The sequence below is a fragment of the Solanum dulcamara genome, chromosome 8 (genome assembly GCF_947179165.1).
Source record: "Solanum dulcamara chromosome 8, daSolDulc1.2, whole genome shotgun sequence".
NCBI lineage: Eukaryota > Viridiplantae > Streptophyta > Magnoliopsida > Solanales > Solanaceae > Solanum > Solanum dulcamara.
The window spans coordinates 72,732,301-72,874,999 of record NC_077244.1 but is presented as its reverse complement, the minus strand read 5'-3'; the positions used below and the strand labels follow the sequence as shown (position 1 = coordinate 72,874,999).

Sequence of the window (142,699 nt, the reverse complement as noted above, 5' to 3'; positions counted from 1 at the left end):
AGTAACTTGATCTTGATCTTCTTCTTCGTTCTTAATCTTGAACTTGAATTTGATTGCTTGAACTTTGTAGCTTTGTAGAGAATTTGCGGTCTTTGATCCACGAGCTCTCTTCTTGCTTCTTGTTCTTCCAAAAAACCCCTCTTTCAGAATAATGAGGACCCCTATTTATAGTTGTAGGGAGTGGTATGAGGGTGTGATTTGATTGGTTGGTTTGAACTGACCAATCAGATTTCTTTGTTGAAGAGTTTTAATTTGATTGGTCAGAACATGTCACATGGACACGTGGCATTATTTTAGTGGCTTATTTAATTTGACTTAGATTGCCACATAACTCTGACATGTGGCATGATTTTAGTGGCTTATTTAATTTGACCTGGATTGCCACCTAACTTTGACATGTAGCATGATTTTAGTGGCTTATTTAATTTGACTTGGATTGCCACCTAACTTTGACACATGGCATAATTCTAGTGGCTTATTTAATTTGACTTGGATTGCCACCTAACCTTGGCATGTGGCATGATTTTGGGTCTCTAGGATGAGATGATATTGGGCTTAACAAAGTGGAGTCATCTTTATAGCCCAAATCAATGGATTTAGGTTTTTTAATTAAATCCACATTTATTGAGCTTAAATAATCGACCCAATTTTATTAATCCAAAATATTTATTTGGACTAATATATCTTGAATTTAATATAAATTGAACCATTCTACAAATTTATATTCAATAAATTATAAATGATTACAGGATTGTCTGCCAACCTTGATACTTTAGTTTCCTTCTCTTAGTTTTTGCTCGTTAAAATATTAACATTTCATCTAAAAATTTAATATATTAAAGAAATTATAATTTTATTTATTATTATATCTTTAACGCGCCCTTCTAATTATACGTGAGTGGTCTGACCATCTTATCCAAAAAGCTATTCAACCTGAGAAAACGCACTCTTATTTAGTTATGTTTTATATATTTAATTAACATTATTTTAATTAATTTACTCTTTTTTCTTAGTTTTCTTCCATTTACAGTCATTTTTCTCCTGTTGTTTATGTAAAATACGGAGTGCCCCACTCTAGACAAATAATGCTGATCAATTTAATTAATCACTTAAAAGTCAGAAGAAAACTAAAGATTTGACAATTTAATTGCTTGACAAAGGTTAGTAAATTGAAGGAAATTAGAAAGCAAGAAAAAGTGGGACTTCGAATAAAAATAAATAGTCCTGGGATAACTTATCCCACCATCTATATCATAATGATGGGATAAGTTATTCTATATACATGATGGAATAAATTATCTTATTTTATCCCATAATAATTAATTCTGGAATAACTTGTTTCTAACCAAACGATTCTAGTGAAAAATTGACGAGTTGTGGGAACTCTATGTAAAAACAATTATTTATCATTATTATTAGAACAAATATCCATTAGATGGCACCAAACTGCTTTCTTCTAAACAATTTTAAGAAATTGCATCTATTTAATTACCTTAATAGAGGATTTGATGGGGTTGGAGTTCGTGGGTGGGTGGGGGGTCACTAGTCACACTGATTAGTTATTTCAAATCCTAATAAACTGGACATTTCTATAATTTAGTTTGGTGGTACTTGTCGTCTGATGTTTAGTTAATTAAAGATCGAAAATCTTTCATTTGCATTGTTGTTAATAAAACAAATTAGTTATGATCAGTCAGGTGACTATTTTAATAAGTGGCTAAACAGTCTTATATGTCTCCCATAAACAAAAACATCTCATGGAATGTCTCTATAAACCACATATATACTTGTAAACTACATTTATAACATTGGAGGCAAGTGCAGTTGGCACTTAAAATTTGATCTTATCCTCAATGTGTGATTAAATGAACAATATTGTTTAAATGTTTTCCATAAATCTCATCTTTTATTTCCTCGTGAATTTAATATCTTAGGTCAAATTTTATATCACGGGTTTGAACTGTGAAAATAATCACTAGTCTACTAATATTTATATTATGATAGATTATCTATATCATATCATTTAAAGTTAGATCCTTCCCTGCACCCTATTAAAGTCTACATGTTTCGTGCATCAAATCACCGCCTACCTAAATCAAGCTATATATCGTCCTAAAAAATCTATTTAATTTGTATGGCACTGGTTACATGGAGTTCAGTTTTTAAGGAACTTCCAAAGAAAAAGTTTCTAACGGTCAAATAACTGAATTTCTATCCTCCAGAATTCAGATGTACAACTCAACGTTAATATAATTAATAATAAACAATCCATCCCTCCAACCTAATTTATTTATGTAATTGTTAATGCTCTGTATAATGATTTTGATGATTTGACAAACTCAGGAAATAGATAGAGGACCTGGTCCCTTTGAGGACACTTTGCTGATAACGATAGCAGACAGATAGTACAAAACAGACTCTATCAGATCTGCAGTGTACGCCGCCGAGTCCCTGCGCAGAGGGTCAGTTGTCTAACCAATACAAATTGCACAACGCATTATATATCATTGATATATACATTCTTTACAACCTATTCTCATTTGGCGTTCTGGAATCACTAAAAATGAAACATCCATTGAAGCTCATGTTCTAAAGTATCTGAAATTTGCTCTTGAAGGAGACCAAGGATCTGATAAACTTATCAGTGTTTTGTTCTTATTTTAGAGTTGTAATTTCTTAGTCTCAATCTTGTAAGGTCTACTCCTAATCTGTAAAGGAAGTTAGATCAATTTTTGTTTCTATTTCTTTTGTTCATTTTGTCGAAGTAACTAGAGTCAATTATGGAGACCACCTGAACTCTAAATCATCTTAAGAGGTTGGTGATTTAGGAAGCAGTAGAGGTATTGCTTCAAATCTGTAACAGAGTTGTTATAAGGAGAGGAGAGGGATTGTGAGTACAATTCCTAGATTATAATAGCAAGGAGTTTCCACGTAAAAATTTTGTGTCTATTTTATCTTTCTATTTTTTAAGTTTGTACACTAATTTTTGATAAGGGACCCTGTCCCAACTGTTCACATACATTTTAACAGTAATGTAATTTGACTTGAAATGAAATTTAACAACAGTGTAGAATAATTAACTAAATTTTCTTATTGAAGGTACTTTTCTCCAGAATCCTTTAATCTTTTGTATAATTTCTGTTAAAAATAAGGGAAATTTGCGCTTTAATTTTAATCCTTCAAATATAGATTAATTTTAATTTTGATACTTATGATTAGGCTAAGCATATTAATCAAACTTTCAATTAATCAAACTATACAATTTTGATCCCCTATAATAGTGAATCTTCACAAACTTAACAAAATATGTTAATGTGAAGTTTGTATTGTTAGTCCATATTTGAGGAAACTATATATACTTTTAAAATATATAGTCTAAACATAACCCGTATTTTAGTTAATCCATTATCTCAAGTAACTTTTTGGTGGATTAATAATTCATTCATTTATTAACTCAACACATTTTAACCGTCCAACTTAATCAGCTTAATCCATTCATTTTTGACACATCTAATATGAAACAACAAATAAGGAATGAAACTACTATTTATTTACTGGCAGTACGAAATAATACATTTAATTCTGTCTACAATTACTCAATAGTATTTTCCTCCAGTTCCTAGTTTATTACATAGAGACACCGAACCACCAGTTCCAAATCTGGGAAGTCAGATATTGGACAAAAACAAAAGTATGTCCACATGAAAGATCTGCTACTTTCTTGAATTATCATAAATTCGTTTTGATCCATCCCATCCATAGATCTCTCACTTCAATGATGTTGGACTAAGAAGAAGAATCATAGCCTTCCAAATTACTGCACAAATACAAAAATCACACTCAAGATATATACTTCCTCCATCTATTTTTAGACGTCAAGTTTAAAAAATCAAGAGATAATTTATCATTTAATTTTTAATTTAGCCTTATTATTAACAATAGTCATTTTCAAAATATTGAATTTATTATATTCAAAGGATGATAAAGAAAAAATATCATTTCATTTATTATTTCTTAATAAGTGTGTTAAGTCAATACTGGACAAGTAAAATAAACGTGGGAGAGAGTGTATGGATAGCTCACCAGATGTTGTGTAGGGCAGTGCTGGTCTCATATTAATGGAAAGGAACACAAGTTGTTGTTATTACTGATCAATTCTGAATGATTAATAATCATCTTTTGTCTTTGGTCATCTACACTCCATAAGACCTGTCCATTACCCTGAAAACATATCTGCACATGTTAGATATATATATATAATATTAAATCATATTATGTTCTACGGTGTAAAAAAATAATCCCTAACTTAAAATAATATGTGAAAAGAATACTATGTCAAACGGGTGGCGACAACAGATCAATCTTTATCAATGTCTTTTAGGTTTTTGTCTTATTGGATATGACGTATATATAGAGATCGATTAATATTTTATTATTGGATACCTGAGAAGTGGAATTTGGGAGATGCAATTGTTGAAACACAAGTGATGTTGAACTATCCAGGAGAGGATATCCACTATTTGTGTTCTCCATTAATGGTTCTTCCAAGCCAAGCCAATTCTAATCATAATTCAATAAGAAAAGAAGAGAATTAGCTACATATTTAGTGGCGGAGCTAAAATTTTACCTAGCTACTCAGTATAACTTTTCAACAACCTTTTAAGTACACGTGGCTCCACCACTATACATATCTTTGTGTCAAAAGATACAGTTTCCTCAATATTTTTTTTACTAGATATGTATATAGAGATATAAACAAAATGAAAATTTATGCATATGTACCTGATCATGTTTGACCATAAGAGCATCTAACTCCATGCCGAAGTCATAGTACATGGGGTTCAAAGAAGCAAGCTTCATGGATAAAAACTGTAAAATGATGTCTTCTTAGTCAAATAGATGAATTATTACTCCTTTCCTTTTTCTCTATTTTTTTCTTGTAAAAGTCAAATAATAATAAGTAATAATTTTTTACCTCAACTTGGTTTTGCAAGGACTGGACATAGTTGATTATCTCATCCAACATGAGGGCCTTCCCAGTTACCTGATCTCAATCATGCCACGTTAAACATTAATGGTTTAATATAAAAAGGGAATTAAGTGTGAATCATAAGGACCACTTTAAATTTGACGTGTTTTATTCAAATTATCCTAAATTATCAATAGTCTTAATTACTCCTCTAAACTTGGCTATTCTACTAAAACTAGGTTGATAACAAGCAAAGGAATCGAATAAAACGAGTCAAAGTTTAGGAACGTCTTTTGATATTCTGCCAAAAGGGAGAAGACAAATTGCTGAAACTTGATCTACCTCGTCACAACCAGGAACAAGTGCTTGCAATATCTTCATCCTTTCACTTATTTTCTCTCTCCTCACCTATAATTATGTCATAGAGATCAATTAATTAGTATCAAAAAATTTCAATTAATAATTTTGAATTCCAGAATAATTATATTGTCATTTCACTTCTATCTACTACTATAGTTTAAAAATATTTTACACAGACAATATATATGTTTATATATATATAACTTAAAGTGGAAGATTAATTGTATGGTAGAAAATTTGTTACCCTTTCAGCAAGACTGTGGCTGTCAGTTGCCTGGCCCCTCCTTGCTCTAACATGAACATATCCTGTAGGGGCCTCTTCAGGGGCTTTCTTCTTATTATCCTTTGCTTTTTTCTCTTTTTTTACATTACCATTTCTTTTCTTTTGCTTTTTCCCATCATCAGCCTCTATTACATTCTAACAAAATCACAAATAATAATTACCACTTCATCAAGATAATCCAATAATTAAAACTTGATCTATCTAATTTGACTTAGAACGGAGAAAACTTCTGAATCTAGTGATCTGAAATTAAAGATACACAGAATATATTAAAATGTCCTTTATCTCGTGATTTTAAATATACTACATGCAAAGTTAGAAATAAAGAGTTGTCAACAAAAGTAAAAGAGACATTATTTATAAAACTAATTAAAAAAACAAATAAGATAAACAAATTAAAACAGAGTGATTGGAGTATATACCTTAGATTGAGCAGAGCAATGGGAAGAAGAGCCTTCACTAATGTTTCTTTTTGCGTCCATTGGTTGCATATTTTCAGTATAGCTTTCGTTAACACTATTACTCATATTGAGAGGGAGCTCTTGCAAATAATATTGAGAAATACAATTTGGTACTCTACTACTAGTCATGTTGTTTGGTTCCTCCAAAAAACCAGATATCTTAATGGGCAGTAAAACAGAGTCAAGATGAGAAGAGTTAGTGCTAGGATATGGAAAATTAGCTGACATTGTTCTGTTTTTGCTTTGGTATTACAAATTGTAGGAGTGATGGAACACAAAAATGATAAAATAGATTTAGCAAACAGGCAAGGCAAAGGAGAAATTAAAGGGGGAAAATATTAAATGGATTCTGAGAATTAAAATCTCTTAAGAGGGTCAGGTTTATATATTGATGAAAGGGATATCCTTTATAGCACATTCCAATGCAGTTTCTCTGCATTTGACTGGTCTTATCTAAATTGACTTGGGGGAAGCTACATGATAACATGTAGTCTCTACGCAAAAAAAAAGAAGGGTGTTGGTGGGGTGGTAAAGATGTTTTTATTCTTAATTAGATGTTTTATGTTTTAAATTTTTTTTGGATTCATAGTTGTCTTTGTTAGGAAGTATTTTATTTCGAATATAAAATTTTTTGATGCAAATTTAGATTTAGTTGAATTTTAATGCGGAATCAAATATTGAATAAAAAATTTTAAAAAAAAAAATTATAGTCTCCCTATTTCATTTTTTGTGTCTTATTTTGATCTAATTTCAATTTTTGAAATAGACTTTTGAATCTTCTAAGCGTAAACTAAAATTGTTATTCAATATAATAAAAAAAATAAAATTTATGATCGTAAATATGTGAGGTAAAATTTTAAGTGTAAAAAGTTAATAAATAATAAATCGATATGGACAAACAGATAAAATTTTATTATCAAACAGATATTTAGTGACAAACAAAAAAAGTTAGAACTTTTATTTTTCATTTTATTTACCTCCTTCGTTAATTATTTAATAAAATAATTTAAATATGATCGATAATTTCACTCCAGTTTAAATAAGTTTTTATGTCTTTATCTCTAACATGGCAATATCATTTGATGGTCAATCTTTAAGCAATAAATGTCCATGACTATTTATTGCCATGAACAATTATATAACTACTATTGCCTCCGTCCCATATTAGATGGGCACTTTTAATTTTATATGGTGATTAAAAAATTATTAATATATTGGAAGACTTTATTATTTTGCTCTTTTTTTTATATCAATGCAATATACATAAAGTATAGAAATAGTTAGTACTGAAAATTATTTACATTCAAAAGGTCACATTAATTGTAGGGGTAAAATAAGAAAAATTTAATTAATGCTATTTTAATTTAGTAAATAATTAAGTAATATAAGATAAATATTTTTAATAAGATGCCCATTTAATATGGAACGATGGGAGTATGTGTCAGTTGCTTTTATGATCCTCTTTGAGTCTGAATATTGGGGTTATGATGTTTCGACCAAGTTAGTTAAGTGACATCATTAAAAAGGAAAAACAGTACTCCCTTTGATGCAAAAATGGGTTAAAGATAATGAAAAAAAGGGAAGCACAATAAGTTAAATTGATCAAAGTAAAAGATCACTTCATGCCTATATATGTGGAGTTGGAATTTTTAAAAAATGCATATGTATACTAGTCCAAGTTTATTGTGAAAAAACTTACTCCTTACTAAAAAATTAAATTTTGAATATGTGGTGTATTTTAAGAAATATGTTTTTTTTTTAAACACTTACTTTTAAAATTAAATTCCATATATGCACATTGATATACATTCACTTAAACATTCATTACTAGAAATGAAATTTTTTTCTACTGTGAATTATAGAAAAAATTGTGTTGCTAGATTTTACTACTCATTCTCCATCAAACCAGTTCATTGGAAAAATAAATTTTCATTGAATAGTGGAAAACTTTCTAATATTTTCGTATGAAAATATTACATTTTTTCTCATTAATTCAATCAAAATATCTGTGTGATTAGTCACTGAATATTTTTCACTGAAAAATAGTAATCTTTTAATAGTGATCACACTTTTTTTTCCAGAAAATAAATTATTTTCCAAACGAAACACACATGCAGCGTTGAACTATTTGTCCTTATTATTGTCAAAATACAACTTTATACACCTAAATTTTGTTGAAGTTATTTCCATTCTCCTTCAAGGATATGTTAGTAGAATTTTTGGAATGTTCACATTATATATCAGATGGCTTTGACCCCTATGGATCATTATTGCATGGGCTCTTATCTTTTTCTGGGCCAGCCCAGCCTACTCCAAGTATTCACTAGCCTTGAATTGTGAAATACGTTTTGATAAATTGATTCCCACTTTATTTAATTCTTTATCAATAAGATCAAAATTAAGATGGCTAACCAATTAAGTTACTAAAATTTTCCTTCTTCTCTTATATATAATTTTGGTGGCATTGATATTTCCAAATGCATATCACTAAGAGAAACATTTGAATATATAATATAGAGGTGGATCCATAATTTTATAGTGATACATCATAATTTTTCAACGTGACAAATTCAATGACAATCGTTGTCGTTTTAATCATGACATGATGCATGCAGATGAAGAGTACAAAAAACATATAGATAGGATTAGTTAAAATTAGGGGTAACAAAATCAATCTATTAAATCATAACCCGTTCAATCGTTTATGTTAGGGCGGGTTAATAATCTGCTTTTTTTAAAATTATTAATTGGGTTAATTTTGATTCGTTTAGTTCAATCCATTTAAAAATTGAGTTGATATGCAACCTAGCCTAATCCTTGAGAAATTTTATCTATTTTTTTTAATTTGACATGCTTTAATAGTCATAATATTAGGAAAAAAGTTTTATTAGGTACTCAAACATATTATAAAAAATAAATATTTAATTTAAAAGTTAAAAAGAATTGGACAAATTGGGTTATGACCCGATTTTTTAGCTCATTTCAATCCAACTTTTAAAAATAACAAAGATTTAAAACATAATTAGGCTCTATAGCTACAGTTTGCTTAATTACGTTCCATAGTTATAGTTTCAGTTGTTATGCCAATTTTCTTTTGTATCTCTCACTGCATTATTCAAATTGGCCCTTCCTGTTTGTATATCTCGCTGTATTATACAAATTGATCTTTCAAAGAGATTTTATATATTTGCTTCCAGATTTGTATATGAGCCTCCAGATTTGTATAATAGTAAATTTCATTAAACTGTAATCAATTTGCATAATTTATTGAAACAATACTCTTATAGCATAATATAGCAGTAATATTTGTCAATCCGCTTAATTTTCCCAATAATATTTAAGTGGGTCAATAACCCATCTATTTACCAACTCAATTTGTTTTAGTAGGGATTACATAAATCTGATAGTTTTAAGAGCTAATTGCATCCTATCCCTATTATTTTCCAAATTACACAAAAAATCTCTTAAATTTGGTGGAATCCGGATACATCCCTCAACATCTTGATACATCACATCTCGATTTCGGATACATCACATATGTTCCTATACATCACGTATGTCTCGATATATCACATAAAGTGATGTATCCGGCCGATACATCACGTAAAATGATGTATCCAAAAATAGAAAAGAGTAGAGATTTTTATAATTTTTTCAAATGATAGAAAATATTTTAAAAGATGATAAAATAAATTATGTATTTAATAATTTTTCCTTTTTTTTAATATTCTCAAATTCAGTTGAACGCGCAACACGTGTAGAAGACAGGTAGGATGAGTCCTGTGAATGAATCGAAACCAAATTAGTTGAAACAAATGATAAAATACTCTTTTTTAAAAAATAAAAATATACATGAATCATTTAGTTTGGTTCGCTGTTGACTTGATTTGAGAGATAGACATCTAATACATATCACTTACGTATATATGTTAAAAACGTACCTCTACTGTTTGTTGACTTGGAATTCAGGTTTGAGGCCCAATGGAAGTGTCAGTGTCTTCTATTTAAGAAAAATTTATAAAGAGAAAGTAGACATTATTCATTAATTAGTCAGAAAAGATGTTGGACTTTACTGTTTTAATGGGTGCAATAATCCGCTATAGTCTAGTTGGTTAGGATACGCAGCTCTCACCTGAGAGATTCGAAAACAAGTATTGATTTTTATTAAAAACAGTATTTTCTAATTAACGAGTTATTACATTTGAAAATAATAAATTATGTTGAGACAGATTCTCCAAAAGTAATTTTTATGAAAAAATGATCCCTTATTTTTTATGGTAAGTTGAGAATTTTCTATTTCTTATTTTTATGTATTACTTTAGCAGTTTAGTCCTTTAAATTTTTCAAAAGTGAGTATTTTGGTCATCATCAATTATTTTACCAAATTCTAATTGCTACAGTGGGAAAAAATTGATCAAAAATACTAAAATTTTATTTCAAAATCACAGCTTAACTCGAAACATAAAAAAAACTATACAAGACACAAATTAAATAGACCAAAAATAACAGAAATTGCTCCTAAAAAAATTGCACCAAACTCTTAAAATAGATTTTTTTAAAATAACATCATTACAAACATTATACTTACAAATGTGAGTTCTGTTAAATATTTCAAGAAAATGACCAAAATGGTCCTTAATGTATAACAAAATGTTTTTATTTTAGTCCTTTACCATAAATCTAACAGATTTTATCCCCCAAAAGAGTGTGAAATTTAGATGTGGACCCCATGTGGCTTACAAAATCCACCATTGTTATATTCTTTATTAGCTCTAAAGAAAAAATTCATGAAATCTAACATCATTGTCTCTATTTTTTTTAACAAAATTTACTATTTTCTCTGACTTAAAACATAAATCTTTTTTAGGTCAGTGGAATAATATTTTAGGAATTAGAAAATCGTAAATTTTGTTGGAGAAAATAGAGAAAATGGTGTTAGATTTTATGGAGTTCTTTCTTTGGAGCTAACAAATAAGACAACAATGGTCGATTTTGTTAGCCACGTGGGTTCCATAGTTAAATTTAACATTTTTTTTTATAAATTTGTTAGGTTTAGGATAAAGGACTAAAATGAACGCATTTTGTTATACATTAAGGACCATTCAATCAAGTGAAATAGATTAATGACCAAAATGAACACATTTGTCATACATTAAGGACCATTTCGATCAAGTGAAATATATTAAGGACCAAAATAAAGCATTACCCATACATTAAGGACCATATTGATCATTTTTCCTAAATATTTCTATTCTCACTGGTATTTAACAATTAAAGTTCAAAATATTTGATGGAGGTCAAATATATTTACTTTTGATAAACTTAAAAAATCAAAATTACTCGGATTATACTTAAAAATCTATTCTGAACCTTCTGAAAATGGAAAACAGAGAAACCAATTTTGTCATTTTCTTTAATATTTAACATGTCTGTTCAATAAGCATCAAAGATGATTACAGGATATAATGCCAAAGCAGTGAACAAAGATACTATTTAATTTTGACTAATCCTAGGTTCTGCTTTTTTGTTTTTTTTAACCATAATAATAAGCTACTTAGTAATCTTTGACATGTGTTAATCATTTGTTTGCTAATATAAAAGTTCCTTTCTTTACGTCACATCTGGTAAAAGGAAATTAGGAGAATATACTGTCCGTCCGTGTGCTGTATACAACTTATAAATAAAAGTGTTGGAACCCAGTATTTATGAGTTGGTTTGTTTGGATCTTAGCTTTTTCATATATCATCAAGCTGTTTGATAAATATATACAAGAAATGGATAATATTTTCAATGATTGATGTAAGAATAAAGAACCAATATTCTTTTTGTTTGACTAGAAAACGAAAATCATGCACGAATGTGACCTCCATTTTGGTATTATGCATGTTTTTCCAGCAAATTTTTATGTAAATAATTGATTTGGCTATATATATAATATAAACTGATTAATAGTGCAGCGTGATTTCTGCTTAATTAGCCACTACTTGGACCTTGCTTTTGAATACTCCATCAAGCACGTCTCCTACGGTTTTTAGGAAAAATATATTATTTTTTAAAAAAATAAAGAGAATAATATTTCTGAAAGGTGAAAAAATAAGTTCCACGTTTATCGTCTTATATTCAGCCTCCAACACATCCCACTCCCATAGCCTTCATTAGGCTTTTCTAGAACAAATTTGATGATCCACCGTCAACGAATATATATGCACGATCTAGCATGCCTATTTGTGAAACAAAAATATACTTAAAAAATTGTGAAATAAAAAATGAACTTCCAGTAGCCTCCCCAATTCCACTCCCTATACCAGTAAAGTGTGAAAGGGGTAGCAATAATAAATCATATCTAAATATTATAAAGTGAAATATTTTGATGACATATTTTATCACAACTTATTTTTCTTTGAATAATATACAGGGATCAAATGAGAGTTCATTTGTTTGCGTAAATTATATATAAATGATTTTGGAATAATAATATTTTACTTATTTATTAAATATTATAAAATAGGTAAGAATTCACTTTTTTTTTTAGGAAAACATTTTTCACCAATAATTTTTTCTTTCATACTGTTAGTGTGTGAACATTTTAACATTTTATTAAATTGCAATTTTAGCAATTGTCCATTGATGACATTTAATGTCATCTTTATTATTCTTTCTTTAGTGCATAAAAATGTCTTTCATTATCATCTTTATTTAGTGCAAGACTAAATCATTCCATTATGTATTTTTAATTTAATTATCACTAATAAGTGGTGCACTAAATCATATTATTATGTATTTTTAATTTAATTATCACTAATAAGTGGTGCACTAAATCATAATGGTGCACTAAATCATAATGGTACACTAAATGATGATAATGATGGCATTCTATTATTTTTTTCATCTTTGTATGATTTTCTCTCCTATAAATAGAGAGGTCTTCTTTGTTTTGAAGGGAGAATAAGAGAAGAAAAATTGAGAGAGTTAAGTTTATATAAAAAAGAGAGTTCTTATTAGTTGAAGGGAGGTGTTCTTTGTGTAGAGCTTTAAACTCAACTCTTGTCCAGAGTTTGTTGAGTTACATTTTTGTGATAAGGCTGTTGTATCCTGGAGGGGACAAGTCAAGAGGACTACTGCTGGACCAGTGAAACGATTTACTGCAGTGGGCTTGAATCTCCTTAAAGAGAGCGAGATATCCGCGCCTCAGCCAAGAAGTGAAGTTAATTTCTTCATTTTATTTTTTAATTGTAATTTGTAATCTTATAATTTCTCCAACAATTTTAAGGAGATTCAATATGGCTACAATTGAAAAATCCGCGGATATCAAGATGGGAGATCTAAACAAACCATTTCGGTTTAATGGTAATCATTTCAAGAGATGGAAGGGTAAAGTACTTTTCTACTTAAGTCTTCTCAATGTTTCATATGTGTTGACTCAAAAAAATCCTAATAAAGTTGACATCCTCTCCATGGATAACGATGAACTAATTTCTCATCAAGAGAAAGTGGAAAAGTACAATAATGATTCCTACAAGTGTCGGTATTATATTCTTAATTGTCTATCTGATAATTTTTATGATTATTATGATAGAACTTACTCTAGTGCAAAGAAAATATGGAAAGCATTGCAGAGTAAATATGATACCGAAGAAGCTGAAGCGAAAAAATATGCTGCTAGTCGATTTTTTCGTTTCCAAATGGTGGATGATAAATCAGTGATAGACCAAGCTCAAGATTTTATAATGATCGTTGGAGAGCTCAGGTCTGAGGAAGTCAAAATTGGAGACAATCTTATTGTTTGTGGCATAATAGACAAACTTCCACCTTCATGGAAGGAGTTTCAAAAAACTATGCGCCACAAACAAAAGGAAACCTCTCTTGAGACTTTGATCATGAAAATCCGCATGGAAGAGGAGGCAAGGGGCCAAGATGCACTTTTACAAAATGAAGAGAGCAACATCACAACGAAGGTAAATTTAGTTACTTCAAAATATATTACTCCTGAATCTAACAAAAATACCTCTTTGAAGCCTAAGAAGAAAAAGTTCAAGAAAAATAATGGTAGACTTTCCAAGAAAAATAATGGTGAAAATAGCCAAGCACAAAATCAACAAGTTTATGATAAAGGACCGTGCTTTGTCTGTGGCAAGAGTGGGCATATTGCTCGATTTTGCAGATACCGGAAACGTGGTCCTATACCTCAGGCAAACGTTACCGAAGAGCCTTTTGTGGCAATGATTACAGACATAAACATGGTTGAAAATGTTGATGGATGGTGGGCTGATTCTGGTGCAAACCGTCATGTCTGTTATGACAAAGATTGGTTTAAAAAATATACTCCTTTTGGAGAGCCCAAAACCATCATGCTCGGTGATTCTCATACTACTCAAGTGCTTGGAACGGGAGATGTCGAATTGTGTTTTACCTCTGGAAGGATATTAACTTTGAAAGATGTACTTTATACTCCTTCCATGAGAAAAAACTTGATGTCTAGTTTTCTTCTTAATAAAGCAGGCTTTAAACAAATTATTGAATCTGATCAATATGTAATTGTGAAAAAAGGTATTTTTGTGGGAAAGGGGTATGCTTGTGATGGGATGTTTAAACTGAATGTTGAAATGAATAAAATTTCTACTTCTGTTTACATGCTTTCTTCTACTAATTTTTGGCATGCTCGTTTGTGTCATATTAATGATCGTTATGTTGGAATCATGAGTAATTTAGGATTAATCCCAGTGATTAAAAAGAATTTTGAAAAGTGTGAAGCTTGTAGTAAAGCAAAAATTACTAAAAGGCCTCATTTTAAAGTTGAAAGAAAAACTGATTTATTAGAATTAGTTCACACTGATATTTGTGAACTTGGAGGAATTTTAACTCGTGGAGGAAATAGATATTTTATCACTTTCATTGATGATTTTTCTAAGTTTACATATGTTTACTTAATGAAAAATAAAAGTGATGCTTTTGAAAATTTTAAATTTTTTCTCCATGAGGTTGAAAATCAGTTTGGGAAGAAAATAAAAAGAATTAGAAGTGATAGAGGCCGTGAATATGAGTCAAATGAGTTTAATTCTTTTGTTAGATCATTGGGAATAATTCATGAAACTACTCCTCCTTATTCACCTTCATCTAATGGTGTAGCGGAAAGAAAAAATAGAACTTTGGTTGAATTGACTAATGCCATGCTTATTGAGTCAAATGCACCTTTGAATTTTTGGGGTGAAGCTATTTTGATTGCGTGTTATGTGTTAAATCGAGTGCCTCATAAAAAGACTAAACTAACACCTTTTGAGTTGTGGAAAGGTCATAAGCCAAATTTGGGATATCTAAGAGTTTGGGGTTGTCTAGCCTTTGTGAGGCTAATGGATCCCAAAGTTACAAAATTGGGTAAGAAAGTTACTACTTGTGTTTTTCTTGGTTATGCTTCAAATAGTACAGCCTATAGATTTTTTAATCTTGAAGATAAAATTGTAATAGAATCAGGTGATGCTATTTTTCATGAAAATAAATTTCCTTTTGATTCTAAAAATAGTGGGGGTCAAAGAATTGAACAAAATATTTTATCACTACCTAGTTCTTCTTCTTCCATTTTAAAAAATAAAGAAATTGATGATTTTGAGGTAAGAAGAAGTAAAAGAGCTAGAGTAGAAAAAGATTTTGGGCCTGATTTTTATGTTTTTAATGTTGGAGATGACCCTTTCACTTTACAAGAAGCTTTATCTTCGTATGATTCTATTTTTTTGAAAGAGGCTGTAAATGATGAAATGGAATCACTAATTTCTAATAAAACTTGGAAGTTAGTTGATTTACCACCAGGTTGTAAAACAATTGGTTGCAAATGGGTCTTACGAAAAAAGTTAAAACCAGATGGATCAATCGATAAATATAAGGCTAGACTAGTTGCTAAAGGGTTTAAGCAACTAGAAGGCCTAGAGTTTTTTGATACTTTTTCTCCGGTAACAAGAATTACATCCATTAGACTTTTAATTGCTATGGCTGCAATTTTTGATTTGCATATTCATCAAATGGATGTAAAAACTGTTTTTTTAAATGGAGAACTTAATGAAGAAATTTATATGGAACAACCTGAAGGTTTGTTGAAGCAGGCCAAGAAAGCAAAGTATGTAAACTTACTAAATCCCTATATGGCTTGAAATAGGCACCAAAGCAATGGCATGAAAAGTTTGATTCCTGCATGATTGAAAATGATTTTAAAACAAATGAGTGTGATAAGTGCATATATCATAAGTCTTGGAATAATACACATGTTATTATTTGCCTATATGTTGATGATTTATTGATCTTTGGCTCGAATATGAATGTTATTGATGATACTAAGAACATTCTTAGAAGCCATTTTGATATGAAAGATCTTGGTGAGGCAAATTTTATTCTAGGAATAAAAATTACTAGAACATGTGATGGAATTTTCCTTGACCAGTCACATTATGTTGAGAAAATTTTAAAAAAATATAACTTTCTTGATTGCAAGCATGTTTTAACTCCTTTTGATTCAAGTGTACACTTGTTTCCTGTTCAAAGTGAAATTGATGTGATAAATCAAAAGGAATATGCTAGCGTAATTGGAAGTTTGAGATATGTGACTGATTGCACTAGGCCTGATATTGCATATGCAGTAGGAGTACTTAGCAGGTTTACTAGCAAGCCAGGTAATGAACATTGGCATGCTATAACAAGAGTTATGAGATATTTAATTGGAACAAAAACTTGTGGTTTGTTCTATAAAAAATATCCTGCTGTACTTGAAGGCTTTTCTGATGCAGATTGGAACACTTTAGCAGGTGATTCCTGTTCTACCACTGGTTACATTTTTACATTGGGTGGTGGTGCTGTTTGTTGGAAATCAAAAAAACAAACTATAATTGCTAACTCTACCATGGAGGCTGAACTAATTGCTTTAGCTTCAGCTAGTGAGGAAGCGAATTGGTTAAGAGATTTATTATTTCAAATATCTTATTTTGAAAAACCAATTCCTCCAATTTTAATTCATTGTGATAGCACTGCAGCAATTGGTAGAGTTCAAAATCGTTATTACAACGGTAAATCCAGACCTATAAGGAGGAAACACAGTAATGTAAGATCATATTTGACAAGTGGTACCATTAATGTTGATTATGTCAAATCTTGTGAAAATCTTGCAGATCCTCTTACTAAGGCCTTAACAAGAGAAAAGGTCTGGAGCACATCGAGGGGGATGGGATTGAAGCCTATAAATACATGAGTCATATATGAGGAAACCCAACTTGGAGACTAGAGATCCTATAACCAGGTTCAATGGGAAAAACGAATCATATGATGACTTGTTGTGAAAAAAATGCACTATTTTTATTCCCTCCCTATGATGTGAGTGCATTGTTTCCTGTAGTGAATTGAGGAGGTTGAGTTTAAAAAAACTCTTAATGAAAATCTGTAGCCCGTATGGGTGGAGTGTTAAATTTACAGGAGCACTCTTGATAGATTTCACCTATGTGAGTATGGAAGTAGGCCGCTTCCTATGAGAATTAGGCTTATTCTCAAAAGCACTCATAAAACCGGGATAGCACAAGGCCGTAATGTGCTGGCTTATAAAGCTCGTGACAATACCTTGATTACTATGTGTGAGCAGTAATATTTTATGTCCCTTAAGCAGTCATAGTTCAAGTCTGAGACCACTACGACTCTGGAGTAAAAGTTATTGTTTCACTAAGTGGAGGTTCAATGCAGAGCACACCTTCATTATGTATAGTAATCTTCCTTCAGCTGATAAACTCTCTTATACAATATTAAAATGAGTGGGGGATTGTTAGTGTGTGAACATTTTAACATTTTATTAAATTGCAATTTTAGCAATTGTCCATTGATGACATTTAATGTCATCTTTATTATTCTTTCTTTAGTGCATAAAAATGTCTTTCATTATCATCTTTATTTAGTGCAAGACTAAATCATTCCATTATGTATTTTTAATTTAATTATCACTAATAAGTGGTGCACTAAATCATATTATTATGTATTTTTAATTTAATTATCACTAATAAGTGGTGCACTAAATCATAATGGTGCACTAAATCATAATGGTACACTAAATGATGATAATGATGGCATTCTATTATTTTTTCATCTTTGTATGATTTTCTCTCCTATAAATAGAGAGGTCTTCTTTGTTTTGAAGGGAGAATAAGAGAAGAAAAATTGAGAGAGTTAAGTTTATATAAAAAATAGAGTTCTTATTAGTTGAAGGGAGGTGTTCTTTGTGTAGAGCTTTAAACTCAACTCTTGTCCAGAGTTTGTTGAGTTACATTTTTGTGATAAGGCTGTTGTATCCTGGAGGGGACAAGTCAAGAGGACTACTGCTGGACCAGTGAAACGATTTACTGCAGTGGGCTTGAATCTCCTTAAAGAGAGCGAGATATCCGCGCCTCAGCCAAGAAGTGAAGTTAATTTCTTCATTTTATTTTTTAATTGTAATTTGTAATCTTATAATTTCTCCAACACATACCAAACCATCCTACCTATGGATAACTGCAAATTAAACTTTACATGATAAAGCTAAAGAGAACTAATATGAGTATATATTGTTAACAATCCCATATTACTATTAACAAGGATTAATTAAAACCAAAAAACAGCATATTTCGACTAATTTACTTTGTACACTGGGTAAAACTAATGATTTTTCACAAAAAATATCCTCAGTATTATTGTATAATAATACCCTGCTATTATATAATTTGAAATACATTGAACAACACATTATATTCATGGTACTAAAATTTATTTGCTTAACTTCTACGATAAATGGAATTTCTAAAAGAGTGGGATGCTAGGAATTAATTTTTATCCTTCCCTCAATTAACCAGAGGAGATCCTAGCTAGGGTATTGAACACCCTTCGGCTGTTTTATTTTCTTTTTCTTTATAGCTATGTGTTATATTTTTAGTGTTTAACTAAGCACACGTATAGTATTTGACAATATATTTATTTACGTTTTTGTATCATTTGTATGCTAAATCATTCTAAAATATTAAGAATCGCTAAAAGAATGATAGAGATAACACAAGAGAATTGCAAGGAAGAATTATATTGTAGATAATTTGATTTTTTTGCTTGATGTTTTTACAAATAAATGTTCCTATATTTATAATACTAACCTAGGGTCTAACATGTAAATAATTGTTATACAAGTCCTTACATATTTACAAATTATAAGTCTCCTTTCTAGAATACTCTACAAGCCTAGAATATTTCAAGAACCTTTCGTTCAAATGTATGGTATTTTAGAATCTATCGTGCAAAATTTCACATTTCTCTAGAATCTTTCACTATGGTCGAGTCTTCTTCCTATATAAGTCTTCCACATGGACAATTTTATGTTACATGGCGCCTAAATGGCATAATGAGGTAGCCCTTATCTTTTTTAAGTAGTTCATAATTTATTATTTTTAATTTAGACTTTTAAAAACCATGTGCCTCCTTGTTCTCTCTTTAGCCTGTTAATTCCCTTAGTAGGCCAGCTTAGCACAAATTAAAGTAGAATCAATCACAACTAATGAACTGGATACTTAAAGCAAAGAAAACTAGAATATTAAGCATGATGCATTATTTCAAATGGTTACTATTACTTTGTTGATAAATCACTCTTAATATAAACTCACCTGCAGAAAAACATTGAAAAAACAAGAAAATATTTGGAACGTGTTATTACGTTCATCATTAATGAAACACATAAAAATAACACAACATTACGTAGTTGCAAGTTTTAAATTGTTGGAATGATTTAACATCAAATTAATCCAGTGTGAGCCATGATTATCGAGTCGACAAAATTCTAAGTTAACGTTTGGCCCCAAGTTTTCAAATATTCTTGGCAAGTAATTTTTGGATGAAGTTTCACTATGCGTTTGACACAATTTTTCTCAAGAATATTTGACTGTTTCAAAAAAAATTATTTTGTACCACTAAGTTTCAAAAATTATTAAAAATACCCCTAAGTTTGTGTTATTATTTTATAATAAAAATGTTCCGTTAAAAAAAATCTTATAACATAATTGATAACAACCAACAATAACAAAATAACAATATGGGCAAGAGCAATACATTAATCAAATTTAAAACAAATTGTTCTTTTTTCCCAATCTTCTCACTCGAACTATTTTTTCGGATGAGTTAATAACAAACTATTCTTTTATAAAATCTTCCAACATTCTACGAACAATCTCTTCCCTACAATAAATGATGGGTGTTCTTATAAAATATAAAAATTTAGGGTAATTTTTAAATTTTTAAAACTTTCCAACTTCCCAAGTTCTAGTTTTTTCTTAAACTTGAAAACTTGGGATAATTATCAAATTTATTTGCCAAGTAATAATAAATTATAATGACCAAACAATAGTTTTTAATTTTTTTCCAAAAATTATTTGGGGCCAAACGACACCTAGCTACCTAGCTACTGTAATAGCATTCTACTACTTAGTATATATAATCATTTACTATAAAAAGATTCCCTTTAAATCTCATGTCCTTAACACTGACTCTAAATTGAATAAAGAACACATAAGAAACATGTGGTGCAAAAATCAAAGGCTTTAGACTTTTATATTCAATATTTGAGGCGGATCCACTTGTTTGGAAATGGAATGTGGAAGCCAATTTAGAAATCCCATGATAAATACTCCTTTCATCTATTTATGTTTATCATTTGATTTGATACAGTTAAAAATATTTTTATCCCTCAAAATTTATGATTTAAAACAAATTTTAGATATTCGTGTGGTTATAAAGCATTGTTTTATTAAGATACATAAAAAAAGAGTTTTCAAGTTAAATTATTTCTAAATAGACATTTGGTCATAGGATTTGAAATCCCAATTTTATCTGAAATCATTTGTTTATGAAATCTGCACAAATTTTCAATGTCAATTTCAAATCTGAAATTCTCCAAAAAAAAAATAGGAATTCAATCTTTTTTAAATTTAAAACTTAATCCATAAGTTTATATTTTTCAAAAAAAGACCCATCATTATAAAATTTGCAAACAAAAAAAAGAAAGAAAAGAAAGAAAAGATACATTACATGCTCAACGTGAAGAGATTGTATGTGCTTTGTGAAAAGATTATATTAAAAAATAACTAGTTACTATTATTATTGACTAGTGGATCTTTGTATAATTATGTGTATTTGAAGTTTGTAACAGCGTGTAATCACAAATATTTATTTTAAAAAGAATCATGGAGATATGTTTATTAATGGGTTGCCTTAAGATATTTCGATACCTTATTTATGAACTATGATTTGCTCATATAGTAAGATTGCATAAGAGTTGGAGAAGTTTTAATAGTTTCACAACTTGTGGGGATTTTATGTTTATGAAAAAAATATTACTTAAAAAATTCAAATTGTATATCCAAACAAAATTTTAACTTCAAGTCAACATAATTTCAAATTACTAATTATGTCCAGACGGACCCTAATTATAAAAATGTGCTAGGATGGATATCGGTAGAGGAAAAAATCTCATTCTGCTGTGGTTGAGAACCAGTTTGGGTGTTCGTAGCCAGAGGTAACTAATCTTTGACTACAACTATCCTCTCAGCCACCCTCCCATTTCTGAGATTTTACTGAGAGGGGCTACGTGCTCAGATACACCTAAATTCTGATGTTCCACGTCCTAGAGTAATGCCCAGCTTGCTTACTAACCAAAGCTAGCTTATTAAGGTAGTTTACTTTTTTATTTTAGAAAAAAAAGGCGAATTCATTTTTCTATTGAAAGTGCTTTTAATAGAGAATAGGAAAAAACCTTGCCTTATTCAAGCCATGAAAATGTAGAAATCCTTTTAACAAGTCTTACGCTATCTGAATATGAATTACTTTGACTAGTAAATTTTACATACCAGAAGGTTAAGAATAAAAGACATACAGATTCTCGAAGATTAAGACAAAATTTCAAAATAGTGAATATTAATTGAAGAAATAGATTGAGTCACAACCAGGAGCGGATTTACATAGCTCAGAGGGGATGCCACACCATTCTCTGGTCTCGATTGAAAATCTATATATATATATATATATATATATATATATATATATATATATATATTTATAAAGAAAGTATAATTATTAAACGTGTCACTCTTAGAAATAATGAGTCTTGTGATGTCAGTGGTTAAAACTCAGATTTACCATCGTAGGGATGCAAGTTCGAAGATTAGAACCCTATACTTCTTATAAGTAAAATCTTAATTAAATTAACAGAACAAGTTTAAATTTTGTATACAAATTTGCTAATAAATATTAGGTATTATCTTGCTTTACGCAAGAGTTTTTGCCATAAGTTACTATTAAAAGTAACGTGGCACCTAGAAATTCAAAATCCTGAATCCGCCTCTGATCACAACAAAAATATATTATTATTTTTTTAAAAAAAATAAACTAAAGTTGCTATGAACTGTCACTAATCTTTTGTTAGATTGCTCGTAGCCAACAATTTTTTTCCTAATTCATCCGCTAATCCATCTTTAAATAGGATCAACTCTTGCTTAATTAGCTACGAAAATTGTCCATCGCTAATTCTTGTTTTTAAAAATAGTGTGGTGTTGTGTTTAGAGCTGAAGAACAATCGGAAGCTTGGAATTGTAACCAGGATTTTGATATACACGATATATACAAGTAATATATAGTGTCATAATGGATTACAGCTTTGAATTTCTACTCCAAACCAATCCACATCACCTCCAGTATTCCTAAAATTTTGTATATAGCTCTTCCTCCAGATGTTCCCAACCCCTCCCATTCAAAAGATATTGATTAAAGATTTTCAGTCTTGAATTGAGACTTCAAATGATTCTTTAACGAAGGCGAAAAAAATGATGAAGATGGTGGTGGTAATGAGAGAGTGCTCACGCTTTTCAAAGATAAAAATAGTATGACTATCATGTTAAAACAAGAAATTAACACATTTTTCCAAATTAAAAATCATTGTTACAAAGTGATTCTTTGGTAGCCAAGCCATATGGAGGATAATATAATTCATCCTACCAAGAAAAAACATCATATGTTACTGCAAAAGTTGAATGAATGCAAAATTTTCCTAGCTACTAATGTTCAAACTTTTGGATGGAATTAAAACATTTCCAGTTTCCCCTCTGCCTCTAAATGAAATTGTTATACTGGAGAAGGATTTTCACATTTTTTTCTTCACTTGGCAGGGGTAGGTGGAGCGGCACCACCAGTCGTTGGCCTGCAAGAGCAATGGGTTAAACATCATTTCAACAAATTATAACAAGTCACGAGTATTTTGATGAAATTTCTTGCGTACTAAAGATTAACAATAATGTTTAAGAGTTAGCTGGAACAAGTCATTTTTTGACTTTCGTCATACCAAACACACGTTTGATTAGACAATTGCATACAGAAGAAACTTACAGTCCAACGAAAACTTTGAAAGAGTCATAGATACCCCATTGTGCTCCAGTGAGTGTACCAATCATGACTATACGAATAGGAAGACCACGAGTACAAAGACCCATCACACCTAGCTTGTTCACAGCCTGCAGAAGACACAATCACTTTAAAAATGAAGCAATAATTTTCAAATGTACAACTAAATTACTATTAAGGAACAGAATTTGTTAACTCACATCGCCCACAGTTGCCCCTTTGGCGTTGTTAAGGAAAGAAACCAGGTTATCAGCAGGGTGTGACACAATAGCACAAAGAATACCAGCTAAATATCCACCAGCAAAGCTCACACCGAGCTGCGTTGATTTACTGCATTGGTCTTTTGGTGTTGGGATGACATTTTTGTAGAGTTGTTCCACAATTGTTTCAAATGATGCAAACTTCATCATGGTGTCTGTAAAATAACCCAATGTAAGAATAGAATGTAAAATAATAGGCTGATATAAGTACTTCATTGAGGCAAAAAAAGTTCATATATACACCAAGCTTGCAAGAAAGTGTTACATTTGCATAAGGCTTCAAATGTAATCTTTGCTAACGTTAAAGGTTTTATCCCTCTCAAAACGTGAAACCTAAAACTAGTCCACTACTAATTATAGCTAGATGAAATAGTTTTATCTCCTTTTAGAGAAGTCTTATACCCTATTTAATTCTTCTTCAAAAGGTAATTCTGTTTTAGCTTTAGAAAATCAGATAAGACAATATAATTTATATAATTCAAGTCGAAGAAACTGGAGATAAGAAGATACGTAGACTTACATGGAATTTGTCGTCCCCAGAGAGGAACAATCCCCTTGTACAACCTGTACACACAAAATCAAACAGCCAAACTTCCATTAGCAACCTGTGTATAATAATACATGTTGCAAAAGAATAATTCGCGATCAACATAACAAGGCATTACCCAGAGGCTCCCTCAGCCCTAACGAATTTAGGAAGTCCATCAGACAAGCCTCTGGCAAAACCAGGCTGAGTCTGGACGCGAACTTTGACAGCCTCGAATGGGCAGAGAGCAACATCAGCAATAACTTCAGCAGAAGCAGAACCAGCAAGGAAAATCAAAGTCTTGTACTTGGCAGCATTCTCAGGGCCAGCAAGGTCTGTGTAGTACTTCTTGAAATATTCATAGAATCCATATTTGCAAGCTCCCTGAGCGCTGTAACCTAGCAGGGTAGGCACCCATCCCCTGAAGAAGCCTCTAGCACCCTGCTCCTTAAGTAGAACACCAAAACCAGAGGAAATGCTCTTGTATTTTGCAGGATCGATCTAGAAATTCAAACAGCATCATAAACCACATTAGTAAAAGCAATGTAAACTGATTGAAACTACTCCTATATTACCAAAGATTGAAGTTATATACACTGACAATGTAAAGATATTTTATACTTTCATCTATTATAACACGTTAGTTACCGTCTTTATCAGGATACAATTCAATATCTCTTATAACTTACGCGATTGTATAGATATATTTTACACTATTGATTCATAACACTCAATAACACATGAACAGCTTTGTCCAGTGACCTTAATGACCCACATAATTAAAGTATCATCTAATAATTAAAATAAACAACCAGCAATTCTTACTAATACTTCCTATGTCCCAATCTATGTCCCAATTTCGAGAGTAAATCAAGCTTTTCTTTGACCAAAATTTCTTTTATGTCTTATAAATATTTTTAAGTTGTTAATTATTGTGATTTATAGTTTTTTTTAGATAGTTTTCAAATATATGAATTTTATTTCAGAAAAAACTCAAAGCTCCTATGTCTGAATTGACCATCAATGTTTAGAAGTTTGAATTTTAAAAATTCAACTGTGCCACATAAATTGGGACAGATGCAGTAACAACATTTCCTTCTTGTTCTCCTAAGTAACTTGTTAAACAAAGGAAGCAAAAACTCTATTCATGTTCAAGCACAAAAAAAGTTGTGATCTTGATCTTAAACATAGGGGTGAAATGTTATTAATCTGTATTGTAAAAATAATTTAAATAGTAACAATAATTTTTGGAAATAAAAGACAGAAATTGAAAAATAAGAACCGGGTCTGAAAAATATGTAAGAACATAAAATTGAGCCCACTGAAATGCACAGTGTGTCCTTAAGGAAATTATCCCCCTCAATGTACCCGAGGTTTTGGAATCTTTCCTCCCAGAATAGAACGATTTACTCACCAAAATAGCGGTACAGCAAATTAAGGTGACTGCGAACCACTCGAAGATACTATATCACACGAGTTTTTTTTTTTTTTTAAGAAGTGCAAAAAGAAGAAGATGAGTATCAGAATTTTTTCGTAAGGAACAATTCTGAATTTTTTTCGTAACAAATCTGAGGATCAACAGAAATATATAGCGTGTTTGGGAAAAGGTTTGCAACTTTTCAGAAAAGGTTGCAACCTTTCAGATAGTCTGCAACCTTTTAGAAAATTCCGTTGGGAAAACAAAATTAATCCGGGAAAGAAAGAAACGGGTCGGGTCATGGGTCAAGATTTTTAATTAATTAATTAATTAAAATTAAAGGAAATTTGGTCCAAAAAGATTATCAATCCAAATAAATTCGATGCCGAAGCCAAGCCGAGCGAAGACGGCGCGATGGGAGACCCTCTTCTTGACCCTTTTTGACCCTTTAGCAACATGAAAGAGTACTTCTACTTTTAAGCAGGAGACCTTTTTTTTCCACCACCTATAAGGACAAATACTTATTTCATAAAGCAAAAAGGAATAACTCATTTTTTCCTCGGCTTCTTTTTTCCTCCATTTCTCATTCAACCTATCTATTAAACCAACATGAAAAAAATGAATACATTGCTTTTAGGCTTAGCTCGAACCAAGAACATGAAAAAAAATGTATGCATATAATAAGATGACGCGTTGAATAAAGGTACCTGCATGTTGCACTTGACAAGATCGAGGGGTGTAACGGCCATGTGAGTGAGACCACAACTCATAACACCACCAAAAGTACAAGCAGCGTAATAAGCAGGTGAGAACATCTCTATTTTACCTGAAGACTCTTTTGGTGCCGGAACCAAAAAAGGCTTCTTGACAATTGATGATTCACATGTATTAGTAAATGAAGAGAATGATGATGAAGAAGAAGCCGTGTTATAAAGAAAATTGGGGATCAAGGTTGTCCGGAATTTAGAGTTATCTGTGTAGGCCATTGTAGTTAGGCAATACAGAGAAGTTCAACACTTGGTGTGTATGTGTTGATTAAAGAAGAAGAAAATGTAGTGAAAGAAGATGTTATTTAAGGTGCAACAGGAAAATTAGGACCGTTGCTGTAATGGTGGAGAATTGAAGAATCTGCTTTATTATGGAAGGAAGGGCTGTCCATAATTGGCTCCTACTTAATTTATCAAATGAAGGGTGCCCTCTGTCTCTCCTTTTATTTCATTTACCTCTGCATTTTGGTCTGGCTTGAATTTTATTGATCAGTTGACCTTTCTCCTTTAAATCTGTTTTTTTAAAAAGAAGATATAGTTGTATGTACGGGTGATGAATAGGCGGATTTGATTAAATTTGATAGTCAAGACTAAATCCGTTCAAGGTTTGCTTGAGGCGAAACGGGTTGGGTCAAATCATAAACCCAATCATCCAACATAATCCAACATTTTACCTCAAAACTGATTTTGAATCACACACATATATATAATTCTTAAAGGTTAGATCTTTAAGAGTAGTTTTAATTTAACACAAATTGTATCGAAGAAGATACAAGTTATATTTTAAGATTGGATGGAAATAGTTATAGGAGATTCAGAAATAACAAAAATTATCAATTGATTTAAGAATTTTATCAACCAATAAATTAGCAGTGAACTTGAGTACCAATAAATATTTAACCAATCGGTAGAGTCTATTGATAAATAATATTGTTTGCTTGCTTGGGTTGGGTTACATTTTGACCCAGCGAGTTACACTACTTTGATCTGTTTTAAACAAATCGACCTGATCCAAGCCGTAAAAACACGAAACGGATTGGGCAGGTTCCAGTTGATTTTGCCACCCCAAATTGTATGGTGGTAGAAACTTTTCAGTTGGCATATTCAAATCTAAGATTTATGAATGCAAATAATCGCATTCACTACTTTAGGATAATAAAATTCGGAGAGAACGTACACTTCACTGGTTTTTACTTTACATGCCAATCATCTTATTCACTACTTCAGTTTATTCTAGCCATATGTAGTAGGTACTCGGTGGAATAGTTGAAGTGTGGGCAAACTGGTCTGACGCCACTATCATAAAAAATAAAGCAAAACAAAACAATGACACAAACATAATTCTAGCTTTCCTTGGAACAGCTTAAATTTTAGGCAATAGAGCTTTTATGCCCGCTGCAACTGCTTTATTCGGCCCACAATGTAGACTACCAGAGAAGCATTTAAGAAAAGTATTACAATGCACGGAAGCAGCAAGTATATATAAAGAACATAATGCACATAAAGTTAGTGATGGTCCTGATGAGGAAAAAATAGTACAAGTTGTCCGGCAAATACATTGGGTTGTTGTCTGACAAAAATGCTTAAGACCTAATAATCAATTATAATCTAAGATCAATAACAAAACTAGAACATAATGCTACTCTGCAATTTCTATTAGATAATTCACATTATGCTACCTCTTCACAGGTTTCAACTTCGTCAAGCTGACATAGGCAAAAACTTTGTAAGATGCTTCGCAAACGGACTCTGAATCACCTTGCAGTCATTTATCTTCACCTCCCTTCATTGGATAGAGATTTTAGAGAAAAGGAAGAGATAATTTATCAGGAAAATGTGTCTCTAGTGTGTGTAATCCTAAATGATTATGCACTTCATATATCCAAAAAAAAAAAAAAAGAGAATATCATGGATTTCACAGAAATGAACCAGTTGTCATTCATATGACACAACGCTGCTAAGAGATTAAAAAAAAAAATCTTTCATCATTGAATCTAAAAATTTGCAGAAGTGGAACCTCGACAAGAATGTATAGTACCCAGACCCCACTTTGTGGGACTATATCTAGTACAACAACATACCCAGTGTAATCCACAAGTGGGGTTTGAGAAGGGTAGAATGTATGCAGACCTTAACCCTAACTCATAGGGATACAGAGGTTGTTTCCGACAGAAGAATGTCTACTAACTTCTTAAATCAAGAAACAACTCTGTAGAAAATTTTGGCATAAGATTGCTATGACAGAATTTAAGCATTACCAGTTGATCGAGTAATCGAATGCATGAAAAACATGTTGGAAAATTTTGAGTGCACATGAGATGACAATCTTATTTGAGTCCTCTTGTTCTGTTATTTAGTACAAGGAAATAGAGATTGCACACCTGTAATACAGCTTTAGCTTCATAATCAAATGACTTGCAAAGAAGCTCATAATTTGTCTGTAAACCCATCTGCAATACCAACAAGAAGATGTAAAGAGCTTAGGCAATTTATGATGAGAACTGAACTATTGCAGACAGTAGATTTACCTGTGAGGGTGACATGGTAGATATCAGGTACCTGCAGAGGTTGACGTATGAGTGTTACTGTAAACGGCTAGTTAATATAAACAAGTGAATAAAAGCAAATATATCTTAATTGTAATTTAGCAGCTGAAAAAGAATTCACTGTTAGAAACTTTTCAGGTTAGAAATAAGCATATGTTATTCAGTACTGAGAGGAAAAGGCTGAGAGTAAACTGGAAGTTGATTATGTAACAGGTTGATGGTATATATTTGACAGGTTCCAAAAGAAATTCTCCTGATATAGTTAAATTCCAACATTTTGAGCTGAATTGTTGAATCATATAATGCATGTATAAGCGTGTTCAATACATCAGTTAGCATTAGTTTATCATAAATAGATCTCAAGGTAATTCTTTTATACAAATATATGTTCATTTTACAACCAAAGTAAAAAATACAGAAATCTCCTGTAGCTTCAATAATTTTTCGGTCAGCTTCTACACTCTAGAATGATGATGCCACATCTTATGACGAGATATGACAAACAGTGTTAGACTAAAGAGGATACTACTTTTGGGTAATCATACAAATTGAACCAATTACTGTTAAATATGAATTCCAGATGACAGTATGTAAATTTGGATATTATCACAACATGCAGAATGCATAAAGAAAGAGGACAAATATAACAGTTCTATACAGAAGTGAAAAAAAAACATCATTTACTTATATTTAAGGTGTAGCCACCTAAGCTTATTATACTGATATTTCAATACCATAAACATGTAAATGATATACACTAAACGCACACAAATTGCTAATATAACATATCAATAGATCACCTTAGTTTATTCCTATAGAAGTTCATTGCTATCATGTTTGCCTTCTGAACTGTTAGCACCACGGCACTCATTTTGCTCTGCAAAGTATTGATAAGCTTTCATTAGCACTCACACATAACTAACAATTCTCTCTATTGCAAGACTAGTATATTCATGAGTTAAAGTATTGATAGCTTCTCCACCACCATCATTTTAGGAATCAAAGTGAAAAAACAGACATTTATAATAAGAATGAGCAAAGATTAGTCCATCACCTTCTGAGCAATCAGCTCAATTAGCACCATTAAGAATTTTCCCAGCCCCTTCCCCTGAACACGATGCTCAAGCTGTAATTCATACACATAAAGAACAGGAATTTCTTCCTCGATGGTGAAGCGGTAATTTACAAAAGCCACAAGATGACCCTTATCATCCATACCGTCTGCATTGTTCCTTCCTTTATGTGATAATTTGAGCATAATGTTGGCATCCACATTTGAGATCTCATACACAAATATATAACGAGCTTCAGAAGAAACCATCTCCCTCCGCTTCACCTTCTCTTCTACAGGCCACTCTGTTCCATATGATGACTCCATATTCACCTGTAAAAGGCATATACCTTCAGAAAAGAGGAAATATCCCCAAGATCATTGATTTATTGTTGTCGCTAAAACTCTAATTACAATAAGTTAGCCATTTTTACTACCTTGAGGAGATTTTGAATATACTGCTTTACTGGAGAAGAAAGGCTATCTCCGCATCCCGAGTCCAAGTACACCGACAAATCTAATGATCAAATCAACTATACATTACACACACAGAAATTGTATAAAGTATAACAGTAAACAACCTTATACATAACCAATATGGGTTATGGTAGGATGGATAGGATCTCAGGTTCAAGCCTTGCCCCTAGGTATGAAAAAAATTCTATTAAAATCACTTGTGTTCCCCCTTAAACGGCCCCAATGTGGATACCGGAACACCGGATGGGAAACCCAAAACATGCTAGAAACTATATTAGCTAGAGAAAGATCATAAGCTATCATCTAATGACTCTTCCCTTTGGGGAAGAAAGATGACAGAATATGTGTAAAAGGGTAAAAGAGGGCTCTTGTAAACCTCCTAAGAAGGATAATTTTTTGGACTAGTGCAAAGGTAAGCTTTTTTTCCTCCAACAAACCAACACCCACCAAAAAGAAAACACAAAAAGGATAGAAAATGAAGCATTTAGCAGATTCACCAAAAAAATACATTAATGGGTATGAAATAAACAAAAAATCCGAACCCTTTTTCTGGTAATGGCGAAAAGTTGGAAAGGAAGAAAAAGGGTCTTTCTGGGAGACAGCAGCTTTGATTATTTCCTTCACCTTCTTCTTCTTTTCCAGTATCTGCCTTCATAAAACAAAGTACGTTGAGCTGTTAATTATTAGTTTGTTTTTCTAGATTTTCAAAAATTGATGATTTTGGGAAAATGGGCAAACGTTAGTTGATGTTACCTCTTTCCTCGTCATTTTCTTGTCGGATTTCTTGTTGGACTCCACGCTCTTCTCAGCTTCCATTGCTGTCTGCAACAAGATCGTCTGAGCCTTGCCGCTTTTGGAAGGTTTATATACTTTCACTTTCTACCCAAGATTTTCGAAAAGTGGAAGCACTTCTACACCCCAAAATTCTTTAAAATTCTAAATGGACCCTTAATATTTGAAATATAGTAGTATATACTATACTTTTGTGTTGGGAGGGTATTGGAGTCGTGGACTAAATTATTTCAAGATTATAGTTTTATAATTCTTGGATTAATTTATTTCAAATTTAATAGAATAAGATGAGATATTTAAAATTAAATTTATATTGTGTTTGATTGATGATATAAATTATAATACAGAACATAAAGGTAGAAAATATGAATACAAAATTGATGTCTTCACTTGCAATCTTGCATAGGTTTATCAAAATTGTGACCCTTCAAAAATAATGCATTTTCTGTATAATTCAACACTAGTGCAGTGGTATCTTTGAAAAGTTTAAACAATATAGGTGTTTAATATCCACTTTGAAATCCGATTAATCTGAATCGCGTGAAAAAAAATTCTACTTTAGGAGTAAGGCAATTCCATAAACAGGGTTCAAACCCCAAACTTCCCGTTAAGGATGGATACTTTCCATCCAGCACTGTCATATCAGGAATTCTTCACTTAAGATAGATTTGGTCAAGTGGTACAACATCGCTGTGGCTCGGATCGTTGCTACTGCATGTGGTATATTTGCTTTTTTAACCCCTACATTCTGTAGGCATTCATGCCACAGTAGGCTGCTTCCAAGTAATAGTAAGTGCTACTCAGAATTGCCAGACCATGTATCTCAAGAACTTCTTCGAAATGAAAGCTAAATCAACCACAATAACATATACCCATTATAATTCCACAAATGAGGTCCGAAGATGGTGAGGTGTATGCTGACCTTGTACCTAATCAAATCAAAGAGAAACAAAAACCATAAAAGCAGCCTCCAATTCACTGCTGTTCTTTTACAAGCCCCCTCCCTCACACCCTAAGAAACTGCAGAATGAACGATGAACTCTGAGATATTTTCCAGGACTCAGCAAATTCTTTCAGTAGTATAGTTATACAGTAACACAAAGCACAGAAGCACAAAAGAAGGAGGATATTCTAAAGTGCTTTTACAATGGAACGATGGATGCTTCCCTTTTGCAATAATACTCACTTTTTTCCAACAATATTTCCGGCTAGTTTTATTATTATTACCTTATTTATCAACCAATTCGATTGGGTCTACATATAAGATCCTAATTTTCAACATTGAAATGTTCTGTTGTCATCCTGCCTAAACTGGATACAAATCTGTCCTAATATAGTATAGTATTAAAAGATATAGCTGAAAAACGATATCTTAAACTGTGAATAGTTTAACATCAAGCATAAACAAAAGAAAGAGATCCAAAATTTTGGTAGGTCATGCCTTCGACAACTCAACTAAGACAAATGCAAAATTTTAGAAGACTAGAATATCCATATTCAGACAGGAAATCCAAATGAAACAAATCTAAGCTCCAGGAACCTCAGTTTCTGCCTCAGCCACTGTTTCATCAGCTGGTCGATCCAACTTCACACCAATATCTTCTGAATAGTCACCGTGCACCTGCAAAAAAGAAACTCATTAGTAGTGTTTCACAAACAGATGTAACTCAATAAATCTATTGCACTTCTGAACTATCCAAAACATGATGCTCAATGTGGTGTGCAGAAACTGAAAACAATCCAAACTTACCTCCATCAGCTTGCCAAGATCGAATTTAGGGGCCTTGAGGATCTTGACTTTGCGAATATAAACATTTTGTAGCGGGAAAATGCTTGAAGTAGCTTTCTCAATCTCTCTACCAATTGATTCAGGGATGAACTTTGCTACCAACTCCTTCAGGTCACAGGAACTTGCTTGGTTTCTCATGATCTCAACCATTTTGCGACGGATCTAACAGAATAATACACACATGTTGATAAATAATCAAAAGTGAACCTGCCAGATATTATCAAATAAGTAAATAAGTGAGATCAAGTTCAAAATACCACCAACCTGACGGATCTGGCTGCTCTGAGCATAACATGTCCGCTTCTGCTGGTTTGGACGCTTCTTTGTAAAAGCAATGCAGAACATCCTGAGAGTATAGCTATCTGTAGTCTTCACATCCACATGAGCCTCAATCAAAGTCTGCCACTTGCGCACCAGAGACCTCAACTTGTCTGTTGTGAAATCCATTCCCTGAAGTTGGCCAACGATAAAGTTATTTTATTTTTTTCAAAACAGTCAAAATTTCATCCAAAAGAGCTATTCTCCAGTCTTGTGAAGAATTGATAGGTTAAAAGAATCATCCTACATGGAAGTTTGTGAGGACATTCCTCCCTTGCACATCTTCTGCTCTCAAGCGGATCTTCCTGAAAGCCTGATCCTCATCCTTCTGAAGATCAGCCAAACTGACTTCAAATACTCTGTGCTTTAGTCCTTCGGAAGCAATCTGGAGCAAAAATGGGACAAATGCACTTGTTTAAGTAAATCTGCATTTGCAGTCATATAACTCAATATTTAAGAGATGAAACTTCCACCTTATTATCAAAGAGAGAGAGAGAGAGAGATGAAACTTCCACCTTTAAATAATAAGTAACACTGCAGTTGCAGTCATATATAGATATATCTAAACATAAAACATCACCTCCAAATAAAAGTCATACAAAGACATGTAGAGCATAAAGAAAATGGAAAAAGTTAATAAAACAGTTTCCTGAATTAACCTATCAAAGGTGAAAGAAGAAAACTAACATACTCCACATATGTTCTACAGCACAAAAATAACTATTACTATACTTCAATTTCAAACTAGTAGGTTTGCTATGTGAATCTTAAGTATGTACACCTTTGGAGTCTATACATATACACATGTGGTATTTTGCTAACATGTTACATAACTAGAGTAGGTTAGCACTGTCCACATTTTTCTTTACTTTACCTTAGCTTATCCTTGCTGCTTCACTATATGAGCATTGTTTTTGTACATCTATTTTTCCTATTTGATTCTTCACTGGAAATACTTGCTGCTAGAGCCTTCTTCAGGTTTAACCACCATTGCAAAATATCACCACCAGTTCACCAAAGTTGAAGCACCAATTTCCCTCACTTCAACATAGAGACCACCATATGGCATATAGCACCATCACCATAACTGCAGGGCCAAATAATACAAGCCCACCAAGAGAAATACTTCGCACTCACTCAAAATCCACCAATGTATGCAGATATAAAATTATTTTTATAATTGCACTTGTATAACCGCGAAGAATGTTCAAGATTTAGCTCTAAATGAAATATTTCAAAGAAAAAAGACGGAAAAAAGTTGTCGGAGAAGAGATTAAAAGCACGTCGTCACGCAGGAAGCCAATTCAACCTTTACCATATATGATAACAGATGATGACAAATGGAGAACATATCTTTTTGTTTGGGTGAGGGTGAATTCTTGGATATAAATTATTAAAAAGACTCTTCAGTGAAGTGGCTAGTTAAGTGAGAATGGTATTTTGGGTATAGAAAAATAAGAACAATGCTAACCTTGCTACTATCGTGATGTAGGATAGCAATCAGACGTGTTTCCTTACATTACTACATTCTAAGGCATTCAATATTGTGAGGACTCATCATATATTGACTAATTTTACACTGATTATCACCTTATCAAAAAAAAAACTTTGCACTGATAACCAACCTACCACTCCTATATTTTTTCATCGTACAACCCTCTAACATTATCCAAAATGTCAGCCCAAAGAGCAAATATGGAGGAACCTTATGTCATCAATTTTAAACCCTGTATGATCTAAAGAAGAAAGAGCAAACACTGCTCAGCAACTTCACGCTACTTCCAAAAACACTTTTTAAGTTCAAGGTGCAGACATGGATTCAGAGTTGCATCTCTTAAACTACAAGCATATCATACCCCGAAAGGATAATCTAGTTAATTGCATCAGATGATTAATCCCAACATAAAAAATAATACAATATTTGATTGACAGCAAAATATGCATAACTTATCCGTTGTTTGGTTGGCTATTGGTGGTATCCAAAAAAAATCCTAATAAGTTATGTGAAAATCTACGCATGCCCTAATAAAGAAAGTTTTTCATGTATTACAGTGTTTCATTATAAACCCTATCATAAACAATCCCAATATTATAATTCTCACATAAGTAGTATATGAACCAAACACACTTAAGAGTTCTGTGCACCACTCTTGACAAACAAATTATATTTTTACAATTTAGATAAGTCAACTGTCTCCACGCTTAAAGACAAGTAATTTGTCCACTTGTTGAACCAGAGTAGAAGTCCCATTAAGGACTATTATTTGAAGTGTATATACCAGGATATTTGTCAATTATTCAGCATTGCACTTCATAACTAAAGAAATCACAGAAAAGGGTATTTTTTCTAGAGGTAAAATGAAGTTGTAGAATATGATAAGAGATTTCGACCTTAGTACCCTGAGTCCTAGTGACCAGAGTTTTACCAACGTTCTTGATTTCAAACACTGATGGTGCTTTAATGTCGTACCAATCCTTCTTAGCATATGGATCGGCCCTGCCCACATTTCACCAGAACCCAATCAATCAGTACGTCCAAAAAACTAAAAACAGAAACAATAATCAAAAGAAAAAAGACTTACGCCTTCTTCTTTCCTCCCTTCTTTCCCTTTGAAATCCTCTTGTTCTTACTGTACAACAAAGTAACATTAGAATTGAAAGACAAACAGAAAGAAAATAAAAATCAATCAGATCAATCGAGAGATACCCGACAGCCATCTTGAGAATGAGAAGTTGAAGCTGCTTTCAGACGGGGTGGGGTTTGGAAGAAGAGGAAGGTGAATCTATAATGCTGCAAAACCCTAGTTTTCTTTCAACAAGCAACTGCTTACTGGACTTTTTGGGCTTATTTACAGGCCCTTAGAGACTAATGGGCCACTAAGTATTGGATTGCCTATTCATTCGGCCCATACACAAGTATACTTATGTTGGGTTCATTTATGCAAATGTTTCTTATTGGAAAAATTACTTGATTGAGTGCTTTTTAAAAATTATTTACTGATTTTAGCGATATTTTTTATTTATTACCATTTATAGCAATATATAGCAATACTATGATAAATCTACACTTGTATTAAAAGTGAATTATGCATACAATATAAATGTATTATAAGTGTTTTAAAATATATATTATGTTTGTGTAGTAAGAAATTAACATAATGTATTATAAGTCTATTAAAGTATGTGATAAATATATTATCCATCTATAAAACTTGTATTATATATGTTTTATAAATAGTTCTCTGCAATATGTATTAAAATTGTATTATAAATGTATTATAAGTGTTCAGTGAATTTTTTTTTATTGCTATAAATAGTAAATATTTTCTTAATATTGTATATTTATGTAAGTTTCCCTTCCTTATTTAGGCTAACATTTAGATTTTGTTCTCATTTTGAAAGCAGTTCACATATAGACATTGGAATATTATCCTATCAATAACGTTAGACTTGAATCTAATTTCTTTCGTATATTATTCAATTATATGGATAAAATATTAGACTAACAATTCACATTTATAATAACTTATAAACTTTTTACAACATGATCTAAATGTTTTCGCGTAAGATTTCCAAAAAAATATATCTTGTATTTGATCTAAAAGATGCATAAATTATAAATAAAAATCAAAAGAGAGTCATTTATTAAACAATTATCTAATAAGGAATAATTGATGAAACTTTCGGCTACATTCAAACTCAAAGAGCTTTATGGTTAAGGAAGATTTGTACAAATAGGATGGCTTTTGAACGCAGGACATGTGAATTTAATGCGTAGGAGTAAATATAATATTTTTAGAGTAAAAGGGTAAATATGTTGAAGATATGAGTATTTTATATCGTAAGGATAAATATGATTATTTTAAAAAAAAAAATTGGATGGAAAGGATAACTATGTTGAAAAAGTATAACAAAGAGAAAATATGATTTATTTGTGAGTGTACAAGGGTTAATATGATATTTTTTATTTTTTTATTACTTCTTTTATTTTAATTTGTTTGTCTAATTTTTACTTAACACGAAGTTTAAAAAAAAAAAAATGAATTTTATGCTCTTAAACTAGAGACATGTGGAATCTATCAAAATGTCATTTAATAATATGGTCTTAAACATATGTCATGTGGAAAGTTAAAAATAAAAGAATTACCAAAAAAGGAAAGCGACGTTTTTTTTACGGATTAAAAAAAAGAGTGACAAACAAATTGAAATGATTATTATTTTTTCTTTAGAGGTCGTTCGATAGAGTGCATAAAAATATATAGTACTAAATTCTAGATTAATTATGTTGAGATTATTTCTTATCAAAGTTGTTTTGTCTTTAGCCATGTTTATAATTCATATATTAATAAGCCTTATATAATTAATATTATACTTTGCTATGTATTATGTATAATAAATTGTAAATTCTATCAAATAAAAAATTATTGTATTTTGTAGTTAGATGGAATTGTACTGTGGCGTCTGCTAACTTTGTCGTCCAACAATGGAATCCCATCAGGTCCCGTTTTGATATGCAGATTAGTGGTTTTGTCAAATTACAATTTTATCACCAACTTATTTATAGCATGTTTGGATTGACTTATTTTTAAGCAGCTTATAAGTTGAAAACTGCTTATAAGTTTTAAAAAAAAAAGTAGGTGCAGACCAACTTTTTTTTTGACTTATAAACTGCTTAAAATAAATTCATCCAAATAAACCCAACTATTTATAGGGGTTTATTTTAAGCACAAAATAATTTTAAGTTGGCCAGCCAAACACTAAAAAAAAAAAACTGAAAACAGATTTTAAGCAGCTTATAAGTCAATTCAAACGCCACTTAATCTCGCCTTAAAAGTAAAGTGTATATTTTTCTTTTATAAGGATTCTTTTGTAATATGGAACAAAATTCTTAATAATAAATACTACTAGAATCTAAACATTTATTATTTATTTTTGGCAAAGCTCCTTGAGACAAACCTCTCATAGTCGGCCCTTCTGGAATCCACAAGACCCAAGGTTTGAAGTTGCTCCTGGAAAGTAGTCAGAAACTCCATGGCGTCTTCGTCAATGGCTCCAGAAAATGTTAAGGTGACAGCCTCTGAAATATCCCCAACATCTTTTGCTCCTCTAAGAACATTACACCGTCCGAAATTACTGACGGGGTGCAACATCTAGTGTGGGTGGATGAACCTCAGGTGCTGGTGGGGCAGGCTAGTCCTGTGATGCTAGCATACCCACATCTAGGGCTGGGGCCTGTGGTGTAACCCCAATGCTGTGAGGAGTTGAGCGATCGCCACCTGTTACATGGAAGTCATAAATAGTGCGGCTGAAGGTTGTGTTGCAGGTGGTGGCCCTTCTGGCTGAGGAGGAATAGGGGCGTCCTAACGCTCCTCTACATGCTCATGAGCTATATTGTTATTGAGAACTGGTGCTGCTCCCCTACCTATGCAACGGGGCTGGCCTCTAGGCCGGCTCGGTACTGGTGGGTCATCACCACCGGTACTACTACACGTAGTAGCCATCCCTGCGAAAGAGTGGAACAAATAAGATTTCATGAAACCAGTAAGACACACAACTACACGAAATGATACAACATAGAGAACATTACTAATGACATTGTGTAGCCTCAAGAACATATATATAATTTAATTGTAAAAAATTGACTTTATTTTCTTGAGCCAATAATTGAAAAAATTAGGCATGCAGTTGGTTTTATTCAAGAAAATAATAGAAAAGCTAGACTTAAAGAATTTAAAAGAAAATGCGAGGAAAATATTTTTAGACCAAGATTAACGCCCGAAGAAATTGAGACTAGGTGAAATTCGACTTATGATTTTTTTAAGACTTGTAATATTTATAAAGCCCCTATAACTACAACTTTTAATCAATGTGCATATAAATTTCTCGAAGTAATGTTGGAAAAATCTGATTGGACTAAAATTAATGATGTTGTTATGTTTTTGGAAATTTTTTTTGGCTACTTTTGAATTTTCGGTGCTTATTATCTTACTATTTCTAATATTTTAGCTTATTTAGCTGAAAAAAATTATTGCTTATGGAATATAAAAAGAAAGATGATTACAAAGAAGCTGTCGCATAAATGATAGAAAAATTTAAAAAAATATTTTTTTCCTATTCCTTCTATTTATTTAATTGGTGTTATGTTAAATCCATAAATGAAATTTAATACTATGTCTAAATATGTTCGCCTTATATATACTTCTATAGAAATTGAAAAAGATGAAGATTTTAGTATGTTTAAGGCGATGAGTGCTACAACTGATCATATTCAAACATTATATAGGTATTATATCGATTTACATGATAATGCTATCTGTAGTCATACTGTTCCTCTATCTCGTCCTTCTGATGAGCCACCATATTTTAAAAGACAAGCACGTGGTATGCCTGCCCATGATTTTTCTAATTTATCTATTTTGAATAGAATACAGCCTACATCACAACGGGGCATAAATCGAAACGAGCTTAATTATTATTTGAGACAGGCTCCAGAGACCTATGATGAAAACCTATGATGAAAATAGTGTCACTACATTGGAATGGTGGAAAAACAATCAAAAATAATATTCAGTACTATCAACCATTGTTAGGGATGTGCTAAATGTTTCAATGTCAATTGTTGCATTGAAGAGCACATTTAGTCAAGAAAGGCACCAGATTGAAAACAATCGACACTCTTTAGGGAGCAATGCCTCATAGATTGGATTAGATCAGAGCGTAGGAATGAACGGAGAGTAGAAGATACGGAAGAGGACGAAGAACTTGAAGAAATAATGTTAATTGTTGATCGTTCGGCACAAGTTAGTCCAAATTACGAATTAGTTGATTTTGAAATTTATGAGTCAATTCCTGTTAATGTTAATACAAATGAATTGGAGAAAATGATTCAAAATATGTAGAAGTTACAATTTATTATATACAATTAATTGTAAGTTTGTAACTTGAATGTTTTGAATTTTATTAATATATTAATAAAGTTAAAGACTAATTGAGTCTTTGCATTTCTTAATTTTTTTTTCTTATAAATTTTATATGATTCAATTAAATAATTTTTTTGATTTTACATAATCATATAAGGAAAATTAAATTTGTAGTCACTATAAGATTTCAATACTTGAAAAAATATTATTATAATAGATAGTATATTGTGGGTATATTAGTTATACATTGTAAGTATATATAATATATAATGTAAGTATATCACTATAACAGATAGTATATTGTGAGTATATTTGGTATACTTTGTAAATATATATATAATATATAATTAAGTATATCACTATAATAAATAGTATATTGTGAGTATATTTGATATACATTGTAAGTATATATGTCGCCCAAAAATATTTGTTCAAATCCAATTCGTGTTTTTGACTCAGTTAGCACTGTACACGAGCTTTGCTGCGACGAGGATGCCCTATTATATAATGTAAGTATATCACTATAATAGATAATATATTGAGAGTATATTATAATAGATAGTATATTGTGAGTATATTTGATATATATTGTAAGTATATATATAATATAATGTAAGTATATCATTATAATAGATGGAATATTGTGATTATATTTGGTATACATTGTAAGTATATATGTAATATAATATAAGTATATTATTGTATATTTTAAGTATATAAATTAATATAATTACTTCAAATTAAAAAGATAACGATACACTATATTGATGATTGACTCATTTTTTTAAATTTTGCAAAAAAAAGGCGAACGGGCCTAGTCTGATCCGGCCCGTCGATCCCGACCACTATATCTTTAATGGATCATGGACTGGACCGTCTTGAGCCAGGACCGGCCCGACTCATCAAGGACAAAACCGGCCCAGCCCAGGCCGATACTCGGTGGACAAAAATTTTGGTGACCATCCCACTTAACACCCTTAATTTAATCGTCATGCACAAATGGAGTATTACAAGAGACGGAAGGGAAAAAAAGTGAGAATAGAAGGTGAAAAATACATGTGGAAGAGTCCGTGAACCAATGAACAGTAGTAACAAGTAACAACATTCTTCTCATAATAAGTAATAATAATACTCCATAAATAGTGATCGTGACACTTTTGACAACGACACATTTTTGGAAAAGAACATTGCTAAACAGTAACCAATTTGGATTTCTCTCTCACAGACAAACCCTTCATACTAGTCAGGTTATCATCACTATACAAAAAAAACAATTACTTGGGTATTTTTGAAATTAGTAAAACTAAGAAACAAAACATGTAGCATTTTCCAATCAGATTTATATAAAATCAAGTGATTCATTTGTTTATTTTTTCCCAGCCAGTTTTAAAAAAATGTTTGACCATCGATTGAACTTATTTAACTCAGATTTCAATTTGATTCTTCTTCCTGCGATTTTGCTAACTAAATACTTAAATTCAATCAAAACCTCTGACCATTGACTTAACATACATGACATTAAAATGCTGAGTTGGCCAAAGTGCTTGAGATTCACACGTATTAAGAGCATGGACAAATAATTTTCATTTAAATTATAACTAAGATCAAAGATTATTTTTTTTAAAAAAAAATTATTACAAGTAAACGAAAAAGCACCCCTCCTTATTCTCATTTAATTTCTTGAAGAATAAAAAGGGCACCTAGCGCCCTTTACCTCTGCCATGACTAGTGACTACCACCATCTTTGTCGACAAGCTCTTCTCAAATTTTCCTATTTTTCATCTCTTCTCGATATAAATAGGACACAGTCACTAAGTACTCACAACGACGCTAAAGACACATAAAACTCTTCTTCATCATCTATTTCTCTTTGTAAATTACATTTTCTTCATAAAAATAGAAATACACACATAAAAATAGATATTTTTGAAAAGGAACGGAGGAATAAGAATTTATTTAAGAATTGCTGCGTTATGAGATTGTCATTAGTAGTTGTTTGATCAGTTTTTCTAGCTTTTTATTTGAAATATTACGATCACTACTCATCTTGCCAGAAAATCATAGTGGCGGGCGGATTTATTTATTTTTTGCCTGAGGAAGTGTATGGGTGCAGAGAAGATGAGAGAGGTGGAAGAAGGTGGTGTTGAAGGGAATTGTATTACACGCACACTTTCAGATGATAAAAGGGTTTCAAATATTGACTTTGATTGTGTTTAAGTATTCAGTTGATAAAGTCGTGAGTAGGTGGTTCAATATGACAATCTTAGTCAAGTATAAGTGTGGTCATTCCCTTTTTTTTTGACAACTCATTAACTTTAATTATTTACATGACATGTTTAACACAACAAAATTAAAGAATATTTTGATACATTCTACGGATCTTTAGTTTTAGTTCACAAAATTCAAAAGTCTACTTTATTTTCTCTGTGTTAAATCAAAATTAGATAAACAATGTGAATTGAAGGGAGTAATGCAGAGCCATAGTTATTATATATTATAGGTGAATTCAAAATTAAAACTTTATGAGTTGTAAAATATAGGATAATATGACATCATGTGATAGTAGCTGAATTATAAATTTTATTTTTATACATATTTAGTGAATTTTCATGATGTAGTACCAAAGATCTTGATTCTCTACTCCTATCAAACAGAGGGGCCTGGGTGGGTACTGTTATAAAATGAAAAACAAAAGCAAGAAGTGACTCATCACAGGGTAATTGTACTAAGGTACTATCAATGAGTGTCCAGAATCCAAGAAGCCTATGAAATGTTGCTTTCAAGTATGCAAAAAAGAGATTAAAATCTTAAGCAGGTTAAAAAAGTCATATTCTCTCTCTCTCTCTCTCTAGTTAGTATGATATGAAAAGATAGGAGTGTGTATTGCCTTCTGACTGATAGAATAGGTCGTGCATGCATGGGTCAATCACTTGCTTCCAAATATTTCCACCTTTATTTATCATTTGCTTTCCATTTTCCATTTACTATTACTAGTCATTTCAAGAAACCCTACTTTTTCCTATATATATATATCTATAAAAGTGGACTATTGAGCTATAGCATTTTATTTTTTTGGTATAGTTTTAGGTTCTACATAATTGGACATGGAGACAAAAAGTGATAGCTTTAAAGATGGAGAGGAGGAAAAAAAGGAGTACTACTGTAGTTCTAGATCAGGTCTAGATTCTGTTGAAGAAGAGGAAATTAAGAGGAAAATATGTTGCCACTCTTTGTATGATCTTTTGGTTGAAACTCACTTGGACTGTTTGAAGGTATTTAAACCTAACTAGATAGATATATATTGTCTTTAATTTCTCATGACCTTAATTCCTTTTCATCTTAGAAGCACAAGAAATTAAGTTTGATTATTTCTCATACATGGTCACTTAATTAGTAATAGTTATTATTAACTCAAAAAGTCATATTTCTTTTTGATTTTTTAATTTTCTGAGATAATAACTGTCAATTGAGTAATCATACAAGAAATTATACAGGTTGGAAATTGATCAATTACTATTTTAGTTAATATGAATTCCTGTATAATTTTGGTGTGTGTTATAATTAATTAGCAGGTTTGTTTGGGGATCACTGAGATTGACAAAATTGATCAAAAAGTTGAAGAAAAGCCATCAAAATATAAGAAAGTTATCTCACGCACAATGGATCATCAAGCAGAATTGAACAATAAGTTTAGCTCACTCACAATGGATCAACCAGCTGAACTGGACAACTTCATGGTAATAATGAGTTTCTTCTTCTTCTTTCCAGTTATAAACCCATTTTATGGACGTTAGTGGTGGCAGAAACAGGATTTTCATCAAGAGAGAGGGTTCAACATAAAAGTTAAATGACCCTGTCTATACATGTAGTATGATTTTTAGGGGTTCGGACACTACTAGAAACAGAGGTTTTTCCAACTGCGATTCAATAAAAATTTTGTGGTATAAACATGATTTTTCAATCCATTATCTCTTTAGATGAATTGTTAATGTGATCTAATTGTATATCAAATGAGTTCTTATTATATATACTAGGTTTTAGGTGTATATGTAGCTTAAATTTTGTGTAAAAAGCTAATTAGGAGAAATTGTTTTGTTATGGACAGGAAGCATATTGTGTGGCTCTAAGCAAGCTAAAAGAAGCGATGGAGGAACCTCATTTGGAGTCCATAAAGTTCATTAACCATATGTATTCTCAGCTCAGTGAACTCATGGAACTTCCTTCTTCTCCTTCCAGTACCCCATCTAATTTTGGTAACATGACTTCCATTTTACTTTTTACCAAATTAAGAACACATTTCATGATATATAATTCAGATTATATACTAGCTATTTTGGTATTTTGATGTTGTAGTACCATATCTGGATGTACACGTTATATATGGCAATTTATGACACAATTCAAATTTGAGAATAAAAATAAAAAAATTGGCTGCGGTTACTCATATGCCTTTTAAATATTCATTACTAGAAACAAAACCTATCAGGTAATTTGTGCTGTAAAATAAGATTTTCTCACCATTTTTCACTGAATTAGATCACTGGGAAAATGTATGATGGAAAAAGATTCTCAGTATAATAGTGAAAAACTTTTTATTTTTTTCGTATGAAAACATTATTATTTTTTATTTTCTCACCAATTCAATCAAAAAAATATCTGAAAATAGTCACCGAATTTTTTTAGCGGCAAAATAGTTATTTTAAATTGTTAATTCTTATGACTTATAATACCTTTTGTGTCATTTCTAAATATGTAAATTATTTTTCAAAAAACCTTAAAAATTGCTTTCCTAAGTGCACTGTCAGAATAAGGAAATTTGACTCTCCTCGAACTATATGATATAAATTGAGATGGAGGCCAGGGTAAATAAGATGGTTATAAAAGTTCACATTTTTCCCTCACAACTTGATCTTTGTTCTTTAAAAAAAAAACAAGAAACTAAAGTATATATCCAGCAATTAATCCAAGGTCTTAAGGAATCTGAAATTGATTATTGTTCTCTTTTTTTTTGTAGACGGGATGAAGGCCCTTAGCAACAAATGAAATGGTGGTAGAAGGAAGCTAGCTGATAGAGCCAAGATTCTATAAGCTCACAATTTATCTAATTAGCTACTGCTAATTAAGTTACTATATCTATCTTTAGCAATCGATGTATGATGTAATTTTCTTTGTTATAGCTAGACTGCCACAACTCGTACGTACTAGTATTTTTTTTTTCGTTTTATTTAACATCATGTTAATAATAATGAGGACTCTCAACAGCTGGTCGAACTCATTATTAATTAAGGGTTTGAAATGTTCTGATATGATTAAGATATATGAAAGGCTTGTTGAGTACAAGTCCTCGTATTCTATTTACTTCCACTAGTTATATGTATATGTTGATCATGTTATATATTTAATTTCGTGGAAATTTGATCTTTTATGATCACTTATAAATAAAATAGAAGAAAATAATATTTTTAGATCTTTTATGTATAAAAATGAAAATTTCTTGTACAAAAGACATAAAATTAAGTTTCTAAAAGAGCATCTTCCTCTTTTGAAGTTGAATGTGTTAAGAAGTCTCACATCAAAAAATGATGGGCAGTTGGTCTCCTTATATTGACTTACACAATCTTTATCCTTAAAGCTAGGTTTTGAGATTAAGTTAAGCTCGAAATCGATCTTTACATGGTACCAGATTCTTTGTTTTACGTTTAATAGGTTGTGGTGAAGTGATGAGTCCGCTCCATCCCTTAAATTGAGGTCTCAGGTTCGACCCGTGGGTATGAAGAAAATTATGTTGGGAGCGCCACTCCCAAATAAGTCCTGCGATACATTTTTTTAGATTTAATCGAGACTCCAATATAGGATCTGGATGGGAAAAAGATTTTATTTTTTTAGATGTGTGATTTTAAAGCAGCCAAATTAATGAATTCAAGAACTGATTGAGTACTCGTCGCTAAATAGTTCATAATCAAATTATACAAAATTAATTTGCTTTAATCAGGTTAGTTTGAGTAATGGATCATAATCTAATATAGACACTCTGAGCCAAGTTAAACAGCTGAATGGGTCACACTTTTATTAGTCAAAATCGACACTTGTAACATCAAGATTCCTCTTCTGGAACATTAGTGTTTTAATAAAGTTGAACCAGATAATAAACACTTTTTTCTAACTTAGTATTGATCGGAATCTGATTTGGACCTCGTCAATTAATTTGTGCCGGAAAATACAATTTAGAAAGTAAAGTGTCATTTAACAAAGTTGATTTCATTCTCGAGATTCAAATTAATTTTAAAATTTTTGATCAAAAATAGAAGGATACTTATCTGGGACGGATCCAACGAGGTTGCTTGCCCAATAATTTTTGCTCAAACTATATAATACCTATTAACATATAACATATTAACTAAATATTTATAAATATTAGATTCTGAACTCAATTATTATTATTAGTATGATATAGTAAACTTGAAGTAACTCCAAATCCTGAATCTACTGGACACTTGCAATTCTTGAATATGTACCCAAAGAACAAGAATGAGATAAGAAGTTAATGTACATGATCAGTCTTATCAGATAACTGCTCAAAAACATGGTTCCAGTTTCTTGCACAAAACCTTTTTCCCGTCCAGTCTTGTCAGATCATGTCACCTTTCTTAATCACCTTTCATTGTTTTTTTCTTTTTCTTTTTTGGTTTTTCAATCTATATTCAAGTTCAAATTAAATTCGAATTGTGTACTGCACAGCTTATTCAACAGTGACGCTCAAAAAAAAAATGACCTTCCATTCATGTATTACTTCTTGCTGCCTTCTTACCAATAATCTGCTTGGCTTCTGATATACTCAAGTGAAGTGACACAGTGTACACTCCGACGAATATACAACAAAAAGGGTAAAGATTGCAATATTATGCACTACTTAGAAAAGGCATAAACTGATAAAAATCGACCTCCGACACTCCATTATAGCCTGAATGTTTTATAAAAATTATTTTAATAAAAATCGGTTGGTCGAGAATGTGCTAAAAGACCGAGCTCAAAAAGTTATTTCTAACCACCGAACTCCTTTTTTTTTCCTTCAAAATACCGACCTCAATGTTTGACGTTCATGACGGAGGGCAAGCCTCTTCAAGGTGTACATTACATCTTAAGTGAATTTTATATCGAAATGAGAGAGGAAAATTAGGAACTATGAATGTATTCAAATTCAACGCTTTTGGGGTTAAAACCCAAAAAACAAGTATTTGTGAAGATCTAGGCCCAAAACGAACAATACCTTAACGATTGGCAGTCTCGTTACATAATGGATTATGCTTAATTTTTATGGACCGGGAAAGGAAGATCACTACATAATTTCGATCTTCCACACACTACTGTACAGATAGTATATATGTTTTTTTTTACTAAATTATACACTATATATATCTTTACACACCATATACAATTGATATGTATAAGTAATGTATACTTTGTCCATTCTCTACTAATAAAACTGGACTGCGGAAGGATACATTTACATAAGTTTTCCTTTTTTCAATCTATTTATGGTTTAGTGAGTTCTGGGATTTAAGCATGACTTCTCTAGTGTTTCTGGTAATTATTTTTTTCACATTTAATAATCAGAGTTAGTTACTATTTAACAGAAATCAAAAGTGCTACAAACTTAAAAGAACAAAAACTGTTAAAAAATATACTTGAGATACCACTTTGAACCTACCCTAAACATAAGGGACCAATTTTGACATTTTCTTATATTATAAGACTGAAGTCCCCTTATCCCCAAGCAGCAGAAGAAGAGAAAGGATGATGAGTCTCTCCATTGCCTCACCTTCAGGTATTAGCTTCACTTCCAAGATTAACCTCTCCAAGTCCTCCTTCCATGGAAATCAGATTCCTAAAATCATTCAGGCGCGTGCACCAAACGCGCCTCCTCATTCTTGTTCGTCTTTGGTGGTGAAAATGGCAAAGAGGGAAGAGGAATTGAAGGAAATCAGAACTAAGACTACTGTAGAGCTTCAGGAAGAGATTGTGGACCTTAAAGGAGAACTTTTTATGCTTCGTCTTCAAAGGTCGGCTCGAAATGAGTTCAAGTCCAGCGAGTTTCTGAGAATGCGCAAAAGGGTACTCTCTCTTTTCTCTGCTTTTGCTGTATATGCTAACAATTTTCATTTCTGCTGGTGTGTATGAAGTTCTTGCCTTTGGAATTAGCAAATTCAAGTGTTAAATGATAGTAATTGTGAAGTTTTATTTGAATGGCGAATTTGAGTCTTAATTAAAATCCAATTTGTGACAAATAAGTTTTAGAAGGAAGTAGTAACATGGTAAGTGTTCCTTCTGTCCTGCAGCAAGTACTCTAAATAAATTGGGTGTATGATTAAGGAAGAAGAGTAAGTGCACCGTAAAAGTCTACTGCAAAAGTAGGACATAGGTGAGAGATATGGATGCCTATACCAGTGGTGTCTAATCAGTACCATAACTGATTCTCTTCAATTCACTATGGTGATTTACTCAGCCGAAAGCAGAAGGCTACAATCAGCAGCTTAATCAGCTTAAAGTGGTTTCAATGTTGTTCAAAACTTGTCTTAAATGCTTGTGTCAATATGTATTATGATTTTTTCTTGTTCTTTGTTTTAGCATTAGTCGCATATCCAGTGCTTGTGTTGATAGACTATTTGCCTCTTGTGGGTGTATGTATGTATGTGTATTTGTATATATGCATAACACCTTTGATGATGTATTGCAATCATTTGTCTTCGAATTGAGTGGAGTTGAACCCTAAGCTATACACATCTCTAACGTCACAGTTGGTGGATGATTCCACCACTTCCTGTTACATTCTCTCGTGAATGTATAATCAATATTGTCAAAGGCGCACTTAAGCTCTGAAGCGAGGGTCAAAACGTGTTGGGCGCTTCGCCTCGCTTAGTGTGAAGGCGCTAAGGTATACTTTTCCTTGCCAATGAGCCTCTTCTGAAAAGCCGGCACTAAACAATTGATATTTCACTTTATCATAATTTTTTTTTCAATTTCGTTGTTCGTATTTTTGTCATTTATATTTATAATTATTAGTCTTGGACTAAACATGTATGTTTTCTCTCTTTGCACCTTTCATCATTAAAGCTCATGATTTATCCCCAACAGACCTTAGAGCTTTTTTGCTTTTGATATCACTGTGTATAATCATGTTCATTCTCCATTTCCTGTATTTTAGAAATTGCTGGTTCCTTTTCTTCATGTATTTACTTCTTGGTCTTGCTTTACTTCACTTTGATGTGGATTTACATAATGTGTTAGATTGCAAGGATGCTTACAGTTAAACGGGAGAGAGAGCTTGAAGAAGGGATTAACAAGAGGATATCCAGGAAGCTTGACCGGAAATGGAAGAAAAGCATTGTCCCTAGACCACCCCCCTCTTTGAAGAAGCTACGAGAGGAGGAGGCAGCAGAAGAAGCAAAGGAATCTGCCTCCTGATTTACAGACACTTTAACTAGCAGGCAAATGTATTTTTTTTCTGGCTTCTCCTCTCATTTGGTTGCTTCCCCATACATATTGTCTATAACTGCTCCTGAATTTTTGTATTAAACCAACTTAATTTGCAAGTGATCATTCTTAACTATGTTCCCAATCATTGAGGATGGTGTCAATTTTCTTCCAGTCGAAATTGTATCTGAATGGTGAAATCTTTTTCAGTTTCTGCTAAGTTCTCTTTAATTTTTTTTCTGAACCTCCAATTATGGCTGCCACAAAATATCAGCTAGAAGATTCCTGTAATTTGAACTATTTCACAACTTCCTCGGAAAGCACTAATATAAAATACGAGGTTGGGCTGAAGAAAACTTCACGAAAGTCTAAGCAAAGACAAGTCTGTTGAAAAGACTATCCACTCCGTCAAAGTTGATTTAACTTGGCTACAAAGATTCTACGTTAGTGGCTAATATATGTGCATTTCTCACTTTAAAAGGAAGAAAATAATTGTTTGAAATAGGGGAATAGATGAAGAATTTGGCTTAAACTTTATGCCCCAATTAGAAATACAAAGTAAATTATCGGCCTGATGCTTCTGTTGGAATTTGGACGACTGTTAAAAAACTGCTCTTATGTGGATTATGGAACTGTCCTTCACTAATGAGAAGGAAATAGGGATACATATCATTTTTTTAGTTTCCTCGATGTAGTTGTTCTCAAATGTTGATTTATATTTCTGAAATAGTATAGTTTCCTTTTGCTCTTTGCTGCTTTAAGTATGTGGATAAGATGCTCCATACATAGTTGTGTCGTCTTCTTCGTTCTGTTTTAGTTGGATACTGGTTTTTTGATCCTGGATAGATTGCAACGTAGATATGATTCAAACATGTCAATGATTAATGCCTCGCCCACTGCCCCCCTCTTTCACTCTCTGTTACGTGCCTTAACATTAGTACTGCAATTGCTTTTCTTCAATGCAGATGTCTTTACGCTATTGATATGTGGAAAACATAATATTATGCAGACTGTTATGTCGTTTGCTTAGGATCGTGGTAACATCTCCATGAAATGTTATGATTTAAAGAAGTTCATCGTTCTATAAAGTCGTATCTCTGACCATAAACCCCTAGCATCTGACTATTGGCTTTGAGATGATGTTGGGTTAGGACATTCATCTTAACAAAAAGAGGAAAATGGTGGTGGATCTTTCACATTTGCCTCCTTCCATTCTCGGTAATCACCTTCATTCTGAATAACGAATGAGAAGTCTCAAATATAGTAGAATCAATAAATAATATTTAAACAGTCTTAAAAGGACTTATTACTTGTGCAATATTGCATAGTTTAAGTCAATGACTCTAGTTTTGACAAGGTAATCGATTATAGCATACAACGCAAACACCAAGACACAAAAGCATGTATCTACTATTCAACAAGAAGAACCCCACCAAAGAGTGTGATCCCTCCCGGAGTTTTATGTTTAACCCCGAATCTAACCTGTTTTACGCAGACGAGTATAATGGAAAGAAAAATATATGTAATCTAGTACTGTGTGTCTGATGAGTCACCAAAAATGCTTCCAAGGATTGATGATCCTTCATTTCCACCATTATTGTCACCACCACCTATGACCCCCTGCATGAAAGTCTGACCAACCTGCTGAGCTGCACCTTCTACAAGTCCTTGAATTGCAGCATTCATCAAACCATTCCCGAAACCACTGTTTGGCCCTGGAGTCTGCATATATTGGTTTGGCCTCACTTGTCCTTGGATTATAGGAGGTTGCAGGAACTGTTGCTGCGGAACTGCACTTGTACTAGCACTATGAAACAAGAGGTTTGGCCTTGCTTGTCCTTGAATTATAGGAGGTTGCAGGAACTGTTGCTGTGGAACTGCACTTGTACTAGCATTATGAAACAACTGGTTTGGCCTCGCCTGTCCTTGAAATATTGTAGGCTGTAGGGAATGGTTGTTAGTTATTGCACCTGTACTTGCGACATGCATCAAATGATGTGACCTTGCTTGTGTACCCATAGTAGTCTGCTGGAATTGGTTAGTGGCCCCTGGGAATGAATGGTGGTGCTGGATAGCAGTTGACTGTGAAGCTGCCTGTCTAGGGGCAGAAGTTAAACAATCCAAATGAACATCAAACTCACAAACAGGGCATCTATAAAGCCACTGCTTGGCTTCAATCTTGTGGCATACATCACAAGAGAAGCCTTTGGCATTAGCATAAGGATTCTTGAAGGTGAGTTCCAGCGAACACTGGTGCAGTTGGTGTGTGATTTTGAGAGGTTTAGATGCACAAATCACATGGAGATCAAACTCACAATAACTGCAATGGTAGCTAAAGCCGGTTCCATGGCGTTTACAGGCATCACAGTTGAATTGACCACCGGGGTATTTGGAAATTGGGAGGAGGTTGAGAGGGTGGTTCGGATGAGAGGGGTGTGTAATCAGCTGTGGGAATTTAGCACAGCTTAAATGAAGAGTGAAGTTGCAAGGCCTACATATGTACATTTGGCCTAATGGTGGAAGTCTGCATCCTGAACAAGGGCTTAAATCTTGGAGTTGGATGCATGATTCCAATTCATGTGGATGACTAAAGTGCTTTAGGCTTGGAGATGGATCATTGTTCAATTTCACCCTTCCCATCTTCTTGACTCCTCTTTTTTTTCTCTCCTGTTCTCTCTATTATTCTGATTTGGAAAATTAATTGTTATAAAAAGGAAGTGATTAGGGGATGAACTGTAGCTAAGACAGAGTGGCAGCCAGTTGACTTTTGGAATTTATCGGATTAAGTCAATGTCCAACACGTTTTTTGTCACTGATTGGGATGTGTGCAGTAATGCAAACAGCATTGATTGATTCTTCTTTGACTAATTCTTTAGGATTGTGCAGTAATACACTTCCTAACCTGGAATTCTCGAATTCAACTGCAATAAATTAGATGGCCTATTTTAATTCCACTTGACATTAAAGTATTCTGAGTTTGGACCCAGAAGCCACCAACGTAATACAGTAGTAGGTTGTGGGTTGAGTCAACACGAGAGTAAAAAAGTGGAAGTTCCTAGAGAAGGATAAAAGAAAAATAATAACCTCAATAGAAGCGAACAAAGTTTAGTAGATTTTTTTCGTCGCTAAAGTCTTGGTGAATAGAGTTATATAACACATGTTCCATAAAAGGTATATGATAAAATAGTTAAGGTACCCAGATTAGTTCCGACATGGTAATAAGAAAAGTTCATTTATGAGTGAGTTGAGGAGCGACTTCATCACAATTGGCCAATGCGCTCAGTAGTTGTCTTGACTTATTCTACATGCTCATACCTCATTCTGGGATAAATATTGGCAACTCGATTGGAATAATTAAACGAAATTGAGAAAACAAGTCGAAGAACAATAAATTGTATTTTTATTAAATCTTTCTTACGTTGAATTTCTTGAGGTGTAAATTAATTAATATCAATTTTAATCACAAGTCATAGACCCCTATTTTTTTTTATATTGGAGCAAGGGCAGATTTTCAATTTAGGATGTATATTATGTTAATTGTTAAACACTCAAATATAGTACTAACAAATATCTCTTTCACAATTTGCAAATGAATACCATTGTTCAAATTACCGGCTAAGTACACAGCTTCACAAATAGGCAAACAAGAACATTAACATAAACCATTGTTCAAGCTTTCACTCCTCAGAAGTTGTGATCTTTGTTACAACAATACGAAAGTCGAGACTGTCATTCCGGACTTCGTCTAATACATTAGAAAGTTCACTCTCTGGTCACATTGCCATGCTTCATCAACCAGACATGGTTTCCCGTATCCTTAGAAGTCAAGTAGTAAGGTCGTTCAGTGGATAATGATTCGTTATAATGCTGGAGCTTATGTGTAGTCTATCCGATGTGGGAGTTAATAGTGAGAGAATGGCCTGCCACACAACTTTGCGAGCTATATAATCTCCACTTCTCAACTCGACCAAGTTCGACAAAATCAGTGGGATTTATGTTAAGATTTACTCCCTAGTCAACTGAAAAGAGAAACAATTAATAAGTGGATCATACTTTTCTAGTTTTTGTTTCTTTATAAGAAAAAAAAATATTTACCTACTGCACTATTGTCTCACGTCCCAAACAATCACTTAGCTCAAAAACATTGTCCCTTTAAGAATTCAATACTAAAATTCTTTAAAATTCAAGACTAAATTTCTAATATTCCCTTAATATCAATAAAAATACAAGTAATTAAGAAAAAAGTCAGTCTACTTCATTAAATAAATGTAACTTAGTAAACTATACTTTGTAATTTTATTTTTTTAAAATTGGCTTGACAAAAAGATAAAGCATAAATATACTGGGGTGTAGGGAGTAATTTGTTTTAAGGTGAAGATCATTAGTTTCGTAAAAAGTAAAAAACCATCCCAATTCCCAGTAGGAAGAACTCACATCGCAATTTTTCCTCTTTCCATAGTTCAAGTCCCTAATAAATTAGAAAGTTAAAAAAATATAAACTGGAAATTCCCATTCCGAGTCATTCAAGGAAAACCAAAAGGAAACAGGAAAGAAATTCCCATTCCTAGTCATTGAAGGAAACAAAATTCTCTGCTTATAAATTCACTTGCAAAGCCACAAAGTTCTTCACTTTTTCATTCAATTGAATCAATCTCCAGTAGAGTTGCAATATGGCACCAATCAAAGTGACAGAAATTAATTTAGCTCAACGCCACCAATCAAGAATGACAATGATCTCAAATTCAATAAAAGCAATAGCATTCAAGAAACAACAGATAACACAAGTATTCCAAAAGGGCGATGAAGTTGAAGTGGCAAGTCAAGAATATGGATTCATAGGCTCTTACTACACAGCAACTATTCTTTCTACCATTGGTGCTTATCATTACAGAGTCAAGTACAAGACTCTGTTGACTGATGACGAGTCTGCACTGCTAGAGGATGTTGTCCCTGCAGCCGAGGTCCGCCCTGCTCCACCTCATCAACATGAAACTATGTCAGAAAACGGATTCCTTCTGTACAATATGGTTGATGTATTTGCCAACGATGGATGGTGGTTTGGGTTTATCAGTGGGAAAATTGGAGAAGAGTACTATGTCTACTTCCCTACAACTGCGGATAACATTGCATACCCTCCTCATGTGTTGAGATTTCATCAAGAATGGTCTAATGGCAAGTGGATATTTCTTTCAAGACAAGGAGGGATTAATTTTTGATCTATACTGATTTTGATTTGAAGGAATTTTTGATCGACTGTAGTGAAATAGGAATGCGATTTATTAATCATTCTATTTATGCCAATTCAAGTTTAGTCGCAAATTGTTATGTTGCTGATAAAGAATTTGATTTGTTATGGTTGCAACCATTTGTTGCTGAGATGATCTGTTTTTCTTTGCTTCCAGAATTGACACTACCCATACTTAAAAAGGATCAAAACATATAGTTCTTCTTACATTTTAACTAATTCAATTATTTCATTGATCCAAGGATGAATTTCCCTTAGTCCTTAAAGTGTATGCAAAACATTTAGACATGAGTGTTAATCATGTAGAACTAAAATGTACTAAAACTAAAAGAAGGAAGTCTGTCAGACAGCCATGAGATCATCTCAGACCCAAGATCAGGTCTAAGAACGATCATTTCTTCTTACATTTTAACTAATTCAATTATTTCATTGATCCAAGGATGAATTTCCCTTAGTCCTTAAAGTGTATGCAAAACATTTAGACATGAGTGTTAATCATGTAGAACTAAAATGTACTAAAACTAAAAGAAGGAAGTCTGTCAGACAGCCATGAGATCATCTCAGACCCAAGATCAGGTCTAAGAACGATCATCTACTGCAACACAGCTTGAGGAAGCCATGGATGACTGTTAATCACGCTCTGATCGCACGGCCATTCTTCATCAACCAGACTTGATTTCCTGTCTCCTTAGAATTCAAGGATACAGTGGTACGAGCCTTTAGAACAGATCCTGTTCAAGTAAGGTCGTGCCAATGGATTGACGATTGAATCATTATAAGGCTGGAGCTTATGTGTTTCCTATCCGATGTGGGAATTAATAGTGATATAATGGCCTGGCACACAACTTTGCTAGCTATACAATCTCCAATTCTCAGCTCGACCAACTTCGACCAAAAAGCAGTGGGATTTATGTTAAGATTACTCCCTAGTCAACTGAAAAACCAATCAAATAAACGGAGAAAGGCCTAAAATGCCTCTCAATTATTTGAACATGTATAAAATTATCCTCCATCAACCTTTTAGCCTCAAAATACCCTTGACGTCAACCTTTTGGCTCAAAAATACCATCGATATTAACCATTTGGTTCATATTATAATCATTAAATATTTATTTATTATGTTGTCTAATATGATTGGTCCAAATTTAAATGCTTCTCAAATAAATAATAAAAACTACATATGATCCATATTATGATACGATATGCTTGAAAATAATATTCAAAAATTTATTAATTTCCTGATATCTTCATATCTGGCCGATTTTATATCAACTCCCGATTTATTATAACCCCCTCATAATTAGGGATTCAACTAAAATTAATATTTGCCCCGTCTGATTGTCCTTTTAAATTTTTTATTATTTTGATTAATATAAAATCTTCTATCAATATCCAAATATATTGTTCATTTCCTCTTTTTATTCTTTTTTTAATTTATTATTCTTAATTAGGATATCATGGACTCAAACTTGAAATGAACTTATATGTTCATATTCATTTAGTTTGTATCATTATCATGATGGGGTGGGGATGGGGATATGAGAAATTTTTTATTTCATTTTTTTATTTTGAATATTGGGTGAACACAAAAGAAAAATGCAATATACGTACATAGCTGAATAATTGAATCATCTTCTATTGAACTAATTATTTCTATATGAACGTTGCTGCTATTTTTCTCCTTTTTTTCTCCCTTGTTTTGTCATAAGTTTTTAAAAAAATTAAAATGGTGGACAAGACCCCAAAAAAATGGCGTAGAAAGTAGAGGACTAACCTCTTTTTTAATTTTTAATTTACTATAGAATCCAAAATTAGGCCAATCATATAAGTCATATATTAATTAATTTTAAATTATTTTAATTAAAAAGGACCTAAAATACCCTTAAATTATGAGATTTGGTATAATATTGCCCTTCATCCACCTTATGAGTGTGGACCTTTAAAAATAAGGATATTTTTGAGCCAAAATATTGACATCAGGGGTATTTGGGAGCCAAAAGGTGGATGAAGGGAAATTTTGTATCAATTCAAATAGTTGAGGGACATTTTAGGCCCTTCTCTGTTAAATAAATGGAGCTTAATTTTCTTATATATATGGCATTAATGATCTTATATATATGGCATATATTATTTATTCAAAGGGTACATGAAGTTATTCTATTTTAATTGATGAAATGAGATTAAGAATAAAAACATAATTTCCTATACTTTTATTAGTTAAAGTGATTTTAAAAGAAAGAAAATAAGAAGAGAGTTCTTTAAAAATAATATTTTATTAGGAACAAGATGTGTTTAAAAAGAAAAAAATAGATTTATTCTAGAAAAAAAACCATTTTGACCTATTAGTAACAGCTAGAGCATTTTTTATCAAACTATTAGCAGTAAGGACATTTTCGGACCAACGTATTGATGACAGAAACATTTTTGGACCAAACTATAAATGAAAGACATTTTCATTCATTGCACATAGTTTAAAAACATTTCAAACCTTTTTTCCGTAAGTTGAATGACTTTATTGATACAAAAGAAATTTCAGTGATTTTACTAGATAATTTGCAAAAATTGAGTAAACATATGAGTTATTAACTCCATTTTTTCTTCTTGCCATTAGAGGTGTGCATTATTCGGATTAACCAACAAATCAAATCAAATTCAATCAAATTTAAATTTGGATTGATTTTTTATTTGATTTCGGATTAAGCATTTACTTTATATTTTATTTTTTTGATTTGATTTTGAATTTATTTTAAAAAATTATTTAATGCTTTATTTATATATATAATTATATATATAATTATATATATAATTATATATTATTTAAATTTAGAACTAAAGTTGGAGTTAACCACTTTCGTCCCTTCTTAGTTATTGCCTTTCATTATAATTTAGTTCATATTTTATATTTGGATATTTAGATATACTTTTAAGTATTATATTTTAAGTTTTACTCATAATTTATATTAGAAAGTTTATTTAAGAGATTCAATATAATTATTTTTTCTTGTATATGATTCTTTTTTTATAAAATTGCAAATATAACTTTAATTATTACTTATTGACATGAACAAAATAGTTGAACCGAAAAAACTCAAACGGAAAAAAGAAAAATCGAACCGAACCAAATTTGTTTTGATTCGGATTGAGTTACAATTTTTTAAGGGTGAAACCAATAATACAAAATCAAATGCATACCCCTACTTGCCAGTGGCGAACCCATATATTTTATAAAGGGTGTGCAAAATTTAAAGAAGCAAAGAACAAAAATTTTCAATGAATGGATTCACATCCATTTTATTCAACCAAACAACTTTATCATGAACAATTTCAATAATTTGTTTTCCACCAAATATAATTCGTCTACAAAAAAATTCTTCTATTTGAATTGCTTTTAATTTAAAAATACATGATAAATTATATAAACTGAATAATTATTTTATAAGAGATGGTTCAAATTTTTTATTGAACATGTATAACACATTCAAGAAAAAGTAACATTAATTTATCAATTTTTAGTTAATTCTGAAGTTATTTTTCGATATTGGATTTTCATGCTACTTAATTTTAATGAATATTAAATTTCTTGTGTTTTGATAGAGAACGTGAGAAAATTCTAATCAAAAGTTTCAAATCTTAATTAGTTCTCCTGATTCACGCATAAAATTATAGAAGAAATTAATCCTTATTAAAAAAAAATTGGTCCAAATTCCTAATAACCTGCTTAGGATGGAATGAAAAACACAATAATAACGTGTAATTGCACATAATGTTTTATTCTAATTTTTTTATTCATAGAAACACGTTTGAAATAGTATTTATATTTAATACAAATAAATATCTAAATTAAAGTTTCAATTAAATTTCATAATTCATAAATATTCATTATGTCTTAATTCATGTGACATACTTTCTTTTTTGGTATATCTAAAAATAATGTTATTTGTAAAGAAATAATTTAATTTTAAAATTATTTTTTTATTTTTAATGAGATAGTTTATAGTTATATAAATAATTAAATGATATTATATAAATTATAATGAAGAAAATAGTATGTAAGAGTTACGTCAAGTACAAGATTTGAACCTCCAAACCTCGTGACCTTATTCACGTCCTTTTCCACGGAGCCAAAGACACTCAGTATGTCAAGAGTGTGCAAAAATAAGTATATAGTGACATTTCATAAATTTTGACATGTATACACCGTATAATTTTTCGACGAAGAGTGTTCACTTGTACTGTCACGCCTCGGGAGGGTACCCTAGACGTTGCTGACACTCAGAAATCATTACTGGCTCCCAAGCGAACCATTTGACCTGATCACACATCCGTTCATTCTTTTAATCAGCGGAAGATTTAAAATAAAGAGGAAATTAAGTGGGCAACTCAAATCAACAATCTAGCTCAAGGAAGAAAGGCCATGGGCTAACAAATCTAACTCCAATCTTTGTCATTAAATAGTCCGACAAGAACAATTCAAGGAAATAAAATACTCAATCGATCCATCACTATCTAATCTATGAAGCCTCTATCACTATTATCTAATTGGTTCCAATGACAGATTCACGGCTACCTCAAATCAGAATGAAAAGACTAAACTCAATGCAAGAATAACATAAGTAGTATCCTCCGAATGTAGGGGATGACTCATTAATAAGTTGAGTGTGAACAAATCCTCAACGGTGCGTCTATTGATGATCTCTTAAACCTGTGTCTGCATCATGAAATGATGCAGATCCAAATGAACGTCAGTACGTGGAATGTACGAGTATGTAATATGACAAAATGAAACATACATTAAGGTAGAATAATATAAGTCCAAATATCTCAAATCAGAAAGATAAGAGAGACTCAATCAAGGTGTCATAAGTCTAAAGTAAGAATGCGGTTTAGACAGAGATCAATCGTATACAATCCAGTCCAATCATGTACAATCCAATTCAATTCAATCATGTACAATTCGATCAAATCCAATCATGTACAATTCGATCCAATCCAATCATATACAATCCGATCCAATTCAATTATATCCAATCCGATCCAATCCAATCCAATCCGATTCAATCTAATCACACCATCCAATCCAATCCAATCCCATTCAATCTAATCACACCATCCAATCCAATCCAATCACATACAATCCAATGCAATCCAATCATATACAATCCGATTTAATCTAATCGCACCATCCAATCCAATCCAATCATATACTCAATGAATAAAGTCAAATGACTCAACTCAATAGACACGTGAATTAGAATTTAGAAATATTTTACAAATCGACTCAATCATCTATAATACCAATCAAACCAATCAACAAAGTATTCAATCAACTCAATAATATACTCAACAAATATGCAAATTAGAATTTAGCAATGTTTTGCAATTCGACTCAATCATTTATAATCTCAATCAAACAAATCATATCATATACAATCCACTCAATTTGGGAGTTTTTCTGACAAACAATCATCACCTATGAGCCAGTAATGTTTAACAAGCCGACGTTGTTGCCACGTCCGTCCATACTTTGGCAGGGTATGAACGAATCAACCAATCATGGATTCAATAATCAATCAAGTCCTATTATATCAGGACAATGAAATAGGAAACATCTGACTTTAACGGTTCAATTCTTTTTTGCGTTGGCTACGTAGTTTATGGGATTCGAGTAGGGACTATACTCTTACCCAATTCGGTGATCAATACTCCTCCCAAGACTCAATATGCTCATATCTATCAGGTGAGTAAAATACTCAAAATAGTCATTTAGTCTCTTTTGGACTTAGTTCAAATCAACTCATTTAGTCTCATTTGACTCTTTTCAAAACTCAATCAATCTGGTCTCTTTGGACCTTCTTTCAAAACTCAATCAATTTGAATCATCACTTCATTCAATTAGGCAATCCTTTCAAGACTCATTCACGACTCATCAGGACTCCAAATCAACAATCGTTAATGTTTTCATTTAAGACATGGTTTCAACTCCATCATGTAGTAAATATTAAATGCATTTAAAAGATAATTTTCACTTCTCAAGTCAAACTAAAAATAGACGTTTTAATGTAAAAATGGTCAACTCGTTTATACTTAAAATACTCATCCTCAAACTCTTTTTAAATCAAAGATGAAAATAACCATTCTTTACATTCAAAATAGTGCATAAATAATTTATGCAAAAACGTTCACAAATCATTACTAAAACTCCTTCTCAACAATCATTTATACTCAAAGTGCTCACAAGACTCCAATCAAATCGAATTATGCAAATCATATCATGTAGTCACATTAGACTCCAGTTTATTACATCTCAAAATATCATCATCAATATTACCTCTTCATCAACCATTTTACCTTTTTAAAACTAAACATCATTCACATCATCATCAAACATCTTGTTCCAAAATCCTCATTTAACTCTATGTTCAATTTTATCAAACTTATTAAAATATGCATCATCTCACTTTGAAAGCAATATTTACATAAAAACCATCAATCTCAACCTCAAGATAAATTATGACAAAAATAAAATCTAATCTTGGGTTCATGTGAATGAATACATGAATTTATACTCTCAACAAAACTCAACTCAAGAACATCATTAATACATATGAATTTATATATAAAAATTCAATAGAAATTATAGATAACTCAACTTATGAAACCTCAAAACTCAACTCAACTCGAATCAATGAAGATGTAGGGCACGTGGATGAAATCAATCCAACGTTGTGAGTAGCCTTACATACCTGACTTGAAGAACAAATCAAGGATTTGATGGCCTTACTTGAAGAACTTGAATCCTAACTCTTCTTCTCTTCTCCAATTATTTCTCTCAATATTCTTGGATGTTTTTGGAGATAAAACTCCTTAGAAACTAATATAGGGGCAAGATTTAGCCCTAAAAACGCATCCAAGATCATATATATATAATAGGAAATGGTCCAAGTTGCCCTTACTAAAATCTGAAAAAACTGGGCAAGTCCGCGACAGATCCGCATCGCGGACTTGTCACACACCTCTCTAGATAAAAAAATCTGGAAGAACTGGCCAAGTTTGCGACAGGTCTGCGTCGCGGACTTTTCGCGCACCTCTCTGGTCGAATTGGGCACAAACTTTTACTCCAAACTTCAAAAAATGTAATTTTGGTGGCGTTGGAAAGAAGACTCAAAGACCTTTAATTTTATAGTTCATAAGATACGTAATTCATTATATTCTAATAGATATAGTCATTTGAAGTTGATCCTTATACGAACTCATACGAAAACTTAGCCGATAGAAATTCTTTGGATCGACTTGCTGTTAGAAATCCCTTATGACTCTAAAACATATCTAATACACTTCAAATACTTAGAAATTGATCCTAACGCATATATACAACTTGAAGTCACCGAATTCGATCCTACACGCACATGAAGAATGGTTCAAGTCTTGGCGAAAAAATTGGGGTGTTACATGTACACCCTTGAAGGGTTGTAGCTCTGCTCTTGCTACTTGCCAAAGTTCAAGTTCCTAATTAGAGGTGTACATTGGTCGGGTTAATTTGTTTTTCATTAAAAAATAATTTAATTAAATATGTTGATTTATTAAATCTATAAACCAAATCAAATCAACATTAAGTTGATTTTTTTGATTTAGCTATTAGTTGGTTCTTTCGAATTTCTTACAATTACACAATAATTGAAAAAGAGATCATATATATTTTCAACTTACCTATGTGATAGACTAAAACTTAAAAACGTTAATTTAATAGGAATCTTCAAAAGGACTATAAAAAATACATGAGAAAAATAGTTCCATTGAAATATCAACGTCAATATGTTAAATTATAAATTAAAGCTACAATCAAACTAAATACGAATCAAAATATTTAGAAAGTAGATTGTTAACTTTGATCTGAAATCTATAACAATGTAATTGTAATTTTCAATCTGAATACAAAATAAAATATTTACAAATGTTACAAGCCCAAATTTGAAGTAATATATCTAAATATTGAAACTATAAACTAATTTAAAATATATTAACACAGTAGATTATGATTAATATTTTTTTAAGTATAAGAAATTTAAAATTATATATATTATGTCGGTTTGGTTTGAGATTGGTTTGACTTTTTTTTTCCTGATAATACCAACTAAAATCAAGAGTGGTAGGTTTTTACTTTAGACGCCAAACCAAACTACAAGTCAATTTTTTTCTTCGATTTGACTTGATTCGTCGATTCTATTTGACTGGATTCGTAGATTCAATTTGACTTTATTCGTAGATTTCATTTGACTTTATTTGTAGATTTGATTTAACTTTATTCGTAGATTTCATTTGACTTTATTCATGATTTTATTTGACTTTATTCGTAGATTCGATTTGATTTTATTCGTAGATTCGATTTGAGTTGATGGTTTGACATGAACTAAATCCATAATAAATTATGAAAAGTAATGAATTATTGCCATGGTTCAAGTCCCTACTAAATTAGGAAAGGTAATAAAGTAAACAATCAGGTAAATGAAATTAGGACAAAATTCTCTGCCTATAAATTCACTTGCAAAGCCTCATAGTTCCTCAGTTCTTCATTCAATTGAAACAATCTTCTCTCTCAAAATGGCCCGAACCAAAGTGACAAAAAAGAATCCAGAGCAACGCCACCAATTAAGAATGGAGATGCTCTCAAAGTCAATCAAATCAATAGCATTCAAGAAACAACAGATAAAAAAAAAATTCCAAAAGGGTGATGAAGTTGAAGTTGCAAGTCAACAAGATGACTTCATAGGTTCTTACTACGCAGCAACTATTGTTTCTGCTGTCGGACCTTATCATTACAGAGTCAAGTACAAGACTCTGCTGACTGATGACGAGTCTGAGCTGCTGGAGGAAGTTGTCACTAAAGGTGAGGTCCGCCCTGTGCCACCTAATCAACGTGAAACAATGCCAGAAAATGGATTCCGTCTATACGATAAGGTTGATGTCTTTGCCAATGATGGATGGTGGTTTGGATTTATCAGTGGCAAAACTGGAGAAGAGTACTATGTCAACTTCCCTACAACTGGGGATAACATTGCATACCCTCCTCATGTGTTGAGATTTCATCAAGAATGGTCTAATGGCAAGTGGATGTCTCTCCCCAATACAATGAAAGAATAATTTTTGAATGTGACTTCTTATTAATCCATGTTTAGTTGCAAAACTGTTAGGGGTCGTTTGGTTGGGATAAAAGTTAGGTTGAAATTAGTTATGTAGGAATAAATTATGTTATGATTAGTTATGAGAGTAGTTTTTATTGCTTGTTTGGTTGGTCATATTTAAAATTATATTAATGCATAATTTCTAAAAATAAGTTGTTCGTTTATGAAAATACCCTTCACCTTTTTTTTTTTTTTTAAATTTTCTTTGCAAGCTTTACTTATTCAAATAAAAATTTTATTTATATTATTATTATTATTTTATATTTTTTTGCAAGCTTTAGTTATTAATTCCTAAAAATAAAATTTACATCTTATTTAACTTAAATATTTTAATTTATGCATTTCCTTGATTGTGTCATATGTTTTTAATATTAAACTTTCATATTATTTAATTTAAAACTAAAATTTTCATCTTATTTAGTTTTAAATAAAATTTTCATCTTATTTAACTTAAAAATAAAACTTTTATCTTATTTAGCTTAAAAATAAAAAATTTCATCTTATTTAGTTTAAAAATAAATAAGATGGAGGGTATTAGGCTATAGACCTTTGACCGGAACATGGGCCAAATATGGTTATAATTCAAATCTTTTTTCAAATAGAATTGAGAACGTAATCAAAATAGAAAAATTATTCCAATTCATTTATAAATATGATTAGGTCATGGACCTTTGGCTGTAACATTTTCATCTTATTTGTTACTTAATCATGATAAACTTCAATGATTTGGATTAAACAATCAGCTAGGAACATCAAATTGACATGTACTGTTGTACCGCTGGTTTGGTTTCTTTAGACAAATATTATCAATCAAACCAATCAGTTAGGAACACCAATTCAGGGTCAAAAACCGTCAACCACCCAAGGTATTAATTAAACCAAAATCCAACCAATGTGCTATTTTTCTTATATAAAAACACTAACCACATATATCCCTAATATCCATCCAAACAAAACAGAAAAAGAAACATTACTCACAAAGTTCCAGTAGAAAATGAATAAGGTATTGATATTACTTCTTCTCTCTGTCTTTTCTATGTTCACAAGTTCCAATTGTACACCTGAATCCGACCCGATTCTTGACATAAACGGAAAAATCCTCCGAACACACACTACGTATTTCGTAGTGCCAGTAAATCACAAATATGGTGGTATTTCTCTAGAAACCACTGGCAATGAGAAATGTCAACTTGGTATAGTCCAAGAAATATACGATGTGCACGGAGGTGCCGTAGCATTATTCCCAGTGAACCCAAAGAAAGGCATAATACGAGTGTCTACTGATTTAAATGTTGCGATTTTCAGCACCCACGGGTGTGGTGATCAATCCACAGTGTGGCAACTTGAGACATATGATTCGAAAACAGGAAAGTATTTTATTAAAGATAGGGGAGTTGAAGGAAATCCTGGTCCTAAGACTATAAGGAATTGGTTCAAAATTGAGAAGTATGAGCAAGGTTACAAGTTTGTTTATTGCCCTTCAGTGTGCACTTACTGCAAAGTCATTTGCAAAGATGTTGGAGTTTATATGGTCAATGGACAGAGACGTTTGGCACTCAGCAATGTCCCTCTTGTGTTCAATTTTAAAAAGGAATTCACTTCTTAAAATCGAAAAAATAACGAATAATAATAATTAGTACAAGGACAATAAGTTGTTCTATAAAAGAACAATAATGTAATAATGCGTGCCTAAGCCATGCTTTTATTTCTTCTTTGTTGTTTTTATTGTCACTGAATAATACATGTATTTTGCAATCCCTTTTGGCTTTAATTTGAACTGGAAAGATTTCGAGCTTTGTTGGATGTACGAGGCTAAAATTTGAAACTAATTAATACCATTTTGATAACTTCATTAATGGAGCTTTGTATAAAACTATAACAGAGAGAGAAGAACCAGACAAAGCAGAGAAGAAGAAGAAGCTACAGTGCTCATTATATCACTTATTTCAACATGTATTACATGTGTATGAGTGTGGTGTATTTATAGTGCACCTATAGTTAGTTTCTAGTCACAACAACCTATAACAAACTCATAACAAACTCTAACAACCTCTAACAAACTTATTTAACCATGATAGCTTGTTAACTTACCTATGGTTAACAATTACAAAAAAATTCTTGTGATGGAACAATAAAAAATAGATATTGAACCTAATTCAATCTCAAAAAACTCGCTTATGGGGAGTGATTGTTCAAGTCTAAGGAGGTCACATATATTTTCTGATCCCACCAATGTGGGACTTAACAGGAAGTTTATTTAGATAGGTTATACTATATCTATATGTCCATGGTTTATCAATGATGTCTATGACTTAAACTCCTTAAACTCTTTTTTAAACAATCATGTACATCGAAAATTCAAACTATTCTCATTTTAAACTTAGGGTTAATTATAATAAACACTCTTATAATATGACTCAATTTTGAATACACCTCCTGTATCAAAAACTTTTACCCCGTAGAATATAGAATTCCTACACATAAATCCCAACTTGTTTGGATGGTGTTACTTATTGTATTACATTGTGTTTTTAGTTTGAATATAATATTTGTTTTAATTATTATTTAAATTTTATTGTATCGTGTAGTTAAATCTCTCATTATGTAACGATAAAAAGTCTCATATAACAATCAATTCTGTGTGACCTTTTTTTCTTCTTCTCATTTTTTCTTTGCTTATTATCTAATAATCCTATTTTATCATTTTTGGTACCTTTTTTTAATTATAAAAAACTCTACCTTCATACCCTATTTTTCTTGTAGATTTATTCTTCAAAACATTGATTGTTACCCCGAATATTTCTACACCAAGACAAGTCCAAAGAATTTTCATCGGCTAAGTTTTCGTATGAGTCCGGAATAGGGTCAACTTTAAATGCCCATATCTCCTATTATATAAGGAATTTGGTATTCCATGACTTATCAAATTAAAGGAATTTGAGTCCTCTTTCCAACGCCACTAAGTTCGCCTCATTCCGAGTTCAGAGTCAAAAGTTATGATCATTTTACCAAAGACTACCGCTGCAGTAGTTTTTGGGCTTGGCGCGGCGCGCCAGCAGCGCGCTCGAAACTAGCTGCAGTAGTTTGGCCCTTGATGTGGTGCGCCAACAGCGTACCCGAAACTAGCTGCAGTAGTTTGGCCCTTGGCGCGGCACGCCACTATTGCGCTTTCAGGGTTTTGAGTCCGTTTTCCAGATTTTTTTATGAAGGGCATCTTGGACAATTATCTAATAACATATATATGAACTTGGACGCCTTTGGGATCATTTTTGCTGTTTTTTGCCTCCCTAAAACCCTAAACTTCATCCTCTTCTCTCTCAAATCATCCCCTCCAATTTTTCTCTCAAACTCAAAGGATTCAAGCTTCCCATTTAGGACCAAAAATCAAGATTTCTTCAAGTTCTACTCTAAGGTATGTGGGTTTTCATCCATGGGTTCTTCCACCCATGGAGCCCAAATATTTTCTCAACTTAGTATTTAAATTTTAAATGATGAAATCCTATGAGCTTTTATATGATGGTTCCAAATGCATAGATTATGGTATATTTTAATTTTATTTACTCCTATTTATATATATGTATATTGACTCTCAATTTCAAGTGATTAGTTTTTATGGATTTTCATACTACGATTTTAAATGCATAGATTCTTGAATATTTGAAGTTTATTTACTTATTTTGACTTATGTTGATTCTTATTTACATGAAATGGATGGTTTATCAAGGTTCTTATATGAAGGCTTGAAGGGTAGTTTTAAAGTGTATATGGTGGGTTGTTTTAAGATGTTTCATATGATGCATTTCCATCACTCTCATGTATTAAATGTGTTTGACAGTTATACGAAATGAACCCACCTAGTCTTTTTATGTTGAAATGAAGTTGAATTGAAAGTTTTGACTCCAAATGAAAGTTTATGAAGCAAATACCTATGTTTAAGGGAGTCTTGTGAAATGATTGAATGATGATGAAAGGACTTTTAGCCAAAGAAAGGATTCAATGTGAAAGGACAATTCTCAAATATTTGAATCGAATGAAATGTTTTAATGAGCTATTCCATCGATGATGATTTGATGTCTAAAGTTATACAATACTTATGTTATTATGATATATAAATGTTATTCCGTGGAATTGACCTAACACCGAATGTAGCATGTAGATGGGGACTCGATCTAAGGGGTCCTTAAGTAAAATCTCATGTTATATTAACTATGCGCCAACATAGGAGCCCTTGTAGGCTATTTAAGCTAGTGGATCCACAATTAGCCCTTAAAGTCAAAGCTAAAGAAATGATCAAAGTAGACGGAGTTCTACCCGGCAAGTAGTCTCTCCGTGCCAACGTAGGGGGTTATATTGGATTCCATGTAATAGCTCGTATGGTCTTAAATGTCGGTTAAGGTCACTTCCCCACAAAATGAATGTTTTAAGGCTTCATATGATGACGTCTAATGCATGCATTCACTTATTCATATTGCTTACTCATGTCTCTCTTATGTTCTTCATTTCATAGCATACTCACATACTTAGTACATTCAAAGTACGAACACATACTTTTGCCTACATGATATCACCATGTAGGAACCGACGTCGCTCCTCGACCTCCTCCATGTGGCTAGCTCGGATTAGTTTGAAGATTGCTTGTGGTGAGTTCCTATGTTTCGGGAACAACATCTCTTTTATTCTAAGCTTATGTTATGTAGAATATTAAGACTTTTATTAAGGCATTTCTTGACACTTATTTTGAGGGTGAGCTAGGGACATGTCTTAGCCCCCGCCAAATCTTTAATGTAGAAGGTATGGTTGGACATAGAAAAAGATGTTATGTTGTCTTTGACTCTTATTAAATGTGAAGCCCCTTAGTCCCTACATCCCTTTTGTTTTCCGCTTGATTTGTTTATCATTACCAATGAAATGCTTAATGAATGATAAGAGGCTTGGGTAAGGTACCTTCGTGTATCTCATTCGCCGTGTCACGTCTAAGCCCTAGGCTTGGATCGAGACAGTTACATTATGTAACATAGCTATAAACGATACAATCTATTCAAACGTTATATTCATCAAAATAATATAGTACAATATAATATAATACATTATATGACACGACTCAAACAAAATTGGCAAAAAGAAGAAGAAGAAACAAAATGCATGGTTTATTAGGAAATTAAATACCTTCATATTAGCAAAGGGCACTCCTTATTATTACATCATCATTATTATCTGAATGACCAACGACGACGCTCGTAGCTAAATGCAATGTTTTTTTAGTAGTGAGTTATTATCATCTTCATTAGTATAGACTCCTATTATTTTGGTAGAGAGTGACTAGTGAGTATGTTCAACGACCTTCAAAAATTTCCTTCTTAAAGTTGAACACAAGAGGAGACTCTTAGACCATTGACCATAACAACTTCAACATCTTTACAAATACCTTTTACAGTAAACAAATTTATAACTGTGCCCATACTTCTCAATTCTGAACCAATTCCTTCTAGCCTTAGGACCAACACTAATAAATTAAAATACCTCCCTCCATCATACTTCTCTAGTTGCCATATTGTGGAATGAAGGCAATCGTAGGTGCTTTAAATTGCAACGTTTAAATCAGTGGACACACGTATTACGCCTTTTTTTAATTATCGACTGGGATTAATTCCAGGCCATGGTCATGTGGTTGGACGTAACGTTTTTGGATCACACTAAGTTGACATGTCTCGTTATTGCCGATGGTTTTCTCGGCAACTCCTCCGGATTTTTTGCCGTTTACTAGAACTATAAAATACGTTTTCTCTGTTCCGAGATTTGCGCGTTATTTATGTCAAGAACTGGATCAGGTGCTGAAGAGGCTTCACAAAGCCAAGAATTTGTGAAGATGGCAAAGATAGAGAGAAATCGTAATAGGAATATCTTCTTCATTTTCTGAAACTTTGTAATAATATGATGGGTATTTTCTTATATATTTGTTTTTGGTGATGGAGAGTTTTGTATGGACATTTAGAGGTGTGAATTGTGTTTTTTGTTTTTTTATAAATTAAATATAGCACATTGGTTGTGGATTTTTGTTTAAAAGCTTGGGGACGTACCTATAAAGATTGACGGTGTTTGACTTTGACATTAAATTAAATATTTTTTGCGTGGCTTTGTTTGACTTTCTTTTTTTTAATCCAATGAGCAATTTTTGGGTTCGGAGGGGGTTTGATAGATAATATTTCTAGCGACGCTGTCACATACATGGTGTGCATACCCAAATTGAAAAATTTCGATCTATCGTCAAATTTTCAATTACACACTTATATTTCATAAAAATTCTATTATTCTTGAACTATTTTAAAGTGAAATTAATTACACCCTAAAATGTCACTACAGTCATGTGACTTGTGATGAAATGCACACACTTGACACTTGTATTTCACCAATTAATATTTTTTTTAAAATTTGTTTTCCCCCTCCTTTCTTCCTCAATCATTTCTTCAACCCTAATCACAATAAAACATCATTTTTTACCTCAAATTTTTTATGTCTCTAATAATTTATAAGAACAATGTTCCCAATCAAATCTTTCATTCAACAAATTCAACAATCTTTTCATATTTTGTTATATTTCGTTCAATTTTCTTTATTAAAAATTTATAGATACACATCAAATGGGTCATGAAAATTCGAGACCAGATACATCCTCTAATGGTTTAATCGACGGTTCAAAATCATGGCAGATGAGAAGACCAATTTGAGACCAATTTGTAACACCAATTTGAGAAACCCCTCTCTCTTCCCCATTCTTTCTCTCTCTAAAATTTTCTTGAATAATTTATAATTTGAGTTTTTGATTTTGATTTTTCATGGATTTTAGGAGAGAATGAAGGATCCATCTTTAAAAAATGTAGAAGAAATTATTATTTTTCAGTTCCTTCTAATAAGTTCGAAAATAAAAACACAATTATTTCTCTTTGATTTTGTTTCTCTTGAGTCCATGACTAAAAAAAATAAATCAATTGATGGATAAGTTTTTTTAAAATAAATTTAATTTGTTAGATGTGTACTAAATAAGTCTATTGAAAAATTATTTGTACATAAAATGCATTAATTGTTGATAATTTTTATACCAAATATCTGCATATGAAGCTTCAACAATGGATAATGGTGAAGTAGTTACAGTAGTATAGATAAATAACAAGTGATAAAGAGAAAGAAAAAGGAAAAGAGAAAAACGAAAAAATAAAATAAATAGGAAACTCACTCTCTTTGAGAGAGTGAAATACACTCTCTATGTCAACTCAGCACTTAAGGGGTTATATATTCTATTTAAAAATAGTTGAATTATAAATATAAGTGTGCGGTTGAAAATCTTACAATAAGTTTGAGCTTCATTTGGCTATTTTCTCATAAATAGTGTATACAATTGAGAAAAAATAATTAAGAAATTTTGTGAAATTTAATAATTGTAAATCATAATAATAACTAATCAAATGATTAAAAAATTATAAAAAATTATGATATAAATTTAATCAATTAACCTATCAATAATAGTACTAATATATATAAAATAAAATATTGTAATTATAGTGAGAATAAATTTTTCCTGAACCAAAATTCTCTAAGCAATTCCATTATGTATACTATTGTGTTATAGTATGAGAAAAATGTTCTTCAGTTTTATAAAATTTCAAACATTTTTTCTAAAAAAGAAATGACCAAATATGAAAGAAATTTATATATTTTTGTAATAAAAGTAAAAATAATAAAGATCAACTTTTGACTTTTTTTTTAAAAACAAAAAATAAAAATAAAGCTTAAATATGATAAAGAAAATCAAAGCATTCTAAAATATAGTTGGGCCATATTGGTAAATTAATTTGTAAGAAAAGAACAACTCGAACCTTGTCAATTAAGAAAAGAGTTTCTGTTAACCCAGCCAAGGAACCGACGAAGAAAAAATAAAAACTTACAGCAAAAGAGGAGTAAAAATGGCGTTGCAGTGGATGATATTGACATACGTGGTAGCAGTAGAGGCAACAATAGCTATTCTGCTGACATTGCCATCTCCCAAAGCTCTCAAATCTTGTCTTGTTTCTCTAATTTCACTCGCCCTTCAACCTTCGCTTTTCATCCTCCCTTTCTCTGCTTTTCAGCTCCTCGGTATTCTCCCTTCTTCTTATCCTATTGATTTTTATTTGCTACTCCCTTATTTTTACAATCGACTGATACTGGGACTTACTTTTTTTGTTCTTCTCTTAGATATTTATTGGAAAACTGAGCATCGATTGATGTGTACGGGTGAGATTTGCACTGCTTCTGAGAGGGACCGCTACGAGAAAACGGTAAATAATCTCCCCCCCCCCCCCCCCCCGATTTTGTGTAGTAGTAGATTTTACAGGGTGAGTTTAAATTGTGTTGAAACCAAGTGTTTGACCAATTAGTTTCTACAATTTTGATGGACAAGTATAGCTGATATTTTGATGTGGATGTACGGCGTAGCTGAGTTGTTAAGGTGTCTGATTTGCTGAAGACTTCAAGTATAGGATTGAGATGTAACTAAAATGCTACACACGGTTTGCAATACGGCTAATAAGCATGATATTTGATTGTCATTTGTGAAACTTAGAAAGAATTTTGGATTTTTCAGGTAAATTATTTGCAGTTTAGGATGTTCTTCCTCTTTTAAGTATATTTCTACTTCTAGGCTGCATGAGTTTAGCAATAGTCGAGATATTGAAATCAGATTGATCAGAAAAGGGGAATCAGATTAATATCTGTACATGTCTTAGATTATATGTGAAGTTGGTCTTCTGTGGTTTCTATAAGTGTCACTTTTTCCTTTCTAGTAGGTGATGGCACTAAAGGTAACGCAGTTGTCTATAATGTTTACTTATAGAACCAAGTAAAATGCTGGTGCCAGAAAAATGGGAACAACGAGAAGTGTTTCGTTGTAGTCTGGCCATGAACTCATCAGAGATGTAATAATGCAGATTACTGGGATCTGAAGATAGATGTATGCGTGATCTAGTGATGATCTGGTGACAGTCAGACATATATAAGATATCAGGTCTATTAGGAAAGGGAAGTTTTTCATAGTTTAGGAAAACACAAATAGGTAAAATAAACAGAAAGAAGGATTAAATTCCTAACAAATTAAGGAATAAAGGTAGTGACCATAACTTGTTTCATTTAGGGGAAGTGCTTATTGTTCATCAATTTATATACCTTTTTTTTTTCATCAAAGTTTCCCTCAAAAGGGATTCAATAGATAAGCCAAAGCAGAATGAAGGGGACGAAACCTGACCACCGCATTACAAAAGTAGGAGTGAGGGCTTATATACCTTATATCAATGCTTCAAGCCGGAAGGAAATGTTCAACTTAAAGTCGAGGTCAATGTGCACCAAACATGTTTACTTCTTAAACATTATGAAAGTGGGGAAAACAAAGTATCTCAGCTGCAGGTTCTCTTATTTTTATTTAAGTACCTCAGTGGTGGCATTATGGACTTATGGTGAGATTGAGATCATTTAATGGCTGCTAGTTGGACGAGGGATCAGCCCACTTCTTTTGATTGAGATTGTTATTTTTCATTTATCTGCCAATCCATGGATCAAATTCATGTGATATGTTAAACATTTTTGAAAATACAAAATGGTCCTAATATTAAGTTCTTATCGAATGTCCTTGAAGGGACAGTCCTCAGATTAAGTTCAGCCCTGTGATATGTTGAATCGCATTGATCTGCAAACATCAGTCTAGTATTTCAGATATTGTAGACTTTATGTTGGTAAAACGCTAAAGACTGATTTCCTGAGCTATATGCCAAGAAACCCTTGCATTGTCTGAATTCATATATTGAATTTTTTGCACAAGCCGTACATATTGCGGGGGGGCATTCTGATTGGCTGTGTGTGGTGCATAGATTCCACTTATTCCCTATTCTTTTTTTCCCTTTGTTCTTCCACAAAAATAGAAGCACATTGATGTTCTATTATCTGGCTCATGGTTTTCTTTTCCCTTTTGTTTGTCTCCTATCATGTTATACAGATCTACAAGGCTCAAAGAAATGTGATCCTATGTCTGGCAGCATGCCTTCTCTACTGGTACATCAACTGAATCATGTGGACCTTATATGTGATTTATTTTACTTTCGAGATGTGCCTCTCTTTTATAATTTAATGCATAAACAATGTGATCTTTATGTTTGAAGGTGTATCTATCGTGTTTGCAAGTACTACAAGGAGATTCAGAGCATTGAAGTAGTAGAAAAGAGATACAAAGACCAGTAGCTATTCTATCTATGAACCAGTCATATTATTCAAGGCTAATTATAGCTGAATCGGAACCTTGTAACATTTCGACTTATGTAAAGTAACATAATATGAGGCTTGTGTTGGATTTACATGTGCCACAGTTTGCTATGTCTTCCTCAATAAAACAGAACATGACCATATGTAATATATTCATTTCCAAATTTTTTGTTTTTTTCATTAGTACATGCCCACTATAACAGGGTTAAATATAAAAGGCACAAGAAATTAAAGAGCCCCAAAAAAATTGAAAAAAGGAAAAAAAAGAAAAGAAAATGAGATCCACTGTCACAGTTTTGCTACAGCAAGAATCAAGCAGGATGCCTCTTCTTCTTCTTCTTAGTCTTCAACCTATCACATAGGAAAGTTTTCTCTAATTGATCCACCCTCTCTGCTAGCGAATTCAGCATCCGTGTTTGTATTTCATTTTTTTGGCACAGTTTATTCATCATTCTCATCATATTCTCATTCTTTTCCACCATTTTCTCCAACAACTCTGTGTTTCTTCTACTCTCCTCTCCCCTGTCAAGCCTTTGTGACTTTGTTTCATTCTCATTCTCATCCTCAACTCCTTCAATCACATCCCCTACTTCACCTCTCTCCTCACTTCCCTCCATACATTCATGCATCGGACAATCAGTTTCCTCCTGCAACCCTTCACATTTCTCAACCGACGGAGCTACATCGTGTTCGCCCTCTGCGGGTGTTTTCTCATCATTTGTCGTATAATTTGATGTCGCTTGATTTTCTACATCCACGCTCTGCTCTACCAGATCACAAAGTTCATTCTGATTTGTCGATTTTCCATCTTCGTCCTGATTTCCTATTGGATCGGGGATGTCTCCAGTCTGATTGGCTGGTTCAGATAGTTCATCGGAATCATTACATTGGTTCTCCTCTTCAGCTGCAATTTGGTTTGCAGCGGAAACAACGGAGTCGACTTTCTCTTGCAAATATATGGCCTTTCTAATCACAGCCTTTCTGCACTCCCTAACACCGGAATCAACTCCACGAATGGAGTCCAACTTGAAAAGCAGAGACATCAGCGTCTCATTCACCCGCAACCTTTCCCTTTCGTCTCTACGAATCAACTCCGCCGTTTCTCGGCATAAAAGCTTCCGTTCAACATCTTCCACCTCCTTTCGTATCGACATGATTTTCTTCACGCTTTTTCTCACCAAAAAGCCTCTGAATACCTTCTGGATCTTCAAGGCTGAAGCGGACCGGTCCGGCTCAGGTTTCTGTGTCTTGGAGGCCGCAACGGACCGCTCGGGATCCGCACTTACGAAGTGGACCGGAATCTGGACAACCTTCGTCGCCGACTTGATTCCGGCAGGTTTCTGGTGAATCGATTGCACTGGTATTCCTCTCGTGTTCGAGGAATAGCGAGGGCGAGCTGGCTGGGACCAATAGCCTCCGTAGAATGGATTCTCCATTGTTAATTTTGATTGCTTTGTTTAGAAATTGATTGCTAACGAAATCAGAAGATTTTTTGTTATTTATGAAATGTAAGAAGCCGTGAGGCTTACTGCTATTTATGCGGTGGGAGAGAAACTGAAGTGAATATTCCAGAAGCTTCAGGAATTTTGGAAGGGCATAAAAATATCTTAGCTTTCGCTAGAGTGATGTAGAATGTTCCTAAGGTAAAAACAAATAAAAGATGTAGAATGTTCCTAAGGGAAAAACAAATAAAAGATGTAGAATGTTCTAAAATTGTTTCACGGCAATAAGCCTATAACTTCTATAAAGTATATATGTTAAACAAAAAGTGTAACAAAGTCGAATGTTCACTTGCCATTAATTTTTCCTTTTCTTTTTATGTGGGACCCACTCATTATATTTTGTTTCATACTTTACGTTTTGTCCTCTTTTATAAATGCCTCTTTGGCATTAAGAAGAGCATACAACAAGATATAGAAAAATTTGATTTGCTCCTCTCTCTTTTTTCTTACTTGTTAAGTTGATTTATTTTATAACAAGTGTTCAGGACGAGTCTCCGTCGCTTTGAGGTATACAAGGTATCAAAAAAGGTAAAAATTTTATTTTCTTAAAATATCTAATATTTCAAAATTTGAATTTGTTACTCTTGATATTTTCGGAAAAAGGCTACTCATCATAGGCACTTGATGTCGAAATACATCTAGAATAGATGGGTCTGACAGATACCATCAAAGATGAAAATATGACATCTAGTCAAGATCGTGCCAAAATCATGATATTTCTCCACTACTATCTTGACGAGAGATTAAAATTACAATATCTCACATTAAAAGATCCCCTTAAATTGTGAAAAAATTTAAAAGAAAAATATGTCCACCTGAAGTTGGTCATGCTTCCACAAGCACGTCATGATTGGCTAAATCTGAGATTAATGAATTTCAAAAATATAACCGAATATAATTCTGCCTTATTTAGAATTACAACTCAGTTAAATTTATGCGGAGAAGAAATCACTGAGCAAGATAATCTGAAAAAAAAATACTCCACATTTTCACCCGTGAATATGCTCCTGCAGTAGCACTATCGTGAAAAATGGTTTAAAAAATATTCTAAATTACTTTCTCATCTTTTTATTGCTGAACGCCACAATGAACTATTAATGAAAAATTATGATAGTCGGTCCGTTGGTTCTTTGTCACTCCCTAAAGTGAATCAGGAAAATTATAACCAACGAGAAAGAGGTCATGGCCCCAGTCGTGGTCGTGGTCATGGTCGAAAAAGAAATTATAATCATAATACTCGATTGACACCGAGAAATGATCAGCAGTTTAAAAAGAAGAGTAAAAAGCCAGAAACTTTACCAAAGAAAAATTCAGAAAGTATATGTCATAGATGTGGAGGTGTCAGACACTGGTCACGGACTTGCCGGTCATCAAAACGTCTGATTCAGCTATATCAGGCATCCTTGAAGAGGACAGAAAATAATCCATAGAAAATTTATCTCTGAAGATAATATTGAGCCTATGCATCTGGATGTAGCTAATTTCTTCAATTTTCCAAAAGACAAAATGAATATTGATAAGTCTAATAATATTTAAAGAATTTTCTTTTTATTTGTCCGTACTAAATAATTTTTTTAGTCCGTGTAAATAAAAAAAATTGTGTAATGAGCCATGTCTTAATCATAATATTTACTTTATTTTTTTTTTGAAAAAAATATGGATATGCCTCAAATTTTATTTGGATCAATGATCAATCACGAGGATATTTGGGTAATTGATAATGGAACAACTCATGCCATTTTTAAAGATGAAAATATTTTTCCAACTTGCTTAGAAGAAAAGCAAATGTTACTACAATTTATGGTAATTCAAAAATGATTGAAGGCTCCAGAAGAGCTACTATATTTCTGCCTAATGGGACAAAGATTGTTATAGAAGATGCAGTATTCTCTTTTAAATTCCCAAGAAACTTGTTAAGTTTTAAAGATATCCGTAGAAATGAATATCATGTTGAGACACTATATGAAATGAATACTGAATACCTTGGTATAACCAAAAGTGTCTCAGGCCAGAAATATATTTTGGAAAAATTACCAACTTTGTCATTTGACCTATATTATGCAAAAATTAGTGCAATTGAAGCACATTTGATCATAAACCAGAAGTTTACCGATTTAAATACATTTGTGCTATGGCATAATCAAATAAGTCATCCTGAATCAATAATGATGAGACGAATTCTTGAAAATTCAACTAAACATCCGTTAAAGAACCAGAAGATTCTTACGAATGATGAATTGTCATGTGCTGCTTGTTATTAAGGCAAATTAATTGCCAGACTATCGACCCTGAATGTTGACATCGAATATTCTGCCTTTTTAGAGCGTATACATGGAGATACATGTGGACCTATTCATCCACCTAGTAGATTTTTTAGATATTTTATGGTCCTAATAGATGCATCATCTAGATGGTCTCATGTATGCCTTTTATCATCCCGCAACCTGGCGTTTGTGAAGTTGTTAGCACAAATAATAAGATTAAGAGCGCAATTCCCAGATTATCCAATTAAGGTCATTCGCCTTGATAATGCTGGAGAATTTACATCACAAGCTTTTGATGATTATTGCTTATCAATTGGGATAAAAATTGAACATTCTGTTGCTTATGTTCATACTCAAAATAACCTTGCAGAGTCATTTATTAAGCGCCTACAATTGATAGCAAGACCTCTACTAATGAAAACAAAATTGTCAATTATTGTTTGGGGTCATTCTATCTTACATGCAGCAGTACTTATACGTCTCAGACCGGCACATCATAATAAACATTTTTCGTCACAATTAGTATTTGGACATGAACCAAATATAGCCCATCTAGGAATTTTTGGTTGTGCGGTATACTTGCCTGTAGCACCACCATAACGTACAAAAATGTATGTTGGATTTGACTCACCCTCCATAATTCGATACATTGAACCGTTGACTGAAGACTTATTCACTGCTCGATTTGTAGATTGTCGGCTTGATAAAACAACTTTTCAGCCATTAGGGGGAGAGAAAAAGGGACCGAAAAAAGAAATTAAAAAAGAAATTGCGTGGAAAGTTTCATCACTACCTCATTTTGATCCACGCATCCGCACATTGAGCAAGAGGTCCAGAAGATCATCCACTTACAGACAATTGCAAATCAAATGCCAGATGCATTTACGGATTTGCAACGAATAACTAAGACAAGTAAAAGTTATCGTGCTTCGCGCAGTCATAAAAATAGATAAATGAATTTTAAAACATTCTTTTTATAATAATTGTAATTCTATAAATCGAATTAATAGTACTATATTATGTTTTCGATTAGCTCTAACAATTCTCATATCAGCAGTTTCACCTAAAAAGGAATTTTGAATGGGGAAACAATGATATTATATTACACGATATTATGCATAATAATTTTTTTATATAAAATTAACAATTATTTAAGAATATATATATATATATATATATGACAACTTTTTGTTGATTATAGTCATAATATTATGAAGTTTTTGTCTCTTGTAAATTTGTTAATCTTTAAGTTATTATATAAATTTCCATATTCTCATGTGCTATTGTAATTTTTTTTTGTTTTTGATTTTTCATCTGGTATTCGTATTATTGCCCTGATTAAATTTAGGTCACCATTACAGGTTCATCTGAGGGTGACGCTTCCAACAAAATTTTATCCATACTGAGGGCTCGAACTCGAGATCTCTGATTAAGGTGGAACAGTCCCGTCATTGCTTCATCAATAATTTATAATAAAATTGTTCTTTACTTTTCTCCATTATTAAAAGGTAAAAAAGAAAATTTTACTCTCTTCAATCAATCTTTATGAGTGGCCTAATTCATATAAAGAAATATAAAATCACCAAGTTAGCTTTCATATGCGGAACCTTAAAAGCATAAGTCCTCTGAGTTAAATCATGTAACATTTCAAAATTTAAGTACTAAAAAATCTTCACTTTCACTTAATATTCAAAAAATTGAGCCTTCAACTAAACTAAAATATTCAAACACAACTAAAATATTCAAACATGACTTTAAATTCTGCATTTAAATTGAAATAAATAAACCATTTCAATATTAGTACTGTCTAACTTGTAGTTTGATGCAAAGCTTTGACCACATCGATCTTGTATATCTGTGTTTATCCCACGAATTTTTGACATGAAAAATTATAACTTGGTGCGAAAGTAATTAGTTTTTAGAAACTATAATACTCAAATACATTAAGTACCTTATTGGCCGAGTCAGTCATCACGCCGTTCTGTAGGTCTGTTATCTTTCACTCCAATGCATGTACGTAAAATTCAATGACTTTCAATTTTTCAATCGAAAACAACATGGAGTACAGTAAGACCAACAAAGTTTGGTTAAAATTCAGAATCAACATAATATTTCACATCAAAATGTGAAATGGTATAAGCTTAAACTTAAACCAGAATCAGAATGGTATTTCACATTCATTGTCTAGGATAATCCCTTTACGACTCAAATACAATCAACTTATGTAAAAAATAATCTTCTTTACCATACATACCATTTCTTGCCAAGTTTTTAGGATAAAACGTGAAAATAATAAAGTATTGCGGATGATAACTTGAAGATAATGGTAGACGTTAATGATGATGAAGATAAAAGCAATGAAGATAGAGGTGATGACGATGACCACATGGACATCAGAACCAGATTGACAGCAATGGATATATGAGTGGTCAAAAAGACGGGTCCACATCTTAATAGATTTGATAGGTTTGTTGATCCATTTGGGGAAAATAAATTTATGATTTAGATTCAAAATGATTAAAATTGAGATAGTCAGACGATAGAGAATTATTTGGAAAAAAAGAAGAGTTGAGAAAATTAAAGATTTTTCTATATTTTTTTTGTAGAAAATTTTTTCAACCAAACCAAACACCAAGAGAGGTGAAAGCGCGGGACACTAATGAAAGATAAGTTAAGAAAGTAACTGTTGAGAAGAAAACAAAAATAAACGACTGCTCAGGAAAGGGCAAAAAGAAAAGAAGCGACTTCTCGGGAAAGGAGAAAAAGAAAAGAAGTGAATAGTTGCAAACGGAAAAAGAAAAGGTTCTAAAAAGATAAATAAGGAAAACGATAGAAAAAATGGAAAAATAAATAAATAAAAATCTTGTAAGGCGCCACATAAGCGGGCTAGAGATTCTTTTATATATATAAGATTGTATAAAACTAAAACAACCGTTAAAATGAAATCAAAGAATTAGTCTCTTTTGCGTCTAATATATCCATGTCCTAAACCAATAGTCCGATATGTTGTTTCGTATTAATTCTCACATTGCTCGGCCATTCTTTGTTTTTAAGTAACAAATCAATATATATCATTTGTTGTGAAATTTAGAATAAAGAGTCAAAGTCATATTAAAAAGGTCTTGATTGTTTGAATTTTATATCTGAATTATTAAGCGATCATAATAAATATCAAAGATATTGATGATCGTATGCGTTTTTGGCAGTCCAGTCACATTTTTCGTAGTTGACCAAAGATTATATTTATGGTTCCATTTTTTCCAATTTATTAAAGATAAAAACTTCTTTGCATGTTATTTGATAAGAATAATTATTTTGTAAACTATATATACGTGAGAGTTACTTCATTACAAGTAATTTGTAGAAATATAAATTAAACACTGCAATTATTATCTTACTCGTTCTAATTTAATCCTAACGTAACATACCTCTTAATTCGATCAAACATAAGGCTTTCATTTAATCCATATCTAATTCAAATTCTTATCTTATTAGGATTTGTATTAAAATTCTTATAGGAACAGTTTCACCTATCTCGAGTTAAAATAGATTTCTCGAGATTATTTTCCTTTGTTTCAGATTTATTAGTTTACTCTTCTCAATTTAGTCCTATCGTACCTCTAAATTCGGTTTAACATAAGGTATTCTTGAACTTTTCATTCTATTACCTTTACTTAAACCGATTCTCTAGCTTTCCCACTCATACTCCCACTTTCACTCCAATTTTCTCCTATAAATACTTCATCCATCAAAGTTATCTTCATCAAATTACATCTACTTAGTAATTCAAATACCAAAAAAGGAAAAAAAAATCACAAAAAACAAAACAAAACAAAAAGGTAGGGACTGAAGTAAAACAATTTGTGCGTCTTTCTCAATTTTCTCTGTTGTCAAATCCTAACACAGAGCCATGGCTAAATTTTCCAAGAATTCCATGGTTCTGTGCTTTTTGGTAGCCATTATTTTTGTAATCTCTAGTGCAAGTGCATCTACTAGGCTTAAGAAATTTGATCACCCTACTAAAGGTGATGGTACTCTTAATTTCTTGGTTATTGGTGACTGGGGACGAAGGGGTACTTATAATCAATCTCACATAGCTCGCCAGGTACCATATTTTCATTTATTTGGCTTTCGTCAATTTTCTTAATGAATTGTGTGATTAACTCATTTAAAAGCTTATACTGTTGTAGATATCACTTTTTGCCGATTCTTTCTTTTTAACAACTATGGTTATACTTGCACACTTTTTGCACGCATTTGATGACATTCTAATGTTTTGTCTACACAACTTTTAAATATTAGAACATTTGCTTAAATCATTCCTATTTAATGCTCTCTCAGGCCTCTGTTAGCTTTGATATTAGATTGCATTGTGTAACTATGGTTTATTTGATAATTATATATATAATGCGCTTGTTTTACTAAAAAAAAGGTATGTAAAACTTAATTAACTTTTTCTAAATTTGTATGCAGATGGAAAGAGTCGGAGAGAAGCTAGACATTGATTTTGTATTATCAACGGGTGACAATTTCTATGATAACGGATTGACAGGAATACATGATACAAATTTTGTAGAGTCATTTACTAACATATACACAGCTAAGAGCTTACAGAAACAATGGTACAGTGGTAAGTACCCAAAATATAGTACAATTTTATTTTGACTAGAGCTGTAAATATGGATCGACCTAGCCATATTGACCATTCTAATTATGACATTTGGATTGGTCTGTAATTTGTGTTTTCTAAAACAGAACTGTATTGTATTTAATTTTATTTTATTTTTTCTGTAGTATTAGGTAATCACGATTACAGAGGAAATGTAGAAGCACAACTCAGTCCATACCTTAGGAAAATTGATAGCAGATGGATTTGTTTAAGGTCTTTCGTAGTTAATGCAGGTGCAAATTTAATCTCTTCTTAAATAAATTTAATTAAGTTTATATGTTTATAGTTCTGATTTTGATTCTCCATTTTCATTGTTTGAAGAAATTGCTGAAATATTCATGGTGGATACAACTCCATTCGAGACGAAATATTTCAAGGATCCTAAGGATCATACCTACGATTGGCGCGGTGTGATCCCTACAAAAACATACACTGCTAACTTATTAAAAGTAAGTTGAATGTAGACTGCATAAATATTCGTCTAAACATCATTTCTCATAGATTTTTAAAAAAAATTAGGAACTCGAGAAGGCCTTGAATGAATCGACAGCAAAATGGAAGATTGTATTAGGTCACCACGCCATTAGAAGTGTGGGACATCACGGTGACACTCAGACACTTGTGGATCGCCTTCTTCCTATGCTTAGGGTAACTTTTCTTTCTCTCTTTCATTCACACTGATCAATAGCTTTGATACGAAATATATACATATATTGAAAGAAAAGAAGTCAAAGAAAGTTGCTATGAAAAGCAAAAAGGGGAAGAAACAGTACACGTTAGTTAGGCAGACTAATTGTTGCCAACCCTTTTTGACTAAATTATTGCCAACTTCTCCTTACGCGCTCCTTCAGCTTACGTGGTTTCTTCTTATTATAAATAGAGGGCATTCTGCCTTCATTTATATCATCCAAAAATCCCAGAAAGAGAGAGTAAGAATACAAAGAGAGTTTTACACCAAGATAAATATTGTAGTCTTGAGTGTCCTCTTTAGTAGTTGTTCCTTTTACAAGAGAGAAGTGTTAATTGTTGTTTTCTCCTTGTATTTGAGAGCTGTGTACTCCATATTTTATAGTGAGATCCTTCTACCCCGTGGTTTTTCCCTTCTATCATTTAGAGGGGTTTCCACGTAAAATTCTCGTGTCCAATTTATATTCATTATTTTCATCATATCAAACTTTAGTTGTGGTGCTTCCTCCCCCCAACATATATAACGTTATTGATTTCTCTTGTTAAATTACAGAAATACGACGTTGATTTTTACATGAATGGGCACGATCACTGCCTTGAACATATTAGCGACACTGAAAGGTGAGAATAGAGTTCAAATCTTGCAAAATGACCAATTTTTTTTTTCCTTAACATGATCTTAATTTTGTCTTTTACATTGCAGCCCAATGCAATTTTTAGTAAGTGGGGCAGGGTCAAAGGCATGGAGAGGAGATGCTAAAGATTTAAATAGAGAAGATGTGCATTTCTTCCATGATGGACAAGGTTTCATGTCTGTCGAGTTGACACCAACAGAAGCAGAGATCAAATACTATGATGTTTTTGGTAGTGTACGACATAGGTGGAATAGGTCCAAGTTGCTTCACTCTGCTATGTAAAAATTCTTTTTTTTTGGTTGTAAATACTAAGTTAGATGTAGAAAAGAAATTGGATTCTTTTTCTCGTCGAGATTGGATTTCACAAAGCCAAGTTTGGTTTTGTGAAAGTAAGTAATCTCGCACATTTAGGGTTCATTTGACTTGATGTATTAGAATAGTCGTGAAATAAAATGTGAAATCGTTCTATTCCGTATTTGGTTACTATTTTGAATCCTGCATAACAAATCTAGAGTATAATTTAATACACAAATGAATATTTTATTTTGTAAAGATGTTACACACACTTAGTATAAAAGATTTTTACAGTATTAAATCACTTTTATCTATTATGTTGGCAACGAGGCCTATTTTTAAGATTATAAATCATACATTTTAAAGAGGCATACCTATATTTTATGTTAAAGATGTCACAATTCAGTGCACTAAACTCACGGAGGGATGAAGATATTGGAGGCTTCCAATTAATACAAACTTAAGTAATATGCATAGCATCCAAGGTACTAAAAACAAGTTAGCAATCCTCAATCTGGTGGAATATCAAAGGCCTGGGTGGATGCACCTTAGGAGAAGGGTGGTCCCGTGCACATCCTTCGGAAAATTATGTGGTGTATAAAAGTAAAATATTAGCAATGATTGTGAGTGTATATTTAATTTTGTACATCCTTAACACAACCGAGAAGAAGAGTTGCATACCCTTTGGAAAATTGATCATTTGAATTTTAGTTCTTGAATTCAAAAATCCAAAATCCAAATCGAAGCTTTTATAGTGTGACTTTTGGAACTAGCTTTATCCCTGGAAACTATGCAGGGTGAAGCTGATTTCCAAAAAAAAAAATGGTAATCCAATTTCTTGACTAATGATGACAATTAAAAATCAGAAAAGAGATTCATTCGTGTTGGAAAAAATGGACTAATACAAAAATATATATGATCAAAATAATAGAAATAAAATGGGAAAATAATGACACCAAAACCACTGGCCAAGAGGAACAAGTGATATCACTAGTAAGGAATTTTACACTGGATAGTATCAAGTACAATACTCAAAAATGACTACCATACGCTCAAAAGGAATAACACTCTTTTGATTTCCCACATTACTAAAAATATCGCTCACGCTCTATTTTTTTCGCAGATTATTTTCTTATAATTTATGAAATATCTGAGAGCTTAAATATTTTTCTCTATCTAAAATGAGAAGCTAAAGGGCAGCCCGGTGCACTAAAGCTCCCGCTATGCGCGGGGTCCGGGGAAGGGCCTGACCACAAGGGTCTATTGTACGCAGCCTTACCTTGCATTTCTGCCAGAGGCTGTTTCCAAGGCTTGAACCCGTGACCTCCTGGTCACATGGCAGCAACTTTACCAGTTACTCCAAGGCTCCCCTTCAATGAGAAACTAAAGAGTTATGTGAAATTTGAATTTCACTGTTCACCATTTGTTGCTACCTTTCTAGGCAAACTTTGTTTACAACTTGAAAACCTCAATGAAAAGAAAAAAAAGTTGATGGATGGACCCCACAATCAGGCCAATCAATATGTAACATGCCTTTTCAAGTTACCTTGTTGGAAATGAATCCACCATAAATATCTATCGCACGCTTTCTGTAATTCCCAATGCTCATTTAGATACTACTACTCTTTTATATTTATATATGTTTGTTCATTTTTCGCAAATTGCTCTAAATTATTTTTCTTTTCTTTTTGCTGCTGTTGCTTCACAAATATGACAGGGTCCAAGGTTACTATGAAGTTATTGATCGACAGCAAAGGCAAAAAAGTTATGTTTGCGGAGGCTGGCAAAGAGTGTATTGATTTCCTATTTCACATTCTGGCGTTGCCAATAAGCAGTGTCATTAACCTTCTCACCACCAAAGGTATGGTTGGGTGCTTAGGGAACTTGTATGAGAGCCTTGAGAATCTTGATAAGATATACATTCAATCAAATCAGAAAAAGGACACCCTTTTAGAACCAAACTTAGCAGCCTGTGATACTTCAATACCTCTGTTATTGATCGACTACTCCCCTGTTGAAAAACAGTTTTATAAGTGCCATAGGCATAGTGATTACGTGACTGATGATCCTCAAATGCGTTGCCCTACTAAACATGGATGTACTATGAACTCAAATATGACCTATGTCACACACCCTGTAGAAAATGTGGCAGCATCAAATGGAGGATTGGTGAAGGGGGTTGTCACTTACATGGTGTTGGATGATTTGGTTGTGAAGCCTATGTCCACTATTTCAAGCATCACTCTGCTCAATCAATTTAGCATTAAAGATGTTGGTGTTCTTAAAGAGAAAATTGTTACTTTGGGAATGGATGAGGTAAAAGACATGTTTATCTATTATGCCTTTTTGTTTCAACTATTGTCTTTTTTACACTAAAAATGGATTTACTTGTTCTTCAGGCTTTGAAACTGCTGAAGGCTTCGCTGCAGTCCAAGAGTGTGTTGACAAGTGTCTTCATGGACAACATAAACGAATAAATAAATGTCTTTGCTATGCCCTTTTTTGTTCTGGATTTTGTGTTTTGCTCTACTTTCCTATGTTGTTCTAGATGGTGTCTTTTGCTTTACTCTTTTTGCTTGGTTTGTCTATCTATCAAGTGGAATTATGTAATTTTATATTAAGTTCAATCTTGTCTTTTCTTAAATAGTTCTTTGTTTCTCGGATACTTTGATTATTATATAAGTTTAATTTGTCATAACAAGGTTCAGCTCTATCATCATTATATCTCTGCAGCAACTGTGAATGGTTTGAAAGGATAAGAAAATCATGTGATGAACAAAAAACCTTCGATTGCAATGTACTTTACTTGGTCACTAATTCAAAAATAGATTTCACTTATCAATAATTGATATTCTCCCCATCTTTATCCAAATTTACTTTTATAAATGCTTATTACCTTTGTATAATTAGTCTGTCTTCTTTTTGTTACTTCTTTTAAATTATTATAATAACACCGAGCGACCACCTGCAAAATAATATAAAATCTACAGGAAATGGATGCAGAGAGGAGAAACATATAAAACATATCCATTATGATCACACAAAATGACTGTAAACAAGGTGAGTGTGAAGAGAAGCGGTTTGGCATAATGGTGAAAGAGCCACGAGAAATAAGTACCAAAATATAAAACTTGCAATCAGGTCCATTAGACCAATAATCATTTGTTGCAGTCCTGAATAAATCTAACACAAAATTTTCCACTAGGAATCGATTTTACTACATATAATTCTTCTATCAGTCAAAAGCTAATGAATTTCCTATCCTCCTCTTTAGGATGATGTATTTTACCTCTCTTGTATGCTACCGGCAATGAAAAAAGAAGAGCACTTCTTTGAAAGAATTATCATACCTTTACATTTGATCCTCTTATATTGACACGATAAACAACTACCGTAGTTTCATTATCTGAGAAAATAACATCTCACACTTCTCCCCACCAGCCTGTTAAAAGGGCATAATACATTAACATATTGTGATTGGAAGCCTTAGTTAATAAGTTTGCGATCCCTGCAATACCTGACTAATTGACCAGTGTTAGAACATGGATACATTATAGGAGAAGTAAAAAATTTATGTACTTGTCTTCTTAATGGAATAAGATATTTGATTTTTAAATATCTTAATAAAGGCAGAAAACGTTTCTTTTTTAAGAAAAAACGTTTTGGTCTTGATTCTCTTTGCCTGCCCCTTTAATGTCCCATTAAACACACCTTATTGACTGAAATCGTTTTGGCTCTCCTCCTTGGAGTGGAGGTTCTGTATAAAAGGGCAAGGGAGCAAAAGAGAAAGGTATTCTTTTTTAGAAAACAAACACTTGTCCACATAAAGATTTGGTAGAGTAATTGGTGAGGAAAATAGCAAAAGATAGCAGATTCACAGTTCTGAATTCTTCAGTTTTGAACGAATTTTGTAGAAGTTTTAACAGGTTAGTGTTTTTCTAAATTCGTTTATATTATATTGTTCAGTTATTATGTAAGTTTGTATTATTGTTTAATTGCTTTCACTCTGCATATTATAACAATATATTACATAATCTGGAAAGAAAAAAAAGACATTCAAAAAAGGAAATAGTAATAATAAAATTAATATGAGAGATTGACAAATATGAACATATATATTACAAAATCTCAAAATTCAACAAGGAAAATAAAATTAATAAAAGATGTGATCATACTAATTAGTAAGGTATATATTATATATGTGGTAAGTAGATCCTAACATCACTATAAAAGTTGTTCTTTCTCCATTTGAGTAACATGACAAAAAATGGATAAAATAATAATATTTTTATGTTTTGGTTTTCTTTTTTTTTGTCAACCTATCGCCACTGAGAAATACCCTCCTTGTGAGGTTTGCTTGTGTCGAGGAAATGCTTGCAGACGGCCGGGAGATGCAACTCCACTTGAATGGCCAGAGTTGATCGGAGTTGAGATCATGAAAGCTAAAGCTATAGTGGAACGTACCAATCCTAATGTTGTTGGTGTTCCGTTAGACAGTGGATGTGTTACTACTCTCGACCCGTTTTGCTGCAATCGTGTTTGGCTTTGCCCAGATAAAAGTGGCTTTATTAGAGTAACGCCAGTAGTTGGATAGTAGAAATCGTTAAAGGATGAGTCAATCATTTTGTTTGGAAATTATCGCAAGAAAATTATCAAACAAGAGACCGATGTGACATATTACTCTTCTAATGTGTAATTTTATCTAATAAGATCCTTCGTTTCATATGTGTTTTTTCTATCTCCAAAAATTATCTGCAGGAATTGTGAATATATACTTTAATAGGATAAGGAAATCATGTGAATAATCTAAGATTAAAGCACTGAGATTGATCAAAATTCATCCTAAACTAGTTATTTCAACAAAATATTAGTGTACTAAGGATAGTACTAAATACCAGTAATGAAACCACAAAATGACTTCACTATGAAATTGAAATTTGAGAAGAGGAAAAAAATAGAAGAAAAAGTCTTCCTTAAGGAAATAAAATTTGAAAAAGAAGTAAAAATTAAATTCTCTTGGTAATTATATGGTGTAATTGCTATTAATTTTTTCCTTTTCTTGTCCAAATAAATAGGGCAAATTATGTAACTATGCCTAATTATTTCCAAGTTATATTTGAAGATGGTCTTCTAAACAGGCATTAATCTTCACAAAAAAAGAGGACCAAAAATAGGTAGAACAATCCCAACATTTAGCTGCCTTTTACATTTGTGTATACTCATTTTTCTTTGAAATTAATAGTAGTTGGTCGAAGTTACAGGGTTAATTTTTCGATCAACATTTTATTTTGTCTTTCTATTTGCAAGATAATTTTGTGTGACAACTTTTTTATTCTAATTTTCTACCTCATATATTTAAGATCACAAAACTAAAGGACATTTTGATACATATTATAAGATTTAACTTTTTTTTAATTCCTTAAATTTTATGTCAAATCAAAATATGTGTAGTTGTATAACTATTTTTAAAATTTATCGCATAATTGAGAGAATGACAAATGTAATACGCAAAAATTCTTTGGATATGAGTGAAGGTAGAAGGTCATAATATAAATGGTCATGTACTTCCCAAATAAGAAAACCAAATATCAAGACCAGTCAATTACTAGCATGCCTTTCCAACTTTCAATCTATCATCTTGGAAGTAAATACTCCCTCATTTCCTTTTTATTTGTCACAATCTTTTTTTAGAATCAAAAGAGATGAATTTTGATTAATATTTTAATATATAATTTTTGTCATCATATTTAATATGAGAAAAATTACAATTTATAGTGTTTTTCGTATATTATTTGAATAACTAAATTGACTCCCAGGAAGCCAAAAGTAACAAATTTATTTTTGAAGATAGGGAGCATATTGCAATCTCTCTAATTCCCAATGCTATTTTAATTGAAGCAACAACTTTTATGGAGTATATATAGCACTAAATTAATTATTTTACTCTCCTGAATTGTTATTGCTTACAAGAGATTGTGCTATATTGCTTCAAAAATATGGCATTATCCCAATTGACAATGAAGCTTGTGGTCGACACAAATAGCAAAAGAGTTATGTTCGCTGAGGCTGGATACGGATGTGTTGATTTTCTATTTCACATTCTGGCATTGCCAATAGGCAGTGTCATTAGGCTTCTCACGACGAAAGAAATGATTGGCAGCTTGGGTAACTTGTATGATAGCTTTGAGAATCTTGATATTAAGTATATTCATCCAAAACAGGAGAAGGACATCCTCTTGAAACCAAAATCAGCCGCCTGAAATATCTCTTCAGTTCCTCTGTTTTCTCTGCTTACAAACTCACCTGTAATTGAAACACAATTTTATACTTGTCCATACCATAAATATTACTATGTCACTGATGATCCTTGCACCACATGTCCTTCGACCACTCGGCCTATCAATACAAATGTAACATTTGATCATGTGAGTATTGATGGTCCTAGAACTGCTTGTCCTTCGAGTGCTGAATCTATTATAACAGGAGACAGAAAAAGCAGTAAAGGAAAAAGAAAGGTGAAACATTCCGGAAGGACTGTAAAGAACACAAAAGTGGAATGTTTCATACCCCCTGCAGTAAATGAGGTTGTCACTTATAATTCGATATGTGGCCGATCTATGGATTCAAAATTGGATTATGTCGCACTCCCTGGAGGTTTGGTAAACGGAGTTGTCACTTACATGGTGTCTGATGATTTAGTAGTGAAGCCTATGTCTGTAATTTCAAGCATCATTCAGCCCCAAGGATGTGGGTGGTCTCAAAGAGAAAGTTGTTACTCTGGGCTTGGATGAGGTACATAAACTTGTAATTCTTGTTGTCAATAATAATATTCTAATTTTTTGGTCTTAACAAGTGGCGAAGTTAGGTACTATTTTGCTAAAGGTGTTCGAAACTTTAGTATATATTTCCAAAAAATAGTTTTTTACCTATATTGGAAGTAATCATGTGTTGTGCACATGTGATGTAATTAGTTAAAGAGTTAATTATTGGTAGGTCCCATACTAATTAGTAATTAGAGAGGTTGTTAGAGTTTGTTAAATCTGTTAGACGAGTATAAGTAAGTATATACAATTGCTTCTTCTTTTTCAGTTGAATGAGAATAATCAGAAATTCACCAATTCTCTCTCAATCACAGCTTAGCTCAGTATCTTCAATCTAATATGGTATCAGAGCGGGTTTCGAATTAAAGGAAGAATCTCGAAGAACAGTTCCATTGGAGCTCAAAACTGAAGAATCTCGAAGAACAGTCGAAGAACAATGGTTGATAATCAAAATTTGGCAGTTGATCTTTCACAATCGCAATCGTCGAGCGAAAGAATAGTTATAGAACATGGTCATCCCCTGTATGGGCATCCATCAGACACATCAGGATATGTTTTAGCAACGGTGAATCTCATCGGATCTGAAAATTATGGAGTGTGGAGTCGAGCTATGCGAATTTCTCTTTTAGCTAAGAAGAAGCTAGGTTTTGTTATTGGAACATGCACAAAGGAATCATTTGATGAGTCGCTTCACGAACAATGGGAAACACTTAGTGCAATTGTCCTCTTGTGGATCATGAATACAGTATCGGAGAATCTACTTAGTGGTATTGTTTATGCATCAAATGCACACTTGGTTTGGGAGGATTTGAAGGAGAGCTTTGATAAGGAGAATCTGTCACAACCCGAATTCAGGAGTGATGATACTCGCCTAATCCACCAAAACGAGTCAGCCTAAGAGTCTAAACAATTCAAAGTAATCGAAAATAAAAGAGGAAATGTAGAGGCTAACATAATATAAATAAGGATAAGCGGACAGTAAATTCTAAACTACCCAAGTAAAATGCATTATCATACACAATTTCAAGTTCCAACTTCAAAATGTATGGCCAAAGTTTTACCACTTGTTTTGTCAGTGAAGTCTTCCTTCCTTTGTTCTTGTTTCCTGTTTTGTCAGGCTTTGAAGATGCTGAGGACTTCGCTGCAGTCCAAGAATGTCTTGACCAGTGTCTTCATGGACAATATAAATAAATAAATGCCTTCGCTGTTTTCCCCTGTTTTGAGAATGAAACTTTCATAGTTGGTTCTGTTTTGCTGGATAGTGTCTTTTGCTTTACTTTCCAAGCTGTTATGTGAAATGGTGTCTGTTTCTTTACTCTTTTTTTTGCGTTGAAGACTTTTTTTTTTGTACATCTATCATATGGACTTGTGTATATATTAATGTCAATCTTTTCTTTTAAAGCGTTATTCGTTTCTTGGTTTAATTTGTCATTAACAAGGCTCAACTATATCATCGTGGATCTGTGCTTGAAAGAAACTACCGCAGAAACTGAGAATACTAACAGGATAACAAAATCATGTCATAACCAGAAAGTTGAAGCACTGAAATTGAACATCTTCAACAAACCCTACGGAATTTTCAAGAGCCTTATTACTTGTATCTATACTATGGTTTTATTTATCGTAAGGCCCTTTCTATGTTGATGATTATACATAATCTATACTGATAATATAAGTGTTATATATATAACTAGTTGTTCTCAAAGTGGATGTTCAAGTTGCCCTTTTCTTGGCTATAAATTGTCATATTTTGGCAATGAAATTGGCACACACAGATACAAAAAAAATTCTCAACACTCTCTTTTCTTACTATTTCTTCTTATTAATTTTATAACTTTAGTTTATTTTATAACACGTTATCAGTACGAGCCTTTATCACTTTGAGCAATTTTAATAAGGTAACAAAAGGATAAGAATTTTATTTTCTTAAGATGTCTAATATCTCTAAATTTGAATTTGTTGCTCTTGATATATGCGGAAAAAACTACTCATCATGGGCACTAGATACCGAAATACACCTAGAATCGATGGATCTGGCAGATACCATCAAAGATGACAATAAGACATCTAGTCAAGACCGTGCCAAAATCATGATATTTCTCCGTCATCATCTTGACGAGGGTTAAAATTACAGTATCTCACATTAAAAGACCCCCTTAAACTGTGGAAGAATCTAAAAGAAAAATATGACCACCTGAAGTTGGTCATCCTTCCACAAGCACATTATGATTGACTTAATCTGAGATTAATGGATTTCAAAAATATAACTGAATATAATTGTGCCTTGTTTAGAATTATAGCACAGTTAAATTTATGCGGATAAGAAATCACTGAGCAAGACAAACTTGAAAAAACATACTTCACATTTCCACCCGCAAATATGCTCCTACAGCAACAATATCGAGAAAAGAGATTTAAAAAATATTCTAAATTACTTTCTCACCTTCTTATTGCTGAACTTCATAGTGAACTATTAATGAAAAATCTTGATAGTCGATCCGTTGATTCTTTGTCACTCCTTGAAGTGAATCAGACAAACTATAACCAACGAGAAAGAGGTCATAGCCCCAATTGTAGTCGAAGAAGAAATTATAATCATGATGCTCGACTGACATCGAAAAATGATCAGAAATATAAAAAAAGAGTGAAAAGCTAGAAGTTATACAAAAGAAAAATTCAGAAAGTATATGTCACAGATGTGGAGGTATAGGGCACTGGTCATGGATCTGCTGGTCATCAAAACGTCTAGTTCAGCTATATCAGGCATCCTTGAAGAGGGTAGAAAATAATCAAGAGACAAACTTTATCTCTGAAGATAATATTGAGTCTATGCATCTAGATGTAGCTGATTTCTTTAATTTTTCAAACGAAAATATAAATATTGATAACCAACTAATATTTAAATGATTTTCTTTTCATTTTGTTTGTACTAAATAATATGTTTGTATTTTTTTAATCCAGTAAATAAATAAAATTTGTATAATGAGTCATCTTTTAATTATAATATTTATTTTATTTCTTTTTGAAGAAAAATATGGATATGCCTCAAAAAAAATTTGGATCATTGATCAATCACGAGGATATTTGTGTAATTCATAGTGGAATAACTCATGCCATTTTTAAAGACGAGAAATATTATTCCTACTTGCTTAGAAGAAAAGCAAATGTTACTACAATTTATGGTAATTCAAAAATGATCGAAGGCTCAGAAAGAGCTACTATATTTCTGCCTAAAGGAACAAAGTTTGTTATAAAAGATGCACCATTTTCTTCTAAATCCACAAGAAACTTGTTAAGTTTTAAACATATTCGCAGAAATAGATATTATGTTGAGACACTAAATGAAATAAATATTAAATACCTTGGTATAACCAAGACTGTCTTAGGCCAGAAATATATTTTGAAAAAATTACCAACTTTGTCGTCTGGCCTATATTATGCAAAAATTAATGCAATTGAAGCACATTTGATCGTAAACCAAAAGTTTAATAACCTAAATACATTTTTGTTATGGCATGATCGAATAGGTCATCTTGGATCAATAATGATGAGACGAATTCTTGAAAATTCAACTGGACATCCATTAAAGTACCTGAAGATTCTTACGAATGATGAATTTTCATGTGCTACTTGTTATCAAGGCAAATTAATTGTCAAACCATCAACTCTAAATATTGGTATCGAATCTCCTGGCTTTTTAGAGCGTATACATTGGAATATATGTGGACCTATTCATCCACCTAGTGGATTATTTATATATTTTAAGGTCCTAATAGATGCATCATCAAGATGGTCTCATATGCGCCTCTTATCATCTCGCAACGTGGCGTTTGCAAAGTTGTTAGCACAAATAATCAGATTAAGGGCACAATTCCCAGACTATCCAATTAAGGCTATTCGCCTTGATAATGCTGGAGAACTTACATCCCAAGCTTTTAATGATTATTGCTTATCAATTAGGATAAAAATTGAATATTCTGTTGCTTATGTTCATACTCAAAATGGTCTTGCAGAGTCATTTATTAAGCAATTACAATTGATAGCAAGATCTCTACTTATGAAAATAAAATTATTGATTACTGTTTGGGTCATGCTATCTTACATGCAAAAGCACTTGTACGTCTCAGACCGACGAATTATAATAAATACTCTCTATCACAATTAGTATTTGGTCATTAGCTAAATATATCCCATTTATGAATTTTTAGTTATGCAGTATACGTGCCTATAGCATCACCACAATGTACAAAGATGGGCCCTCAACGAAGGTTGGGCATATATATTGGGTTTGACTTACTCTCCATAATTCGCTACCTTGAATCGTTGATAGGAGACTTATTTACTATTTGATTTGCAGATTGTCGGTTTGATGAAATACTTTTCCACAATTAGGGGGAGAGAAAAAGGAACCCAAAAGAGAAATTACGTGAAAAGTTTCATCGCTATCTCATTTTGATCCACGTACCCGCACATGTGAGCAGGAGATTCAAAAGATCATTCACTTACAAAAAATAGTAAATCAAATGTCAAATGCATTTACTGATTTGCAACGGATAACTAAGTCACATATCCCTACTGTGAATGTGTCTGTCCAAATTGATATCTCAAAAAAACCATCTACTAGTATCATAACTTCTGAATTCCAAACACGCCTAAAGCATGGTAGACCATTGGGTTCAAAGGATAAAAATACTAGAAAGAGAAGCGTGAGAAATAATAAAGATGATACTACAAAAGAACCTCATGAAGAAGGTCAATATTTGAGTAATCCTACTATTCCTGAAGAAATCAGTGAATCTGAGACTCAAGTGAATGAAGAACTTTCAATTAGTTCTACCGGTGATGAGATAAATTTAGATCGATTGAAAATCACGATTGATAATGTTTTTACATATAGTGTTGCACTTAACCTCATACAAGATAGTGAAAGTTTTAAGCCTAAATCCGTCGAAGAATGTCAACGTAGATGTGATTGGCCATAATGGTAAAAGACAATTCAATCAGAATTAGACTCAGTTGCTAAACGTGAGGTTTTTGGACCTGTAATCCAAACTCCTAAAGGTGTAAAATCAGTTGGGTATACATTGATTTTTGTGCAAAAATGAAATGAGAGAAATAAAATTATAAAATACAAGACACGCCTTTTTTGCACAAGGATTCTCTCAAAGACCTGGGGTCAACTATGAAGAAACATATTCACCTGTTATGAATGGAATAACTTTTTGATATCTTATCAGTTTAGCTGTACATAAAAATCTTGAAATATATCTAATGGATGTAGTTACAGCTTACCTTTATGGTTTACTTGATAATGAAATGTACATGAAAATCCCAAAAGGATTAAAATTGCCTGAAGCATGTACTAACTCTCGGTCGATGTACTCAATCAAATTGCAAAGATCATTATATGGTTAGAAACAATCAGGACATATGTGGTTTAATCGCCTTAGTGAGTACTTGATAAATGAAGGTTATATAAATGATGGAATATGTCCATGTGTTTTTACTAAGAAAATAGAATCAGAGTTTCTTATACTCGCCGTTTATGTTAATGACCTAAATCTCATTAGAACCCCTGAAAAGGTCCAAAAGGCGATTGAATATCTAAAGAAAAAATTTGAGATGAAAGACCTTGGAAAGAGAAAATTTTGTCTAGGTCTGCAAATTGAATATTTAGCAGACGGGGTCTTTGTCCACCAATTTTCCTACATTGAGAAAATCGTTAAATGATTTTACATGGAAAAAGCACATCCATTAAGTACTCCAATGATTGTTCGATCACTAGAAGTGGATAAAGATCCATTTTGACCTCCAGAAGAGAATGAAGAACTTCTTGATCCTAAAGTATCATATCTCAGTTCTATTAGTGCACTTATATATCTTGCTAACGCAACGAGGCCTGATATAACATTTTCTATTAATTTTTTGGCAAGGTATAGTTCATCCCCAACGTGAAGACATTGGAATGGTATTAAGCATATTTTACGATACCTAAAGGGTACCATTGATGTGGGTTTATTTTATACTAACAAAGGTTCTGCATACCTTATTGATTATGCAGATTGAGGTTATTTAGCAGACCCACATAAAGCTTGGCTTCATAAAAGGAGACAGAACAAAACATATTTTACCAAAATTATTCTTCACATATGATCTCCAGAAGAATGGTGATATTGATGTACAACAAGTTCGTTCAAGTGATAATCTTGCAGATTTATTCACAAAGGCATTACCAACATCAACTTTTGAGAAGCTAAGATATAAGATTGGAATGCATCGTCTCCAAAATATCAAATGAAGTTTTCATCAGGGGAAGTAAAATACGCGTTGTACTCTTTTTCCCTTAACCAAGGTTTTGTCCCACTGGGTTTTTCTGGTAAGGTTTTTAATGAGGCAGTACTCAAGGCGTATTACCAGATGTATGTACTCTTTCTCCTTCACTAGGCTTTTTTCCACTGACTTTTTTCTAGTAAGGTTTTAACGAGGCATAATATCTATGGGTATTAAGGATAACTATGTATATTGTTTCTTGTAAAGTTTTTTTTTATTACACGTCGACATTCAATGAGGAGTGTTCTGAAAGTGGATGTTCTACTAGGGCAAGTTGCCCACCATCTTTTCTCTTTTCCTGGCTATAAATTGCCATAATTTGGCACTGAAATTGGCACACACGGATACAAAAAAAAATCTCAACTCTCTCTCTTTTTTTACTATTTCTTCTTATTAATTTTGTAAGTTTAGTTTATTTTATAACACTAGTAACATTAAGTAATGGGTCAATTGATACCATACTTATCTCATTCATAATAAGTTTTGTGAACGGATAAAATTTATATGTGTTGTTCAATTATACGTACTCTAATTAAATACTTTTATATTCAAACTTAGAATTCATGAAACATAGAAATTAGCCTGATACATCATCGGACTGCTTGTTTTCTAGATATACAAGATACAAACATGCTATAACAAAACAGACTTGGGTGGAATTTTTTATGAAACATTTGGTTTAATGGTTTGGCTCAAACATACATCTAGGAGATGGATCTGAATCCACAAACAACTTCGCACATGACTTTTCGTAACATGGTGCAGATGCAAATTGATGTTTCTTGCCAAACAAAATGAAGCATTAGGCACTACTAGAAATATAGTTTCTTCTCACCATCAATTAATAAAAAAATTGTGTTATAAAATATGATTTTTCTATTAAAAAAACGTGTGAGGGAAAAAAAACACTATTATTTTTTCTTTTCTCACTAACTCAAAATAGTCACTCAACATTTTTAAGTGGGAAAGAGTGATTTTTAAGTAATGATGTCTAGAAATAGAGCTAATATGATATTCCTACCGTCCTAATTTACCTGACTCACTATCTTCAACCTTTTTCTTAAATAATGACATGTTTTTATAACTAAAAACAATTTAAAATTAAAATTCTTCTTTTATTTTTAATGAATTGATTTATAATCACACACAAATATCTAAGGTTTTTGCACAAATTTTAAAAGTTTTATCTTTTTTAAAAAAATTAATTACTAATCAAATGATGTCAAATAAATTGAAACAAAAAAAAGTAACCAAAAAAAAAGATAAATAAAAAGTAGAAAAGATTTGGAATGCAAATGAAAACGACTCAAATAGAATGCAGTGTCTTGATCAACCAGTTCGAGCTAGGTCTTGTTCATGAATCCAAAAGGGTCATTCGTACAAATGCCCCCAAAATAGGGTGGTCTCTAATGTTTGCACTTTAAAATAGATTTTATCTTTCAGAGCTGTAAATACGTTTGGAGTGAGTTAGTTTTTAAATTATTAAATTTAGATTTTGGCAAGTCAAACTTAGGTACAAATACTGTCTGAAGTTCAATCATAACCTCCCATCTTCAAATAAGATTTTTGCAACTTCAAATTCGTATATCTAAAATAATATCGAAAATCGATAAATTTGAGTTACGAGTGTAACTTCAATGGTATCCCTAAAATCAGATATAGGCGCACTTTGACCATGTTTAGATTGATTAAATGCGCTGGAATTTGGGTCGAGAAGATCCCACTTGACAGGTTTAGCGATGGGTGGGCTAACAGTAGTAGCCCTGTCCAAGTTAACTCTCATATAGGAATGGAAAGTCAACATTTTACAACCAGTGGGAGAAGGAGAAAGAAGTTTCTAGAAATATTTAGCTAACGTTTCATCATTTAATTTAAATTTAAATTCGAAAATTTATCTTTAAATATTTATTTGGCCATGAATTAGATCATCTGATATTTCAATGTTTTTTATGAGGAGAAATTTTTCAATTCTACTCACAAAATTTTAAATTTTTTCCTAATAAAATGTGTGTTCAAACACAACTTCAAAATCTATGACCAAACGGAAGGTTAACGGATGGATCCAACATGTGAGTTGTGACCCTTATCTTTAGACCAAACACACTTGAGGGTTAGGAACCTGGAGAAATCATACTTTTTAGGTACTTATTTTAATATGGGTACAATCTGTAAAACGACTTTTAATGTTTAGTATTACTAGTATATACTATCCAGCAATCATATAGACCAAAAACTTGAGTCATTAGGAATGGGTATTTATGAATTCCAAGTCGTATGCACGCAAGCATATCTATGCAAGTGGTAATGCAAATCTAATAGTAAAACACTGCCAGCTACATGTTGTGTCAATAATTGCATTTCTTATTCTTCTTTTTAAAGTGATAATGGCACTTATATTTCATATTTTAGGACACACTTGAAACAAGTAGACAAGAGAGATGATATGACTGCACTGCTAAGGATAAGTATGTACATTTCTCAAATTGGGATGTCAACCAATTAAATTACCTCCAAATCAAAAAGCTCAATCATGCTTTATGTCACGAATAGTGTTTTTATCACCCAACTTGCCTCACTAATGTTTTCGTACTAATTATTGATACAAAGTAATTTTTATTCGCACTTCATTTTATTTTTTTAATTATCGTGGTGTTCGGGTCAGTTTTTTATGCACCAAGGCTAGGACAGATAGGAAGAATCACCTAGTGTTTTTTTCGTCTCTGCTGAGTTTTGAACATGAGACCTCAAAATTCTCAATCACTTCATTGACCATTAAACCAAACCCTTGGATATCCGCACTTAAAATTAACATCAAACCAAGTTAAGAACTTGTCATAGTTAAATATAATTAAGAGAAGTGAAACTGTATGTTAATCAACTGTTTGTCATGTTGTTGAAATTTATTTGCAAAAAACAAAAGGAAAACAAAAAACATACATTATGCTAATTTCATGTAAACATCTTCTTCCCTCTTCTTTTGTCAGTTTGTGCTTCTTTTTAATTGAAGGGAATTGTCATAATTCATCTGATAGAAGTACTAAGGATCATTTGGTTCAATATAAAATTATTCCAATTATAATTTCGGGATTATCATCTTGAGGTTATAACGTCACCTTTTATATAAGATAGATAATTTCAAGAGTTTGTTATAAGGTTTATTCTAGCTTTAGCTACTATTCTAAATAAAATATTGAATAAATTTAATTTTTAAGTTTCATACTGAGACAACCCCTTATCCCGGTTTCAAATGGCCTCTAAGAGATCTTTGGTAAGATGTATAAGAATACTACTGAATAATGTGTATTACTATTTTGATATTGCTAATACGTTGAGTTGCTATATATTAGTTATACACCCTATAATACTAAGTAAGATTTATGACTCAGGAACCAACTAAATGGTGTTCCATATAATATTTTCTCTCCCTATACGAATCCACAACGCACGCCAAAATTTACAATCAAACGCCCATCCTACTAACATCTTTGTTGATATTTTCGTTAATTTTCAGTTGTTTCTTTAGGCACCGTCATTAAATAGGATATACTCTATATGATATACTAGTGAATATCAGTAGTAAAATACTAGTAGCATTATTAGCTAGCAAACCAGAATTCTTTATTTAAACACCCACTAGCCATGAGGTAGCATAAATTATGCCAACCCAGTACTTAATTAAGTAATAATAATTATAACAAAAGTAAAATCTGTCAATTGTCTTCTGCTAACTAAACAAAAAGGCATCTCGTTAAATCATGCCTTAGTGGTATTCTGTACGTCCCATTATCAAATTAATCCATGCTGTCATTTTCATTAAATTAAACAAGTTAATCTATGTTGTCATTTTAATACTGTATGTATGTGAACAAATAACAAGAAAACAAGCTGTGTTGTCCTATTAATACTGCATTTGTATTATCAAACTATTTCCTCTATTCATGTTTGTCGCAGATATTTGTCTTCTTTAATTTAATTAATCTAAGAAAAGAAACAGGATTATAATTTTCACCCTCCAATAATATAGTTACTAATTGCGATTAGTTAAGGATAACGCAATATCAAAGAACAGATTATTATTTTAAAGTTCAACACTTTTAGTCATCATGATTGGTCGATAAATGGGGTAAGTTTGGTGTAGCCAAAGCCAATCAGTATAAAACGGCCTAAATAATTTGTATTAATGTTAATATAATAATACCAAATGATTCACTGATGTATGCATTAGTTAATTCTCTTAGTACGATAGTGGAATTGACCAATTTGACACTTAGTTTTCTCCGATCATCCAATCAGAGTCCCTATGATAAATAGTAAATACTTATTTGCATTGGTATTTATACCAAAATGATGCAACTTACTGTAGTAAGGAAATTTAACCATTGTTAAGTGATGTTATTTTATATTGTACACAAGGCATGCATCTATCCATGATTTTTTTGTACCAGTATGACCCTATTTAAGAAAACATATTGAGGTCTCAATAAAATAAAATAAAAATCAGTAGTTAAAATGTTACCATTCAAACAACTGTTATCTGGTTGAGTCTTCCTTGCTCTCCCATTAACGGTGTCTACGGAAAAGGAAGAAAAAAAATCACATTAGAGTGAAGTGTTTCTATCATGTTTCAGTTTCAAATAAAGTTCATACAGATGATTAATGTCTATTCATCCCACCAGTGGCTCAGCCAGGATTTTCATTAAGAAGAAGTAAATACACGAATAAGTCAAATGAGTTCAACATCTACTATATATACAAAACAAATAACTTTAACCATGCATAAATAGTGTTATTTTTGGCTGAAGAAGGTTCGGATGACCTCCTTCGCTCCACCAGGCTCGACCCCTGCATCCCAGTCACAGAGTGATGAAATTCATAAGGACGATTGGTATAGCAAGATGTTTGTGTTATTTATGTCCCTTTTCCAATATTTGCTTCTTTTATTCATTCATGCACTATCCATACATAAACCAAGCAAGAAAATAGCTTCTTACTAAACTAGATTCTTGATTATAGTGTAAGTTTCAACAAGACCATGTTGGGGGTAGGAAGCACCACAAGTCTACAACTAAAGTTTAATATGATAATAAATAATGAAAATAAATTGGATACGAGAATTTTACGTGGAAACCCCTCAAACAGATAGAGGGGAAAAACTACGGAGTAGAAGGATCTTACTATGATTATATGGGAGTACATTAATCTCAAATAAAAGGAAAAAACAACAATTAACACTTCTCACTTGTAAAAGAAACAACTCACTAAAGTGGACACTCAAGACTACAATATTTATCTTGGTGTATAACTCTCTTTGTGTTCTTACTCTTTTGAATTGTATTTTGTGGGATAATCCAAATGAGGGCAAGAGACCCTCTATTTATAGGAAACTAGAAACGCGTAAAATACACGTATTGCACCTCCCTTTTTTACTACGCATTCAAAATGAGTTTTGTTCCCTTTTTTACTACACGTTTTGTTCCTTTTTTGACTACGCTTCAAGACGCGTTTTGTAGTATTTCAGTATCTAGCAGACTAGACAAGAAACATAAGGAAGAGACAAACCTTTAACTGAAAAATCATAGTGTTTGTTAACAGTAATGAAAATAGTAAAATAAAAAGCAATTTTCTTATTTCTCCAAATTGAAATATCATTTCCCTAGAAAAAAAAGGTCCAAATTCACTCATACTAAGCCATGTGCTTATAACCTTCACAACCATCCTTGAACGTTACAAAGCCACCGTGTAATCAAAAGAATGAAAGTATCTCTTTGGTTTTCCAAAGTAAGAAAGTATTAAAGTTAAATAGACTATCTTAATCCATCTTGCATCATCGCTCACATCACCTCCCTTATGATCTTGGCCTCCCAATATCGACTAACTATTTTTCATTAATTGTTTGCTTCAAGTTTAATGTATTGTTTAACAATTCCTTTCTCTTTATTGGTGTTTTGTAGAGCCCACCATAGTATCATTTACACTCTCAACATCCAAAGGAAACCTAACATCTCTGGATCTCCCTTTTTTACAAATCAAATCTTCACCCTCCTTTCCCTTTATATAAAGATATGCCTTTCTCTTTAACTTATTAGCTTCCATTACCACAGCTCTCTCCCCCCACAAAACAGATGCACTCTCCCTACATGATGATGTAAATTCTGGTTTTCTTTAGTCTTCTCGACCGCCCTCGGTTTGAGGTTATGTAGCTAAGTTTGGCAGCAAACACCATCCTATAGAGCAGACTGGATGATGAGAATATGCTAGCTGACTCTGACACAACATCATCACCCTCAGCTGAGATACAAAATTTTACGTACGCCAATTTAACAATAGTAACATTTACAAATCTTCTATATACTTCTGCTTATCTCATACTTATTGTTTTTTTTTTCTTCTTAATAAGGTTATTTGTTAGCTCATGGAATGTTGGAGGCATTGCACCACCAAACGACTTGAACATGGAGGACTTACTTGATACTCGAAACAACTTGGCTGATGTTTATGTTCTCGGGTAACCTTTTACTTCACTATACTACATTGTACTAATAGGTAAGTCAACCAAAGCACCTGATGGTGCATTTCGCATATGCAGCCCTTAGGGTAGAAGTGCCATGCAAATGCATCATCATCTGTGCCTATTTCAATGGGGACAAGCGGGGTGGGGCAAATACTAAACATAGCAGGGAAGGGAAGCTCTTATTCAGGGCAGGTAAAACAATTTTTTTGAACTTCAAAAGTGGGAGGAGCAGGGGTAGATTAATTAAAATTAATAAGTTCTACTGTATTAGATCAACTTTTTTGAACCTATCTCTCGCAAAGTTGGGCATAATCCATTTTCTATGCGGGGAAGGGGGGTCAATAAGGGCTGCGTGAGTTAAAATAGAGAGAGAAAAAATGCTAAGCACGGACAGGCTGATACAAGTTACAACTTTTTTGGAGTAAGGCTTCATCCGTGCCTTGCCGCCCCACCCCCTTTGTAATCTCAAGGCATCTGATATCAGGTGGCCTAATCAACGAAGTAGAGTGTATGGTGATATTTGCAGTATTTAAGGGTCTAAATTCTACTTTGTGAATGTACAACTCTTGAGCAAACTACTTTTATCAGGTTTCAAGAAATTGTACCTCTGAATGCTGGAAGTGTTATAGTGACAGAGAATACAACTATATGCATGCAATGGAATTCTCTTATTAGCACAGCTCTTAAAAAGATAGTTGTCGACGACATAACCCTTCAGGAGGCAGAGGAAGAAGAAAGTGTAAAAGTTTATCCACTAAAGAAAGGGAGTTCCTTCAAGTTCAATGTAGAAAATTCAACACAATTTGAATGCATAATTAGCAAGCAAATGGTGGGAATATTTATTACCATATGGGCACGGTCTCCACTCCTTCCCTATATCAGTCATACAAGTGTCTCCTGTGTAGGCTGTGGTATTTTGGCTACCTTGGAAACAAGGTACAAAGTTGATATTAAACTTCTATTTCTTGTTCATAATAAGAATAGTTACTGGCAAATTCAAGGAACAAGCAACAGGAGTTACTTACATATGCTGCCCTTTCCCCCCACCCCCCACCCCCACCCCCAAGGTGTTCACTCCAAGAAACAGAGGAGCGTGTGGACATACAAATTGGATAGAGACACAATCATATGTATCTAGTGCTCAGTTCACTAATTTTCGGTATTTGATATACAGGGTTCAGTATCGGTTAGATTTTGGTTACATGAAACAAGCTTCTGCTTTGTGTGTAGTCATTTGGCTTCCGGAGGAAAAGAAGGAGATGAGAGACAGAGAAATGCAGATGCCTCCCAAATACTATCACGCACCAGTTTTTCTTGTGACTCATTTCAGTATTTGCCAAGAAAAATTCTACAGCATGAGTATGTATACCTTTTTACGGTAATTATAAACAATCAGTCACCAAAGAAAAAAAAAATCCAGAGTCTGGAATTTCCTCATCCTAGCAATTTTTGTCAAAGTTACAGTTGTTAACTCTTGCTTCAGCATTAGCTGCCAGTCTGCTGATAGAGTAAACACTTTGATTATGCTTCCTGAAGTCAAGAAGCCGACACTTTTATTCTGTCCAAGACCGTAGCAGCTGATTAATTGATCAGAAAAAGAAGCATAAAAGACAAGCGAGATCGAGATTGTGCTTAATAATGCTTATGAAGCCTCATGTCAGCATTTGGACAAATAATTTTACACTTGCACTTCTTTAGCACAACAAAGAAGACTTGCCTTCGTATATATTGATTATTATATACTAACTGGTGAATATCTTAAAATATCTTCTAACAACCATAAGCTGGTTAATCTCATACAGTAGGGTGATTTGGCTAGGCGACCTGAATTATAGGATATACTTACCTGAAGCCACAACAAGATCTTTAGTCAATGAAGGGCAGTGGTGCATCTTACTACAAAAGGATCAGGTACTAAAAGCAAAATGATTAATTTTGAAGTTCCAAAAAGTACCCTAACATGTAGTGAGTTTTGTATTCCTAGTATCACCACTATTTTTGAAGTTCACATTGAAAACTTTGGAAAAAAATGAAGCTGAAGGCCGAGCTAAGAGAAGGTTGTATTTTCAACGGCTGGCAAGAGGAAGATATCGAGTTTGCACCAACATATAAATATTATCCAGATTCTGATGATTATTATGGCTGCAGTCAGAATGGGAAAAGAGGAAAGAGTCGAGCCCCAGCTTGGTAAGTTCTGAAAGAACATTTGAACGTTTTACCTAAAAATTATAAAACAGGCATATCTTATAAAGAAAAACATTATGTAGGTGTGATCGGATAATATGGTTTGGCAAGGGACTGAAGCAAAGCCAGTATAATAGAGGTGAGTTCAGATTGTCAGACCACAGACCAGTACGGGCAATTTTCAAGGCAGAGGTCAAGGTTCCATCACCATTATATTAGAGCACTTAGAAAGCCTTGTCGAACAGTTTTGACCACTTGTGGAACAGTTCTAAATTTCTAATAATTGCAATACTGATTATTCAACAACAACATACCTAGTGCAATTCGACAAGTGGGGTCTGGAGATGGTAGTGTGTATGCAGATCTTATCCTAACTTGAAAGGTAGAAATTATTTTTGATTGACCCTCGGCTCAAGAAGAAGCATATCAAAGCAGTTTGGGAATAGTGATTATTGTGTATGGTAAATACACTACAACACCAGAAGTATTCAAACAAAACCACCAGCTAGCAGAACACAATAACTGGAAAAAGGAACAGTGAAAAAAGAAATTAAGAGCCTAGAATTTGGGTCCAAAATGATGGGTAAAATTTGTGCACTTACTAACATTTCGTGTTGTAGGTTTCTCTTTTGTTGCAAGAGTAAGGGAAGCAAGGGGATGATGACTTTCTGGCTGATTCATTTCAACCTTTTAACTTTTTTGCAAATAAGAGAAAAAAGAGAAGAGTGTTGTGGGAAGATGAGGCAAGCTTAATTTGTTGAATTACCTTTTAGGAAACATGAAATCCATATTGATCCAGAAAGGGAATATAAGATTATATTCAAGATCATGTAACTATAAAATGCACCGACCGTAAAAAGAAGTGATAAAGTGCATGTAGATTGTACATTGACCAAAAAAAAAGTACAAATGTTTTTGCTAGGACAGAGAGTTTGCATATTTGCATTTCCATTTATACAATAGCAGAAAGGGATAAAACAAACTACTGGTTGTTGTTTAATTGTTGTAAACAATAGAGAAGTTCATAAGATGAATCCAAACCTACTCCAACTAGCACCAACCACTATGCTGAGAGGCAGTTCATATAGAAAGAGAATCAACATTCAGATTAATCAAAGTTCAGGTCATTGTATTAAGCAAAATATTTAGCATGAATACAAATGCAAACAGAACAACACCCAAGTAGCATCTGTCCAACTAAACAAAATTTCTGGGAAGATCCTAGCTTTAATTTTCTAAGTATTAAATTTCCATCTAATTCTCTTGTGCTCACATCACAGTTTGCTCTTTATTTTAGTTTATTATTGTTAATAGTGTATCCACAGCAGAATCACGTCTGTGCTTGAGGTATAACCTGCACAATATGTTTCCTCTATACTTTGCTTAAAATAGGTGAAAACTAGCTAATGTTATCATCAATGCACAATGATATATATACAACATTGTCCAGCTTCAGGGCTCTTTTAGAAGAAGCTACTCAGTCATCCCAAACCCCACATCAATGGCTGAGATCCTCTAATTATCCCTCTTTCCACATAAAGAAACAGTATGCATCAAATCAGATCCATGATACGTTCAGCATTCAAGAGTTAACACACTGACTAACTAGAATTATCAAATGAACACTATAGGAAGAGTCTTTAATTTCTTTAACTAAACCTTTATCATGCTCGATATACCGTTTCTTAATAGTGCACTATTATTCCTAGCAATTTCACACATAAGTATTTGAAACATTTGGAAGACATTCAGATGACAATCCACAATTTTACAACACTAGCAATTAATTATATGGTTAATGTAACAAGAGGAACTTTGTATTAAAGATAAACTGATTGCAGGTCACAAGAGGGACCTGTTCCTCTTCTTCAGGGAATAACAAAAGGCAAAACAAAGGAAAAAAGAAGAGGAGGGAGGTTCCAGATCTAACTCCAAGCAACAAAAAGAGAAGCAAGTTCATCCATGGCCTTCTTTAGTGAAATGTGCCACTATTTATACTACTCTAGCAGCTATTACTCTTGCTCCTTTGCTAACATCTTAGGCAGAGTCAGTTTTCTTTTTGCATCTGCGACCGCGTACCGATCCAGGTATTGTGGCACTCGTTTGTACCTGGTATGACGTCTGTTGTTGTCCAGCCTGTCCTGCTGAGTTGTTACGGTTAATTAATGTCCCAGGTTGATTTTTGCACCCAAAGTTGTGACCTATTGGTCAACCAAATGGGTTGAAAACCATGAGGTTTCAATGAAAATTTTAAGGTGGAATATGAAAGGAAAACGATTAGAAGTAAATTATGACATCTAGCATCAAATTCTTCTGAATAATCTGTCAATGCAATTGGAGAAGGAAAATTACACGTTCGTTTTCTAAATAAACAGAACCATTTCACGAACCTGATGTGCGATCATCTTCGCTTTATCTCTTTTTTCTCTTTTAGGTTTCGCCTTGGGTTCAAGCCGGGTTTATGCTAAACGTGACACAGGCTGTTCATTATAAAAAAATTCAGGTAACTCAATTACAAAAGTAAATTTATGGAGGACAATTGTCACAAAGAGATAATAGATAGACCCGTTCTTCAAATTCTAATATTTTCGAACTCTATCATAGTTTTTACTCTTAGGCATCGTTTGATAGAGTGTAATAAAAGAAATAAAGCATGCATTAGCTTTGTGTATCAATATTATTTTGTCTGATACATTTTTTCAGTGTTTATATATCTAATGATTGTATTAGTTATACACTCTATTATGTATTGAAGTGTGTATTACTAATACATGAAAATTCATGGTATTAATAATGCAATGAGCTTTAATGTAATGCATTAGCATGGTTAAAGATACAATTGCCCTACAAAATATTATTTACATATATTTCTACCATATCTGAGGAGGATATTTTTGTAAATAAATATTAATTATGCAATGCATGATGTTTTTAATACACCAAACAAACGATGCATAAGAAGTAACTCTGCATAATTAAATAATACAAGCATTGTTAATGTCAGCATTATTAATATACTCTATTTATCATTATTCTTATACACCCTACCAAACGACGTCTTAAACTATTTATTTTTTGAAATAAATATTCCCTCCGTCTTAATTTACGTGGTACATTTCAGATTACGTAACTTAAACAAGTCTTTTCTTGATCCTAATTTTTTATATAATTTTTAAATATTTTGAATTAATAATGATGGTAATGATAGTACTTTTTATGTAGTTTTCAAATATGTAAATTGTAGAAAAAAAATAAAGATTTTATCCCCGAATTCAAGATCAATAAATTATTTATTCTCTTAAATTGTGCCGAATAAATTGAGACAAAGAATAATTAATATTATTCTGGTTCTTTTTTTTGTTTTGTTTTCGAATTGATTGACTGATGTAGTTATATATATTAGATAACTTCAAAAAACTATTAACTTAAATTGAGTACTACAAATACAAACTTAAGACATTTGTCTCTTAAGTTGGGTATTTTTAAAAAATAATTATTTTAAGAAGCTTAATTTTAGTTATTTATTTTTAAAAATTATATTCTTGGTTATGTATGTTGAAGTTCCGTATATCAGAAAAAACTTTTTGATTATTTTCCTTGTCAAAGAGTGGGTGGGTGACTAGGGAGTAGAATCATCAATATAGACTTAGCTCTTTGTTTCAATTGAGCCCAACCTGTGAATTCATAGGGCTGGACCACCACAAATTTTGAAATGAGGCTTTATAGCAAGTAAGTCCCTTAGACTTAAAAGCAAGACTAGTTTGGATTGATTTTTAAGTTGGTCAAATTTATTTTTAAGTCAGTTTTTAATTTTTGAAAGTGTTTGATAAATATAAAATAACTTAAAATAAATTTAAAATAAGTTAAAAATCAAAAGTAGACCTCTCCCTACTTTTATTATTTGACTTAAAAGTCATTTAAGTTTGATCTTTTATTTTTGACTTAAAAGCTATTTTTAAACCAAAATAACTTTTAAGTAATTTTGAAGTGTTTAGATAAAGATAAAAAATGTTTATAAGCACTTCCTTTTAAGCCAAAAGTTATAAGTTAGAAATTTTAACTTGTGACTTTTGGCTTATAAATCATAAGTCAAAAGTCAATCCAAACAGGCTCTAAGCAATATACACCAAAAGGTAGAAGAGTATATTAAAGGGCTAGTCATATTTTTATTTACATAAAAAATAGTCAAAAGTCATAAAAAGTATACATCGACTATACATTATGATACACTCAAAAAACTGAATGTAGTTAACTATATATAAAGTATACACTACATATACATGAAGTTTACATTGATTATATAATTTTGACCAATTCAAAATCTTTTTTAAACAGTGTCAAATTTTAGATATGAAATCCTTTCGATGTTTTGAATTTTATAATATATAATTTATTCGAAACGATTCACGTCTACGATGTATCGAATTTTAAAAAAGAAGGAGAAGAAGATGTTGAAGAAGAATGACGAAACAACAACAGGAGGCGCTGAAAAATAAGGAGGAAGAAGAAGATGATGAAGAAAAGGACAAAGCAGCAATAGAAGAAGAAGAAGTAGAAGAAGACGCAAAAGCTATGGCCCTTTTTTCGGAAATAAATAGAAGACGCAAAAGCTATGGCCCTTTTTTCGGAAATAAATAAGTAAAGTTTATAACTTGACACTTTAATAGATTATACTGAATATGTTATTGTTGATAGTTTTTAAGTTCTAACCGTAAAAAAATGAAAGTTCTTTATTCTTTTTAGACCAACAAACTTGTACTAATATCAATAAAGCAATAAAAAAGACACCATATATAACTAAGTCTATATTGAAAACCAGCAAATCAATATGAAAATCCCCTACATAACGGAAATCACTATCAATTAAAAAAATGAAAGTTCTTTACTCTTTTCAGACCACCAAACTTGTACTAATATCAATAAAGCAATAAAAAAGACACCATATATAACTAAATCTGTATTGAAAACCAACAAATCAATATGAAAATCCCCTACATAACGGACATCACTACCAATTGAAAACACTATGATAATTAGTACTTAATAAATATGACAGGGATAATTTAATCATGATAGAATTTCGTTTTAAAATACCCAAAAAGAGCTTTTAAATTAATATTCGTAATTATATTTACTGTTCTTTACTTTCTAAATAAATTCTATATTAGCATAACCACGAAGAGATATTATGGTACTCTAAACACATAAAGAAGTAATCCATTATAATAATTAGCAAAAGATTTCATATTTATCAAAGGTATTCATCTGAGCCATATTTTAATATTAGATTGCAATCATTGGATTCTAATCAATCAATAAGATCTGACTAACGAACCAACACAATGTCACAGCTTAGCTCATTATATGAAGACTTTTTTTGATTAATTATTCACCAAAACTATAGCAAAAGTACTCAAGAAAAAAAAAAGAGGCTAAAAAGGAAAACAAGTTGTTTTGATTTGGACTTACAATTTGAATAGGGGCTCATTCGCACAAATTATTTCTTAAAGGGAAACTTACATAAATATACAATATTAAGAAAATATTTACCATTTATAGCAATAAAAAAATAATTTCACTGAACACTTATAATATATTTATAATACATATTGCAGAGAACTATTTATAAAACATATATAATACAAGTTTTATAGATGGATAATACATTTATCACATATTTTAATAAACTTATAATACATTATGTTAGTTTCTTACTACACAAACATAATATATATTTTAAAACACTTATAATACATTTATATTGTATGCATAATTCACTTTTAATACAAGTGTAGATTTATCATAATATTGCTATATATTGCTATAAATGGTAATAAATAAAAAATATCGCTAAAATCAGTAATTAATTTTTAAAAAGCACTCAATCAAGTAATTTTTCCTTTCTTAAAATGGTTTACTTTTAAATGGAGTTTCAAAAATATTATCAAGAGGGAAAATCTACTGTATCTGGTCAAATCACTTGATTTTTTTTTTCATATCTGAAAAATATTTTATGTTTGTTTTTCCCCAAAATATTTTTAGAATCAAATTGCAAAAATGAAATATAAATTTACAATTGAGTTACATTACGGAAAAGATGATTCTCGTAAATACATAAGATTTGTGTAACAATTTTTTTTTGTCTCGAGCCCCATGGCCCAAAATGTTTACACGCCTACTTCACTTTCTCTTTTCTTATTTTACACATGACGTCAGCATCACAACTATGAATTAATCCTCTTTGATACTCCATTGCTGTACTGATACCATATCAGTAACATATAGAAACGGGATTAATCCTTTGTGATACTCCGTTCTATTGGTATCATATAGGCCTAGATTATTTTTACAAAAAGAAATAAATAAGAAACAATTAAGAGAAATTATGAAAGTCACAATCTTATTTATTAAACTCTAAATTAGTAGAAAAAACATTTTTTATAGTATTTTTTTCTCTTTTTGCAAAATTTTTAAAAATTGTATCTAAATTGTGATTTTTAAAAAAAAAACTATTTTAAAATTAAAATATTGAAACATACATCAATGATACCATGACAGTATATGGATATACCGTAATAGTATCATAGACGACTGAGTAATCTCATTGAAGGATTGAAGAAAACCTCAATGAAAACATTGTTCAGTTACTCTTTAATGCCATCAGATTATATTATGCTTTGATGGCATCAAAGAGGAGGAAGCAGTACTTCGATAAAGACACTGCTCAATTACTCTTTGATACCATCAGAGTATATTCATATATTATAATATACTGTGATGATATTAGAGGGGAAAAAAAGCGGGTTGACATCAACGCGTGAATTTAAAATTAAAAAGTATGAAAGTAATGGGACATATAAAGGTAAATATTTTACTATTTTAGGATATAAGTGTTCTTTCCCAAAAAATAACAAATAACAATTTTGAGATAAAATATAAAACTATTTTACATTTCATATTTAATTATGAATATTAATTAAGAATGTGATATGTTTTATATTAAAGTTACTATCTCATAGAAAATGAAATAACTAAGCACTCTATTTCGATAATCGTTAAATATTGTTTCACAATGTATCATATTATATTGTATTGTATCACACTGTATTTTTTTTATGAATATAATGTTTAGATAAATTATATTATTTTATGTCGTTACATAATATCACACATCAAGAATTTGAATAACACGCCTATCAAAAAGTAGAATATGGAGTAGAACAAAACATTGGGTAAAACATATAATAGAATAATTAAAGTAATAAATAAAGACAAATTGATTTATTTTTTTAAGATAATGATGTAATCGTTACTTTATAATAAATTTAAAAAATATAATAATAAAAATTTAAGTAAAAATTATAGTATTTTTTTCTGTTCCATCACGAAAACCAAAGACCCTTTAAGTTCTCTCCATTTTGGGTAGGAGCACCTTTTAGAAAAAGGAAATAAATACATTAATCCAAAAAGTTGATCAAACATATTTTTTTAGTTGGATAATAATATACAAGTTCCATAGATTGGATAATATTAAATATACTTAAAATTGTTCATTCATAATTCCTTTATAAATCTTTTTTTTGTTCTCTCTTTTGTGTTAGTTCGGACAAAGCATTCAACAATTCAAGTCTACTCTCCCCCACCCACCTACAAAGCCCTCAGGTTTCTTCTCAAAGAAGACACTTCACCTTTCTCTCTTCTTCTTCTTCATCATCGTTTTTTTCTAATTTGTATCGTCTTCTGTAAATGCAGTACAATAATCACTCACTCGATTCGATGGCTTTCCAGAGCAAAAAACTCATCAACGACCCCAATGGTAACTGAAACCCCAAAAATTATTCTTCTTTCAATTCGATTGTATATTGTATGTTGATGTGACAAATTGTCTATGTGCATTGCAAGTCATGTTCGGTAGAGAATTCATAGAGGAAATTTTGTCTGTTCAAAGTTTGAGAAAAGGGATTTTTTTATTAAACGAGTTGTTTGAGTATATAGGATCTTTGGTGGAAGTAGAAAAGAGAAAAAAAAAATTGACATTACTGTTTTGTCTTGTTGGAAATAGGGCAAGTCAAATATAGGAATTAAAAAATAAAATTGTTTTAGGTATTAGGTAGAACCACTAATTTGCTGTGTTTATCATAGCAAACATAAAGTAAGTTCATATGTGTAGAAGAGATGGAAAGGAGAAAAAGTGTTTTATTTTGGTAACTGTGATGTCCGGTGTCCGGGCCAGCTTGCCCTCACCTAGACTAATTCCACGGGTACCTACTACCTTCCACTAGCACAGATATTGGTAACTCTGTCCACTGCGGTTTTGAAAATTACCTAGTTTTTTTGCCTCTGGATTAGAACACGAGACTTCATGCTTCTCAATTCACTTCGTCAACCACGAGGTCACACCGTTGGGTGCCTCTTGTCGCTTCTAGAAATCTAGAACATTTATGAATCATGTATTTACATTAAAAGACAGATTAGTGTTGTAATGAAACGGGTCTGAATATGATAGAATGGATATATAAGGTTCATGTAGCTGATCAGAACTAATTTGGAATTGAGGCATAGTTGAATGACATCATGTTCTGTTTCAATAGATATGTATGTACATTAATATTTTTTACCTTATCAAAAAATTAATAAAAGAAATGTATGTACATTTGTGTGTGTAATCTGTATTTGGCATAATTAAATGTTATAGAGCTTTGTGAAGCTTATAATAGGTACTGTAGGTCTTATGTTATGAATGGAAAGCCTAAATATTTATCTGCTCTAGATACTGAAGTGCAATGATTTGCAGATGTTGTGACAGAGTTCATTGAGGGACTTATTGAGAACTATCCAGGGTTGCAATATCTGGATGGTTTCCCAGAGGTGATCTGCCTTTATTTACTTTGTTCACTTTTTTGTTTACATGTTTCTCTACTAAGATAATGAGCATTGCAAGTTGGTTGTAACATGTGATCTTCTGTGCTGAAATCCAGGTTAAGGTTGTCTTGCGTGCTGATGTTTCTGATGCAAAATATGACAAAGTTGCCGTCATATCAGGTCTTCAGTTTGAACTGTACTTCGTGTCTATATTTCAACACTGGAGTTTGCGTTTCATTAGTAGCACTAATAATTTTGCATTCGGAGCGTCATACACGAGTGAGCCGAGGGTCTTTCGAAAACAACCTCTCTATCTCCATGAGGTAGTGGAAAGTTCTGCGTACACACTACCATCCCCAGACCCCACTTGTGGGATTTCACTGGGTATGTTGTTGTTGTTAGTGTCATACATGAGTTGGAAATAGATCCAGCTTGACAGACTAATCTAATCTGTATAATAATGAAACCGGGGAGCTTCTTATAATGTGTTAGACTATGGGTCTTATATGCATTGCTTGCTCACCTATTCTGAAAGAAAATATCAGTTGCTTATGAGATTCTGCTGCTGCAGTTTTGTGTTTAAAACTAACTACAGTTTTCGGTAGTCCCTTAATATGCAATGACTAATCTTTTTTTGTTTCATGGGGTAATAATTTTATCAATTTGGTTAAGAACTTCCCATAAAGATGTTAGGGTCGGAAATAATTAGGTGTCATGCGGAAGCTAGCAAAGCAAACCTCGAATGACCATGAGTAAGAAGACAAACGAGAAATATACCAAAAGAGACACAAGCATTTAATGTGGTTCGGTCAACCGACCTACATCCATAAGAGGAGATGAACAATCCACTATAAATATGAGAGTACAAATAATCGAGAGAAATAACCTCACACAATTCACTCGGAATAAAAAGAGGTTCACACAAGTGCTAACGTAACACTAGTGTCTCACCGTTTCTCCCCCTACACAAAACTCTCAAAGCCCCTAGGACTACATTGTGAATGCTACCAAGTTAGAAGGAATAAACCTTTATTTATAGAGTCATAAACCCTTTCCTATAAGAAAACGGATTAGCCAAATATGAAGACATTGTGTTTTCCTTTTAGGAAAAGGAAAACCTAATTATACTAGGAAAATCAGGGCAAACTCCCAACAAAAGAAGTGGTATAGAACATAAAAAAAAAATATGGTTCTCTACAAATGACACCTAAACATCTAACACTAACATAAGCCTCATGCGTGGGACCAAAAGTTTACTAGAAATAAAAAGCATGCTCCGAATGCACAAAATTGTTTTCCACACCTTCAAGTCTGTCTTGTTTATTTCCCTTTTCTCACATAATAGTCAAAGGAGCGGCATCCCATCCTCTGCACCTTCTTAACCTTAGCTGGACAGAACTATCTTGAGCTCTAGCTGGCATTGACCACTAATTATACAGGAGTATTTACAACTAAATAGTGTTCTTGAGAATCTTAAACTTGGGATGTATCTTTGGAACTTCAGTGAAGCGAAGTGCAGTTTAATCTGGTATCTTGGTACTTCTATAACTTAGGTGGTGGAAGTGGCCATGAACCTGCTCATGCTGGATTTGTTGGAGAAGGGATGCTGACTGCAGCTATCTGTGGGGATGTTTTTGCCTCTCCAAATGTTGACTCAATTCTTGCTGTATGATATGCTATTAAGTATTACCCCCTTTGGTTAGCATGTAAACATATATAAGTTCTTCCCTGTTGATGTCTGCCTACTGACCTGATTCAATTTAGGGCATACGAGTTGTCACAGGTCCCATGGGGTGCCTTCTTATTGTCAAGGTACCACTGATCCTAGTTGTTAATTTAATTACTACCCTTGTCTAGCTCGAGCAGTTTGGTTTAATGGGGTTGACAATGCACGTAAAGGATCACCAATTATCATCCCACTTTTGGTTATACTGGAATATTTACTGTTGAAAGAAAGATGTTGTGGATCGCTGTTACTTTCTTCATTTATGGTTATAACTCATAATGAAATGATTTTATGATTTGCTTACATTTCATTATTACAATGCACTTTGGTTCGTTACAGAACTATACTGGTGATCGACTGAATTTTGGTTTGGCTGCTGAACAAGCGAAATCTGAAGGTTATAAAGTAGAGGTATCATTGTGATGTCAGTATCTAGAATTACTTTGTTGTTATTTATTATTTTTATTATTATGATGACGATTGCAATAGCCAATTAATTATCAAAAAAGGAAAGATAAGTACACACTGATATACATGCATGTGTTTTTCTTTATCACCAGATGGTAATCGTTGGTGATGACTGTGCCTTACCTCCTCCAAGAGGCATTGCTGGCCGAAGAGGGTTGGCAGGGACAGTTCTTGTTCACAAGGTTCACAATCTCTATCTTTGTGCATGTCTTTAAGATTTCATTTGAATGTGCATAGATATTTGACTTTAGTCATAACTGATTGAAGCTTTTACAATTTTCCTCTCTGTTCAAAAGAATTTTTTTCCTTGTGATACCACCTACAAAATATATTGGAGTTTTATGTGTGCTGTGTAATATATATGATCCTTTTTTCCTTTAATTGATAGTGCATTCACATAGTTTTATGGGATTTCCTACTAAATCCATTGAGTTTCATATAAGTGTGGCACACAGCTTGATAGAACAATATACTACATTTACTGTGCCACATTATGTAATGTTATGCCAAGGTCTTGAGATTCTCTAAACTCTGATGGATTTCAAAGGAAAAACCAAACTCCAATATTAAGAGATTGATAATGATATAGGAGTGCCTTTTGGTAATTTCTGAAAAAAAACAAATTGTTAGCTTCCATTGGTCAATTGCATTTTCTTTTCACAAGCAACGATAGTATTAATCATCTCTTTGGCGTTCTTTACTTTTCAATGATAAGTAAGAGAACTATTAGTTAGCAGTTTCAAAAAAAAAGTAAGAGGATTATTGCAGAATCTCTGATCATTAGAGTGACAACAATTTCAGCTATTTTCAATTCATGATGAGAAAGCTGGTATTTTCAATGTTTTGAGATAAATGGTACTTTACTAAAACCTCCAGCTGCTAAAAGCTGAAAAATGTGATGAAATTAAAATAATATATACAGATATTTGTTGATGTATTGTGGCATGTCCCTATTCTAACTTTGTACCTACTTGAAAATTTCCGTCCTCTGTGGCTTTCAACCCTTTTGGAGTAATGAATCATGAAGTCAACTTGATTCTGTGGAAAAAGAAGATACAGCAACAAAAATAATTCTTATCGAGGCGATTCTAGGTGTGACATGTCCATTATCCTATGTGTTCACATGTTTCTTTATTTCTAATTCTGGTGTATATGTGTGTGCTTGTTTTTTCGGGGTGGTGGGTGGTTGGGGTCAAATACCCAAATTATCTGAAGGCCACCAAATTTTCATGGTCTTTTGACAAGTTGTTTCTTCAATGCTTCTGGTATAGAGAGTACTTGGAATATTGTTGTGCTTCTTATGCAGAACTATACATATTAAGAAAAAGACTCAATTGATCTTTTCTGCTTCTTTGTTGAATTCAATTTTATGTGATGCTGTCTAATTTGGGTAGCAGTCACCTTATCTGTGTGTCTCACTGTATGTTTGGTTGAAGTTTGTAAATATCATTGGTTTCAGTTGCTTTGTAAAAGTCGCTGAAATTGAGAATAACAAGAGTGTCACAGCTCCCGGATCCGTTTCTCATGTGTCTTTTCTAAATTTCACTTCAGGTTGCTGGAGCTGCTGCAGCTTGTGGTCTTCCCCTTGCTGATGTTGCAGCTGAAGCCAAACGTGCATCAGAAATGGTTGGGACAATGGGTGTTGCATTATCTGTTTGCACGTTGCCAGGACAGGTGACTTCAGACCGTTTAGGCCCAGAAAAGATGGAGCTTGGTCTTGGAATAGTAAGTTCCTTCATAGGCACAAGGGTACTAATGATTGATATTAGCAATGGGGAAGAAGTTGATAAGTCATACTTTACTAGATGAAACATGTCATATACATTCATGATTTGGAGACATGGTAATCCTGTAATTTGCCTTGGGGGTGCTGTGGATGTCGTTCATATCATTTCTGTTTATAGCACTTTGATACTCGATGTTGCTTTTCAATGGTGGAAGCGGTTGGGTCTCTTCAAATGTGTCTGTGCTACAGTTGAATTTTTCAAGATATGAGTGGTGGTTAAGGGCTGGCAGACTTCTTAGAATTCTGTGATCTTCACTTCCGCATTATCAAATTGTTTGGACTGTTTTCTCCTTTTTTCAGCACGGGGAACCAGGAGCTGCTGTTGCTGACCTTCAACCAGTAGATGTGGTTGTTTCTCATGTTCTGAAGGAGATTTTGTCACCGGTATGTGAATACTGTTAGTCTGAAAGTTTGACTTGATATGCACTAAAAGTTTTCTGATTGTTTGAATCATCACTATGAATTGGAAAGGATCAAGTAGAATCACTTTTACTTTTTGACGAGATAAACTTTTGTTCTTTTTTTTTTGTACTAAAACAAATGAGAAAAGTGACTCCAACTACAACCATGTAGATGTAAGGTTTTAATCTTTGCCATTCATGTACACTATAAAGCTACAAGGATTAATGATGAAGATTCTAATATGTTTTTCTTACATTTTTGTGAAAGAAGATAGGTTGGGCAAAATATTCTGTTGGGGGGCCAACATTTTGTAAGAATGAAGAGGAAAGTAGAAACAATTTTTGGAGTTAAACTATATTAACTAAAACACATAAAAAAATCATTCATTAGTTATGTTAATTTATTAGAGGAAACAAAAAATAAAGAAGAAAGGCCTCTAGTTTTAGTTTTGGAGTTTTTATGCAATCAGTCTATCCTTTTCATGTTTACCATCTTTCAGTGAGGTAGAGGAGGATATTCACATGGCAATTTTTCTATTACCTCCCCCCTCCCCCTCCCCCAAAAAAAAAAAAGAAGAAAAAACGAGTTGGCATACCTCTTCGCATACGCCGTCAAATTTTCATGAGCCAGAAGGGCTTAGTTTTAAAAAGGGAAGTCTTTCAGGAAGATGGACTAAGAATGCACAACAACCACCTTGGTCTCATTCAGCTTAGTTAATGACACTTAGAGCCTGTTTGGATTGCTTTTGGCTTATGAATTATAAGTCAATCCAAACTGGCTCTTATTCTGCAGAAGGAAGTTTCACTGTCACTGATTGTCTTTGTAGGAGACCAACTACGTTCCAATCACACGTGGGAGTAGAGTCGTGCTCCTGATTAATGGGTAAGTTTCAGCTCTAGTCTTGTCTATAGATGCCTCTGTCATCACTTCCCTCCAAGTATTTGTGGCTGGTTAGTTATCCCATTCTGTTCTCATTTTCTTTTGCCTTGCTCATCCTTCCCATTTCTCGTATTTTTGGTTGACGGAGCAGAGTTGGTTTTATAGTGTATAGAAAGATATCCTGGTAGCATGCTTACCCCAGATCAGTCCCTGGTCCCGGTATATTTTTCCTTGAATGCTCCATTTGGTATTTATGGAATACCTCAATTAGACTCGTGACATTTGAAATGAAATCATTTTACATTATATATCTTTTTTTTTATCAGTCATTTTACACAATATATCTTTTTTAAGTGTATTCTGTACTCTTCTACATTGATGTTGAAACTGCTTGCAAGTTCTTCATTTTCTCCAAAATCAGAATTTTCTTAAAACTTATTTGTTCAATTCTTTCGTGATAAAATCAGCAAATGGTAATATCAATTACTACAAAATATTCAAGATTTGGTCTTCCTTGTGGAAGTTTACGAAGAATCATTTATTCAAGTTGCATGAAATTGACAAGAAGGGGTTATTCAAATGGTAAGCATCCTCCACCTCCAATCCTAAGGTTGTGGATTTGAGTCACAAAGTAAGCAAAAAGATGGGAGCTCCTAGGGAGGGATTGAAAAAACAGTTGCATGAAACTAGCATGGTGGCATCTTATATCACTATGTTGCTTGACTAATACTCTTTAACAAGTTGATTATGACAATCAGAGCAGGTATTGAACTTGATCTTAGTCCAAAGGCTGAGATAGGTGTAACATGTTTATTGACGTATTGTCTTTCCACAGTGGATACATGTTAATATGTTTCCAGAAATATTTGAATGAAAATGAAAGCTAATTAAGGACCTAGTTTGCCTAGTTGCAGTGTTGCACTATGTTCGATTTGGATGCGTATCAATTCAATAATTCTTGGAAAGTACTGAAAACTCTATTAAGCTAAATGCAGGTTTTAAAAGGCGTGGGTGTGAAGCAAGGCATTTTATGTAACAGGGGGCGAGGCATAAGGCCCATGGATATTTAATATTCTATGAATTTATCAAATAAACATATAAATAACAAAAAAACAGTACATTAAAATTATAAAAAAATCAAGAAAATTATAAAATTAGTAGAAAATGTATATATGTATATTATATAAACATGTTAACATGTGCAAAACATTACCAAAGAATTTTTTTACTTATTTGGAAAAGTGAAAGATGTAAAGATGCATTACGCCTATAACATGACAATGAAACATAGTAAGAACTGTAAAAGTAATACTTTGGTTCCTAAAATTTCAAAGACAAAATGACAATAATATAACGTTATTTTTTGAAAACGTAAAACTAGAAAACAAATCACAAATATTCTCTATAATACAAATAGAACATTCGTTGGAATAGAGTCTGGAATACAATCTCCAAGCTAGAGTGATGCCAAAAGAAATTCTAAAACCAAAAACTATCTCAAGTTTTAGAAGATCTTGTGTTGGTATATTCCTTTTATTATTATTATTGAAAGAACAAATGCAATAAATTTTAAAAATACTTGAGAAAATGAAGAATAATGAAGGAAGCAACAAGTGTGGAAGCTGAGCTAGTGTTGGAGGACAAAGCTCTTGCTTTGTAGTTTGCACTTTGCGGAAAAAGGGTCAACGAGTATTTGTTACTCGGTGAACAACAAAGAGAAAGGATTATGCAATTAGAGTAAACAATTAGAAAGGGCCTTTAACTTTAGAGTTTTTTTAGTTTGAGAATCTACTGTGACTCAACAATAAGCAATTTTGGCTCCAATTTGGAAAAGTTCTATGGGCTTACACCCCAAGTAAATTCCCAAAAAGTTGGGACTAACGCCTAAGTGAATGCCCGGAAGATTGAGAGTTACCGCGCATGATACTTACACCTCGCCAGTATGCCTGAGTACGTTTTTAGTGCATCTCGCCCGGGATCGCCCATAAAACACCTTTTAAGCTATATGAACAAAACAGTCAAATTTGTTTTTCATGCATTGAATTGCCATCAGTACGTAAATGTTTTATGAATACAAGTTTTTGAAGGCTATATTTACGCTGTAAATTAGCCATGGATGTATTGACTTTGTATTATGGCACATCATGACTTTGAACAGATGGTGCTCGTGAATCTCGCAGCAGGACCTTGGTGTACTCTGGCCATTTTTCCATTTATTCTGCCATTATAATCCAAAATGCCCTTGAGATAACGAACTATGCTTCACAAGCTTGATATTAGTCTCTAGATTGATTGGGTTCTTTTATTGCTTTGACTTACTTTTCAAATCAATGCAACCCCAAGTAGGTTTGGATCTGAAACGTTTCATAAGTTGAATAACAGTCAAATGGATTCTGTTTGCATTCTGTGTACTTATTCTTTTTACTCTCCTACTGCAGATTAGGAGCAACTCCATTGATGGAATTGATGATTATAGCTGGCAAGGCTGTCCCAGGATTGCAGCTTGAACATGGTCTAGCTGTTGATAGAGTCTATACAGGGTCATTTATGACGTCACTTGATATGGCAGGTATATCAGGTTCCTAAGTCCTTTTCCTTCACCCAACAACATTCATTTTCTTACTTCAGTTATATGCAGGCTTTTCAATTTCGGTAATGAAGGCTGATCAAGCAATTTTAGATCGTTTAGATGCTCCAACTAAAGCTCCAAATTGGCCAGTTGGTGCTGAAGGTCAGTTTCTACATGTTTATTATTGCGCTGGACTATGCATGGCCATATGGGTGGCTCATGCTAGTTACTTTTTTACTTCTTGTTTCCTTGCACCATTTTTATTTCTAGACAAGGAAAAGCTCCCCCTCATTTATATTTCCCTTAGTAAACGAACTACAGTAACAAAGAGAAAAGTTCATATTAGATAATTCACTAGTATCCTCTTATCTGTGGGTGATATAACTAACACATAATCTGTGCGATTTTTGTAGCAATTTACCTGTTTACGATAACAAATCTACTTTACTTACTGGAAGTTAAAAATTTCAGGCAACCGGCCTCCTGCAAAGATACCTGTTCCACTTCCTCCATCACATTCTATCCAGAGTGACAAGGTATTTTAAATTTATGGGAGATAACTGCATTTCTTATTCTGTGTGTACTTCATATTATCATTACTTTGAAAACACTGATGAACACATACACCAAGAAGGGTTTGATGTCACTCATACTTGATAAATATTCGATTGAACAGTCGCTATCCCAGACATCAAGTGTAGCTACTGCTTTCAATCTTCTGTGGATATTTAGGATGAGAGAGACAGCATATCATATTATAATTCTGTTGCAGATCAATAATATTTACGATCTTACTGTCTGTTTCTTCTTTTATTAGACATTGAGTCGGCCTGAAAAACTGAGCCCTCAGGGTCATATCCTTGAGGGAGCTATTGAAGCCGCAGCTACTGAGGTTGTAAATCTCAGGGATAATTTGAATGAATGGGACAGTAAAGTTGGTGATGGTGATTGTGGTTCAACGGTAGGTCTTTGGATAGCCTATTTGTTTCCCTTCATTTGTTCCCCACGTTATATGCATTTAATAAGCTCCTCTGTGAAACTGCAGATGTTCAGAGGTGCAGTGGCTATACTTGAAGATGTGAAGAAGTAGTGAGTCTTCTTCACTAGATTCTTTCCTCATATAGTGTCTCCAAGAAAGTAAAATTGGGGGAGGCTGATTAGTCTTCCAAAGATTATTGCATATCCTCACTCCTAAGGAGTAAAAAGCAAGGCATCTTCTGCCTCCCCCTTTTATCTCTTGTAAGAGTGCTTAGAAGCAAGGTCTTAGTTACTTCTAAAATTATTCACTGACAGACAAAATGTGTCTCTGCTTGTGTTCCCTCCTTTTTCCTGCTTGGACCAGCTGTGGTGTGGTTATTTTAGAGTGTTCTGCTTGCACACATGTGCTTGCAGCATTGTTCGCTCTTAGGCTATCCTTATAATTAATAGTTGGGTATAGATAAGTTTCATTTTTTAAACAGGGGAGGTAGAAGTTCCTTTATGAGTTAAAACACACGAGGTTTTGTGAAAGACAGCTTGATATGGCAGAAGTTGTGTTTAATCTGCTTTGTAGTCAACTTAATGATATGATATGAAAAGTCAGCTGCTAGTTGCATGCTTTTCATTTAGTTATTTTATGTTTATTTATTTTCTTTATTATTTCCTTCATTTATTATCTGTGTCATTTTTGTTCATTCCCCTCTTTCTTCACTTTTAAAGGATATAGAAACCTTCCTGTTGGTTTTTAGCTAGTTTGCTATATTAATTTTAGATAGTTGTGTAATATATGTTTCCATCCTGGAGAAAATTTACTCCTGCTTTCTGAATTTTTTTCCTGCAGCTATCCATTGAATGACCCTGCAGAAACAATCAATGAAATTGGATCTTCTATTGGAAGAGTAATGGGGGGAACCAGCGGTATCTTGTAATGCATTTTCCGTATCTCATTAGTTATACCAATTCTTTCTTTCAACCTAGCTTTTCCTTACATTACCAATGTCACTAAACATCTATCTTTATAACAGATACAGTATATTCTGTAAGGCAGCATATGCAAAGTTGAAAGAAAACGCTGAGTCGGTTGTCACAGCTCTTCATTGTGAGTTGATTCCTTGGCAGTAAAGTTTAGACTTGATGTTTGTTGCTTCCAACTATTTCGTCGTGTACCAATCTACTGTTTTGATTCAGGGGCTGATGCACTTGAAGCTGCTATTACTGCTGTTAGTAAATATGGAGGAGCTAGTGCTGGTTATCGTACACTTTTAGATGCTCTTATACCAGCATTGTCAGCTCTTAAAGAGGTCAATCATTTTTCCATGATACATCACGTACATTTTTTTCCTGCATACCCTATTCATTAAGAAATTTTATGCATTGGGATCAGAGGTTGAATGCTGGGGACGACCCTGTGGATGCTTTCATTATTTCTGCTGAGGCAGCATCTGCTGGAGCCGAGTCAACCAAGCACATGCAAGCGCAGGTATCGTTGCTGTATTTACTTCTAATGCGTTGAAAGGAAAATAGCGCACACGGTGTTTCAATGGTTTATTTCCAAAAATGTTTCATAGTTATGTGGTTAGTGCTAAAAAGGTTAATAAATAATAGACACAACACAAAAATGTATGTAGCTTAAGCATCTTTAAAAAATGGAGCAACTGTAAAGTACTTTTATGCTTGTCTTTCTTCTTCAGAGACTCTTAGACCTTTAAGCATCCTCACCCTATTAGACTAAAGCAACAATCCAAGATGAAAGTGTTTGTATCCTTTTCCTATTTGGCTCAAATCAACAAGGAATCAAAGTTGAGAAATGATTAACTTATTGGTTCAACAAATTTATCTGGCTTTATAGGTCTCACGTAAGTTAAGATATCTATAGTTTATTTGGATTTCTATTACCAAATCAATAGAGAAATTTAGTCGCGTCCTATTTTTCCAGATTTAGATCAGTACTTGATTTTACTTCAAATGAAATGACAAGTCTGAACTCTTAGAATATGACTTGGCCAAATGGTTTTTAAATGATACCTCTAGAGGGTTTAAAGTAAGTTCAAGATGTCATTAATTGTTTTAGGTATTCAAAACTTATGATTGGAGTCTTTGTTCTAGTGGGTGAAAATTCATATGAATCTACATTAGTGGGTGAAAATTCATATGAATCTACATTTTCTTGAAAGATAGCTTGGTAACTACCGGACTTATGACATAAATAATAGATATGTGATTTTTCATGGAGATTTGGACTAGGCTGTTTCAGGAATTCTCTGTTAATTTTTTCATTGGAAGCCTTTGCCAAGAATTTTGATAAGCAATTTTCTTTACATGTCTTCCTTTGAATGGAGGCGATGCTCATTTTATTTTGAGCAGAAATGCGAAGCTTATAACAGAAAAAATTGTAAATTTGTATTGTTCCGTCTTTAAATCAGTGTTATCTGACTGCCAATTTCTTAGTTCAGTAAGGGTCATAATCAGTTTGTTTTCTAGGCTGGCCGTTCAACCTATGTACCCGGAGATATTCTTGCATCAGTTCCTGACCCAGGTGCCATGGCTGCAGCTGTGTGGTACAGAGCAGCTGCCTTAGCTGTGAAGGAGAAGTATAATACAGCATAAGCACATTTAATTGGCCATACCTGTTACTTCCTGCAGGAATGTTTTTTCTCTTTCTCGAGGAAGAAATTAACCCAACAGTTTTTTGCTCGTAAACCTTTCTGAGGAATTAGCTTTCCGCTTATGCAGTCCTGCATAAAGCCGAGAGAGTGTAGAAAATGTATGTTACAGTCTTTTTATAGAGTGTTCTAAGTGAGGGTGGAAAAACAATGCCATGTAGAATGGTAATCTGTGAACGTGGTTGTAAACTTTATTGTAACAATGAATTTTCTAATTCGGCATCATGGATGCCAGCTACTTTTAGGATCTGCGCAGCTTTACAACTTGTTTTGATTGTCTTTGTTTATTTGATACCCTGCCCCTTTTCCATGCTTTTGTCAAATTTCTGCTTCGTGCAGCTCTATAATCAGGTGGAGTCGGAAAGTTTTCTGTCAGCTTATTTGAAATCTTCTTGTTGAGTGGTAGAGCATCTCAGTAGGAAGGATATTTGACTTCTCTATTTATTAAGTGATGGATGCAGTTATGACTTGGCCATTCTTCAGTCGTAATTTTTTTATAAGTACATCTTAAAAAATTCATTGGTTGTGCTAAGTTATATGTGGAGGACGGATGTTTAAGTATATTGTAGAGCTATCAATTTAATGTTATAAAAGTATATATAGTTAATACGGATAAGAAAAATTATCAGTTGTTAGTGCTTGTATTGTTCGTTATTAGTTAGTTAGGTACCACTAAAGCTGGTCAACTTGATTATTAATATGAATTCAGAGCAATTAATTTCTTGGGAGAGACTGGGTATTACACATTGAGTAACACATTAACACATTACACAAAAATACTGATTTTTCAACCGAAGGTATATAGACACCAAAACAAAAAGCACATTGGACTTGAAATAATAAGTAATTCTGGATCTTGATTCACCTTCAGAATCTTAAACTAGTATCCATAAAATGGGAGATGGATTAAAATAATTTCCCCCCAAAATATTAATCAAACCCTCTAATTCTTGGTTGAAGCAAAAGGTGGTAGTAGCTGCGCAGAAATTTGCACGTCTAAAAGATGAAAGTAGGGGGCATGAGGATGTTGAAATGAATATATGAATATATTATGTGAGATATGATTAGGAACGAAAATACTCTGGACAAGGTAGGAGTGATCTCCATGATAGACAAAATGAGAAGATGAGGCTGAGATGCATCCCAGTGAGAAGGTGTGAGAGATTGACAATGGTGGTTATGCGGATAGGGAAAGATAGATTGAACAAGTATTGTGGAGATGTGATTATACAGGGCATGACACATTTGCAACTTACAGAGGACACGACCCTACAAATGAGGATATGAAGGTCGAGGATTATGGTAGAAGACTAGTGGTAATGTTGTCTAGTTCCCTTGTCAATATTGTTATTATTACTTTCCTACTATCTTATTTTTTTGATTCTATCAATTACATATTATTTCCTTTGTTTCAATCATCGTATTATTTGTTATCATTGTCTATCGAAAAAAAATAATTTCTCCACCTTCACAAGATAGGGATAGGAGTGCATACATATGACCCTACTCAAATTCTACTTATAAGAGTACGCTAAATATGTATTAACCCTTTAGGAATATATATATTTTTTTATCTAATGGTGGATTTTTATTTAACCTTCTTATTTTTATTTTCTGCAATTAATTAATTTATAGAAAAATAAAATTCCATTCTTTGTAGGTAAATAAGGGCGTCCCTTCCAAATTCCAAATAGAGGGGATTACAGTCCCAAACCCTAACCAGCCGACTTTTCCCTCCCGTGAGTACTTTTAATTTCTAGTTACATTTACGATTTCTCGCATTTCCATTTTTGAACTATTATTTTCTCAATTTATGCGAAGATCTTTATCAGAAAATTTACTCACTGCTGATTATATATGAAAGTTCAAATTTTTATGTCGGCATTATCAACTTCTCGGCATTTTATTGGCGATCGATTGCATTTATTCGCTCATTTTCAGACGGTACTGTCTTTTTAGTATTATTGCTTGTGTTTCTTTCTCTCCCCTGTCATTTGATCTGGTGAGCGTTATTATCTTTTTCAATGCTTAATTTGTTGTCTACATTATGTGTTTTGTGGCAATTGATTGGATGTTTTGGGTCGTTTTGGATTCAGAATGGTGTTTGTAGTGTTTTTTTTTTTACGGCTTGATTTGGTCAACGTTATCCCTTGTGGTTTCTGCAGGATTGAAAATGATGATACTTGCATGCTGTGGCATTGGTGTTCTACTGAAATAAGCAATATTTAACACCCTGGGGTTGTCAAAATACGGTCTTTATAGAAATTTCAAGCCCTTTGGCTATACAATTCAGGCGGTCATGGATGGAAACGGTGGTATGAATATACGAAATTGGGGCTATTTTGAGTCAACGCCAACAGTCCTGAAGGGCCATTTGGGCCTGCAACTCATGTCCTCGATGACTGAAAAGCCCCCCCATTTTCGCAACATTCACGATAATCACCACCACCATCAACAAACCCACCAACCTGACCATCCTACAGTTATGGCGTCGACTAATGGTGGTGCATTTCATCATCATCGGGTTGGTGGGCTCTCGGAGTCTCCCATGCCCATGGAGTACCTGAGGGATGCATGGGTTAATTATAAAGACAATAGAGAGAAGTATCTCAATGTGCCATCTGCAAACCACCCTTATCTTACAGGTTATGGTTTTTTGCCTGAGACGTCTTCTGTTCAGTCTATGCAGATGCACCAGCAGCCTTACTTGGTAAAAATTGAAACTGCTCCTCTGGTGGAAGAGGTTTGCCAAGAAAGGGATATAGGCGGGCTAGCTAAGAAGCGGGGAGCTGGTAAATCCCAAGTGCTGAAGTCCCCTAAACCTAAAAAAGCAAAGAAAACTACTACGGCTCCTAAAGACGAGTCTACCCCATCTCTTACACGGGCAAGAGCTCCCAGGAAAAGTGCAGAAGTCATCATTAATGGGATTAATATGGATATTTCGGTTATTCCCGTACCAATCTGCTCATGCACTGGGGCTTCTCAACAGTGTTATAGGTGGGGCTGTGGTGGGTGGCAGTCAGCTTGCTGTACCACTAATTTGTCTTCCTATCCCTTGCCTATGAATGTAAAACGGCGAGGTTCAAGAATAGCAGGTCGGAAGATGAGTCTGGGAGCATTTAAGAAGGTACTAGAGAAACTGGCTTCAGAAGGATATAACTTCTCTAATCCAATTGATCTGAAGCCACACTGGGCAAGGCATGGTACAAACAAGTTTGTCACTATCAGATAGATGTATGTTGGATATGCTAGCAGTTGTCCTTAAGATAGTATGATGCATTTCTGGTGTACATAGTTGACTATGGCTTGGACTGAGGCTTGTCAGGTAGTTTCTAACCAGTGAAATTCAAGCATTGCAACACTCCTTCAGATTTTGTCCTGTGGGATTTTCTTTATTTTCTTTCAGTTTACCTTTGTAGTTCAGGCAGATAGCACACTTACGGTAGTAGCAGATTATGAAAGTTGCAGAGGAGGTACATCTGTTATGCAATTAGTACTGATGATCTTTGAATGGAAAATTTTGCTTTCTTTTATTTGTTATTATCCAGATGCTGTCTTCCTATGAGGGAATACCTTATATTTGATCAACCAAATGACTATGTCCTGCACTACTCTGGTTGAATGTTATTAAACCTGGGTTCTGACCTGTCATTTTAAGGATGGTTATCTTAATTGGTTGATGTTCTTTTCGAATGGGAAATTCCATTCGACATGATGTATCTTCGAATGCATGTGTCAAATTCATCTAGCGGAGTGACTTGTACTGCCTCTTCACTTCCTGAGGTGAATGTGATGGTAATTGCTTTTTAACAAGTTTTTATTGAGCATATCCTGTTCTTGTTTTGAGATTTTTGCATTACTTGGTTTCTCTTGAGTGATACAATGAAGATTAGCATAAGCCATTAGGCCTTGTCTAAGGATGTCTGCAATCTGAGAAATGGTCCAAGTTATTAGCTTTTAAGTTTATACCAATTACTAGTTGGGATTAAGTTCTAGTCATGTTATGTTAGTATGTATTTTATGCCAAATGTTCCTTAGGAGTCTTTTAGTCTCATTAGAGATTTGTAATTAAGCACACAGAAATGTAGAGGACTTCTAGTGAGTTCTGATAATATTGGAGCAAGATAGGTTCAAGTGGAGCAACATGGACATTGAGTATCCATATAGAGGATTTCTCCAACTTGTTCGGGATGGAGGTGTAGTGTTGTTGGTGCTGCATAAGAGAGCATCTGTCTTGACCTTTAATGGAACAAAATCAGACTTTTAGCCCATGTTTTCAATATCTGTTTTGTTCCTTCTGTAACCATTTATATAGCCAGTATAAAATACTTGCCCTAACCTCTTTTAGATTGATACCATTTTATCACAAACATGATCCATTTCCAACAGTTGCTGGATTTTGTGACATATTAAGAAACGATGGCATGGTCTGAAACTCTTGAACAAGAATTTTTTTTCTTCAGCTTAGGTGCCTCTCCATTGCCAGAAAATGTGGATACTTATTCTGAGAATACATCTCATGTGAAAATTCTACCTACTGAGAAGTGTTTTTATGTACATCCAGATGCTCCATGAAATAGATATCTAGTCCTTAACTCTCTTTGTTGTCATGAGGCACTGAGATTCAACATTTTCACTTGAATTCATCAGTCTCTCTTTCACCTCTTAGAAAATATTTCTTCCCAGAACATTGACTCTTCTTTTGTTCCCTAAACGACACAGATCATATAATGAGCTATTCAGTTGAGTTGTTACTGAATAATCCACTTGTAACCTTGGTATTTTAGAGAATTCCTCATATATCTCGCAAGACTTATAGCTTAATTAGAATCCATCTATAGGGTTTGTCAAGAGATGGAATAAACACTCTATTGTTGTGGTTTTCTGGTGTTGGGAGAAAATATCATTTTTTAGGTATAATTGGTAAAGGCCATTATTTTTAGGTGAACCTTTGATCCATATCTATGGGCCACTTGGGCCTTTATTGTAATTCTGGATAAGATGCTGAAATATGAGAGTTTGTCATATATCAATATTTTCAACATGGAGTACATATATAATATGTCAAAAATCCCCAATCTGTCAAATTTAAATTATGAATCCACCTTTTCGTGTTAGGTAGAAATCTCCACTCTCTTTTTTCTTTCCGCACGCGAAAAAGGTCTGATCCTAGTTGAGTGATTGATAATGTATCTGTGATTGTCTGATGTTTGGTGTGACAATAAAAAGAAGAAAGAAAAATGGGAAATCTATTGAATAAACAAAGAGATAGCGTGAAAGAAAGTGAAGTGTATTTTATTATATATGTGCTGAAAGAATGGAGACATGATGTGAATTTGGATTCTTCCACACATGCAACATCTCAATATAGAATTTCTTTGCTTATCATCCTTCCTCCTTTATAATTATTTTTCTATTAAACTAATCACTTTTTTTAATTAATCATCAAATTAATGAATATCTTAATACTGTTCCTCAGATGTATATATGCTGACACATCAAATACCTTTAAGCTCGTGCTTCTTAAGGCTTTTAATTAGTTGCATTTTCTTTTCTTATAATTAATGTTTATATATTGTAATTCTTCTTGAAAGGAGAATGAATTTCCAATTAATACATTATTATTTAAAAACAATTAGCACTTATTTGATGATAGAGAAATGTTGACAAGATTAAGTCTGGACTAGTACTGTGTGTTCGGGTCCATCCATAAGGGCTGTTAATTAATTTGTTTTTCTCCTAAATCCTAATATATAATGTATAAATATACCATTATGAGTGTTGCAAGACAGAGAATTTTTCCACATTAGTATGACGGCTAGAGTTTACGCAAAATAGGCTCTGCATCTCCTAGAGGATATTTAGATTGTAGATAAAGAAAATTCATTTGCTTAGTAAAGATTCTCAACGACCAATGACACCAGTTGTGGTTACTACAAATTCACTTCTGCAAAGAGGAAATCCGTACGTGGGGTAACAAGCTAAGGTACAGTTCTAATTAAGCATAATTAAGGAGGAGCTCTCTATAAAAGTACAAGGTTCCCATTTGTATCACTACTTTTCTGTTTTTTCCCTCCTCCTTTAAAACTTTTATTTTTGTTGCACATAATGATGATAACCATATTGGTGCACGCTGCTAGGAACTGGTGTTGATCATAGATCTACTATTCCCTTTAACCATCTCCAAATCCAATTGATCTGAATTTGTATCCAGTATATCATGTATACTTAAAACGACAATTTATGCCATGTACCAGCCGGTGATGAGTGAAGTATACATGATATCTACATGATTTGATATTTGAAATCTATTGATTGGACTAACTAATTGAATTTTATGCCATGAAGTCCCTTAGTGCTTTCCAAAATTAAAGTTCTTCGTTCTCAAGGCTCGAACAAAAAAATTCTGATTTAATAAAGCGAGAGGAAGAGTATTGGAAAAGGAAAAAAAAAGAGAAATAATTGGAAGATCAATTGGGAAAAAGAACCCTATAGAAATTCATTATTAGATAAGATTTGGGGTGGGGGTGATATAAGTAGCTGTAATATTCCTATATGAAGATAGAATGGTGTTGGCAATCACCATGCATGTCTTACCTTTCAGCATCAACAAAACCCCACACCTTCAAAGATTTTTATAATTCAATGGCTAAAATCCAACTACATTTACTTAATTAAATAGAGACATTATATATAATTGATTTTTCTTGAAAAAGAAAAATAATTCAAGATTGATCCTTCCTTGCAAAAAAAATAAAATAGAGAGTAGAAAGGGCAAGAAAAAGCCAAGATATTCAGATCTTAATTTGGTTCCAAGAATTGACTTCCTTCATGTGTAAGAAGATTGAAAAAAAGGAAAGGTGGGAAAACACATCCTTCTTCGGTACATAAATCTTTTTTGGTCTATTCCAAAATATATCATACTTTCTTATACAAAATAATTTAAAATGTAAATTTAACATTTAACCTTAATATAATATAATTTTCTTTAGATCATAATTCATAAAGTATTTTTTTTTCTTGAATTACTCACTCACACTGCCATATAAAATTAGACCAATGAAGTATTATGGTAAGGATTTAATTAGCTTTATTTTATATGCACTAAAAATATAATTTTTTTTTTATCAAATCACATAAAAGATAATTAAAGAGAGAATATAATATGCGTATATTAACATGCAATCGTAAATATCGGTGGCTAAATGCGCAACTTTTCCATAATTACTTACATTAAGTTAAATTAGTAACCTAAAAAATGAAATCTGTTGAATTCCAATACTAATTGTTAAATTCAGAACAGTTTGGTGATATGATATTTGTAGAGAGTGGTCTGGTGGACCAGACCTAACAGTTGCATAGCCAAAAGTTATGTGCAAAAGACAATTCTACTGTTGCCAATTCACTGTTATATTGATGTTCATCATTTTTAATATTTTTTTCATCATGTAAAAGTAAGCAACCCCTCAACTCAATTTTGACCAAAAAGAGTCTTTTCCAAGTTTTAAAAAAGAAAAAGAAAAAAAAGAAGAAGCTTATATGGCACATTTTTTATTTGACAAAACGATCACAAAAGTGAATATTTATTTTAAGAATAGTTTTAAAACATTGAAATATCTTTTCATATTTTTAACTTTCATATCCAATCAAACTATGTTGCGTAAATTGAAACTAAATAAGTATTATTCAAACTCAAATGATTGTACAGTGGGCAGGTCCTCCATCAATAGCAGACATGAATAAGAGGGGTTGATTTGTAATATCAAGAGGGAGTAGTTCCAATTTATATACTGTAGGGCATAAAAAGTATGACTGACAAAAATAAAAAGATTTATTGTTATGTATACATTATTGTATATGGATCTGCTGGTGGCACTGTTGGTAATGTTGCTGTGCATGTATTTATGCATGCAAAATTACTGTGCTAACCCATGAATTCAAATAGTGATTTTGTGCTGTATTTTTGTCTTCTTTACTATATTATTTTTACTTTTTCCCTGTTTTTCTTTAAAAAAACTAATTTATATTTTTTATCTGATATGGGTAAGATTTATATATATATATAAAAAAAAATTAAAAAATCTGATGTCTTTGAGATGAAGTTTGAAAATTTTGTGCATTGATTAAGAACCATCTCAAAAATTCTAGCAAAGAGTAAATCACAAAAAGAATTACCTATTTTTTAAATATATATATATATATATTTGAATGTATTTTTTTTTAAAAAAATGTTGTTTATATCTCAATTTTAAAATTAACAAAATCACATAATTTAATTAATTTACCTGAAACATACCATCAAAATTGCTCTAAAAGAGTAATATTTTAAAGTAGATAGTTACATAATTAATATCATAGACTAAATCTCAAATACGCGAAATTTTTGAGTGTTTTTTCAAATTCTAAATATAACTGCAAATTGCAATTAAAATTTTATAATCAAATATTTATTTTCAAATAAAGTTAGAAAAAAATCAAAATAAATAAATAATTCTTACGACCAAACAGGTCCTATGGCGAAGGGCATCAAGTTTGTCAAAACCATTATACTAAATGAATAAGATAATTTAAAATAACTTTTTTTATACACATATACAATTTTTAATCCGTTTCATATAAGAGAAATATCAAATACATATATATTTAAATCTTTATTGTGACATTTTTGAATTTCCTTAAATTGTTCCTTGGTGTTATTTATGACTCCCACCATAATACAAGTGCCTAAGGAAATAATAATCGAAATAATCAAAAACTAGTTGGGACATCATCGTTATAAAAAATCTCTTTCAAACTACTACTACTCCACTCCCTACGCCTATGCCCCGACCCACCCCCACCCAACCCAACCCAACCAAACCAATTTCCAGCAGAAAAGCAAAGTTTATAAAGAGTAAACATTTTAATTTTTCTGCCCAACTCAATCTTCTTCATAGATAAAGAAGTTTATTAAGGTGAAGCTAAGGGGTCTATGAAGAGAAAGCTGAAAGTCTAAAAAGCTATCTATAAAGATCAAAAAGCTTGCTTATGATACCTATAGAAACCTTCTTTGTCCTTTTTACTCCCTTTCACTAATTTCTATAACCAAAAAAAAAAAGAAAAAAGAGACACAATCAAGAATCCATTTAAGTCATGTTTAATTCTTCAACAGACCCCTTCATGACTTCCTCAGAGAATGGAAACAACAACAAAAGAAAAAGAAGGCCAGCTGGAACCCCAGGTACAATTCTTGTAAATTTAATTAGTTAGCATTTGAAATAACCTAAGTGTGCGTACTTTCTATCTTTTCTAGACCTTATTTTTGAAATTTCGCTGAATATGTTGTTGTTAATTAATTAGCATCTTCACTATATTTATTTAATTTAATTATGTTTGTATTTTTTTGTTGTTTATAGATCCAGATGCAGAAGTGGTATCCTTATCACCAAAAACTTTATTAGAATCAGATCGATACATATGTGAGATCTGTAATCAAGGATTTCAAAGAGACCAAAATTTACAAATGCATAGAAGAAGGCATAAAGTACCATGGAAATTGCTAAAAAGAGAAACCCCTATTGTTAAAAAAAGAGTTTTTGTGTGTCCAGAGCCAACTTGTCTACATCATGACCCTTGTCATGCTCTTGGTGATCTTGTTGGTATTAAAAAACACTTCAGGAGGAAACATAGTAATCACAAGCAATGGGTATGTGAGAAATGTAACAAAGGATATGCTGTTCAGTCTGATTTCAAGGCACATCTCAAAACATGTGGAACTCGTGGTCATTCTTGCGATTGCGGTCGAGTCTTCTCCAGGTTAGTTAAAAGATAACTACATGTAACTGTATATAATTAGAAAAAAAAATAAGATAGATTATCTGCTATAATAGATTCATGACTTTGTTGAGATTTCGTATGTGTCGTTTGGTACGTAGGATGGATTATAATTTTGAGATTAACTTTATCTCATGTTTGATTTAAGATATTATCTAATTTCAAATTTATTTTATCATATCATTTATACTAAAATAGTAAAATTACTATTTGATATATATAGAAGGTGGGAAATCTCAACTTATAAAACATCCTTGCTTGTCACATTCCGCGTACCAAGCGATCTAGCTGTTGTGAAAAGCAAAAACAAAAAGCGCAAAATGAGAAAGCTGTTTCCTTCCATGGGTATTTCTTTTATTTTTATACTATCTGTGGCTCCCAAAACCCAGGTTTCAATATATATCATTCTCGATACTTTAAAATTTTCCATTTGTTTTAACTTAGCATCTCAATTCTATTTCTTTATTAACTAATAAAATGTGTATTGGGTTTCTTGCCCATATTATTTTATTAATTCCATGTTTCTATAAGGAATGTCTTCATTGACTTCTCCAGAAAATATTCTGCTTGCTAATTGAAAAAGTATGAAGATCTTTGATTCTATATATCAATATACTCTAAAATCCAAATGCTATTTCCTTTTTTTTGTTGGGAGGTGGGGCAACGTAACCTTTTTATTTGTGAAATTAATTAAAGGTGTATTTTTATTCTAGTTCTAGTTAACATTTTAATCGCTCATACTTATTAATTATTTTTGTTGACATATATATATTCATCAATAAGAAGTTTACATGCCTTTTTTGATATTTTTATAGAGTTATGGTATACCCGATTGATCACTTGATATATAAGACAGTACTTAATTATATCTTTCAGACGGATTAAAATTTAAGGAAGTGATTCCATTTTGTGTTTGTTAATTTAGGGTGGAGAGTTTCATAGAGCATCAAGATGCATGTAATTTTGGAAGACTCCGATCAGAATCACAATCTTTAGTACAATTACCATCAGCCCCTTGCCTTTCTCGTACAGCTTCAAGTCCAAGCCCCTCAAGTGATCATACAAATAATCTCATCACTACTAGAGTCCCATGGCCTAATTTTCTTATGAATACTCCAAATTCCATAATAAAAAAACACAATTTAGAGCTCCAACTCTTGACTACTACTACTACTACAACATCTCCGTCTAGCCCCTTTGATGTCTCCGTATCGTCCAAATCGCGCGACGATCACTCAATTCATAATAATCTTCAACTATCCATTGGATCATCGGATCTCAGTGAGAAAAACGACTCGGAGAATAATAATGACACGCACAGATCAAGAAATGGTCTGGATGAATTTTTGCGAGAGCGGTTAAGGCAGGCCGTGACCGAAAAGGCGTATGCGGAAGAGGCAAGAAAGGAAGCGAGGAGAGAAATTGAATTGGCGGAGCAAGAATTGGGCAATGCAAAGAGAATTAGGAGACAAGCACAAGTGGAATTAGAAAAGGCACAAGCATTGAAGGAAGAAGCAATAAAGCAAATAAATTTTACTCTTTCACAAATCACATGTCATGCTTGCAAACAAAAGTTCCAAGCTAAAAGGATATCAGCACCAACAACAACAAGTATAGTTGATCAAAGGCATGATCATCATGACCAAACTATTCATCTCAAATACAGTTACCCAACATCACTTCACTAGTTATTGTACTATATTGTAGTATTTCTTCCTCTCTACTTTGGATGTTTTTTTTTTTGGTTACATTGTTGGGCCCTTTAATTTGTTGTATGAATATAAAAGTCTAGTATGGATGCTGCATGCTACTATGATGAGTTAAGGTCATAGGACTGTTCAACAAGAGTTACTTAGCTTGGTGTTATTTTTTTTATCTAGTTCTTGCATGGTGAGAATCATAATAAAGTTTTCAGCAACCTAATAATGTGAAAGTGAAATCTCTTGTGTTGTGAAAATTTCCAAGGGTTCTTGATTTTATTACTTTGTCTCTGTTTCAATTTATGTAACATATTTTTCTTGTACGTAGTCTATTTTATATGAATGATAGATATCTATATATTTAGAAATGATTTAATTTTAAATTTATTATTTATTTTTAATGATTTGATTCATAACCACAAAATATCTATTTTATTTATAACCGTAATTTATTTATTTTAATATTCATATTGCATTACATAAACTGAAAGAAAAGAAGTACGTATTGAATATTGATCATTGATACTGTTAAGTTTGACTACAATACTAACTATTTCATTGAATCGGGTGAGCTGTGTTTCCTTTATTTTTTGTTTAAATAAATAAGAAAAAGGAACAGCTAGAAAACAGTGAATTTAATATATTATCTCAGCTTTTTGGTAGTGTTAGATTTTGCATTTGGACTATTTGAAGATCTTTGTTGGCTAAGGTGGTCAGAATTAAGATGGTGATGAACCCGCCCTGTCGTGTCCTGCCAATAATAAAGAATGCTACTGCCATAATAATAATTGCATAAAATTACAGACTCAAGTAGTAGTAGTAGTATATATATATGTCTCACTAGTCAATGATGTGAGGTAAAAACAATATGAGAAAACAGTTTAAATTTCATCAAAAATAATAAACATATTGTACTTAGGTTATTACTAAATCTAATTAGAGGGAATAGTTATTTTGTACTCGTATACAAAAGGTGGAATTTGAGGTTTATGAGTTTTCAATTTGTCATTTAAGACATAGCTTGTTTAGTTAAAGGCATATAATTCAATGTTTATAGAAATTTTAGTAGATTTCTAATATAACATGCTGTCTGAGAATAGTGCATATGCTCAAACTAATATATAATTGCAAAATAATATTTACATGGTATTTTTTTTATTTTCTTTGTTTCAATTTTTTTTTTGGTTCACTTTAAGAATATATATATAATGAACCGCCTTAGCTTTATGAACTCATATATAATGCAAAAATAAATTATGAAATATTGCACCATAAACTGATATTTTTTCCTTTTTAAAATTTTTTAACCAGTTAAACATCACTGTATCAAATGTAAAAAGAAAAAAAGAAGTAATGTAGTAGTGATAATTGCAGAAAAATGAAAAAGAGGTAAGAGAGAGATGGAAAGAGAATAGTGGTGCTTTTTTAACCCTGGTGCTACTGTTAGGGGTGCAGAAAAGTGATAAATGTAAGAAAGGGTAGTAAAAAGAGCATGATTTTCAGTGCCAAAGTTATAATGACAGAAAGGTCCCTCTCAAGCCATAATTAGAGAGGAACAGTATTCCTTGTTTTGGTAATTTCTCTTTTATCAGAATCAGTAGCTAAATTGAGGCAGGCAGTGAGAGTACACAGTACTCCTCTTAGAAAGAGACTATAGCATCTTTCCTTTCCTGCACAACTCTTAGTTCAATGGAACAAAATATACCATTCAAATCTAACTCTTTCTTAGACCAAAATGCCCGTAAAGTGACTAATTGAATTCTTACCAACACAATAACATATTCAGTAAAATTTTATAAGTTAATATGAAAAAAATAAAATATATATAAACTTTACCATTATCCCTACGTATTATTATAGAAAAGTTATTTTAGAAAGACCCTCAAAATCGAATCATCACTTGTTGATAAGGTGTTGAGAGGTTATGTTTGTCCCAAAGATTCCCATCCACTCTTTAATTCCTCTCATATTTTGATTTGTACTTAAATTAGTTTAATTTCTCGTATATACTTCAATCAAATTGCACTTACCTTAATTAAAACCTATAACTGGAATAGTAAATTTTGTACTGTTTTTCCTAAATTTAGAATTTTTCTTAAACAAGTTACAATCAATGTCCCCAAGTCAAACTCCAAATAGAATTCAAGTTTATATTTATAATATATATACTAACAATGTAAGACAAATTTATCTCATCAGTGTCAATTATTATTTATCATTAAATTTATTTGTAATTATCTTATAAATCAGCTAAGATGTAAATATTTCTTACACAATAGGTGCATATATTACTTAAGTTTTACCGTGTACGTTATTTTCTAAAGAAAGGTAGAACGTTATTTTACTTAAGTTGTATATGACTAATTAAAGACAGTATTAAATTTACTGTTATATACCTGAACTGTTACTTTTCTAGTATTTAATTTACTGTATAGATACCTGAACTGTAACTTTTTTTGAGCCAAGTATTCATCGATCATATATCATGAATAATTTTTATATTTTATAAAAATATAAATAAAATTTACTTATACTTCATTCTTTCTAGATTTTATTTGTGAGGTTATATGGAATCCATATATGTTCTTATTGAATTTTTTTGAAAGACAAAAAGGAGAGTTTACTGGCAATAAAGAGAAAAGTATCGAAAAGATAAAAATGGTCAAGCTAGGACGTGTCACCTCGTAGACTTGACAGTGTGAATCTTTGCCTACTTTCCATGCATTCATTACGTATTCACGTGTATGCAGGATATATGTTACGCATTTAAGCTGCATAATTAATTATGAAGTTGCAATTAATTATAAAGTTGATCATAATGTAAAAATGTTATTAATTCGAATGACATATTTATGAGGGGGGAAAAAGGATTGATGAGAATATTCTTGGCTATGACCCGACCCCTATATATGTATAATTAAAAACAGTCAAAATGTTTGACTTGAAGCTTAGCTATGAATGTTTGTAAACTTATACTCTCGTTTTATATGTTGGAAAATGCATACAAACACAAAAATATATAAGCTTAGCTATGAATGTTGTAAACTTGCACTCTCGTTTTATATGATGGGAAAATGCATACTAACACAAAAATATATATGATTAAAATAGTAAAAATAAAATGAAAAAAAATAATGATATCAAAAATTTTACGTGAATTTTTTTTTAAATACCAAGAGAAGTAACTGATATCACTATAGTAAGAAATTTTACACTGAGTAGTATCAAGTACAATACTCAAAAAATGACTACACACACTCAAAAATAATAACATTTTTTTTATCTTCTATCTTACTAAAAATATCGCTCACGCTCTATTTTTTTCATAGATTATTTTTTTATAGTCTATGAAATACCTCACAACTCAAATATTTTTCTCTCTATCTGTGAATTTTATAATGAAATGAGGAAGTTGAAGAGCTCCTTTTATAGTACCTCTTCCACCAACTTCGCCACTTTTTTGTGACAAGCCTTTGCAATTTGCAATTGCATATTTCAGATTGCAGAAAAGTTTGACCGTCATTTTTTGACCAACGAAAAATGGTGCAAATTGCCTAATAATTTGGCAGCCATTTTTGACTTTGGGCACTGGACCCCACAAATCTCCCCCTCTAGTCGCATTCACTAGAAGGAGGTATCTTTGTCTTATCAGAGAGAGCTCATGCCAACAAGTTCTTTGCGCAACTCAAACTTGTCCATTGTTGCCACTTTGATCAGCATATCTACAGAATTGTCATTTGTAGAGATCTTTTAAACCTGCATAGATTCATTTTCTATCTTTTCTCGAATCCAATGATATCTCACGTCTATATGTTTTGTCTTTGCATGGTACATAAAGTTCTTGCTCAAGTCTGTTCCACTTTGACTGTCACAATAGACGATATACTCCTTTTGATGCAAGTCAAGCTCTTGAAGAAATTGCTTGAGCCATATCATCTCCTTGCCAGCTTCAGTAGCCGCAATATACTCAGGTTCAGTTATAGACAGTGCAACACACTTCTATAATTTTGACTGCCATGATATAGCTCCCCCTGAATAAATAAATAAATATCCAGTAGTGAATTTTCTTTTATCAAGGTCACCTGTCATATCAACATTTGTATAGCCCTTCAAGATTGAATTTGATCCTCCAAAACGCAAATATTTATTTGAGTTTCCTCAAATACTTGAGTATCCACTTTACAACTTCCCAATGTTATTTTCTTGAATTGTCGAAAAATCTGCTGACAACACTAAGTGCACGAGCAATATTAGGTCTAGTGCATACCATTGCATACATTAAACTTCCGACGATAGAGGAATATGAAACTTTGGCCATGCTCTCGTTTTCCTCTCGAGCTGTAGGACACATCTTCTTGCTCAACTTTATTTGACCAGCAAGAGGTGTGCTAACAGGTTTAACATTATTCATATTGAAGCTCTC

At 32.5% G+C, this 142,699-nt stretch overlaps 17 protein-coding genes, 1 non-coding gene and 2 pseudogenes across 22 annotated transcripts; 12 read left to right on the top strand and 8 right to left on the bottom strand.

Annotated features, from left to right (window-relative positions):
* Positions 1 to 3,560: 3,560 nt before the first annotated feature.
* Positions 3,561 to 6,369, bottom strand: LOC129900876 (basic helix-loop-helix protein 80-like). The gene is made up of 8 exons (XM_055975951.1): positions 6,035 to 6,369; positions 5,574 to 5,747; positions 5,312 to 5,377; positions 4,976 to 5,044; positions 4,783 to 4,869; positions 4,444 to 4,560; positions 4,084 to 4,221; positions 3,561 to 3,817 (listed from the first exon to the last, which is right to left on the bottom strand). Exons 1-7 carry the CDS (start codon positions 6,299 to 6,301, stop codon positions 4,111 to 4,113), a joined length of 891 nt encoding a protein of 296 aa, XP_055831926.1. The 5' UTR covers positions 6,302 to 6,369; the 3' UTR covers positions 3,561 to 3,817; positions 4,084 to 4,110.
* A 16,622-nt stretch (positions 6,370 to 22,991) lies between these two features.
* Positions 22,992 to 26,919, bottom strand: LOC129898718 (mitochondrial phosphate carrier protein 3, mitochondrial-like). The gene is made up of 6 exons (XM_055973365.1): positions 26,405 to 26,919; positions 24,420 to 24,781; positions 24,275 to 24,318; positions 23,695 to 23,909; positions 23,480 to 23,604; positions 22,992 to 23,294 (listed from the first exon to the last, which is right to left on the bottom strand). Exons 1-6 carry the CDS (start codon positions 26,681 to 26,683, stop codon positions 23,252 to 23,254), a joined length of 1,068 nt encoding a protein of 355 aa, XP_055829340.1. The 5' UTR covers positions 26,684 to 26,919; the 3' UTR covers positions 22,992 to 23,251.
* Positions 26,920 to 27,965: 1,046 nt separating this feature from the next.
* LOC129898720 (uncharacterized) lies at positions 27,966 to 31,486 on the bottom strand. 2 transcript variants are annotated; one of them, XR_008769435.1, is made up of 9 exons: positions 31,292 to 31,486; positions 31,081 to 31,183; positions 30,499 to 30,578; positions 30,065 to 30,394; positions 29,811 to 29,887; positions 28,993 to 29,023; positions 28,846 to 28,914; positions 28,144 to 28,247; positions 27,966 to 28,054 (listed from the first exon to the last, which is right to left on the bottom strand). XR_008769435.1 is itself a non-coding variant. In XM_055973367.1 (8 exons), exons 1-8 carry the CDS (start codon positions 31,352 to 31,354, stop codon positions 28,230 to 28,232), a joined length of 771 nt encoding a protein of 256 aa, XP_055829342.1. In that variant the 5' UTR covers positions 31,355 to 31,486; the 3' UTR covers positions 27,966 to 28,229. The 2 variants fall into 2 exon arrangements, 1 of the variants encoding a protein (XP_055829342.1); XM_055973367.1 differs by having other exon boundaries at positions 27,966 to 28,247.
* A 1,168-nt stretch (positions 31,487 to 32,654) lies between these two features.
* LOC129898719 (40S ribosomal protein S3a-like) lies at positions 32,655 to 36,250 on the bottom strand. The gene is made up of 7 exons (XM_055973366.1): positions 36,145 to 36,250; positions 36,020 to 36,067; positions 35,829 to 35,934; positions 33,685 to 33,822; positions 33,384 to 33,569; positions 33,081 to 33,281; positions 32,655 to 32,951 (listed from the first exon to the last, which is right to left on the bottom strand). Exons 1-7 carry the CDS (start codon positions 36,153 to 36,155, stop codon positions 32,856 to 32,858), a joined length of 786 nt encoding a protein of 261 aa, XP_055829341.1. The 5' UTR covers positions 36,156 to 36,250; the 3' UTR covers positions 32,655 to 32,855.
* Positions 36,251 to 43,404: 7,154 nt separating this feature from the next.
* LOC129900681 (homeobox protein knotted-1-like 6) lies at positions 43,405 to 45,715 on the top strand. Of its 2 annotated transcripts, none has more exons than XM_055975694.1 (4): positions 43,405 to 43,629; positions 43,930 to 44,094; positions 44,463 to 44,610; positions 45,372 to 45,715. In XM_055975694.1, exons 1-4 carry the CDS (start codon positions 43,462 to 43,464, stop codon positions 45,398 to 45,400), a joined length of 510 nt encoding a protein of 169 aa, XP_055831669.1. In that variant the 5' UTR covers positions 43,405 to 43,461; the 3' UTR covers positions 45,401 to 45,715. The 2 variants fall into 2 exon arrangements, with proteins under 2 accessions (XP_055831669.1, XP_055831667.1); XM_055975692.1 differs by having other exon boundaries at positions 43,927 to 44,094.
* Positions 45,716 to 48,114: 2,399 nt separating this feature from the next.
* LOC129899479 (50S ribosomal protein L29, chloroplastic-like) lies at positions 48,115 to 49,980 on the top strand. The gene is made up of 2 exons (XM_055974464.1): positions 48,115 to 48,469; positions 49,643 to 49,980. Exons 1-2 carry the CDS (start codon positions 48,152 to 48,154, stop codon positions 49,817 to 49,819), a joined length of 495 nt encoding a protein of 164 aa, XP_055830439.1. The 5' UTR covers positions 48,115 to 48,151; the 3' UTR covers positions 49,820 to 49,980.
* A 1,109-nt stretch (positions 49,981 to 51,089) lies between these two features.
* Positions 51,090 to 52,527, bottom strand: LOC129899477 (uncharacterized). Its single transcript, XM_055974463.1, has one exon. The coding sequence runs from the start codon at positions 52,466 to 52,468 to the stop codon at positions 51,356 to 51,358; it is 1,113 nt and encodes a 370-aa protein (XP_055830438.1). The 5' UTR covers positions 52,469 to 52,527; the 3' UTR covers positions 51,090 to 51,355.
* A 1,900-nt stretch (positions 52,528 to 54,427) lies between these two features.
* LOC129901191 (protein AGENET DOMAIN (AGD)-CONTAINING P1-like) lies at positions 54,428 to 55,300 on the top strand. Its single transcript, XM_055976312.1, has one exon. It carries the CDS (start codon positions 54,499 to 54,501, stop codon positions 55,042 to 55,044), a length of 546 nt encoding a protein of 181 aa, XP_055832287.1. The 5' UTR covers positions 54,428 to 54,498; the 3' UTR covers positions 55,045 to 55,300.
* A 306-nt stretch (positions 55,301 to 55,606) lies between these two features.
* LOC129901785 (small nucleolar RNA U3) lies at positions 55,607 to 55,822 on the bottom strand. The gene has a single exon (XR_008769957.1). It is a non-coding gene; the product is annotated as a small nucleolar RNA U3 (small nucleolar RNA).
* Positions 55,823 to 63,620: 7,798 nt separating this feature from the next.
* On the top strand, positions 63,621 to 64,381 carry LOC129901096 (protein AGENET DOMAIN (AGD)-CONTAINING P1-like). Its single transcript, XM_055976214.1, has one exon. The coding sequence runs from the start codon at positions 63,672 to 63,674 to the stop codon at positions 64,209 to 64,211; it is 540 nt and encodes a 179-aa protein (XP_055832189.1). The 5' UTR covers positions 63,621 to 63,671; the 3' UTR covers positions 64,212 to 64,381.
* Positions 64,382 to 65,202: 821 nt separating this feature from the next.
* Positions 65,203 to 66,072, top strand: LOC129900534 (kunitz trypsin inhibitor 5-like). The gene has a single exon (XM_055975526.1). The coding sequence runs from the start codon at positions 65,247 to 65,249 to the stop codon at positions 65,856 to 65,858; it is 612 nt and encodes a 203-aa protein (XP_055831501.1). The 5' UTR covers positions 65,203 to 65,246; the 3' UTR covers positions 65,859 to 66,072.
* Positions 66,073 to 69,584: 3,512 nt separating this feature from the next.
* On the bottom strand, positions 69,585 to 70,814 carry LOC129901634 (miraculin-like; annotated as a pseudogene).
* A 1,268-nt stretch (positions 70,815 to 72,082) lies between these two features.
* On the top strand, positions 72,083 to 74,709 carry LOC129900282 (uncharacterized). The gene is made up of 4 exons (XM_055975218.1): positions 72,083 to 72,382; positions 72,482 to 72,564; positions 74,271 to 74,326; positions 74,434 to 74,709. The coding sequence occupies exons 1-4, from the start codon at positions 72,211 to 72,213 to the stop codon at positions 74,510 to 74,512; spliced, it is 390 nt and encodes a 129-aa protein (XP_055831193.1). The 5' UTR covers positions 72,083 to 72,210; the 3' UTR covers positions 74,513 to 74,709.
* A 135-nt stretch (positions 74,710 to 74,844) lies between these two features.
* LOC129900154 (uncharacterized) lies at positions 74,845 to 75,969 on the bottom strand. The gene has a single exon (XM_055975096.1). It carries the CDS (start codon positions 75,967 to 75,969, stop codon positions 74,845 to 74,847), a length of 1,125 nt encoding a protein of 374 aa, XP_055831071.1.
* A 5,951-nt stretch (positions 75,970 to 81,920) lies between these two features.
* Positions 81,921 to 84,575, top strand: LOC129899513 (purple acid phosphatase 3-like). Its single transcript, XM_055974511.1, has 7 exons — positions 81,921 to 82,404; positions 82,773 to 82,929; positions 83,094 to 83,201; positions 83,290 to 83,417; positions 83,488 to 83,616; positions 84,209 to 84,276; positions 84,359 to 84,575. The coding sequence occupies exons 1-7, from the start codon at positions 82,210 to 82,212 to the stop codon at positions 84,570 to 84,572; spliced, it is 999 nt and encodes a 332-aa protein (XP_055830486.1). The 5' UTR covers positions 81,921 to 82,209; the 3' UTR covers positions 84,573 to 84,575.
* A 1,596-nt stretch (positions 84,576 to 86,171) lies between these two features.
* Positions 86,172 to 87,218, top strand: LOC129900832 (uncharacterized). The gene is made up of 2 exons (XM_055975907.1): positions 86,172 to 86,900; positions 86,984 to 87,218. The coding sequence occupies exons 1-2, from the start codon at positions 86,295 to 86,297 to the stop codon at positions 87,059 to 87,061; spliced, it is 684 nt and encodes a 227-aa protein (XP_055831882.1). The 5' UTR covers positions 86,172 to 86,294; the 3' UTR covers positions 87,062 to 87,218.
* A 16,475-nt stretch (positions 87,219 to 103,693) lies between these two features.
* On the top strand, positions 103,694 to 107,041 carry LOC129901672 (type IV inositol polyphosphate 5-phosphatase 9-like; annotated as a pseudogene).
* A 6,908-nt stretch (positions 107,042 to 113,949) lies between these two features.
* On the top strand, positions 113,950 to 127,007 carry LOC129898881 (putative 3,4-dihydroxy-2-butanone kinase). 2 transcript variants are annotated; one of them, XM_055973591.1, is made up of 21 exons: positions 113,950 to 114,092; positions 114,183 to 114,246; positions 115,225 to 115,298; positions 115,409 to 115,472; positions 116,846 to 116,958; positions 117,057 to 117,104; positions 117,358 to 117,429; positions 117,579 to 117,668; positions 119,038 to 119,211; positions 119,573 to 119,656; positions 120,501 to 120,556; positions 122,992 to 123,122; positions 123,192 to 123,284; positions 123,594 to 123,658; positions 123,940 to 124,083; positions 124,168 to 124,211; positions 124,942 to 125,025; positions 125,126 to 125,199; positions 125,289 to 125,401; positions 125,485 to 125,580; positions 126,582 to 127,007. In XM_055973591.1, the coding sequence occupies exons 2-21, from the start codon at positions 114,207 to 114,209 to the stop codon at positions 126,705 to 126,707; spliced, it is 1,785 nt and encodes a 594-aa protein (XP_055829566.1). In that variant the 5' UTR covers positions 113,950 to 114,092; positions 114,183 to 114,206; the 3' UTR covers positions 126,708 to 127,007. The 2 variants fall into 2 exon arrangements, with proteins under 2 accessions (XP_055829566.1, XP_055829567.1); XM_055973592.1 differs by lacking the exons at positions 116,846 to 116,958; positions 117,057 to 117,104 and having other exon boundaries at positions 113,954 to 114,092.
* Positions 127,008 to 128,345: 1,338 nt separating this feature from the next.
* LOC129901402 (protein BASIC PENTACYSTEINE2-like) lies at positions 128,346 to 130,310 on the top strand. 2 transcript variants are annotated; one of them, XM_055976551.1, is made up of 2 exons: positions 128,346 to 128,502; positions 128,929 to 130,310. In XM_055976551.1, exon 2 carries the CDS (start codon positions 129,063 to 129,065, stop codon positions 129,993 to 129,995), a length of 933 nt encoding a protein of 310 aa, XP_055832526.1. In that variant the 5' UTR covers positions 128,346 to 128,502; positions 128,929 to 129,062; the 3' UTR covers positions 129,996 to 130,310. The 2 variants fall into 2 exon arrangements, with proteins under 2 accessions (XP_055832526.1, XP_055832527.1); XM_055976552.1 differs by lacking the exon at positions 128,346 to 128,502 and adding an exon at positions 128,556 to 128,707.
* A 5,363-nt stretch (positions 130,311 to 135,673) lies between these two features.
* On the top strand, positions 135,674 to 138,533 carry LOC129899295 (zinc finger protein SHOOT GRAVITROPISM 5-like). Its single transcript, XM_055974205.1, has 3 exons — positions 135,674 to 135,983; positions 136,159 to 136,558; positions 137,502 to 138,533. Exons 1-3 carry the CDS (start codon positions 135,896 to 135,898, stop codon positions 138,262 to 138,264), a joined length of 1,251 nt encoding a protein of 416 aa, XP_055830180.1. The 5' UTR covers positions 135,674 to 135,895; the 3' UTR covers positions 138,265 to 138,533.
* Positions 138,534 to 142,699: the final 4,166 nt, after the last annotated feature.

Coding starts and splice junctions, on each gene's coding strand:
- LOC129900876 (XM_055975951.1), bottom strand. CDS start 6,301: ATGTCAGCTAATTTTCCATATCCTAGCACTAACTCTTCTCATCTTGAC. Junction 5,378..5,573: donor GCCACAGTCTTGCTGAAAGG/GTAACAAATTTT, acceptor ACATAATTATAG/GTGAGGAGAGAGAAAATAAG. Junction 5,045..5,311: donor TTGTTCCTGGTTGTGACGAG/GTAGATCAAGTT, acceptor GATTGAGATCAG/GTAACTGGGAAGGCCCTCAT.
- LOC129898718 (XM_055973365.1), bottom strand. CDS start 26,683: ATGGCCTACACAGATAACTCTAAATTCCGGACAACCTTGATCCCCAAT. Junction 23,605..23,694: donor AAGGGGCAACTGTGGGCGAT/GTGAGTTAACAA, acceptor TGTCTTCTGCAG/GCTGTGAACAAGCTAGGTGT. Junction 23,295..23,479: donor TTCAAAGTTTTCGTTGGACT/GTAAGTTTCTTC, acceptor TTGCTCTTGCAG/GCCAACGACTGGTGGTGCCG.
- LOC129898720 (XM_055973367.1), bottom strand. CDS start 31,354: ATGGAAGCTGAGAAGAGCGTGGAGTCCAACAAGAAATCCGACAAGAAA. Junction 30,579..31,080: donor TCGCCATTACCAGAAAAAGG/GTTCGGATTTTT, acceptor TTTGATCATTAG/ATTTGTCGGTGTACTTGGAC. Junction 29,888..30,064: donor TTGAGCTGATTGCTCAGAAG/GTGATGGACTAA, acceptor AATACTTTGCAG/AGCAAAATGAGTGCCGTGGT.
- LOC129898719 (XM_055973366.1), bottom strand. Junction 35,935..36,019: donor AAGGGAGGAAAGAAGAAGGC/GTAAGTCTTTTT, acceptor AAATGTGGGCAG/GGCCGATCCATATGCTAAGA. Junction 32,952..33,080: donor ATCTTGGCAAGCTGATGGAG/GTAAGTTTGGAT, acceptor TCTTTTTTGCAG/GTGCACGGTGACTATTCAGA.
- LOC129900681 (XM_055975692.1), top strand. CDS start 43,462: ATGGAGACAAAAAGTGATAGCTTTAAAGATGGAGAGGAGGAAAAAAAG. Junction 43,630..43,926: donor CTCACTTGGACTGTTTGAAG/GTATTTAAACCT, acceptor ATAATTAATTAG/CAGGTTTGTTTGGGGATCAC. Junction 44,611..45,371: donor CAGTACCCCATCTAATTTTG/GTAACATGACTT, acceptor TTTTTTTTGTAG/ACGGGATGAAGGCCCTTAGC.
- LOC129899479 (XM_055974464.1), top strand. CDS start 48,152: ATGATGAGTCTCTCCATTGCCTCACCTTCAGGTATTAGCTTCACTTCC. Junction 48,470..49,642: donor TTCTGAGAATGCGCAAAAGG/GTACTCTCTCTT, acceptor ATAATGTGTTAG/ATTGCAAGGATGCTTACAGT.
- LOC129899477 (XM_055974463.1), bottom strand. CDS start 52,468: ATGGGAAGGGTGAAATTGAACAATGATCCATCTCCAAGCCTAAAGCAC.
- LOC129901191 (XM_055976312.1), top strand. CDS start 54,499: ATGGCACCAATCAAAGTGACAGAAATTAATTTAGCTCAACGCCACCAA.
- LOC129901096 (XM_055976214.1), top strand. CDS start 63,672: ATGGCCCGAACCAAAGTGACAAAAAAGAATCCAGAGCAACGCCACCAA.
- LOC129900534 (XM_055975526.1), top strand. CDS start 65,247: ATGAATAAGGTATTGATATTACTTCTTCTCTCTGTCTTTTCTATGTTC.
- LOC129900282 (XM_055975218.1), top strand. CDS start 72,211: ATGGCGTTGCAGTGGATGATATTGACATACGTGGTAGCAGTAGAGGCA. Junction 72,383..72,481: donor CTCTGCTTTTCAGCTCCTCG/GTATTCTCCCTT, acceptor TTCTTCTCTTAG/ATATTTATTGGAAAACTGAG. Junction 74,327..74,433: donor GCAGCATGCCTTCTCTACTG/GTACATCAACTG, acceptor TTATGTTTGAAG/GTGTATCTATCGTGTTTGCA.
- LOC129900154 (XM_055975096.1), bottom strand. CDS start 75,969: ATGGAGAATCCATTCTACGGAGGCTATTGGTCCCAGCCAGCTCGCCCT.
- LOC129899513 (XM_055974511.1), top strand. CDS start 82,210: ATGGCTAAATTTTCCAAGAATTCCATGGTTCTGTGCTTTTTGGTAGCC. Junction 82,930..83,093: donor ACAGAAACAATGGTACAGTG/GTAAGTACCCAA, acceptor TTTTTTCTGTAG/TATTAGGTAATCACGATTAC. Junction 84,277..84,358: donor CATATTAGCGACACTGAAAG/GTGAGAATAGAG, acceptor TTTACATTGCAG/CCCAATGCAATTTTTAGTAA.
- LOC129900832 (XM_055975907.1), top strand. CDS start 86,295: ATGACAGGGTCCAAGGTTACTATGAAGTTATTGATCGACAGCAAAGGC. Junction 86,901..86,983: donor TTACTTTGGGAATGGATGAG/GTAAAAGACATG, acceptor CTTGTTCTTCAG/GCTTTGAAACTGCTGAAGGC.
- LOC129898881 (XM_055973591.1), top strand. CDS start 114,207: ATGGCTTTCCAGAGCAAAAAACTCATCAACGACCCCAATG. Junction 117,669..119,037: donor GGACAGTTCTTGTTCACAAG/GTTCACAATCTC, acceptor ATTTCACTTCAG/GTTGCTGGAGCTGCTGCAGC. Junction 120,557..122,991: donor GTCGTGCTCCTGATTAATGG/GTAAGTTTCAGC, acceptor CTCCTACTGCAG/ATTAGGAGCAACTCCATTGA.
- LOC129901402 (XM_055976551.1), top strand. CDS start 129,063: ATGGATGGAAACGGTGGTATGAATATACGAAATTGGGGCTATTTTGAG.
- LOC129899295 (XM_055974205.1), top strand. CDS start 135,896: ATGTTTAATTCTTCAACAGACCCCTTCATGACTTCCTCAGAGAATGGA. Junction 135,984..136,158: donor AAGGCCAGCTGGAACCCCAG/GTACAATTCTTG, acceptor TGTTGTTTATAG/ATCCAGATGCAGAAGTGGTA. Junction 136,559..137,501: donor TGCGGTCGAGTCTTCTCCAG/GTTAGTTAAAAG, acceptor TTGTTAATTTAG/GGTGGAGAGTTTCATAGAGC.